This window comes from Vanellus vanellus (genome assembly GCF_965231255.1).
Source record: "Vanellus vanellus genome assembly, chromosome: 1".
Lineage (NCBI taxonomy): Eukaryota > Metazoa > Chordata > Aves > Charadriiformes > Charadriidae > Vanellus > Vanellus vanellus.
The window spans coordinates 217,445,945-217,590,123 of NC_138905.1; positions in this window are offsets into that span (position 1 = coordinate 217,445,945).

The following is a 144,179-nucleotide window of genomic DNA, read 5'->3' on the forward strand; positions in this document are numbered from 1 at the left end:
AAGCCAATTTATAGGTCTTGTTCTTGCAAACCTGATATGTTATGTTCATGCTGATTTCAGTGGGTGGGCGGTGTTAGTTGCAGCTGCAAGCCTCAACCTGCAGACAAATCAGATGCCATAAATTCCTTTTCTAAGGGGGAAGAATAGGAATCGTGTTCTGTGTGAATGAGCTTGAAGCTGCTAATCATCATTCCACCATAGTTCATCTCCACTTTTAGCACCTATTATGTAAAAAATGAATATACTTCACTAAAAGATGAGTTTCATCGACAGGAGTGGGACAATGAAAGAGTGGAGATCATGAACCCATTGTCTTCCCAGGGTTTGACCACTCCACCAGCATTACGATCGTTATTAGCTCGCTCTGATCGATGTCAGGCAGGTGAAGCAGGTCTTTGTGCTGCAAGAGGGCCGGCTGCTAAATACAGAACCACTTCTAATAGCTCTGTAAATCACATGCACTAAGATAATAGTTTTCATCTACTGATCTGAAGGTTGTTTACGGAAGATGAAGTACTCAAAAAGATACATCATCTTATTTCTGAAAGTAACCTGTAGCCAGCAGTTAAATCCTAGGGAGGTACTTTCCCAGAATCCATTTGCTGTAAAGAAATGGCTATCTATCTCAAACAATAAATACAGACCCTGAATTCTTCACCCTCTCAGCAGAGTGGTAAAGGAATAACGCATATTCTCTGTTGTTGTAATGAATGATCATTTTGTATACATGTAAGTAAAAAAGCAATATTATTGACTCTTACATTTAAGCCTTTGTGCTGAAATTTGAACCTGCAGACAACACACTAGGTGATGTTTTCAGACATCAGATAGGCATTTATCCAGATATTGAACATGTTATTATGACACGATTTGTCTTACTGTGACTTTGAATTGTGTCCATCTGCCCATATTTAAAATGAAATGTGGCCAATTGATTAAGCGGAGGAGAGACTGATTTTTAGACTAAAGTGTGATCACAATAAGTGATTTGACTTTCAAAAATTTCAACCTCAAATATGCTTGACACGCCCGGCTTCCACAGAGCTTCAAGAAATCCGCTTGTGTTTTAAGGTTAAACCATTCTACGACTACCAGTTGTAAAAATGAGGGTTTCTTCAATCATGTTTTGTTTCCTTTATTTATCCTGTTTCTCTGCCTGCCTGGATATCTTCGGGCTGCGGGATCTCAGTGTAGAGCTGAGAGGGACTGGTGACTATCATTCCATATATGTTTTTCTTTCTGAAAATCTGCCTTTATGGTAGAGTTTCTTACTGAGCAAAAAGTGTTCCTTTTTCTGTTTTGTTACCATTCCTACTCAACACATGGAGTAGTTTGAAAAATGCTGTTTTCTTTACTTTGTTAATAGTCTTTGGAAAACAATGCAAAAGAAAACATAAAATGGCTAAAATACTATTTCATATAAAATATTATCTGCAGAAGTAAAACATGAACCGATGCTTTCAGACATGAATATATTACCTGATAATCCTTCCTCCTTATCTGCTAACGTTACCTCCAAGCTGTCTTCTTTTTTCCAATGAAAATTTATTTTTAGTAGATCAGGACATTGTGAAATTCATGGGTTCTTTTCCTTAGAGATGTTGGATCTTTTGCTTTTATGAAAGACTTTTTTAACAGACAGGCACGTTAAGTAACATAATGTTGTGAATATTATAGTAAGAATTATTCCTGCATAGCACTCTAGAAGCACATGTGAAAAGCTGGAAAAAAATAAAAAACATGTGCAGCTGTAATTGTTTTCAGTTTGTGCTAAAAAGGCTCACTTATTATGGTAGTATATAGAAGAGAGAGCTCCTATTTAAAAGAGAGTTCCCATTATCTGTCCTATATAAAAACACAATAAAGAGAATTCTCTACTCCAAAAAGTGTAAAAAGAATGGAACTCAAAAGTATAAAGGAAAAAAAAATAGAGGGGTTAGAAAAAATAGTTTTTCAAATGTTCAGATTATATTTTGGATTTTAAGCTGTGACTAAATGGCTGGGTTTTTTTAGAAATCTCTCTCTATTATGAGGGTTGTACAAGACTTATATGAGCACTTTGATCCTCAGAGAACAAACATTAAGGGTAATAGGAGAGCTCTTTCTCTCTGTGTCTTTGAACAGGGTCAAGTTTCCTAAAGGATAAATCTCTGAGGAATGAGAAATCAGTTTGGGGTCAAGTTTCCTGAAATAAGGATTGTGTTGTCTGACTGCATTTTTCAAGGCTTCAGGTGTGTTTGTGTGCAGAACACTTAAGATATGCACAGATTGCGTTGCTGAACTCACTGTTCCTAAAACTGTCATCCAAAGCATCCACTGGTTGAAAGAAAAGCATAAAAAGCAGAGAAAAGCACCATTTCACAGAATGAATCACAGAATGGTCAGGGCTGGAAGGGACCTCTGGCGATCACCTAGTCCAACCCCCCGCCAGAGCAGGGTCACCTACAGCAGTGGCACAGGACGACATCCAGGCGAGTTTGGAATGTCTCCAGAGTGGGAGACTCCACCACCTCTCTGGGCAGCCTGTGCCAGTGCTCTGCCACCCTCACAGGAGAGAAGATCCTCCTCATGTTTAGATGGAACTTCCTCTGTTCGAGTTTCTGCCCGTTACTTTTTGTCCTGTCACTGGGCACCACTGAAAAGAGTCTGGCCCCATCCTCTTGACACCCGCCCTTTAGATATTGATAAGCATTGGTGACATCCACTCTCAGTCTTCTTTTCTCCAGACTAAAAATCCCCAAGTCTCTCAGCCTTTCCTCGTAAGAAAGATGCTCCAGTCCCCTCATCATTTTCATAGCCCTTTGCTGGACCCTCTCCAGCAGTTCCCTGTCCTTCTTGAACCGGGGATCCCAGAACTGGACACAATACTCCAGATGTGGCCTCACCAGGGCAGAGTAGAGGGGGAGGATGACCTCCCTCGACCTGCTGGCCGCACTCTTCTTGATGCACCCCAGGATGCCTTTTGATAGATCGCACTTCACTCTGTAGAAACCATGCTGCAAGGTGCATTGCCCATGGAGGATAACATCTGTAAGGACAGCTCGTGCCGCCCTTCTGCAGCTGGGTGCCGGTCTGCGCTCTCCAGGATTGATTCTGCACTCGGAGCCACGTTAGGGAAAACATTTGCAAGAAGGCGAAGGGGATGTTTGACACCTCAGCAAAGACAAAGAGGAGAGAGAGATCCTAGCAGGATGACTGTTCAGTGGGAGATTTACAAGAACACGTGCCACTAAGTCACAAAACACAAGACAGTCCTGGGCTGACGTTGGACTGTGCGGGAACCAGGAAGCCAAGTCCATGATTTTAATTTAGCTCTGAATGAGCAATTTAAGTGTGAGCCTAGCTCTAAGCACACAGTCCCATTTACCTCAGTGGGAGTATTCATACGCTTAAATTTAAGCATATGTTAAATATCATGTACAGTTGGGACCCATTTACATCTTTAAGTAGGAGAAGCAGCGTGGGTGATGGAGTAAGTCATTTCTGGAGCTCAGGCAGGGATATACATAAAATTAAAAATATGAAGAACAAATGAGTAAGTGGTGTGTTACAGTGGTAAGTGTCTGCCTGTAAATTGTTAGCAAACTCAAGCCATTAACACGAAGTCACATGTTTCCAAAAAGGCAGTGTGGAGAGTTACTGTTAATGCATGTCATAAACATCTCTAATTATCAACAGACATAAATGCCCTCAATATTAAAAAAAAAAAAAAGAGAAATATACAAAATGAGTACGTGGCTATGCATGTACAATTTTCTCATGTCTCACTGTTAGCAGAGATTTTGTCCCTTTGATCCCTGCACAGCAGGCTTGTGTGTGGGTGTCGGAGTTCAGGGATGGTGGGAGAGAGGAAAAAACCCAAGGTGAGGGAGCTCCTTGCAGCACCGTGTTGCTGCCCGTGCTCCCCATGCACAGCTCCCTTCATGAGCCCATCCCCTGGCAATGCTGATGCTGCTACAGCATCTTCTTCTGCCGCACCCTCCGAAGGTCAACGCATAGAGACAAAGCAGCCTGTGAGGCCAAGATAGCAGCGGACCAGAGAGGTTAGTACAACTAGCCCAAGTCATAGCTAAGCACCTGCTCAAATGGTTTATGGCATCTTCCATGTGCCTCTGGTCTTACTCAGCCCACAATTCAAAGAACTCCACTGCAACACTTCTGACAGCACAAGAAAGTATACTTTAGCCCATCTTTCTGAGGTGGACCGGTATTTTCCAGTAGTTTGTGATTTCTCTGCTCTTGAAGTGCCAAAAGAGCTTGCTTCCTCCAGATGGGTTTTCAAAAATTAGTTATCCCTCAGGCCTGTTTGGGCTGCTAAAAAGGAGAAAGCAGTAGCCGTTTCCGCTAGCCAAACTATTCCTAGTCCTCTGCCCCCAAATAAACCTGAGTTGCAAGGGTTTGAACTAATCCCCTCCAAAGTGAAGTATCGAATGAGCAGTCTGTGCTAAGCTCAGATGGAGTCACAAGGCAGCGGCTCTTGGCAAGGACTAAATCTATCAGCATGGTCACATTCCTCCTGCAGTAAATTTGACCCAGATTCAATTATTTATGAGCAAACAGTCTCATGCCTACAGTTAATAGGAGAAACTGGGTATAAGTGAGTTTTTGAGAACACATATGAAGTTCATTGTCTGTGTGTAGACTTTCAGTGGTAATTTAATAGACTTTTTGTGAATATGTGGCCTATCAGCTTTGAAAACTAATTTTGGATTTAGGTTAGCATTGCTCAAATATAATGCTGTTATTTCTTCTTTCCACTACTTCACTATGAATATAAAATTTATATTCATAAGTTCTGTGTCTTAAGGAACTGGAAGGAAAATTAAGTACGTGCTGAGACACTTACCTATACATAATCACTGAAGGTACATTTCTTCCAATTCTTCCCCTTTTCTTGAATTCTCACAGCACAATAATTTCTCTGTATACAAGCAAACAGTTGGACATGGCAACCAGGACTGATAATACTGAATGTATAGTTTTTGTGTGTATATTTTTTATCTCTGCATGCCACAAGTATTCTGTGATGAAACCACTCATGAATGCACATATGTAATTGTATTTACTTCTCTGTGAAATCTATGACATTTTGTAACTGGAGAGCAAGTTCTATTCCATGTTTAGTTACAAGCAAAAAAATGCAGAAAGGAAAAAAAAAGGAAGAAGATGTCAGATACATAACAGATCCCTTTTTTCTAGATGCTGGAGTATTAGGAATTTCTTTAATTTAAAGGCTGTCTCGTTGACCGAACACAGAGCACAGACAGAAGTATAAAAAATAAAAAAGTTGCAACAAAAGGCATTCTGAATCTATCACTTTTATGTTACACTCATCAGCCTGGTATGAGAGTGCCAAGTCTGCACACAGTCTCAGTGAAGGCACAAATAGGTAGCGTAAGCAATATCCTGTAGGAAAACCGTTCTCCTCAAACTACTGCCTGAGCGGCTGTAAAAAATATGCCCTTGTGTTTCTGGGTAGTAATAGAAGTGCCAGAATCCATTATCTCTGAGAGCTCTCGGGCAGTAGGAAGAGACACGTCTGACAATGCAGGGTGTGCTTGCCACGCAGTTAATTGGGTCTAAGATATGTAGCGCAGACAACAGCTCCCTCCATTACTGCAGGATCTGCTTCTCCTCTGGTCCTTCACTGGGCAACCCCATTGCCAGAGCTGAAGAACCAGGAGTTACACGCCCAGACTGGATATTCCATATTTACAGGGCAAATTAGGAGCCTCTTGGGTCATTTCTATTTACAAACATCACACATAGATGTGCACTTGGGATATATGATGAGAGGAAAACCGATGGGACATGGGGTGGAGCTGCTGCTGCTGCGGAATAGCAGAGCTCGGTGTGGCGAGGTCATTTTGTGGGCTGGATCTATAAATCCACACCGAGCGTGCTAAGCAACACATCTGCTTCTTGAAGCATTCATAAGCTGCCTGTTAACATCACTGCTTATAGTTTGTAGGGTGCCTTCAGCTCCTACTGGCTTTCCTGAATGGAGATCTCCATTAGTAGCCCCTCAACAAGGCAGCCAGATGTGGTACCCCAAAGCCCTAAGAGTTTCTAGCCTAACTCATACATTCCACAGGAATAGCTTATGAAGAATGAGAGAAAGGAAACTTTTCCACAACAAGAGTTGTTGTGTTTGGTTTTTTGGTTTGGTTTTTTTTTTTGGTTTGCTTTTTTTTTTAATATAAACTCCCATATTAAAGAAGCCTCATAATATAACAAAGAAATTTAAACAATAGAAGGAGAAAAATGTCTATTTACGGTTACATAAATAGACTAATGAGGTATCTTATCAGGCTTAAATCTCTTTTCCCTCCTCCTTGTTTTATTAATTGATGTTCAAATAAAATGAATTTGCCTTATGACTCAGAAGAATACTCAGATCTGACAAATTAACAGCTAAATTGTTTTGGTGCAGTATTTCAGTGATTATCAAGAGGACCGTTAGTCACTGATCAACTTGCTCAAGAAAGACGACAAACCCTCTTGTCAATCATTTTGCCGACAGTTGAAGCAACAAGGAAAAACAATCCTGCTTTGGGCACCTCAGCACAGCTTTGGGGGCGGTGTGGGTGTTCTTGTTTTGCTGTAGTACCTGATCCACCTCAGACCTGATGTAGAAATGTGCGTAAGCACCCACGTCAGTGGAACCGATCTTGTGCTGAAATTTTAGCATCTGGGTGCTTCGCAAAACTAGAGCTTCCAACAGGGTAGGAAAACCTTTTAATTTCTGTTGGAATCCTGTGGAAATCAAAACTTGTCATGAAAATGTGACCTGAGGGCCCATTTACACACCTAAAAAGAGTAAAAATAATAAAGATAGTTTAAAATACAAAAGAAAGAAAGGAAAGTGTGCCCTACATCAGGTACCAAACTCTGTAAGTAACCACTGTGTGGCACACAGGCACAGCACAGCTCACTCCTACACTGATCACCTTCTCTCTCCTCTCCTGTGGGCGCACTAAGTCTAGAATAAGCAACACCTGGCTTTTATTCAGCAGTATTATTTCTTTTCGCACAATAATCTAGAGGGGGAAAGGGTCATCCAAGGTGGTTGGCGGCTTGTGTTCGCTACATTTCTGAAACGGAAGGAATTCATGCCAAAAGCTTGTATTTCAGGTGCCTGCTGTGGCCAGCTCAAGTTGGGTGGGAAGCCTGCTTCATTCCTGCTCAAACAGGACTTTAGGCAATCATGACAAATTTCTTCACCAAAAGGGTTATCAAGCACTGGAACAGGCTGCCCAGGGAAGTGGTTGAGTCTCCATCACTGGAGGTATTTAAAAGATGGGTAGATGTGGTGCTGAGCGACACGGTTTTGTGGTGGACTCAGCAGTGTTATGATAATGGTTGGACTTGATCTTAAAGGTTTCTTCTAACCAAAATGATTCTATAATTCTACCTATGATTCTATGAATGCAAAGCCCTAGCGCCAGAGTCCCAGTCAGTCAGGGAGAGAGTTAAGAAGAGCAAATGTTTATCATGCTGGGGTTCTTTACCAGTGCCACTGCACACGAGAGTAAAGAAGCTGCTCAGGAGTAGTGGGTATTGAGAAGAGCTCCACTGAAAGCCTAAAGTTATTAACACTCTCCAGGTTACAGAGGTGGTAGCCAGGATAAATTAAGCTCCTGACATGCTTAAATTTCCACAATGACTCAAGTTTAAAGTCCGGATATCAAGTTATGCAGTAGCTAAACAAAGTTTCAGACAGAAGCTGGTTTTCAGAGGATTTCTATTTTTATATAATTAAAAAATGGCTTTATCTGTGTTATGGCAGATTTGAAAAAATAGATAAATATGGGAATGATTAACTGCTGAATTTGACAGCCAAAGATCTTATGCAGCTGAAGTAACCTTCAAGAGACCCATACTTAAACTAGCCTTAAAATTACATTAAAAATTAGAGAAAACCAGTGTTTTGATAACTACTACAGTATTCTCCTATTACTATTACTGTTTATTTAATGGTAAATTACAGAACCGACCCAAGATTATGGCTCTACAGTGACAAATGCTTTATGTGTATAAGGTTGTATGCATTGCTGTATCATCGAACACAAAATTTGAAATTGTAATTTGGCTAAACATGAAACATTTCTAGTTTAGCAGGAAGAAGATCTACAGGCTTGGTGCTTAAAGAAACCTACATCTGACTGTTTAACCCCATCCCAGCATGTCAGCTGTAGCCAAAAAGCTAGTATAAATAAGCCCATATTGAACATGTTTTTCATTTGTGAGCATCTTCTATAGCCCCTTTCTGTATCCTTAATGTCTTCTCTGTCTTTCCGTCAATTTTATCAGAAGATCTATTTGGCAATTATTCTTTGCTGCTGGATATTGTTTGCTTCAGAAATCTCTTTAGGGAAATGGTGACAGTATGTCACATATACAGTGGCATGGGTGGTCCTGGAGATATTGTATTCACTGTACAGACATTGCAGAGTCTCACTATAGCAGTCACAAATCATCATGGCTCAACATGCGTGGTGAGGGTGACACATCCTAGACTCACTAAATTCCTATCCTTTCGAAAACCAGAAATGTAAGCAGATATGCAATACTCTTTAATGCTTTTCTTTCTGAGACTGGTGGTCAAGGTATTACGTACAATACAATTTACTTTAAATATTAGCCAGATGTATTAGGCCATCTTTTTTTTTGTGATATTATTTCTACTAATGACTCATAGCTAAAGCTACAAGTTATTTGAAGTTTTATTTCAAAAAGTAGCTCAAGCCTCCTATTTTTTTTTTTTTTTTGAAGTTAAAAAGTTAAACACATGCTTAAGTGTTTCAAGAATCTTCCTGATCTTGATTGCCAACTCAGTGTTGAGAATGGATTTAAACTCTCTGGACATAGGATTGTCTTCAGCATTTAAGCTATAGAAAGGAACTGACACATTTAAGAAATACTTGTGTACGTATCAGAAATACTGGTTCTGGGATGGGTACATAAAGACTTAATGTTTATTAGAGTACCATGCCCTAAAATTAAAAAAAAAAAAAAAAGAAGAAAAAACTGCCAAAACCCAACAGAAGTGTTATATAGCTTGAGAATGGAATTTAAAATATGTCAGATAACTTTGAAAATCTCAATGTACTTACAGTTACTCTTTTCATAAATGTCTTTTCCATCTAGTTTGCTAGGATTCCACTGATGAAACTCTTTGCTGGTTTCCTAAGCTAAAAGCCCCTAGAGCTATTGAACATGAAAAGCTATCTTAGGGTCAGTATTTTTAAATAATTTCTTTTGCAACATAAGATTCAGCATTTTATGTTTAGGGGTGTGTGTGTGTAATATGTTTATATATACTTGCCTAAACCTAGCATCTTTTCACAATAAGTAGCCTAAATCTCCTTTTGCTCATGAACTTCTCAGTACTCAGACTACATGCACTTAGACAAAATATTTCTATTTTTCTGAAAACTACTGTGATCATGTTGAGATACCAACCGGCTAATGAAGTCGATGAGGATATGCAAATGAATTCCGATTGGGCTCCTGCTATCTGTATCTGGTGTGTCCCCTCACATTACCATTTACATGACCTACGGCATAATATGATGTGACAACTCTTAATGTCAAATGAAATGACTCAATGTAATATGACAACAATGTAAAAGAATACACTGCTTTCGGACTGGGATTTTACCCTTCATTTCCAATGGGCTGTAGCAACCTAAAATAACCCAAAGGGAAGAGATAACATTATGCAACAACTGCTGTAAATACCTAGGAAAGAATACAGTCTACCATCGTACCAATGTGTTTTCAGGCAGTTCAGATTAAATATCGCTTTTGTAAGTAAGAGTCGTGTAATCTAATTATTGCATTAAGTTGCATATAGCTTCTGTGCAGCTTGAGTGCATTGAGCTCATTACGGACTTTAACTTGGAGGGATTTTCTTGAGTTTGAGCATAGGGGCAAAGGTTGCAGGGCTTCGGACATTCAAAGCCTCCTGATTGACAGCCACAGTCACTACTAAGCGTGTTACTGTCAGGTAGTCATCTGTTTGTACTTCCTACCTCCACCACAAACCTTCTTTTTGTTATTTTGCCATTAGAAGGGGTTATGCAAGAGGGTTGGTCTCTGTCCCAGAGCAAATAAACAATACATTCCCACATGACCCTCTGGGACCTTTTTTTAATTCCTAATCTAGGAAGGTTAAAACTGGTTGGCACAAAGAGTAAAGTTATCGTGTGCATGAATGAGGGCTGCGTGTGAATAACGACACCATATGAAACTTCAGAGGTCATTGACACATCCAAGATGCATCCAGACATACCTACAGTCTGAATAACAGCACTTGAACATGACTGCATGACTCTTTTTCTGTGTATATACCCATATGCGCGCATATATATATACCAAATACTTCCGTGTTCATTCCATCTGTTCTCTGAGGTGGTTTGACAGACCAGGGTGTCTTTCTCCAGGGAACAAAGTAGACCTCACCAGCAGCTGAAGCACCTTTAGATATGAGCTTACTCTATTTAATTGTGTTGGAGCGAAGATATAGAGACATGCATAACCGTGCAATAAAGCATGAGTTTGGATAACAAATGGATTGGAAACAAGAATTACATGATCTAATTCGTGTAAAGATGTGTTGAGTTATCTACCACACATTACAGCTCTTTGCCATGAGCTTGGAAGGATATCTGGCTCTCCTCAGGACTAATGCATGCACTGGAACAAACCTCTGTTTTTTCACATTATAAAATCTCTGTTTCCTCTTGAAAGCACAAGAGTTTGACCTCTCCGGTAAATAGGATTAAAGTTCTTAGAACCTTGCAGGCATTTGTTAGTTATTACTCACAGCATCCTACTAGGAAGATAAGAAATTGCTGTTGCTCCATTTTATATGTTGGGAAAAAATAGAACCACAGAAAAGCTAAGGTATTTACCAAGTCTCTTGTCTGTGTCTCACCTAACACCAGGGGCTCTTGGACAACAGGTGCTGAAGTTATGTGATTACTTTGTACTTGAAGTAAATACAGAAAAAACATTATCTTGAAAAGACCAAAAAAGGGTGAAGCACTTTTTCTTCTTAAAGAAGAACAATTATATTAATATTCTTAGTATTCATTCCATTGTATTATTTCTGAGAGTAAATCGGTGCATATTTTATGAACTCTTAGGAAAATTTGAAGCTAAATCTCTGAGAATAAACAAATGTCTACGGTCTTTCAATTATTTGAGCAGTGTTTAAGCTGCTAAATATCAGCAGCAGTGTTAATGGTTCTTTGCCATTGCACACCAGCTCTCTTGTAAAGTCCCTTTTATAATTTTTTATTAGGAATTTTTCATATGATTCTTTCTGCCTGAGAGGTTACTTGGCTTTCCAGAGTCATTCATAAAACTCACTCATCTACTTTGATATTGAGCAAACATACACCTCACTGCTGCCTGCTAACACTGGTTCTGTATTCAAATCAGACTCCCTTCATCGCTGGGATTCTTCCTTCTTGCCATTTGCCTGTACCTCAATATGGCATCAAACATCCAGTGAGAAACGTGAGATTCTGAAGATGGGATATGAAAACATAAAAAGAGAAATAATGTAGAAACTTCCTTTCTCTTGTGATATGGAACATCTTTTTCTCCCTGTCAGATGCTTCACATCTGTCATAGGCTATTTGATACCCATGCATTCATCACATGCTGTGTCTTAGATCAAATATCAGGCAGTTCACATCATGCTAATTCATCACAAAGCCAAATGTGTGTCTTTGCAATGGGGGCCAGGAAATACAGGCTAAAAAAGCCAACAAAATACAGTGAAGTCTTTGACGCTGCTGTCGGTTTGTGATCCAGGAGTAGACAGGGGCTTCACAAGTTTCTCGGTGTGGAAATCATTCAAAGGAAACTTAACCCAACTACATAAGGACAGAAAAGTCCTGGTACCTGTGGCCACTTGATGCTTCCCCATTTTCATTCACTTATTCTTTCCTTTCCCTGAAGTTTGCTTACAGCTCAGATAGCTCTGGGACAAATACTACATCTCCTCTAAGTTCTGCTGGAATTCCATATTGGTGGGATTCCCTGGAGTCTCTGAAGCTGCATTTGATACAAACAAGACAGGGTTTCCAGGTACTCGTACTATGACCATTTTGTAACAATTATAAACATATTTTATATTGCTATTATTTTTCTTCGAATTACGTAGTCATTGGTAGCAGAAGATAAGAAATCAGCATTTGGTTTCTTCAAAAATCCAGCAAATGCTCCACAAATTCCAAACTGTCAATTATCAGTTGAGATTAGGGCAATGGTATTCCAAAGGTCAATAATATTCATTGAAAGGTTTTTTTACTGGATGTCTTCTTTTTTTCCTTAGTGCTAGCTGTGTGCTCCAAGGGAGATGAAACACTGAGAGCACTGGGAAGGGTCCGGCTTTGGAAACCAGCTGAGGAGCAGCAAAGGCTCTGTAAACTTAACCTGAGATGGGGTTCCCATCGTCTTCTCTCCCACAAAGAGAAAGGAGCAGTTATGGACCTCTGGCCTAGAGGGGGTTGTGTGGAGTTTATTGGAGGTTATTACATACCACAAAGCCAGATATTGTTTGATTATAAGGAGGGGAAAGGAAGAAGAGAGCACAGTGAGCAGGGAGGAAACTTTTATTCAAACCCTTTCTTTTTTATGAACTGTTTGAATTTCTCTGTTTCTAAACCTCACTGTTCAACTAGGTTTTCAAATGAAAAAAAAAAAAAAAAAAAATTTGCTTCAGAATACCAAAGTCTTTGTGGGGCTTTTTGAATGCTCATTTTGAGGAAAACATTTAGCAGATCTTTCTCAGAGCTCTGCCTGACTCAAGGTCTTAACACTTCTTTGTCTCAAATATAATTTATGAAAATATGTACACACTTGGGTAATGTAGACCTGGAGGTGTAGCCATTGGATTCAGTTTATTTCTTCTGATGAACTTTAAATCAGCCTGAACGTTAAAAAACAGAACAACAACAACAACAACAAAAAAAAAAACAAAAACAAAAACAAAAAAACAACCAACCAAACAAAAAAAACCAACCCACCAAATCCTAAAACAACAACAAAGCCAAACTAAACCAAAAAAACTCAACAACTGTTAGATGATTTCAAGTGGTCTGAAAAATGTGATGTATGTAAATACCACTGTTATTGCTAAAGTCTCATGTTTATATCTCAGCGTTTTTATAACAAAATGTTCATAGGCTTTTAAAATTGCCTGTACTGGGAGCCATTCATGTGCAAGGTCATTCTATCATCACATCATCTAATTTTATCCATATGAAAGTTAGTCATCAAAGGTAATTATCTACAGCCAACGCAGAGAATGTAGCACCTCCACGGGCAATCCATCCTGCATATCGCAGACATCTAACCTTGAAAGGAACGGATTGCTCAGTACTGATGCCTGTATCTCTTCGTTGCATTCACGAGGAATCTAAGCAATTCAATTATATTATCTGCCTAAATTTTTTATGGCCAAAGTTAAGCAGACTTAATGGCAGCTGAGGCAGTTTGGCTTTCAAGGAGAGATTGAGATTCCACCTCAGCTATGTGAGGTCTAGTGATTTTCAGAAGATCTTAGCATCTGCTGAGGGATTTGCCTCATAGAAAGCCTTGTTCAGTTGAGCTGTTGAAGGGCTATAAGCTTCGGAGGGAGCCTTAGTGAAAATATCCTTCAGAATCTACAAGGAGGGGGGAATGGATTCCTGCATGAATGCAAGGATGCTAAAGGCTGATATAAAATGAAACAGCTAATTGAGCCTGGAGGCTCCGAGTGTTTAATGGTAATAAACAACACCCAGAAATAGTGCAGTAATTTGAACATGCCAAATTTTGGAGGTTTCTTTGATGTGTGGTAGAAAGTAATTTGAATCAGCGTGAGAGTCTGAATCAAGCAGCGTAAGCCCTACCATAACCCGCGGGGGCTGGCATTCTTCTGGCTTGATAAAAGGTTTCTCAAGGCATTAAGTAAAGTCCATGGGGGGCAGGAACATAAACAAAGACAGAAGCCACCAAAACATAAATTCCAGTTTTCCCTTCCCTCTCAGCTCTCTTCCTTCTCCCCAGCACCAGTTTGTCACGGGGTTCTTGGCATCATAATGTATGGTAGAAAAAAGAAGATGTATATACTGGACATCTTGGAGACAAAGTTTCTGTTATGGAGCACTTGTTAAGATAATACTCCATCCACTTGTAGCAAGCTTGGACACAAAAAAAATGGCAGAGCACTGGAACAAGCTGCCCAGGGAGGTTGTGGAGTCCCCTTCTCTGGAGATTTTCAAGACCCGCCTGGATGCAGTCCTGAGTAATGTGCTCCGGGCAATCCTGCTTTAGCAGGGGAGTTGGACTAGATGATCTCTAGAGGTCCCTTCCAACTCTGAAAATTCTGTGATTCTGTGATTCTGATTCTGTGAAAAAATTTCAAGTGGGACCAATTCCCTATTTGAATACTGTGGTTTTGGCCACATCAGTGTAACTCCGATTCAGCAGTCTCTGACGAAGCAAAGGCTGCAGCTCGTCTCCGGCAGGTCGGAGCTGAGATGGAGGGAAATCCATCCGTCCCCCTGCACGGACCTGGTGCGTTCGGCCAGATCAACACGTACCGTTCCCAAAAGGCGTCTTTTGGGGTGGTTCTTCTTTCCAGAAGTGCAGCTTTTGTGACACAAAAGGATGAGTCCTCTCAGATGCAGCTGCCACTCTGCGCACAAAGAGGATAGCTCAAGTGGAAAGCTTTCGCTGCTGAATGCAGCACCAGAACAGCTCAGCTTTAAAGCCTTGAGATTATGTAGAGGCACTGTGTTTCGGGCCTTTAGGGAAAGAATACCAGACAAGTTAGATCACTATGAAAAATGATCACGAGGGACTACAATACATAATAAGGTATATAAATAAGTGTCACACAAAACTGCCGTAGAAAAATAAGAAACAAAGCCTGCAACATTCTCCTACATAATGGCTTTATAGAAACATTACAACATTACACAAAGCTTGGAGTACAATATGAACCCCTGCAGACTCTGAAATGTGGTAAGCTGTAGGGTACAGGAACCCACAGAGCAGCAAAAGCAAAGGTTTAATGGTATTTTAAATGTTATGACTATACAGAAGGAGAAATCTGCAATATAATCCTTTTCAGAATTCTTTGTGCACGGCAGAATAGGCGGGAGCTCTGATGCTGTCCTCTAAATCCGGCTGTGACTGACCGAAGAACAAATGCTGGTAAGGGCAGCAGTTAAAGGAAATAGTTTGCAAAGACAGAGCTTAGGATATCACCGAGGTCTGTGCTGCTTTTGTTCTCAGCATTCCTCTTATTACGGTGCGCCATGGATGGGCACATACGTTTCCATTCTAAACACACACTCCCCTTGCGATGAACATATTTTGCTTCCAAAGGGAGAAAGTTGCATGATCAGACTCCATCGTATTTGTCCTGAACTGAAATTCAATCCTACCAGAGGATGCTGGAAACCCAAAGGAAAGGGCTTGTGTTTCTAAAGTAGGATGCTGCTACGTTAAAAAAAAAGTCACTGCAAGACTAAAAAGTATTATAAAATTGCTCAAGTTTCCACAGAGTTTCATCAGCCGCACTCCAGACAGCACTAATGCAAGGAAAATACTTTAGCGATGGACATTGTCTTCTCCTCTGTCAGACAGATCTGCCTGCCTGGCCCTGCAACCCCCAGGCTTTCCTTGGTGTGAGTCAGATGGGAAAACAGGAGAGGGCTCATCACATGAGAGTGACATGAAAATGCATTTAATGTGCTAACATTCCCTTTCAACATCGTTGTCCTTTTAGAACTGACAGATAACCGAAAATGTTCTTCTTTTAATTTGCATGGCCTTCTGATGATTTTTTTCCACGTCTAAGATTCATCGCAATTTTCCTTTTTGAACACACAAATCTCAAGCTTGAAGCGGCAAAATCCAGATTAATGTGAGCTGTTCAACAAGCAGAAAAGGAAAACAAGGCAAAATAGAAAATAAAACACATCTTTGAGAAGACATTTATTTTATCGTCTTGAAACGAGACTTTGTCTGTCACAAATCCTGTTATTAGCCAGCTGTTTAGTTAACTGAAATATTGATCAAGCCTGTCATGCTCTCTTTGTCCGTCAGGAACAGGAGAAGGTACTGACCCTTTGCAGGAAGCTGTAGTGACAGGTCTGTAATTTGATAATCGCTTGTTCAGGAAAGATTTCACTTTGTTCCCTAATGTAAACTCTGGCTACTTGGTTTCCTTTGGTGTTGTGTTTTGGTTTGTATTTTTTTTTTTTTTTAAAATAATGTCAAGCTTAGCCTCTTAAAAGCTTCAGAGTTAGATAAAGAAACACAATATGATTATCACTTTTATAGAGTAGACTTTCTAGATTTTGTGTCTGTTTAGTTGAGGCGACTATGCTTATTAGTGATAGGCTATTTATTTTTTTCTCCCGTTTCTCGTCTTTTGGGAAGATTGCCTACAAAAAAATCCTGTTGAATTGCTTTTTCAGGCTGGATCTGTAACTCAGCAACCATTTCCTACAGCTCTTCTTACTGTTGGATCTCAAAGGGTCTTCACACCACAACAGGATGTATTTTAGAATTGGGCATTTCCCATCTTGTAGCCGTTGGAAAGCTCAAAAAGTACCTCCCATGTTTTTTTAGATAGCCATGAGGAACTCAATTTTAGCAAAGAGAACTTTCCTGTTTCTCAGGAGCAAGACTATGCCCTGTGCAGAGCAGAAAAGCTTCTCTCTCAAAATTGTGAATAATCAAATAACTAAGTTAGGCAATCCTCCTGTAATTATTTTGTTCTATTAAATGTTCTATCCATCAGAAATTAATTATTGTAATTAACAATAGAAGTATTCTCTCTCTTCTTTCTATGTCACTGAAATGATCTTCTGCATGCCATTACTTGGCATTGTTAACTGAAGTGAAGACTGTGTGTCTTCTTTTGATGAACAAGGCTGTCACCTTCCCTGGATTTTTCTGTATTTTTAGTCTGATCAAAGGTAGTCAGATATTTTTCCCCACAGCTAAACTACAGCAGTCATGCTCAGAGGTTACACACACTTGAAACTGAACCGATACTTCTATGAAAAACTTTAGTTGCCTGTGAGGTGAGCTACATTTAAACTAATTGGCTGAAAACACATATGATGCTGAAGCATATTATTAATGTAGCCCAAAACCAAAAGAGAGATTAGTTTGCTATTCTACTGTTTGGTGTTTGATCGTGATTAATTTTTGAGGATGTTTGCGAATTGTCTTAAAGGAAAATTTGCAAAATAGTTTAAGAAAACACTTTACCCAAATCTTGTCATCTTGGGGAGGGGAGTTTCGGTTTTTTAGACTCCTGCATTGATGTTGAGATGCTGTTACTTTTCAATATATTAGGTGGTTTAGTCTGGAGTTCCCACCTTGACGTTAATGAGTGGATTCTGTCCTCGTATGGACTGTGTGAGACCCAAGGAAGTCCATTTTGTTGTATTCTAGTCTTGAGAGTTTAAGCACCTACAGCACTAATTAATTCCTTCCTAAAATAAGGTGAAACATGAAATCCATTTTACTGAAATTTAGAGTGAAAAATTAGTTATGGAGCCTAAACTGGGGTTCCTTCTGTACTCGGTGGAGAGAGATGTTACTTAGAAAACTGTCCTCACCTGAGTATTCACGATAACGATCATGACCGTACCTTCTGAGGATGCCGCTGTTTTCCTACTGACCGTAGACAGGACATGAATAACGCCCAACTTTAGAGAGATAAACCTTGATGAGGTAAATCCCAGCCTTACTGACAAATATTTCCTTATCCAATTCAAGAGACATCAAAATAACATTTTTCACATCTAGGAAGTATCTGTGATTCCATGGCAACCTCCTCTGCCAGAATCTGTGGATTGACATCTCATCTGTCTGACGTAGACCCTGTTGCAGGAGTTTGTTATTGCCTCTGTAGTATCCTGAGAAGCAGTTTAAAACTCCTTTCATTCACACCAAAGCAAAGCAGGTGTAATTCAGTGAACCGAGAAATAACTCTTTGTGCAAGAGCAGAATTAGTTCTTTTTTTAAAACGAGCAACTACTACGACAGGTATGTCAGGCATGCCATGTATACATCCTCTTAAAAACATGAATGAAAGGGCTAAGGAGAAAAAGAAAAAGCAGAAAAAAGTCTGTCACACAGGAAGGAGTTGGCCAAGAGTGTCATCTGCATGTTTCAGTAACTGTTGTTTTCTAATTTTATTTTTCAGTTAGATAAGCTCATGCTTACCATTTTACCATTTTTGAACTTATTACGTATTAATAGCCTTTCTTCTACGAAGTTAATGGTCTCACTGAAACCTCCAAAAATATAGAGGATTTCTGCTTATAGCTACAGGTTGCAAGGCTTGCTGATCTTTTTTAAGGTGATGCAGTGAAATGATATCTTGATTGTTGATGATCTGTCGTTGCTACCAGACTGCTCATACCAGTATTGTATTCACCTTTCCCTTGTGTCAGTGAAATATTTCCCTCATCCTTTTTTTTAAAATAAACTGCACTTGGTTACACCCTTTGTGAAGTTCTGTCTCACCTTCCTGGAATATGGCCCAAATAACATCAGAGAATAACTTTGTAACCCAAGTTTCACACAGGACATCCCCTCTCCTATTATGATTGCTTCAGCTCTTCTTTGACATATTTTAAATAACAGCCCATTTTCCGCTGAGCACAGCCCGGTGCCTCTAATGCTGTGGTTCTGAGGAGTTTTAGCAACCATAGATGGTGCTGTGCCGTAATTCTTTGATTATTTTTTCTTTAAAGTAGCTAAAAGAGGCATACAGACCAGCAGGAAAGAATCAGTGGTTTTAGTTTTCAGACCAAGAGGATAAAATAAAATAAAAATAAAAATGGATTGGATTAGTTCAAAACAAACTCAGTGTGTGTTCTGGTGTACTTCTGATTTCTCAGCTTCTTTTACTCTGTCTCTCTCCAATATATATATTTTTATACTTCTGCTTATTTCTTTCCCCCAGCTCTCCTCTGACAGCACCACCACCTCTGGCTGTCCTTTTCATTCTGGTACTCACTGAGTGTTCCATTTTGTGGGTCCTCACAGCTTGCCACCCTCATTTACTTTGTTTATGCGCAGAAAAGCATCATCGCAGAAGCTTTTGTTCATATTTAAGTTTATCGCTGTCTATCTTTCTGTTGATCTCTACTCATTATCCTTTGTGCAATATATGCTTCTGAAGTCCAACAGGATATAAACTCAAAATCATGAAAAGGAGTATTGATCCAGAGCCTGGTCTGAATTTCTCCAGCTAGGAGGCCAGGGTGTTTTTCCAAACAAAAAATGCAGAAGCATATCTGAGCCCTTTGAAATTCGGAGTTGTCTCCATGATACTGAGCTAGAAATGCCCTGGGAAAACCATTTCTGAGAGATTTTACGTTTCACTTCAGCTGAAAAGGTCTGGAAGCATCCTGTCATATGATATTGCTTTGAAAATTAGTGTGATGACTACAAATCATAATTAAAAAAAAAACAAAACAAAACAAAACATATTTTTACAACTATCCCTCCAAAAGTTCCCTTTAGATTTGACTTTTGGCCCAGGAGTGTAACATAATACTGTGCCTTAAAACGGGTGCTCCATTCCTCGGTGTTGCAGGGGAAAAAAAAACCTGCTCAATTCATGTGGCTTAAATCAAATCAGTATCAAGGAGGTATGTCGATTCACTAACGACACATCATTATCTTGCAATCAGTGAGCTATACAGTCAGGATCAATCCAGCAATAATACAAATAAACCACAACAGTAGACACTTGCAAAATGCTAACGAACGCCTACGCATTGCGAGACATCCTCCTGTAACTAATCCCCAAAAGTCGTAATCACGCCCACACACACCCACGCAGACACACAATGTCGAATGCACACAACTCCCCCCGGGATGCGGGAGTTACAGGTACGCACCCGTCTTCTCAGAGCTGTTTTCACCCCCCTCCTGTTGGAGATGCGATGGCCATACCCCTGTGGGTACGTGCACCAGGACCTACAGCCCCTTAATCCCGCATTGACGCCCGCACTCACCAGGTGTGGGTCTCTCCTTGATGACCCCGTGCCGTGGGGTAGAAAGGGAACTTGTATTGCCCTTATCTTTCGATTATTTTGTTAGGTTTTAGGCAGCGTGTCCCGCTTTTACCACCCAGTCTTGCAAACAAATGGGCGCACTGGTTGATTCTTCCACCGTGGTACGTTGCGGCACGGCGGATGTCCTTGGGAATCCTGCAAAGTGCTCGGGTGGGCTATTTTGTGGCAGTGAGCTCCATGTGATCATTACTGATCAGGTATTTACTTCTTCGTCTTTTGTTAAGTATAACCAAAGAAAGAGACACAGCACCTTCATAAAAATTCCCTGAAATTCCCTCCAAATATCACCCTGAGACCTCAGTTTACAGAAAATGTCTTGGTTTAATAAAAAGGGAAAAATCTTTCAAAAAACATTTTTTTTTTAATACGAGAATTTACGAATTGCTTTTCTCTTTGCTTCCTGCTTGGCTAAGTATCTTCATTCTTTTTCATCTTGCAAACACGAGAAAAGGTCCAAGTGCTTTTTTTAAAGGAAGAGCTTAGTAAACACCAACTGGACTCCAGAGAAGCTTTATTTTGATTTTAATAAATATCCATGTTGGACACCCCAGCAAATGTCATTGACTACAATAATATTCATATTCTTTCTGCTTGAGAAATAATCTGTGCTGATCTGAAAATCAGAAATACTGTGACTTGCTTGCAGTAAGTAGAATCTATATTCTATTTCTATGGTCTTTGTTTTGGTTGCTATCATTAGAATATTTGAGCATTTAGCAGATAATAGGTGGGCAAAGTTCTGTTCAGGGTAAGATCATCTTTATATGGGGATAGTTGTTACAAATTTCATTGTTTATTATGGAAAAAAAATGATTAAGCAGGAAATCTCTTGATGTGGTCAACAAGTGGTTCGACTCAGTGCTGATGTTTTCTGGAAGTTTATTCGACCTGTTCATCTCCAATGGAATTATTATTTTTTTTTTTCTGTCTCGTGTATGACTTATGCTTAAATAGTTAAAAATTATTCCAGCAGTTGCTGAGGCACCTAGAATGAGAATCTCTAAGGTATTTGCAGCCTTATTTATGAATTGCTTTGTTGAGCAGAGTTCACTGACAGCCAAGGGAGCAACAGATATGTTTATGGCGCATCTTGATACATGGGGGAGGTCAGTAACCAGCTGAGACTGTACATTATTTTCTTCCATTCAGCAATGTATGCAGTGAAAAACAGCAGTACAGTGTAGAGGTGAAAAATGCACATGTCACCATAACTACATTCTTCTGTAGGAGAGCAAGGAAAAGATTCTCAGGTGCTGGAAGTACAAGAGGATAGGGTGAATAATATGATACTTAGAGAAAGGTATGTGTTACAGCGGTAAAAAAGTGTTTGTGCTACAGAAAAAGCCTTTAAAAGACCTTACCTGCAAATATGGACTTGAGGAGGAGCGTGTGCTTAGTCCGGTGCACAAGAGGTCTACTTTGAATGTCTAGAAAATGAGAAGCTTTTATTAAGGCAAAAGACCAGTTTATGATTGCTCTTTATAAATACACCAGACATGGAAGCATCGGAAAAGAAGAAAAAGAACTAGAACCACAAGGTCCAATAGGTTATAAACTGGTCATAAATGTGTTTAAATCAGAAACTATGAAGAAAACATAAACACTAGAGCAATCTGGAGGCAGAACAGTGAGGGGAAAATAACCTCTGAGCTAATTTCAAGACACAGCTTTTATTCACAAAAGGGATCCTATGAGACAGAGTGTGCAGAGGAATGGATGCACTGACCAAAGAGATTCCTCTGCATTATACATTCCTAAATGTTTTTCCCAAATTTACACTGAATGAAAGCCTAACATTTCAGCTGATTTCTTGCTAGCAGCGTTCTCTGCTGGAAGATGGTGTGGAAGGGTGTGTGAGAGATTTCACAGAAGAGTGTTTGCCTTCGTGGTATTCTTTGGTATATGCTGGGGTCAAAAATGTACAAACTATCACAACCCCACAGCTTAGACATTTTGTCTTGCTGGAAATCTTTGGCATTTCCAGGTGCTATATGCCAAGCAAGACATGTAAGCGTATCAGTGGAGTGGAGGAAAATATAAGGGAAGGACTTAAAACCATAGAATCATGGAATAGTTTAGGTTGGAAAGGACCTTGAAGATCATCAAGTTCCAACCCCCCTGCCATAGGCAGGGACACCTCCCACCAGCCCAGGTTGCCCAAGGCCACGTCCAGCCTGGCCTTGAACACCTCCAGGGATGGGGCCTCAACAACCTCTCTGGGCAACCTGTGCCAGTGCCTCACCACCCTCACAGTGAAAAACTTCTTCCTAATGTTCAATCTGAACCTGCCCTCTTCCAGTTTAAAGCCATTCCCCTTCATCCTATTGCTACATGCCCCAGTAAAAAGTCCTTCCCCAGCTCTCCCGTAGGCCCCTTTAGGGACTGGAAGGCCGCAATAAGGTCTCCCCGGAGCCTTCTCTTCTCCAGGCTGAACAGCCCCAACTCTTTCAGCCTTTCCTCATAGGAGAGGTGTTCCAGCCCTCAGATCAGTCTCGTGGCCTTCCTCTGGACATGCTCCAGCAGGTCCATGTCCTTCTTCTGTTGGAGACTCCAGAGCTGGATGCAGTACTCCAGGTGGGGTCTCACAAGAGTGGAGTAGAGGGGCAGAATCACCTCCTTTGACCTGCTGGCCACACTTCTTCTGATGCAGCCCAGGATACAGTTGGCCTTCTGGGCTGCGATCGCACACTGCTCGCTCATGTTGAGCTTCTTGTCAGTCAGCACCCCCAGGTCCTTCTCCTCAGGGCTGCTCTCCAGCCATTCCCCACTGAGCCTGTGTTTGTGTTTGGGATTGCCCTGACCCAGATGTAGGACCTTGCACTTGGCCTTGTTGAACTGCATGAGGTTGGCTTGGGCCCACCTCTGCAGCCTGTCCAGGTCCCTCTGGATGGCATCCCTCCCCTCCAGTGTGTCTACCTCACCAAACCAGCTTGGGATCTTCGGCAAACTTGCTGAGGGTGCACTTGACCCCACTGTCCGTGTCGCCGACAAAGATATTGAACAGTACAGGTCCCAGTACCGACCCCTGAGGAACACCACTTGTCACTGCTCTCCACTTGGACATCGAGCCGTTGACCGCAACTCTGAGTACGACCGTCCAGCCAGCTCTTTATCCACCGAGTGGTCCATTTGTCGAATCCATGTCTCTTCAATTTAGAGACCAGGATATCGTGTGGTACAGTGTCAAATGCTTTGTACAAGTCTAAGTAAAATCTTAAGTCCCATCTTTTACCCCAGTCTTTTGATAGTTTTCTGGCCTACTGAGATTTGCAGACCATTAGCAACTCACAGTCCCAAGCCTTCCCATTTTTCCATACACGTTTTTGTATTTCATTCTTTTCTATTGAGCTGGCGGTTACTCTTTCCACTTTCAAATGCCTTTTTCAGAGCTGCAATTTTTAACACTCAGCTCAAGCTACTCTTCTTTTTCTCTCTGTCCTGATTCTACGTTTAAATGCTGAAATCTATATGCAATTACCACCCAATTACCTTTACTTGTCATAAACCTTCTTCCTCCCACCCACTTTCCTCCATCTCTTATGATTCTTGTTTCTCTACTTTGAGCCAGAGATCATGTCTTTTTCATCATTTCTGAAGAGAACCTCACAAATATAGGACACTATATAAATAGTTACTAGTGAGGATGAAGAGGTGAAGTTAAATTCTCCAAAATAATTCTATATTTTAGAGCATGCTGTGACCAGCTCAGCTTTCTCAATCATCAAGAAACACTTATCCTCCATGGAGTTTTCTGGAGAAACAGAAGAAAAACGGGTATTAGGTCTGCTCCTTTCAAATACCAAGTTCCAGATCTTGCTTATTGCTTTGTTTACTGCCTTACTTACTCAGCCATGTCACAGCATATTTAACTACCTAGGTGGTTATTTGTCTAATACAAAATCACAGCAGCTCCAGGAACCTTTTTTTTTTCCACATTTATATGATAAATATTTACATGCGTATTAAAAATTAAATCTCTAAATCACGCAAAACATGTAGAAATAATTTTTATCTGTTTATGTAGTCAGCCAGGATACTGCAAATAACATAATCAGGTTGAATAGTGTCTCTAAGCCTCCCTGAAACTCAGTTTATGGAAAGGAAAGCATAGTAATAGACTGTTGTTTTGTTGTTTTTTTTTTCCCAGATTCATTCAATATAGTGCAAAGAAATACATAATGAATAGAATCTCTTTTCGAGGGGTTGGAGGATTGTTTTATATATCTAGGAAATTTACCATAGGGAACCAACTAGTACAAAGATGAGACTTTACTAGGGAATTGTTGTTTTGTTTTGTTTTTTTTTTTAACTTCTTATGTTTTCAGTGGTTCTCTGAATTTTTATTATTGGGGAAAAAAATTATTTAACTTTTCGGTTGTTTTGTCGAGTTACATGTGCTTATACCAACATTTCTCAAATGTTCAGCTAGCAACTGTTTTCAGTCACGAACCATTATAGTTATATGACTTTATGGTTTGCATATTAGTTGATAGGTATTATCTGATAACCTTATGCTCTATTGACAGTCTTTCAGCTTTTTTCCCCCTATATATGCAGGACATGAGTAATTTCTGAAAAAGACCCACAGTTCCTCAACATTTCAAACTTTGGAAACCCTTATTAGGAAATATATTTTAAACTTACATTGGGGTCTTCCTCCAAGCACCTCTAACACTGCTACATCAGTTCACAGAGGTTATGGAAACGAGACCTAATGCATTCTATAATGAGCTACTCTACAATGAGTTACCAGCAGAATCAGACATAAAATTAAAAAAAATCTTATTCTTAATTTCCCCATTTCACCTGTCAATTGTTCCTTGTCATGTGTTGAGAAGAACACAGTTCTCATGTTTATCAACAACAGCAGCTAGTTTTGGCCACAGCTATTAAAATGTAAACTTTTCCTCAAACACATCATCTGCCAGTCTTTAAAAAGCTCTGCCAGCCTCTTTGCTGACATCTCAAAAGATATGCACAAATAAGTTCAATGCATGCATCACGGATTTATTATCCTTGCTTTTAGAGCAAGTTTAAGGAAAAACATACTACTAGTTTTACTTCAAAGACGGTCACTCACCCAATGAGGTTAAAAAACTGGATTTTTTTTTTAAATAGATCAGAAAGAAAAACAGAGGAAGAAAGGGCACAGAGCAGAACTATAGTGCTCTTAAGTTTACTTAAAATTCTCTGCTAGAAATGAAATCCTCTGCTGTTTTTTAGCCATTCTGAGAGCACAACGCATACCAGTCACTCATCCCCAACGTCTCAGGACCCCCATCACTCCACAGCTGCGGAACTGCAGAACTGCCACAGGTTCACAGCGAACCGAGTGGGCACTTCAAACCCTTGAAGCTCACTTGTGTCTCCTTAGACCAATATTTGCGAAATGTTCAATTAATTACTGTGACCAATCAGGTACCATGATGGCATCTTATACCCCGGGAAAATGGAAACACACAAGTCCCACACAGGGAGGAGGGGAGCTTGAAAGGTAGGGCTACTGAGAAATGAAACATAATTGAATACCCTTTAAAAGACAAAACTCCTTATAACATTACTTAGGCAGTAATTTTGATTCAAATAATGTCAGTAAAATTATTTAAAATCCTTTTAGATACGAACACCCACCCCCGCACTCATCTCTTCATCAACTGACACCTGTCAAGAAGAAACTGTGGGGGGAAGGACTGCTCTTTAAAAGGAATTTAAATAATGTTAATACATTGCTCAATAATATTTGGCAGACACTTTTCTTCCTAGCAGCTCTCTTCTTTGAACCCATGTGCTTATGCAATACCCTTGCAGAAGAACCAGGAAAATGTAATAATACTTCAGTTGAAGCTAATAATTTCATTTTGTTTATTTTGAGGGAAAGAGCACAAGTGGTAAAATAATGTTAAATTATTTAACTTTTGATGTAAAAACTACAACCGTATGAATAATACAATATACTAGCTAACGTAAAAATATTGCATTTGTCAACATCAAAGTCAGTAACAGTACATACTGGATACAGCAGAGGTGTCAAACAAGCTTCTCAAACAGTGTGTCGGTATTTTAATTAATATGTTCATTAATGATGATGAACAGGGATTAAATTCACAGATACTGGAGAAAATAGTGAAAACAAACAAACAAACAAAAAGAAATAGAAAGAAAAAAGGACCAACAGGGGTTGGAAGCTTAGGCAGAAAACAGCAATGAGATTCATGTTTTGGGAGGAGAAGTAATGTACGTACAGGAAATAGTTCATGAAAGAAAAGAGTAAGAGGTAATACCACAGCACGGAGAAATCATGTGAGTTTTCAACCTTGTGATGTTCTATACTGTAGCATGTGCAAAAAAAATCTATATTCATATATTTTTTTGCAAATATTAGTAAAAAATATGGCTTTGCATACTCACCTTTTCACAGAGAGTAAGAACGAATCAAGAACAGCAGATAAGAACAGACAGAGACGTGTGAGAGTCAGGGGAACAGTTTATGGGGGGAAGATCAATGGGATTACATTCTCATTTAAACTGAGAGACAGAGACACTCCTAAAGATGGACATCTCTCAGACATTACTTCAGTTTATTTACCTTTGGTAATCCAAGCTAGTCTTTCGCTAGTCCTCTACTTTCCTTCAGTAATCTGTGCAAGAAGTCAGGGCTGTTCATTCTTGCCCAAAAGAGGCAGAAAGAATTGCTGAGGTCATAATTTTGTTATTAGGAAGGGATTACCTCCAGAACTAATGGCAGTAATAGCGCAAAGGGAGGTATTACCTTCAGCAAAGGACCTAGGTGGGAATAGAGGCCTGAATTTTCGTTGGATAAAATCAGGTGCAATGAATTGCCACCACTAAAGTCACCACCAATTTTGCCACGCTGCACTCTGCGGTGCACACTACACTCATGGTGAATTTAGGACAGTTGCAGCAAAATGAATATTTAAAGGAGACAAATTTTGCATTGGTGAAGAGGTGGAATGGAAGACTGAACACACAGAAGGCCTTCTTCAACTACTAGCTTCTAGCTACCAAATGATTTGCTTATGATGGTTGAGGTCTGGTTCTATTCTACCTGAGGTCTGAGCCTCTTGGTTTCTTTGGGAATGTGAGTAAATGAGTTACTGACGGATCAGTAGCATTGGCAGTGACTGCTGGCCAGGGCTGAGCCCCACACCCAAGAGGACCGCAGGTACCAGGCAATAGCCGAACAGCTGGTGGAAAGAGAATCCAACAGTAGCAGTCAGCACGTGTGTCTCTGCCGCCTCTCAATGCCTGCTGTTGTGAATCTCTCACTGCCATCTTACAGAGGCAGAAATATTAAAGCCATAGTGAGAATAGGCATCCCCCATTTAATAAACAGAGATAGTCAAAGAAGATCAGCTAGAAGATCTTGTGATCTAAGTACTCTAGGTTCTCTGTATGTTCCCTTGTGGTTTTTGAATCACTTTTTTGACCACTCATCCTATTAGGAAACTCGGGAGAACACTACTTAGGTGAGTTTTCTTCTCATTGAACAAAAGGATCTTTCTCTGACTTGGCTGTAGCAAATCAGGTCAGCAGGTGATTACTTAGCTCAGGCCTAGAAATGTCACACAACTCAGGTACAGCAGGTTTGGCGTGTTTTCTCTCGTGTGTGTGTGTGTGTGTGTATGCGTAAAGCAAGCAAGAAAAAAAAAATACTTGCAAAGAGAATTCATCTGTATTTGAAAGTACCTTAAGTTTTTCAGATTAGTGGTCCAGCAAGCCTTGTATACTATTTTGTTATTGTGCCATCACAATTAATTACAGAGTTTTGAACTGGTTCCACCTTTCTTTTTTTAAGTCTTAAAAATAGAAAAATAAAATAAATATATATATATATATATATCATATTTTGGGGTTTCAGATTAACTAAAACATACAGGCAGATGTTTTGTGAGCTTCCAGACGCTGTCCCGGCATGCTGCCTGTTCTGCGTGAGTAACAATACACCTCTGTCCTGTTCAGTGTGTTTGCCGACGGCTGTACCACATCAGCGCCTGGCTCTCTCCAGAGCAGAGGCTGCCAACAGAGCAGGAATGTGCCAGGTGTATGGGTATGTGATGGAGAGAAGAATGGTTTACATTTGTACTGCTTTCCTTTCTCATTACCCTCTTTTATGACAATGAATATACGAGTGGCCGTTTCCTATTCCATCAGTCTTTGCCAGGACACTGAAGTATCAAAATTGTAATGACTCATGCAGTCTGGGAAAGATAACGGGAACATATACCACTTTGACTTTATCGTTGCTCTGTAATTCAATTGCCTACATTTTTTCCATTCTCTTTGGTTTTGACCTTCCTGATCTCCTGGAAATATAAGCTTACATTGTCCAAATGCAGGTGTCTGAAGTTCTTTCAGTCAGAAAAGATAAGGAAGATGTTTTTCAGTACTCCTGAGTGACCGGAATTGTTTAGTTTTACGTTCCAATGATTACAATCCCCTGTGGTGAATAAAGGCCCCTGTGCTTGCATCTGTATAAGCACTTAGAGTAAGGTTGTCCATGTCTCTTGGTAAAGATGTACAAAACAGAAAGGAAATGTGTGCTAAATATTTAGAGTTTTGGACTTGACATGGAGAAACATTGGCGTACAAAGAAGCTGCCAGTGCCCAAGAGCCAACTGGGTTCATGGCTTATCTCCTCAACTATTTTACTCTAGGATTCCCACACAATCAAGTGAGAAAAGGGGCCCTGTCTAGAGGGAGACTGATCCCATGGTGCAATATATTCCTGAGGTTGTTCCAGAGAGCCGTCGTGTAGCTCTACAGTGATTGGAAGTTGATTCTAAATAAGTCTCTGCAGACAGAGGTATCTACTCTACAGACATCCAAAGTTAGGTGAGATAAACTCCTCCCACGGACATCAGCAACTTGCTGGTAGCTCTCCAAGGATATGCACTTACACCATAGCAAATGTGTATGATTCAGGATTAATTATACTGCCAATGACTCCATGACATTGCTCTCCAAATTGGAGGTAGATATCTGCATGAACGGGTAGCTCAGAGCACTGCAAATCTTTCCACGGTGTTTGATTATGAAAGAGGGAAAAATGTTTAAACGAAGCACGTCTATACGGCATGGTAAGAAAATGTGAACTGCTTTGTGTCACTTCTCTTAAAGAGATAAAATTGATATTGTCATCATTAATAGAAGCAAAACCCAAGGAAAAAGATTGGAAACCACTGAAGTAGGGCAATCTTTTTACAGTGGAATCAATTAAATACATGCTGCTCTCTTAAAATGCACCACTTCATTTTAAGGAGCTTAAGGTATGAATAACAAGGCCATAAAATGTTAATAACTATAATAACTGTAGCTTCTACGGTATTTTTTAACTGTGCGGAACTGTAATGTGACAAGTAACAATAAAAAGAACTTGCAGAAATTACTTAGGTTAGGAAAGGTTGAGAGATTTTACTGTGAAAGCTCTGCTCTTTCACCTCTTTGACCTTGAATGAGCAAAGGTCCAGACAAGTGAAGTGACCAGGTAGATTTTTCAAGCCACACCTTAGGAATAGCCATCGCATTTATTTTGTTACTGCTGTTTATATTACTGTACTGCCCAGAGGCCTCGTCATGAACTATTGTGGTAAGCACTGAGAAGTACAGATTAAAATGACAATCTCTGTCTCTGAGAGCTTGTATGTAAAGTGTAAGGCAAGAGAAAACAGCCTCATGCAAAGAGACAGGACAACCCAAGGAAACATTTTCTTTCTTGGTAGGTCTGACAAGCATTGGCCAATTTCTTGAGGATTTTGTTTTTCTCAGGAAAAGAATTTTTTTTCTCAATGGTGAAGAGCTTCATAAGGGATTTTCAAAAAAAGTAGAGCTTTAGGAAAGATATTGGAGGGCTCTCATCAGCCAAGGAGGGCATGTGGTAGGGCCCCAAAAATGTCTTTTACATATCTGGAAGGGGGCTGATGGAGACTGGACACTAGGCAGTAGATCTGAGCTGATCCAGAATGAGGAAGGTCCTTCAGAGGATATGTGGCAAGAAGAGAACAAAGGGAACTGGGAATCATCAAAGCCAATGAAGGGTAAAACAATCTTCAGATGTGCTGAAAACAAATAGCAGGCCAAGGAGAACCAAATGAGGTACCCAAGCCAGTTTCTGGCAGCTTGGAAAACGTTTAGCATTCCCTCTCTGCTCTGCTGCCTGCGAGGGCACAGCTGTAAGGAGAGAGAGGCATCTTAGGACACATCACCACTGCTTCAGCCAAAGTCATAGAAGAGACTGTAGGCTCATTCTGCCTTTGAGAACTGCCTGTCCATCACAAAGGGGAAGCACCTGAAAAGCACACTCTGGGTGGCCTGCTTCGCCCAACTGTGTGTGAGTGCTGTCAGGGGTTGCTGAGATCAATAACCCGACAGAGGTGAGGCAGCTGCAGCTCGTGCCCCCTGCTCCAGCCAGGAGCAAGTCCAGGCATGTGTTCCCAACAGGCACACGCCTGGCCACGTGAAATAACACAGTCAGGCACATTCAGCAATCACAGAATCACAGAATGGTCAGGGCTGGAAGGGACTTCTGGAGATCATCTACTCCAACCCCCTGCCAGAGCAGGGGCACCTACAGCAGTTTCACAGGACGGTGTCCAGGAGTGTTTGGAATGTCTCCAGAGTGGGAGACTCTCCCACCTCTCTGGGCAGCCTGTGCCAGTGCTCTGCCACCCTCACAGGAAAGAAGTTCCTCCTCATGTTGAGATGGAACTTCCTCTGTTCAAGTTTGTGCCCATTACCTCTTGTCCTGTCACTGGGCAGCACTGAAAAAAGACTGTTCCCATCCCCCTGGAACCCTATCTTTAAGTTTTTATAAGTCTTCTTTTCTCCAGACTAAAAAGTCTCAAGTGCACAAATCTTTCCTCGTAAGAAAGATGCTCCAATCCCCTCATCATCTTTGTAGCCCTTTGCTGGACTCTCACCAACAGTTCCCTGTCCTTCTTGAATGAGGAGCCCAGAACTGGATGCAATACTCCAGATGTGGCCTCATCAGGGAAGAGTAGAGGGGGAGGATGACCTCCCTCGACCTGCTGGCCACACTCTGCTTGATGCACCCCAGGATGACATTGGCCTTCTTGGCCACAAGGGCACATTGTTGGCTCGTGGTCATCCTGTTGTCCACCAGGACTCCCAGGTCCCTTTCCACAGAGCTGCTCTCCAGCAGGTCAGCCCCCAACCTGTACTGGTGCATGGGGTTATTCTTCCCCACGTGCAGTACCCTACACTTGCCCTTGTTGAACTTCATTAGGTTCCTCCCCGCCCAACTCTCCAGCCTGTCCAGATTACACTGAATGGTGGCACAGCCCTCCTCCCAGTTTTGTGTCACCAGCAAACTTGCTGATGGTACACTCTATCCCTTCATCCATGTCATTGATGAATATATTGAACAGGATTTCAAGTGAACACAAACAATACCAACAGCCTCATCCTGTTCTCTAGCTAAGGAAAAGGCCATCAGTCAGAAAAAAACTATACTCATGGATATGTATAATGTGGATCTGTCCAGTAGGTGGCTTCAGTCTGCCTGGTGGCTGCCCCTGGCTCATCAGTCTCCCACTTGCCCCCTTTAGGGACACACGCACACACACAAGCTGTTATCTCAGTCAACTCCCAAACCCTACAGTCTCCTCAGCAGTTGGCTTGGACCCTCCAGTCCCTCCAGTAGCCAAATCCTCCAGCTGTCTCACTCCCAGTTAAACACACACCCCACTGGCTCCTGACCACTTCACCCTACTCACCAGCTAGTCTGGCTTGATATTTACTGGCGATGGCTCACTGCCATATGCATTTGTGCTGTCTCCAGTTGCTAGCACCATAGACACAAGGACCTCCAAAATCAAGTGGTGTTTCTGATGATCCTACACCTTTTCTGCTCTGGGCTCCTCCAAATCAGTACTTACATATATCTTGCAGAGGCAGTCTTGGAAAAGCAATCCATTGATTTCATTCTTCTCGGCAGTGAGGAAAATATAGAAAGTATTAAGACGAAATAAGTGTATTGCAGATTTTGCCTGAGAAACTGTGACACAGGAGAAGGAAACTGGTTCTAGCTGCTTGCCCTCAGAAGCCCCAAGACTCCCTCTCCCTTCAGCGAAAAGGACAAATGGTAGCACAGAAGGCAATTTACCGACACAATCATCCTCTGTTCAGAGAACACAAGACGAGTAGTTAAAATACTGCTTGCACCACCCTCCGCGAATCGCTCAGTTGCTCTCACAGCTTGTGAGGCACGGCTGTCAGAGCAACAGGGCAACGGCGCCCTGCCTTCTGTGGGCAGACGCCTCTTCTGGGAAGCAAAACGAAATGCAAGATATTATACTTTCCCAGTAAGAAATGCTGTTTCCATTGCCACCTCGGGTGTCTAATTATTACTGGGCAAAGGAGTGGTCATAGGAAAAAAGGTACATCACCAAAGCCAGGTTATTTCCACTGCATATATTCAGTTGTGATTTTAATAGAGGTCGAATCCTAGATGTGAAACTTTCCTGTAGAACAGGGGGAAGGGAGGAAAGAAGGAAGGCAGGAAGGCAGGAAGGCAGGAAGGCAGGAAGGCAGGAAGGAAGGAAGGAAGGAAGGAAGGAAGGAAGGAAGGAAAGAAGGCTGGAAAGAAGGAAGGAAGAAAGGAAGGAAGGAAGGAAGGAAGGAAGGAAGGAAGGAAGGAAGGAAGGAAGGAAGGAAGGAAGGAAGGAAGGAAGGAAGGAAGGAAGGAAGGAAGGAAGGAAGGAAGGAAGGAAGAAAAGGCAGGAAGGAAGAAAAGGCAGGAAGGAAGGAAGGAAGGAAAGAAGGAAGGAAGGAAGGAAAGAAGGAAGGGTTACATTTGAAAAAAAAAATGCCCTTCATTTGACTTCTTTTAGCATTGACCTTCCTATCAGATGTGCAAGCCCAACGCATTGTTCAGACCTGCCTTTCCCTGCCTTAAAACTCCAGTGTGGTTGTGCAGATCTTCATCATCTCTCACTTCAGCTCTTCCATTTCCCACTTCACTGGCCTTCTGCCTTCTCCTCCACCATGCCGATGGCTGTAATTCACACCTGCTCAGGTTCCTTGTCCTCCTTTCAAGTCTCTGAGCAACTCTGCTTTGCCTGTGACCTGTTGGCCATTTGCCATTTAGCTGCAGTTCTCCCTTGCTTAAATCCCCGGCTTGTGTGTGTTTTGCAGCACACCGAGTGCAGTGGCAAACACGCACTGCTGATTTACAGCCGGACCAAAAACTGCGTGGTCAGGTGGAGATGACTCCAAATTAATATAGTGCATCCGCTGCTAGGTTCAGACAAGAATAAACAGCCTCTACCCACTGTCTATGGGAAAGACAACTGCTTCAAGGCTAGAATCTGTTCTGACCTTACTAAGAGTAGTAAATACTCGGAGCAAACTTAGTGTAGGACAGACCCTGGGCCAGTTCCTCTAAATGACCTTTACATGCTTTACAGCTTCCAGCATGGGCAGAGGTGATCCGTGACCAGACCGCCTCTCTGTAGGACTTAGCAGTATTTATTGTACCGTGGCAAGCGCTGGAATATTACTTTTATGCAGACCACAGGCAGATAAAACTCGTATCTTTACTGCTTTTGTCCATGTATCTTTTGAAAGTTTTTAATCTGTCACGAATGAGTGCATGCTAAATATCTAGGCAGATAGATTAGATACGTGCCAACCCAAAGAGGAGCAATCACCTCTTTCTGTAAGAATTTGTTTGCACAGTTCTCAGGAAATTAATTCCAAATTAATTTTTAATGGTTTAACCAAGCAATGTAAATATATATTATTAGGAAACCAATGTGGATATAATTTAGCTTACCTTAAATCACTTTGCATCCATATAGTTATGTAATTCGGATAAGTTTTCCTGATTTTTGCTGCAGAGATGAACCCTGAGCCATCCAGGAGTCACAGTTCTCTTTGATATCATGAAAAGCCATGCCCCAAAATTTTGAGAGTAGATGTAGTCAGAGGTGTTTCCATTGAAAATTCCAGTCTGTCTGTAAAGAACAAAATCCCAAAAAGCTATTTTGGTATGAAAAATCTAAATGCAGAAAATTTCCAGTTTTCAAAAAAAAATTGCCAATGTGAGGAAGTTTTGGAACTTATTTTTTTCTGTGTTACCACTTAAAGAAAATGTCTTTTTTTATTATTTTTTTCCCTGGTTTTGGCTTGCCACAAATTTATATAATGAGACATTTCAGTTAAAATAAAAGATGAGAATTTTTAAGCCACATGATTTATAAATAAGGATTAAATTAATTAAAAGACAAAACTCTCTTTTTAATGTCATTCTACCATCACTATCGCTGTTGCAGAACCGAGTGAAAGGGGAATGTCTCCTTCCACTGTGCTGAAATACCCATTGGGCAAAAGCAAACCTGAGGGTTACAAATCTGCATTTACTGGTTCTTGAGTCCAGAATTTTACCCTTAGGAACGTGCCATTTCAAACAACCTGGGAATTCAGCTACTAAATGTATTTTTTAAAACTTCAGCTCAAATTTTGTTGTCAGGTGACAGGAATAGGAGGGACAGCCTCTGCCTCTGAAGACACCAGGGAATACAAAACAAAGCGGAAAATCCAAGAAGCAAATCTTCCTCTCAGTTATCAGGAATAGAATAAGAGGATAAGAGAATCACGGAATCACGGAGTTTCAGAGTTGGAAGGGACCTCTAGAGATCATCTAGCCCAACTCCCCTGCCAAAGCAGGAGTGCCCGGAGCACATTACTCAGGACTGCATCCAGGCGGGTCTTGAAAATCTCCAGAGAAGGGGACTCCACACCTCCCTGGGCAGCCTGTGCCAGTGCCGTAAAGAAGTGTTTCCGTGTATTTGAATGGAACTTCCTATGTTCTAACTTGTGCCCGTTACCCCTCATCCTGTTACTTGGAACCATTGAAAAGAGCCTGGCTCCATCCTCCTTCAACCCACCCTTTAGATACTTGTACGCCATAATAAGGTTTCCCCTCAGCCTTCTCTTCTCCAGGCTAAAGAGTCCCAGCTCTCTCAGCCTTTCCTCACAAGGGAGATGCTCCAAGCCCTTAATCATCTTAGTTGCCCTTCGCTGGACTCGCTCCAGCAGTTCCCTGTCCCTCTTGAACTGGGGAGCCCAAAACTGGACACAGTATTCCACTTGTGGCCTCACCAGTGCAGAGCAGAGGGGGAGAATGACCTCCCTCGACCTACTGGCCACACTCTTCCCTATGCAGCCCAGGATTCCATTGGCCTTTTTGGCAACAAGAGCACATTGCTGGGTCATGGATAACTTACTCACCCCAGATCCTTCTCCTCTGAGCTACTTCCCAGCATGTCCACCCCTAACAGATACTGGTGCTTTGCATTCTTCCTCCCCAGGTGCAGGACCTTGCGCTTGCTTTTGTTGAACCTCATTAGGTTCTTCTCTGCCCAGCTCTCCAGCCTGTCCAGGTCACAAAGAGCTGGTCCTCTTTGCCACCAGACAAGTCCAGCTGTTATGGTAGTCTCAGGTCCGCTGGGACACTGGAGACCCCACAGTGGAGTTTAGGAACAGGGCCACCAGCAAATTAAGTTATTGCAAAGGGAGGAATTCACATGACTCATGCAGACACTCAGAGTGTGGGTGTCTGCACCCGCACGGGTCACATTAGGCTCATTTCACAGCATATGGACATTCCAAGGGTTCAGTTCATCTCATCACAGGCGTTCCAGAAAGGTCAGATGAATCACAGCATAGAAACGTCTCTCACCGGTGACAAAAAAGGGAGTTTGGTAACCAGCTAAGGTGCATACACGCCCCAGATGGATGCAGACAGAGGACAGTAGTCTCAGCCTGTCATCTTCAATCACTCAAACTGAACTTTTCAGTATCCCCGAAGTCTTAATTTTATATTTTTACAGTGCTTTCTGTCTTCCTTATAGAAATGAACACCCTGCAATTGTGGTCTGTAAAACATCTCATTAAGCTCCAAGCCTAGTGATTTCTTATTCAGAAATAATTAAGTGAGTTTACACTGTGGAAAAGTTACAGATGGGCATTTGGTATTTCTGCAGTGGGAACAAAATTATGAACACGGAATTGTTTCCAGTTTCTGATCAGGATGGCCTTTGGGACAGATGATAAAAATGTCTCATGCTGCAGGGTCATCTAAACTTTGCTTAGCACAGGTGAGCTGATACTAAGTACTGGCTAAAATGAATTTGTTTACTATTACTATTCCGTTCTTAATGGCCCTATATCAAAACAACCACCACGCTGCTGACTGTGTTTATTGCCATCCTTCACATCCCACTGTTCCTTTCTGCCCTTAAATTAAAAGATCTGGCAATAGCTTGCAGTTGCACCTCGCACCATGCCATGTGGGCTACAGAAGATAAGTCTCTAAGAAATAGTATGTGTTAAGTCTCTACATTAAAGCTGTCAATCACTCTTACAAAGGATCATATTTTGCATCTGGGAAAACCAGGAAAATCCCATGTCGGACACATTGAGATAACAATGGATTTGCTGTGCATGTAGTGGTCACCTCCATAGTACCTATCCAGTAATCCTGCTGTAACATTGACACTTTGGTCATTCTGTGTATTGCAAACCAAAACTGACACAGTCATGCATAAAGACCATTTTTGTGGAGGGGCCAGACTGAATGCAGTTTGGGTTTTGGGTTGGTTTTTATTTTTCAAAAAAAGACTGTTCGTGAAACCTGAACAAATTGCCTCTTAGTCTCATATACAGGCTTGATCCCTGCTGTAAAGTTGATCCGAAACTAGGGAAGAAGTTCTTTGGTCTTTCTTAGGTGCTAAGTAATATTAAGAAAAAAAAAAAAAAAAAAAAAAAAAGAAACCAAAAAGTGAGTAACAGTGCCAGATACAAGTAGGGAAATCGCTGCCAGTTCTGAGAAGCTTTTGTATGCACTACGTGATACTTAAGTATGACCAGACATTCAGTAGTTTCTTTTAAGCTAATATCTTTTTTAGATTTATCACTGGGAAAAAGAAATAGAAGAGGAAAGAAAAATAATACTGAACTTCCTGCCCTGTCAGTACCTTGGGTTGATAGTCAAGGGCAAGAAGAGAAGAGAAGAGGCTCTGAGCAACCTGATCTACTTGAAGACGTCCCTGCTTATTGTAGGGCAGTTGGACTAGATGACCTTTAAAAGCCCCTTCCAACTCAAAATATTCTATGATTCTAAGGGTAAAAAGATGCTCTTCTGATTGTGTTGTTCCTTTGCCAAAATACAATTAATCAAGTTGTAAACGGAACACGAGATTTCTGTCTGAAACTTTTACTTTTACTTGGATATATATTCACAGAGCAAAATTTATAAAGATTCTTTAACAACAACAACAAAATGTTTAATAAAACTATATGCAGTCTATCAATTAATGGCTTGTCGTTCTGCTTAAGTGGGAACATTGTGCTCAGGCAGGGTGTTTGTGTCTTACCATTTACCAGGCAAACTGTGCAGTTACCACCAATTTCAGAAAAGTTCTAGTTAGTCATTTAATCAATATTCATAGATTTGCTTTTTAATATCAGTGAGGCACTCCTGCCCCCCTACTTTATTCTCTATTGTGTTTCAGAAAATATATCTGCTTGGGACACATGGGAATTACAGGTATATTCCTGGGGCAGATTTAAAGGATGGAGGGAGAGGAGAATCACCAAAATGAATTCCTTCGATCAAAAGAAATGAAAGATGACAACCTTGTCTGAAATGCACAAAAGCAACAACGCATGACATGGTCCAGCCCTGCCCCGATATTGTCCTTTTTACTTTCAAAGTGTCTTCACTCTGAGAAGCAGAAATGTATGCTTTAGCCTGCTAAATCAAATCCTACTTCTTTTAGTGAACTTTGGTGAAACATTAAGTCTTGAATTCACACAACTTCACTGTTGGCATTGCCTGCAGCATTTCATTTGGTAACATTGTCAGCTTTGACTGCCTTTGGAGGACAAATTATATCTTAAAGGTACTGACTCACCTCCTGGAGGAGACACTCTCGCTTCCACAAAGAATATATTCCATCTAACATTTTCCAGACATGATTACTGAAAATAAATTAAAAAAAAATTCTTATTTCTTTTCAATATCAAATCTCTTCCAAAAAATGTTTTAAGTTCCTGTTTGTGCTAAAGAGAGTTTTGCAGCTAGCCAAAGCTGGTACAATATTTGAGCCATGTCTGATGAAACATTTTGCACCTTTCTCACTCATATCCCACAGGATGGGTTCAGTTGCTTAAACTTAGTTGTCCAGTATTATCGCAAATTCCCTAGGATATCCAGAAGATGCCCACTCATATCTACCGGCTCTATGGGGATGTTTTGGATACACTGGCACATCTAAAGCACCACTTCAGTATTTAGATAATTGAATCCTTTCCCTTCTTTCCAATCTAGCTGTGTAACAGCATCCTTATCAACAAGACAATTTATGAACTGAGTGATGAGAAGCACATATTTTCAGAGGGTGGGAAGAAAAAATTCTAAGATGTGATAAGCTCAATATTTAGATATAAGCCCTGAACTCTGGGCAACTACCTGTCCCCCTCCGAGCTGTTTCAGAGCTTAAAACACACCCCACGAATAGGAAATGAACTAATGTATTTCTAATTGTTTTTACACAGTTTATCCATGTGACATGAAACTGGGTGTTGTTGCTGGCATCTTTTCTTTTGAGGAGAGGCTTGAAATTAAAGAAAAACATATCTAATAAGGATTTTGTATCAACTTATGAGCAACTTGCAGTCATATGAGGTTCACTCTTACTTGTCCTTGGACATGGTTTAGAAGTGCGCTCGGTAGAGTTCGATAACAGTTGGACTTGATGATCTTAAAGGTCTTTTCCAGCCATAATGATTCTATGATTCTATGCAAGACATGATAAGAAAGATTTCAGATCCTTATTTGATTTTATATGCATGTGCTCTTGTAAATTATTTGCACTTAAAATTTCCATAGGACTTTCATTTTTTAAAGGATATTTTCTAAAATAAAGCATTGGGTTTTATGTATACAGTTTCTTCTCTTCAAATCACTGAACTATCCTAAGTGTGGAGGCAGAGTATACAACTGGAGAAGTCCTTCCTGCCTTGTAAACTCTTAATTTAAAATAAATAGACATTGTCACACCTCTGGGAGAGTTCTGCAACAGAAGTTTTTCATAATGCCTTAACATATGCAAAAGACCAAGAACATAAAACCCACAGGCTGAAATTGTTTTTATACAACTGCAATCAACTGGGTAGATCAAATGCAGGGAAAGAAAATGTGCTCATATTACTTAATCACAGACAGAAGGGCAGGATTTAGTTACCTGGATATAAGTGTCTGGTGACATGTTAGCTATGCAGTGTATCCCAGCTGGACTGCAGCCCCTGCTCTATAAGGGTCAGGGGTTCCTGTGGCATATCACAGAATCACAGCAATGTCAGTGTTGGAAGGGACCTCTGGAGCTCACCCAGTCCACCACCCTGGCACCTCCAGCAGTGGCACAGGACGGCGTCCAGGCGGGTTTGGAATGGCTCCAGAGTGGGAGACTCCCCCACCTCTCTGGGCAGCCTGTGCCAGTGCTCTGCCACCTTTACTTTGAAGTCAAGAAGTTTCTCCTCATGTGAAGATGGAACTTCCTCTGTTCAAGTTTGTGCCCGTTCCCTCTTGTCCTGTCACTGGGCACCACTGAAAAAAAGACTGTTCCCATCCCTCTGGCACCCTCTTTTTAAACATTTATGAGCATTGATAAGATCCCCCCTCAGACTTCTCTTCTCCATGCTAAAAAGCCCCAAGTCCCTTTCCTCGTAAGAAAGATGCTCCAATCCCCTCATCATCTTCATAGCCCTTTGCAGGACCCTCTCCAGCAGTTCCCTGTCCTTGAACCGGGGAGCCCAGAACTGGACACAGTGCTACAGATGAGACCTCACCATATCTTCCATGGGAATATATAGGGAGGCATCCCCTGCCGTGGACACTGCCAGGAATCCCTGCAGCCCAGGCAGCAGATGCAGAGGCCACTGGGGTCAGTGTTTGTCTGTTCCATCCTGCCACTGAACATGGCTGAGAAGCAGGACGGGAGGATGCTGCACCCCAGGCTGGGGAGAGGTTGTTTCTACTAGGAGAGTGACAGAGCAGGATGGGGTAAACGGGGAGAGAGATGGGCTGCTGCAAGAACTGGGAGCCAGTGAGGCAAGGACAGAACCAGAAGTTGGAGTGATGGAAAGAATGAGAAGGCTCTTGACCCAGAGTTTGTAGAGGGAAGGTGGATAGAAAGACATCTTTTATATGAGAGAGAGTGGGCAGGGCGAGGATTTCTTTCAAAGCCTTTTACATTTTTACTAAACAAGTGCTGTGGCTTCTCTCTTTTACAAAGTTGAGGATCTCCTTTGTAGCCTTATAAAACTTAGCTCTTGGTTTGTCAAGCCCTTTTGGTGTTTTGGGGGGCTCTCTGTTTAAGGAGGAGGTGCAGACAGACCCAGCTCCAAGCCTTACTGACTCTGGGACTTATCAGAGACACTTTCCAGACCCACAGAGAAAATTGCCCCCTGAAGCAGGAGGCCATAGGGCCACTATAAATATCTCCATTTGCCAATCCACCGCTTCTGCTCCCTTCTTCCCCTTCCTTTGCCTGTCGCTTCTTGGTCTCCTTTGCCTTCCCACTGCTGCTTGTCCTCTATCCCAGAGTCAGGTCTGCCTGGGAATGAAGATACCAGCAATAAAGTTTTTCATCATATTTATTCTATAGTCCCCCTCATAGCATTGCTTCTTGCACAGCTCTGAGATGCAGTGAAGGATTGCATAGAGGGGTTGTTTCAAGTGAGTCTCTCGGGAGCCACGGGTCCTCCTGAACCTGGGGTGGTTGCCATAGAGAATCACTAACCTGTCGTTACAGAATAAATAACGTGAGAGTCAGGAGAAGGTCATACCAATCCTCTCTCTTTTTGTAAACTATCTTTAAAGCGTCTGGTCAATGTCATGTCTCACCTGCTCACCTAAAAAGCCATTTGCATTTCTCCTATCTGCTTATGATGTGGTGCAGTAAATCTGCAAGGCGATGCCGCCTCCGTCACGCAGCTGTAGCATTGCCCTGTACCCTCTCTGCCTCCGCAGACAACTATTCTGTGTAAGGAAAGTCTTCATTATTTCTACTCTAAAGTAGTTCACATTTAAGGAAGACTTATGTTATCTTTACTATTTAAATTCTTTATTGCCTCCCTTTTAGTACAAACAAATGGGCATTGGATACTCAGCTAAGACAATTTCAACAGGATATTTAGCCAAAGAAAATACACATCTGCAAAAAGGAAATATTTTTCTTCCATTCTTGATCACTGCAATTTCCTGTCAGATTTTCCAATCTATTGTTGGTTTTGTGTTTCAGCAGGTTGTAACTAATATCACTGCCAAAGTTGCAAAGCATTTAAAATTATCTCTACCAGCAGATGCACCTGAAACAGATGCAAACTGTTCCTCAAAAATACTAAATTACCTAGTCTTTACCCTTTATTTTCAAAGGGGAACTGACTTTCTCCATCCTTTTCTGGCAAAAGAAAAGGTTATTTTATCCTTTACTTTCACAGGCTGTATTTGTATGAAACCAAAGCAGTCCCTTAGGACGAAGAGAAGCAGCGGTTCCTGTCTGTCCAAACCTGGCCATTGAGCAGAAATATCAGTCCACGAAGCTGATGTAGTTTAGAAACCTGACCCGTTCGAACAAAAAAAGGTTGGATTTAATTACAGCTGGACCAAGTTTAGCAGTTGGGCTGGGGAGTAAAATTTCATTGTTATTTATGAAAACCCTGAAGCGTAGTGTACCGTGCATCCATCTGATGTCAAATGATCTCTCCAATACTTGTGGAAGTTTTCATCTTTGTTCCCCTGCAGATAAGAGCAGATAATCAGGTGGTACAGAGCATGTTTTTTGGAGGTTAGAGGGAGATCTGGAAGTGGAGAGAGATAATTTGTGAGGGACTGAGACTATATTCACAAAATTTTATTTAATTAATTTATTTTTTATATTCACAAAATATTATTTGAGGCAATAAGCATAATCAAAAACAGGAAGAGGAAAACCTTTAAAAGTTCCAAAGACTGATGTTCATTACAAGTCTTCTAATTCTTTGTTTTGCAATTGGAATTCTCTTTCAGAAATTAACAATTTCAAAGCAGTGATGGAGTTTGAAATGGAGAAGCAAATTTAAAATGAACAGTATAATTTTCAGTTGAATCAAATGGTTTTCATCGGCCTAAATGCTCTTTTCAAAGGAAATATGTATTACTTGACAAGAAATTGTTCATTTTGGTTTAACTCCAAAGGAATATACAGTGTTTTTTATATATATATAAATATAATATTTATTTATTTGTTTTAATCTGGGTGTCAAGACAAAGAGTTTCTTATTTCTAGGCTGTGAGTTAATGCAAAAGTCATGAGCACGTGAGATGTGGGAAGGGATTTGGGAATCTGGTTCCATTGTGTCAGCTTTGGGAAGGCATGAGCTGCATTCAGAACAATACCCACTTCTAACCTCTGGATGCACAGAAATCCACAGAGCCAACTTGTTGAATCCATCGCAACAATACTTCCATTTATCCCTTTGATGGGAAATTGTCACCGAAATAGATGCTTTGACTAAATAGTTATGTACAGCTGGTAACTAATGCATGGTTGTCTGTAAAAGCCTGAACAAGTTTTAATGGAGCTTTATTGCTTTTCATAGAGCTCTATTGTTTTCGGCTCTATTGGTCTATATTATCTACTAAGATTATTTTAACCACTTTTGACACTTTTGTTAAAGGAAAGGCACATCTGCTGGTCTTTGAGACTTGAGGTTTCCTCCTCTCCTGGTCTGCTAGGTGTGAGTCTGCTGCTTTTTCCTTTTTGGGGTGCAGTCATCAATGAGGTTGAATACATAATCCCAATGCACGCAGTGGTTATGAACACAGCCGGTCGTTCTGTTCAGGACAAACAGGGAACCACACCTTTACTGACACCCACAGAAACAGAAACAACGAAATGTCACATGGACTTCAATAGCATCTACAGCCCCATCCTGTGCTTTCCTCTCCAGCTGGTCAGTCTTTGAGTTTATCCCCAGTTTTTACCCCATTGCTTATCCATTTTTCCGATTGTTCTTCCTCCGACCACCCTTTCTCTGCTTTTGTCTGGTCACAAATAAACAATCCGCACCTAATTGTTTCTCCCTATTGGCTCCAGTTTTACTAAATCTGAACCCAAATAGGATATTTCTGGTGTGGTTACTCAGGTAATCTCAGCCCCATCTGCTCTTACTGCTGCTGCTGTGTGGGCAGTCTGTAGCCCTCGCAAGACTCTGCTCCCCAAAAGGCCTTTGGCACCTCTGTCTATATATTTGTGGGGTTTGGCTGCCTCTCATCTGACTCCTTTTTAGCCACCCATGAAATTCATCCATCCCTGCAAGCTCTGGCTGACTTCTCACACTGTAGTTTATTACGTTTCTTGTGTCATGTCCCACGTTCTTCCTTGCCTAACCTTAGGGCAGAACCTAGTCACCTGGCTTGCATATCTTAACAACTTCTTGTCCCTAAGTTTTTATCGCTTGATCCAAAACCTACCAATCTCAATAGCTACCTTCCATGAGCCTTGGTTCAAATCTTTAATGTTGCTTCCTGACTTTGAAAGACAAGTGGGAACCTACTAAAAGAGCAGAGTGAGCAATTTTTTGCCACCATCTGGGGACAAATCACTTTCTCTGATCAGTAGAAGTAACCTTCCACCTGAAGCAACTCTAGTAATTGGGAATCAGATACCAAGTCCATCTGCTTAATGTGTTGATTCTTTGGTTTGACCATCTGGCACTCAGGTAGAGGTGGATTAAAAGCCTGATCTTTACAATAAAATTGATTCCTCTTGGGTTGAATTCCCCAGGTAACTATAGCATCATTATTTTTACAGTGCCTGTGTTCGACTTTCAGACTAGACAATCCTAATTTAAAGATGTATAAGCTATAGATGTGTTACATTTGTTTTTAATTCCTAACCAGAAAACAGTGGAAAACGTTTATTTCTGACTTTCCACGCCTCCTAAAATCATTGCAAGAATTCCAAGGATTTCTTAGGCAAAAAGAATAATATCAAGATATCAGGAGCTCTTCAGAAATGAGAACTAACAGAATTAGCATTTTGCATTGACAGGGCTGATTCCTTTTTAGTTGACATCAGTGTATCTGTAATGCTACTATGGAATTAACACATTAATTCAGACATAAGGGTACTACCTAATTAAGTGCACAGAGTAGTCTCAGAAAATCTTTAGCAAAATGTTTGCATTCTGGAGTCCCATTTTATAAACTGCTATTCATTCAAAACCAGTTAAATTATTCTTCTCTGTGGGTAAGGATAGTGTTTCCAGAATCAGGGTTCAGCTGAGATCAGGATCTATTTCTGGTGTCCACAAGAAAAACTGGAGAAGACAATGCATTGGGTGAACACTGACGTATTGATTTTACTTCTTAATCTCTTGGCGTTGATGACATTACACAGCCCTATGCTTTCTAAATGCAGTCCCCTTTCCCCTCTTGCCCTCCAAAATTGGTAATGTCTTTAATATATTAACAAGGAAGAGAAGTACTGCATCATTAAAAGCAAAGTTATTCTTTCGCTTTTGTGAAATGTTATGTCCTGACATTTCTGACAATTCTCTCTTTAAACAAAGTTTTCAAATGCATTTCTTTGCTTGTATATGTATCGTGTTTCACAGCTTTGTAATGACTGGATTCTTGCCATAAAAAATAAAAGCCTATAAAATAATTACGAAGTACACAAGCTAATAATAAACATTAGATTTTTTAATGGGCTTTAATTAAATTATTGTAATCTGATTATATATGTTCAAACTAACTTTTTAGGAGTCAGCTTTTTCCTAGATGTGGCTCCCCATGAGAAAAACAAAACAAAATAAAACAAAACAAAACAAAACAAAGCAAAACAAAAAAAAACACACCATCTTCATCTTTTGTTTATTAACAAGTACTGCAGAGGAAGAATTTTCTCTTCCTGAAAAAATATATTAACAAAATGCACAAAAAAGTCTCTGGAGATAAGTCTGTCTCAGAATGTTGGTGAAACATAAGTATAATCAAACAGTGAAAAAGGTGTGGGAGGTTCTGGAGCCCTGCTATTCAATCCTGAAACATGGCTATCTTGATTACAGAGGGAGGGTTATGATGAGTCCAAGAAAATACAGACAGGAAGAGATCAAATTTGAGATTGAGAGCTGTACAGCTTGTCCAGACTGGGATAAATCAATCTCAGTTAGCTTGCGTTTCTAAGTCTAGACAAAGCCTCTGTGGAAAGCAGTAGGGGGTGAAAGAAATGCTCAGTTAGATGACCTCAAGCAAGGATGCGAGCTTTTGTAAGATCTGTGGCAGTTTGCTCATAAATGAGATGGTCAGAGAAGGAAGACTAAAGAAGAAAGTGCTGACAAATAAACAGCAAGTGGCATGCAGGAAATCTGAATGTTAATTAATTTTCCAGTGTAAATATTGGACATTTGCAATGGCCTAAATTAGCCCGAATTCAGCCAGAAGAAGAAGGGTTAATTTCCTCCTACCGTATGTCATATACAGGAGTACCAGCTTTACCAATGACTTATAGTAGATGGTGTAAATCAAGAGAAGTCTGGTTGAACTCTACAGAAAGTCTGGAATTTAAATTTGTAATGAAAAGCGTTTAAGAAATAAATTCAGCCCAGGTTTTACTGACTCAAAAATAGCCTACGTAAAGCTTTTGCTGGGTGGACACTGAATAGCTGTCCAGATGTGTTTGAATGGTAGATCACTAGACATAGACGCTCACAAGGCTAGCATGTTCCAGCAGGGTTAGGACCCTGCCTTTTCCTTGTTGGGTTTGGTGCCCTTACGTGTTGTACTCCAAAGAGCATGATCCCCGTTGTCCATGGCCCTTAAGACTTCTACGGAGCCCTGGGGAAGTTCCATTAGTTTCAGCATGCTTTTTGTGTGGCTTCACAATGGAACCTGAAAAATGTTCACTTGATGGTAAATAACTCTCCCTCCAGCCTTCATAGGCCTTTCTGAGCAGAAAAAAAAAAAAGAAATAATCCATGGGTAGATGACATAATAAGCACATTCATGTACATATCTCTGGCTCAGTTTCTTTACTCTTGAGTTTTCCGGGGTAGTAGGTCTGGGAATGGCCAGTATGGTCCAGTAGGCTGGTATGCCCCTGCAATTACATCCATCTTCTTCTCCAAGCTGCGTGTTCTCTCTGCCCTGCTCACACCTCACCCTCCCTGCTTCATAGCCATTCTCTTCCTTCCTCGCTTTCCCCCTTAGATAAACCAAACTGTCCAAAGTTTGACACTTTCTGGTGCCTCCTTCCTTCTCATCTTCTTAAAGTCTTGCATCTTGGTTCCTCACTCTCCTCAAACACACACATACTTTCACAGCCTGATTTTTTTATTTTTTTTTTTTTTTGCCAAGAGCTGTACTGGTACTGTTGTTTTTTTCTGCCACTGCTGAAATTTCAGGGTTCAGATTCAGCCTCCTTCTCCCTCAGTCCTCACCCTTCTCACTGTTGAATCTACTCCCACCCAAATGAGAGTCATCCAGGCTCACCAACAGTTTTTTCTGACCCTGGAGACAGACGGCACAGCCCTGACAGCCTCCAGCAGCTTTCCCACGCAGCACAGTCTTCATCTCCAAATACCCAACCAGAATTCCTAATTTATTTAGAGACAAGTTATCCAACTCATTGCATTCTTAAACAAAAAAATCTATAAAATGAATGAGGCTTGCAGTATACATGGTGGGGCAATGAACTGTCAAGTTTTATCAGTGAGTCTTTACAGAGAAAGAAGTAACTCGCGGCTTTACTATTCCCAAGCACGCCGTTGTCCCAAATCCGTGCCGCTGGAAACCTCACGCTGCACAACACCATGCTTTCGTATAACTACCCCTATCAATAGGTATAATGGTTTAGTTCTTCAGGTCCTGTAAATCTGCACCGGCTCATTTAATTCAGTGGAGCATCTGAACTGCCTGAAACCGACACTTAAAACATGAGTGTACATTTTTAAATGTATACAAAAAAAACCCTGCAAATTAATTCAGTTCCCTGAGGGGTCCCTTCTAGACCAGTGTTCCTAAACAGAATTCATTATTTGTAAAATATTTCACAGATCTACACAGACGAACTGTTGTGGTTCACAGTTTAAGATTAATGATTATGACTGTTGTTTTAACTTTTAACTGAGTATGTGTGTACTACAAAACTTGCACACCTTCTCGTTCCAAAAAAGAAAAATGAGGAAAGCTTTAAGCGTGAAAATGAAGATTTTTTTTCAACTCACCCCTCTTTCCCTTTCAATAAAATAACATCGTGGGGGTTTTTTTAAGAAAAGGAAAGATTACCATTTTAATATAACTCCTGAGGTAAACTACTTTTTTTTAAAAAAGACAAAAACTCTTCTTAATACTCCTAATAATCCTATTCATGTTCTCAGATGAAATAATAAAGGCTGCTAATTTTTTTCACAATGTTCATTTTGTAATCAAAATTCTGCTCTGAAGAATTATCTCAGAGATGCTGCCATGTTTGTGAAATGTAGGCCTCATTGTATTAAGATAAAGGAGGTTCCTATTCATGCCACAGATTGCTTGTCTTTTGAGATATATTTTGTAGTCCATTTAGTCCATTTCCATAGCATGAAAAGAACAGAGAATTGTAATTAAGTGCAGTAGCGTATACAACACTATAATCATAATTGCTAGAATTATATTCACAATTTTCCTCACATGTTTTGCAGATGCTTTCTCTTTTATCCACATGCCATGTAGTTCATGTTCCCATTTTGTAGAAGTTGCCATCAATTTGTTGCCACATGTTTTATGTGTCACCGTGGTTTTTTTCCTCCTCCTTTGTGGAGGAGAACAAGGGTCTGATTCACTGGAAATGTCCTGCGGATTCCATTGTTTCTCCGGTTCTCCGAGCCCCGAGGGGTACCTTTCATTCTGCATCTGGTTTGTCATTTGCTCAGCCGCGTACCGGATTATCCACTTGAAAAGAAACTGCACCAATTGTGGGCTCAGCCCATCAGCCTGAAAGTTCAAAAAGTGCGAAGTACTTCTCCCCAGGAACAAACTGCGAAATGTATTTGAGATCGGAGGTTTTATTAATTACAAGTGGCATTTGTAAGCCTCCTGCTGAAGCCTGCCATAGTGCTATAAGTGGCATCATTTGTGCCAATTTATAATGTAAAATGCAAGGTCTCCATCCGGCTTTAGTATTAGTTACCGAGTCCTAGGTGGGATTTTGTTATTCAAAATTCATAATATCTCAGGATCAGGATATTTTTTCTTCCCTTGCTAAAACAAGTCTACCGCAAGTTAGAAATGGTGCCGTAACTCTTGGTTGTTACTTCTACTGGCTGCTCACCTTCCAGAGGAGGACATAGAGCAGACTTCAATATCTGTGAAACGATGGAGAGAAGACAGGCAATAGGCAAAGCTTCAAGTGGCATTAACATCTCACACTGGCACTTAGACCTGGACTAAAAGTCCGGCTCCGTCATGCCTCCAAAGAACTGGAAGTTTTCCACCAGACAGCCATGAGCTTTTTTCTGGTTACAGGGAGCGAAGAGACCAGGCTACAGACACCTTTCTGCACCATTTCTCTGTTTCCTCCCTTCCACCCAGTATATAAAGCGTTCTGGATGTTTTCTGCAGTTTTTATTTTCCCAATTTATTTATTATTTTTTTTTAATATTTGCAGACTCTCTCTGCCAAGTAATGCAATGCTGCCGGGATTTCCTCTTGCATCCAGAAAAAAACTTCAATTATGTCAGTGGATACTATTTTGAGACTTTGTAAATGGATCAGGTTTACTAGATTCAGAGCACTTGAAAGATCTTGGACAAGAAATGAGACAAGTGTTTTCAGCGAGTGACTTCTCCCCCAGTCTCTGTACGGCTGATGTTATACCATTTTCTTAACATCTTCTTCCTATCATCTCTAAGTCCTCTGCAAAAAAGAAATCAAAGGTTACATGTGCATCTTTTAAGGGACACATACCAGTCTTACTTTTACTTCCCCAAGGTATCTTTTGTACGAAGTTAGTTAGATCTTAAAAGCTTTGCGTGTTTTCTTGCTCTGTTTTTCATTTAAACTTTTGACTGGCAGGCATTTCCTTAGGTACACCTTTTAGTCTCTTAAGAAATAATTTGTCAAAATCAAAGAAAAATTGGGCTTTCATAGCGCTATTTTATCCTCCAGGAATGCATTCATGTTCCATGTTTATATTCTTTATTTATCATAGTTAAATACATAAAACATTAACACTGAAACAGGATCCTTGAGGGACAGTGAGTTGAAAGAGTAGTTTGGGATAGAGAGAGGGAAAGAATCCAAGAACAGAGATTTGATTTACTTAGTTACTATAACAGCTGAAACACAGCAAACATTTTACAAGGAGCCACAGTGGTTTTACGCTGGAGTCAGCAAAGCCCCTAACAGAAGATTAGCGGAACTGGTGTTTGCCAGAGCTGTGTACTTCAAACACATGCCAGAAACGGAGCACGTGGTTGGGTTCACTGGAAAACATCCTGGTGGGATCCTGAGGTCTGAGAGTTGCTCCTCCCAGTCACTGGGAGACCAGTCGTGAGCTGTGCATTCGGGTCTCGGCGTTTCTTAAGGCTATGTCATGTGAAATGCAAACCATGTTGACATACGGACTTGGAATTGATCAAAGGTAATTTGCAAACACATAAAGAGCGGAATAGGATGCTTGGGGCAAGGTAGTGATATTTCTCTTTACCGTATCTTCAGTTTCAGCTTTTCAGTTGTTAGTCTTTGGTCTTAACCCTCATATCTGTCCTCTAAAGCAGAAAAACATTTTCATGCTCATTTTACAAATAAGAATAATTAAGGCAGAAAATTAAATCTATTTCCTGCCTTAAGCATGAAGGAAAACAGCACGAAAGCCAGCTAGCAGTTCCTTACTCCCAGTCTTATACACAGGTCACCTCACACCCCTCCTTAACAGGGTATAAACAACAGAGCGCTTCTGCACTGCCAGTCTCATCCTCGTGCTCCCTTCTCAGTGTTATCTACAACGGAAACCATGATAAAATACGCTTTATAGCAGTTTGGAAGACATTTGCTTCTGTGTCTGCATTGGCTATAGAGATGAAAGAGGAATTCATGTGCGGCAGTTTTCTGCATCACAGTGCTGCTCCTTTAGAGGTCGGAGGTAAACTTTTTTTTAAAAAAAAGTTAAATTACCCAGGTATTTTGTGCTGCCACCACAAACTTGTGTCTAGTTTGCTCTTTGCAATCACCCATCGACTGGAAAAGTGTTTCAAATGGAAAGAAGGAAGGAAAGAAGGAAGGGAGGAAGGAAGGAAGGAAGGAAGGAAGGAAGGAAGGAAGGAAGGAAGGAAGGAAGGAAGGAAGGAAGGAAGGAAAGAAGGGAGGGAGGAAGGAAGGGAGGAAGGGAGGAAGGAAGGAAGGAAGGAAGGAAGGAAGGAAGGAAGGAAGGAAGGGAGGAAGGAAGGGAGGAAGGAAGGAAGGAAGGAAGGAAGGAAGGAAGGAAGGAAGGAAGGAAAGAAGGAAGGGAGGAAGGAAGGGAGGAAGGGAGGAAGGAAGGGAGGAAGGAAGGAAGGAAGGAAGGAAGGAAGGAAGGAAGGAAGGAAGGAAGGAAGGAAGGAAAGAAGGAAGGGAGGAAGGAAGGGAGGAAGGGAGGAAGGAAGGAAGGAAGGGAGGAAGGAAGGAAGGAAGGAAGGAAGGAAGGAAGGAAGGAAGGAAGGAAGGAAAGAAGGAAGGGAGGAAGGAAGGGAGGAAGGGAGGAAGGAAGGAAGGAAGGGAGGAAGGAAGGAAGGAAGGAAGGAAGGGAGGAAGGAAGGAAGGAAGGAAGGAAGGAAGGAAGCATTACTTGAAAATTTGGAAAACTGTATACTAAGTACTCTAAGTACTCAGAGACAAAAAAAGTGTTTTCTAGGGGGAAAAAAATAAAATGTTTTTTTCTTTATGTCCTAGAGTTTCTTTCCTCTGAAAACAAGTTATCCACAGAGAAAGATCTGTCTGGCAGGAAGCCTATTTCCTAGGAAAATACTTGTTTCTCTACAGGTTTTTGGGTGTGGCTTTTTTTTTTTTTTTTCTGATCCCAGAATCTACGGTTAGCCAATCATTAGACTACATTAAATAAAAAGGTGCCTCTGTTGCATTTTGTACTCAGTAAAAAACAAAGAGAAAAGAGGCTGCATTTTCTGCGTGAAAATTCACTAAGCTATTTTTTATCCCACAGCACAGGATTGTAAACAAAATAGTTGTGTAGTATCCATTTCATTTATGAATGCTGAGAAATTTCAAAGCTAAAACAATAAAGTTTTGGATTTGCTTCATTGAAGTGACCTGTATTTTGACATCACATCAAGCAAAAAAATCCACTTTTACTGGCAGTGTGTGGAGAGGCTGTCTAATGGAAAGAGGTCTGACCTGGGCTTCAGAAGATCTGTATTCATTTTCCCCTTCAGCTACAGACTCGGTGTGATTTCATCTAAAAAAATGCACCAAAAGATAGCACAAAGGTAGAAATATAGAGAGAGTTCATAGAATCAAACTAGAATTTGCAAGTGATACAGAGAGGGTTCCAATGGAATGGAAAAATATATATTTAAATTAAAAAAAAACCTCTCCAAGGGTGTTTAAGACTCACAGCCACCCCTAGTCTCCAATAGAATGTTTTTCATTTCATTTTCACTCTCAGACTCCGTCTGGGATTAGAAATGTATTACTTGTTTTGCTTGAAGCTGGGATTCACACGACTGTCAGGAATTTCACTTTCTCCTGAGATTTCTGCAGACTTGGGAGGTTTGGACGTGCTCCACTGAAGAGGCTCAGCCTTTGGAAGCCTATCTGAATGTCACTGATTATTTGACTACGTGGTGAGCAAGAGAGACCTTCATGAGATGTCTAATAACTCTGACTGACTCCAAGCCTTTGGGCACCCTCTCTTTCTTTGGGGCATCAGTATGCAAGTACATACCAAAACTTGGTCAAAACACATGCTTGAAAGTTACATGTAACTTAAAACAAGAAATTCCAAAGTTACATGATTCTTTGAAGAGCTGAGCACCTTGCTCGGGTGTCTCACTGATGCCCACCGTTCCCTGGGCTGATGTGATGTAGCTCACTCTCCACTGAATGATGAAGGCAAGTCTGAACATGAAGATTCAGTGATGTGTTGGGGAAATCTAAGCCAGTTCTGCGTTAGGTGAGGAAAAAACGAGTGTTGGAAAGAGTAGTTATACTGAGACAAAGCAGGGGCTTAAGGTGGTAACGCTCCGTATCATCACCTTGCTGATGCTGTCGTACTGCTTTCAGTTCTAGAATCACCCTGAGGAGTTCTTCATCATGCCTATGCACAGAACAAGCACAGCCTGAATTTCTGCAGCCCTGGAGGAGTAAACTACATAGTCCTCCAAGGACACGTCCATGTTTTCCTAGCCTGGTATAAACCAGGCTCTGCAACCAAAAGTGAAAAAGTTCCTTTGCTTCTCTCTACTGATAGCCAAGGTGGAAGGAAGAAGCATCTATTTGATTCAAAAACAGACTGGAAAGAGGACAATTTAGGGAATTATGGCACAAAGACAGAGCAGTCACCCTGGAAATGGGAGACTGAAGGTACAGATTGAGAGCGGGTACAGGGAGGTAAGGGAGACTGGTACCTGGTGTGCATCACAGAGGTCTGGGACTCAGGAGAAGGGTATAGAGACACTGTGGGACCAGGGGCTGGTGAGGAAACTGAGGTCAGATAACAAGAGCGAGGAAACAAGATGGAATGTGAGAACAAAATTCGTTGGATAGGATTTGGACTAATGGGAAGTGTGTGAAAGCAAATCTGGGGGGAAAAAAAAAAGAGGATTCAAGAGGAGATACTGAAACTAGATAAGAAAGGAGGAAAGGAGAAGGCTGAGAATAGGAGGGAGGAAAGAGACTGTCTGGGCAAGAAGTCTGGGAGCAGCACTAGGAAAGACTGGAACATGATCCTTGCATTCCAGAATCATAATAAATAAGGAAAAATGAAAAGTGGTTCAGAAACTGATATTTTTGGTCATCCAGCCAACCCACTCACCCTGGTGGTGTCTGACTGGGGAATCAGTCAGTGTTTGGTACAATCAGCACACGCTGATAGTCTGCACAGCCGTGAGCAATGGGTTTACTGGCATGTTGCTCCTTCCTTGTCACATCCTGCAGAGACTCCACCAGTGGGAACTCTGCAAGCCACATTTGCAGCACAGAGCCTCACGGGACTTGCAAAATGTGTGCCAACCACCCCTTAAGAGGAGCTTCTCTGCTATTGTGGTTATCCCTTATTTTAATGACAGGAGTCTGTGAAATGTAACTGAAGTTCCAATCCTACCAATGAACCGTATAGGTTCTAATACCTATACGGTATTTAATAGGTTTTTGGTTTTTATTAATTTCATCCTTGAAAATCTAGTAATCTACATGTGAAAATCCTCCCTAAAAACATAATTATGATAAGATTGCAAAAATCAGGCATGTAATAGTTACATGCACAAGAAACCTTAAATCATCTTACTCTTTTCTCACCCTCCACCCCGCCCTGGAATACAGCTGGAGTTCATTAATATTTTTGAAGCACTTAGAATGACAGAAAATCCCATATGGAAATGAAGAAAAAAGTTTGGCTAGATAGTGTTCAGGAAAAAGAAAAAAACAAACAAACAAAAAAAAAAACACCACCAAACCAACCCCCACACTGCATAAGAAAGAGGAAACAACACGTTGTATCATTGCATTTCCGGACTAAGTCAGACGAGGTCATTCAGAAAAATACTATGAGATCACATAATTAAAGACCTGTCTATACATGTTTATTTAAGGGGACATGGGCAATTAAAATTCTCTGGCGATCTTGACCTTCTGTTCGTTAATATTATTCTCTCCATGGAGTTTGGGATGCAGAGGATGGATGGCTAACTCTGCCTGTGATCGCGTGTGTAGGTGTATTACCAGGGGTTACTAAGTTCAGCATTAATAGATAGTGCTTCGTAGCGCGTTTCCAATGTTATTTAGGATATATGACCTATTTCAACAACTGCAGATGGTTCCTGTGGCAGCCTTTTACATCAGCTTTGGTACCGGGAGACACATGCAACAGCATGGTCTTGTGCTAAAAAGACACCTTCACAGCCACTTAAATGTTAGAAACCCCACAAGGCAAACTGGGAACTGTGTCCCTCTGGTATCTCAGTGAAATGACATCATGACACATCAAAAATAGGAAAAGCAGAAAAGTATATTTCCTATTTCTGGGTCCACCTAATTTTGATAATCAAAGGGAAAGGTGTAAAGGCACCAAATAGTGAAGAACTTTATTCTCTTAGGACAATGCATTCATCTAAGGACATGGCTGACGGATGTTCATCTACAAAGCAAGAATTACTACAAAACACACTGTATAACTTTTTGTCAGTGTCTTTACTACAGATTTATATGAATGCATGTATTTAAAAAATGCAAATGCAGTACAAATGCCTCTACCAAGGAAATGTTCCGCTTTCTAATATTTCTTCCCATGAAACCAAAATAAGAAAATAGAGCACCCATGACGGGTGTTTCTTGTAATGCCTAATTTTGCAGTATGCATGCACTCAGCCCCTAGAGCGTAAGGCCCTCTACAGAATAGATCTGCCACCTGAACAAATTAAATGTAGGGTTGGTCTTTTTTTCAAAAGGTATTTCTGATTAATGTTGACAGATCACTGCGGCGCTGATGATCAATTAGTTAATGTTTGTACAGTACTTTGGAGATGTAAAACTCTATAAGTACTGAGCATTGCTATTATTACAAGTACACTTCAAGATCCTTAGGTAACTGTTGGGAGTACAGTAGACACGATCTTAATCTATTAATAGCCCTTTATAAGTGCAGTTGTTCACAAACTGCCAAAACATCGCTATTGTACTATAATTCTTTTTTTTTTTCCCAGATAGCATGGGTGTCATGAATGTTAATAGCAAGGAAACAAAATTGCTCCTGTCATCTTCTTCCCATTTTTGTACATACAGTACATGAAAGAGTCTGTCTCCTTAAAATGACAGGAGAGAACCACATCCCCCTAAGACTCCAATCATCTGCATAAGGTCTTTAATTTGAGATTTGAGTGCTGGATAATTAGTAGTTGAGGTAGAATCACACTGCTTTGCGAGTCCCATGGCTCAATTAGTAAATCAGATTGTAAAAGGTTACTAGAATGGGCCTTTAATCTCACCAGCATTTTACTGCTATTGCATGCGGTAGACAGAGCATCCTGTACCAGGGACAGGAGGAAGGAGAAATTTAGTGTCATAGCAGATAATCTGCTGATGTAAATTGGTGCAGCTCCTTATTTACATCTGCTGGGAACTTGACTCCTGGCCTTATAGACAGTGTATGCAACATCTGCAAATTGGTCTCAAATAGCCAGTAAGGGTAACTGCAAATCTACCCGGTGAGGATGTGTGCCACGAAAGGCAAAAAAGAATAACCCCGAGTCAAAGAAGCAATAACCTTTCCAAGCAAAAGACGTCAGTGTAAACTCAATTAAGGTCAGGGAAGAAAGAGCAAGAAAACAACTAGGGCAATAAAAATGTATTTTTCAGTCATTTTCCCACCTCTTCACATGCAGACACGCACAATCACACCCTCACACCCCCAAGTGAGTAGCAGCGTTGGTAATTTCTGGGAGAGGGTTTGTCAAAGGGGTAGATTCAAAGCCAAGATGGAGATGCAGGTAAAGGTCGTTGTATTCCTGATTTGAAGCTCCATCTGTCCAACCTTCCCTGAGAAGACCCCACAACTGAAATGGGGCTAGCAGGAGCTGGAGGGACTTACTGCCAGTCCGCACTGATGGCAAGGAAAGTGACTGTCAGAGGTACCCAGGGTGTCACCCAGCGTGACAGGAGAGCAGGAGCAGCACGAGTCAGAAGAGGGGCACCCCATCAGCACTGTGTACATTAGACCTTCCAGACCATAGAATCATAGAATGGTTTAGATTGGGAGGGACCTTGAAGATCACCAAGTTCCAACCCCCATGACGTGGGCAAGGACACCTCCCACCAGACCAGGTTGCTCAAAGCCCCTTCCAACCTGGCCTTGAACACCTGCAGGGATGGAGCTTCCACAAATTCTCTGGGCAACATGTTCCAGTGTCTTACCACCCTCAAAGTGAAAACTTTCTTCCTAATATCTAATCTAAATCTACCTTCTTCAGTGATGTGCGAGAGGTCTGATGGGGGAAGGCAGGCTGGCAGAGGTGGTCCAGCAGCCTTTACCTAGCACATCGTTACATAGTCTTGGGCAACCACTTCATCTCCACTCCCTGCTTGCTCCTTCTGCAAAATGGAGGTGCCACCTCTGCGAAATGCGGTGTGAATACGAAGTATTAGTGATACTAATTCTGTTTACAGGAATATTTGCTCCTCTTAGTGCTACAGAAGCCTGCTATTAGTCTCCAGCTCTCATTTATTTTTGCTCAATGCTGTCCACACAATCACCGGTTCTCATTATGAAAATAATTGCTGCCTGTATCACTGTGTTTTTGTTTGATAATATATTTCATGTTCAGGAGGGCCTATCAAAATTATCTAGTCTGACCTCCCACACAGTGCAAGCATTATATTCTCACCGAGCCATTCTTACAACAAATCTCTCACTGGAGCTATTAAAAATATCACCATGTGTTCATGGGCCAGGGTGCCAACGTACCAGACACATAACAAGGGATCACCCCTTCCCTGAGGAATTTATAATTTAACCAGATCCTGCAGTAGGGTGAGAGGAAAAAAAATGTGGCTGTCCTTAAGACTATTAACTGAATCTGTGGAAAGCCCAGAGAATAAATCTTCTAACTCCCAGTGCATTGTTTTACCCCCACAACTGTCCTTTTTCTGATGAATAAAAGAAAAACTTATTTTGTTATGGTAATTCTCTGACACCTCTTTTTTTTTAACGGTGTAATTTTTTAAGATAATATTAAATTTATTTCCCGAGAAAGTAGTCAGACTTCAAGTCCTCTTCCCAACAGCTGAGGTCCTTAAGTACCTCTGCACTGGTGTCACAGGATTTCTGCCCATGCCATGGTCTGATCTTTCCCGACATTACACACCACCCATCGCTGTCACTGCCGGAAAAGCAGCCTTATGAAGATGGAAAGCCTCCCATGTTAATTTTCAGAGCTGTGCTCTCAACCTGCTGCACAGGGCATAAGCCTCACAACTCCCATTAGCCCCCACTGTGGTGAGTCAAGAAGCAAGTGCATAAAGGACGTCAGGCACTGTACGCTCGCGGTAATCAGATTTGCTGGTCACTTAGCCCCAGCTGCACTTAAAAACATGTGTTTAGAATAAATACGTTGGATAGTAGCAAAGCTGAAATATTCGACAGCAAGGTTTGTTTTAGGCCACGTAAAATATACTTTAGATGCCAACGCACAAGGAGAATCGTCCCAGATTGCTAATGCGGTGTTGGAATTTAAGTAGGCTTTTACCAGAGCAGATGTTGGTACTGTCACAACAATTAAACTTTCCAGCTAGGCTTTCCTGCCTATGCGGAGTTATTTATATGATTATTTGCACTGTCCCGAGGCCACAGTCTCTCTCAAGACTCCGTTGCGCTGAGTGTCGGATGAGTACAAATGAAGAAATTGTCTCTGCCCTGTTGAGTTTCCACTCTGCAAAATAATGCCATTGCTTCTCGGCTCGGGGTCACAGTTCAAGGAGAAGCGCCCTGGCTGGAGGGGACGCGGCTGAAACCGCAGGGGTTTGTCCGTCTTCCCCCTTTCACGGAGGAACACAACACTTAATAACAGCCGGCTCTTTTCTCTTCACCCCGTGCTCCCTGCTGTCAAACTCTGCTCGCTGCCGTGGCATCTGACAAGCAAACCTTTCCTTCAGCCTCACCTTGTATTTTTTTTTTTTTTTTTAACAGGAGCGCATTATTAGCAACATAAATTATGGTCTGAGGTCAGTGTTATCGAGCACACGGGATTAAAATTGCATGCTTTAAAATAAAAATGTCAGTCTGGCAGGTGCACGTGGCCATCTCTGGGGGATATTTTTGACAAATACGAGATTTTTTTGAAAACAGAAGTTTGCAAGGGAGCAGTAGTTGCAAATTTGGTTCAAGTTTGATTAAGTAAGAAGTTATTAGGAATATTTTTTCTAGATATACCCACATTTCTTTAAAAAGACGTATGCTGAAAAAAAAAAGAAAGATACATGAAAATTTAAAATGTCAAATATTATGGAAATAAAATAGAACATCCCACCTAAATTAAAAATGAAATATATGAAGTTTACCCCAAACAAAACAAAATATTTTGGGGAAAAATATACATGGAAAATAACACTCTTTAAGCTCTACTCTCATCTTAGCTTTTTGGTTTCATTCAATGACCAAGCCTCAAAAATGCAGCAGGCATGCAGCTTTGCTTATTACCTGAATTTTAGGGCCATTCTTATTTAAATGGCAGGGAAAAGAGTTTAAATGAAATGTTATTTGTATTTGGAATTGTCCAGACACAAATTCCTGACTCCAAAATAAAATTACAGAAGGGTTAAGGTCTGAGGTCGGGTTTGGGTTCCTCTCCAGATGCAATTCAGACCCCATGGGCTTGTGCGGGACATTTACATTTGCAAATACAACAGACAGAGAAGAGCTATTTAGATTATTTCAGGCTGGCAGTGGGGCTGAAATGAATATTTCTTATCTAGGTTTGAAGGTACTGCACGTGTTATAATTACAGCTGTAAAAGAAGCGGAGGTCTTCATCTCTTCCAACAGACATGACAGCTCTACTTGTTAGCCCTTTATTAGCTGTGAAGTTGCCATTAAAAATTTGCATTGCCCACGACCATATGGAAACTTCAAAATTCAAATGACAGTATAGAACTCCTGTTTAGCCCTAGTACACTGCTTAGCAAACAGACTTCCCCCCCCCCAGTGTTTGAACTAACCTTGTTATATAGACACCTTAGGGACTGGAGACTTAAGCACATCAGCAGAACACCACAAAGTGTCCATGGAGTACCAGGGATGTTCCTGAATCCTTTTTTTAGGGAGTGGCACCACTGATGGTCATAGGTCACACTGTTTTCTAAAAGTTCCTCACTTTACTTCCCCCAAGATTAAATGTCCAAGCAAAAATGACAAACTAAACCAAACCCCTCAAAATTATTGTAAGAAAGTTTAATTCTAGTGTTTCCTCTCATTTCTTGTGTTTTCTTGGTAATCCAGAAAACAGTAGGAATTGTTACTGCTTGGTGAGAGGCAGACCCCAGGCAGCAGGGGTAGAAATGTCTTTTTTATTGATGCTTTTACTTTAATTTGCACATGCACAGACTGGAGTAGATCACAAAAAGGTAGTAATCTGCTTTCCGGACTCACTCGAGGGCTCTGGCAGCTCTGCAGGGTGTCACCTCCTGGATGCTCTCAGTGGTTCTTGTTAGATTATTTCTGCTAAATACTTTTCAGTCCTGCACTACTTGTCCCTTAGCTTGCACCTCAGGATCCAGCCCCGAAGCACATTATTTTTCCCTGGACCTATTGTTTGATGCTGGCACAAACAGGCGAGTTACAGAGGCAGGCGATCAGAGTGACACAAATTTGCAGGCACCTGTATAGTAAGGTTTGAATGTTCAGCAGACAGCTATCTGCAGCCCTGTTAGTCTTCTGCTATTTCTTCAACGAATTTAGGGAATGCAAATTTTTGCTGAACATCAGGTCTATTTTCCGTATCAGAAATACATTGCACACCAGTAGTAAAGCGGAATAGCAGATGACTTGGTTACAGCTAGAGTCCCTTAGCTTACCGTCATGAAAAAGACATACTTGGTAGGACAGAGGGCCCCCAAGGCTGTGCAGAAGCAGTCATAAACATTAGCCATAGATGAGAACAGCAGAGAAATTCCAGACAAACATTCTGGCTATGATCAGACCACACATGTATTTTCTGATAGTGCAAGAGACTATTTCTGAGAAGCTGTGATTGCAAGATTACAGCTGGATTTTGCTGACAGCATCTTTGGCTTTTTCCTTCCTTCTACAATCATTGCTAAATATGAACAAAATTTGCTCCACTGTCCATAATTTGAGGCGTATGAAATGGGAGTATAACACACAAACGGAAAAACAATGCTGTAGGGGTTGGAGTCCCTGTTCCAGTAACATGCTGTTCATTTTCTCCGTATATAACAACCCTTCTGCTCTGTCTCTGAAGTATTCATCTGTTTTCCCCATGTTTCACAACATTTATACCAAAAAATTTCAGCTGACCTGTCGACACCCCAGGGCCCTAAGTCATTGGTAGTCCACACAAGTAGGACTTCTACAGGCACGTCAGCAAAAGCTGAGGACTGACAACTCCATGACCGTTCTTCCTGTGGTCCAAGCCAGCCCAGGAACTGTTCGAACACACTGATTTAGGTCTGTGCCTCTCTAATGAGTCCCACTGTGGTCTCACTGTTGTTTTTAATGCTTTCAGAGGGCTTACCCGTTGAAGTATATTCTATAATTACACACCTAAGCCAAACCCAGACTTCTGCTGGCTCACGTTGCACCGTCAGAGAGTGCCATACTAACGTGATTGACCCCACTGGGCAGGCAGAGGTTTTCTTCACAGACTTATAGCTGGGAGCAGCTTTCACTCCTCAGCCATTAAGCTTTTGTTACTGGAAGCAATGCAAAAATAAATAAATGGTCATTGCTTCATTTCACAGGGCTGCAAGACCGCTTGTGTGCACCATCTGGACAGCTGCCCAGCAGAAAAGGACCTAGGACCTGGGGGTGCTGGTTGACAGCCAGCTGGATATGAGTCAGCAGTGTGCCCAGGTGGCCAAGAAGGCCAACAGCATCCTGGCCTGTATCAGGAATAGTGTGGCCAGCAGGGCTAGGGAAGCGATTGTCCCCCTGTACTCAGCACTGGTGAGGCCTCACCTCGAGTACTGCATTCAGTTTTGGGCCCCTCACAACAAGAAAGATGTCTAGGTGTTGGAGTGTGTCCAGAGAAGGGCAACGAAGCTGGTGAGGGATCTGGAGCACAAGTCTTCTGAGTAGTGGCTGAGGGAACTGGGGTTGTTCAGCCTGGAAAAAAGCAGGCTGAGGGGAGACCTTCTCGCTCTCTACAACTACCTGAAAGGAGAGTGTAGCGAGGTGGGGGTTGGTCTCTTCTCACAAGTAAAAGACAATAGGACAAGAGGAAATAGCCTCAAGTTGTTCCAGGGGAGTTTTAGATTGGATATTAGAATCATAGAATCATAGAATGGTTTAGGGTGGAAAGGACCTTGAAGATCATTGAGTTCCAACCCCCCTTAGGAAACTGTTCTTCATGGAAAGGATTATCAAGCATTGGAACAGGATGCCCGGGGAAGTGGTGGAGTCACCATCCCTGAAGGTATTTAGAAGACAGGTAGGCATGGTGCCAAGGGACATGGTTTAGTGGCGGAGTTGGCATTGGCAGGTTAATGGTTGAGCTCGATGATCTTAAAGGTCCCTTCCAACCTAGACCATTCTATGATTCTATGGCTACGATCTTGTTTGCCTGAAGCTCTTGGTGAAGGACAGAACCACATGTTATGTGAGTTACAGTGAAATGCAGGCTTGATTTGCTGGGTGAGGGCTACCTGTGAAGGCTTTGCCTTCCAATAAGCCCAGTGAGGTTTTTGCCTTGTTCCAGCATGGGAATGGATTCAGTACATTGGATATGGTGTGAGGCTTATGACCAAACTCTACTATGCTGTGACATCAATTTTTCTATGAGATCTGCACATGTTCAGTGGTTGTCAGAGGCAAAACACAGCTATTTTCTGTTCCTCTGATAGCCTGAAGGTCATTTCTATTGCTACATTTGTGGGGTATGTCACAGCAGTCACTATAAAGTAGTAGTGAGGTTTGCAAACCATAGTTTTCTACCCCCAGATAGTGGAGTGACTGGAGATATGCAGGTGGCGACACCAGTCAAAATCCACATCAAGCAGTGGAAGTGAGCCTGTTCTAGCATTTGGAAGGTTTATTGTGTTCTTTCTTTTGGATACAGACTCACATGGATGTCTCATCACTTTTAATACAGGTTTCTGGGCAGTGTGAAACAAAGGAAAACTCTACTAATATGCAATTATCTTCACCGAGAAAAATATTCAAGAGTTTAAATGGTCTCCTTTGTAAGATCTTCTTTAGAAAATTTACCTTTGTGGATATGTAATAAAATGGGTAGGCAATATCTTCGAGAAAGCTGAGTTTGCCTTTAGGGAAGAATTAGACAATCTAAAAATTCCTCTCTGAAATGTCTCTTTTGTTGAGCAATTGAAGCTGCTATAATTAAGCAGTGTTTTGTTCTCGCACAGGTTTGTTTACATTTGAGAAAATGCAATGGAACAATTAAAATTTAATAATATGGTAAATAAGATCTGAATAATTTATTCAGAGCAAATAAAATGAATGTTGATGATAACATTTTTTGAAACTAGAAAAAAAATCTGACTTCTAAGACTGTATAGAAATATTGTTCTTTTATTTGGAACAAACATGTTTATATTGGATCCATCATCAAAGAAGAAAATACAAGTATTTCTATTTAGGGATAGAAGTACATGTAAAGCATGAACTCATTGGAAATTAGATAAACTTGAATAATACATAAATTATGAAATGGCAAACACTAATTTTAAAATATCATATGCCAACTTTTTCCTAAAAGTAATTTTATATATGTGTTGTGTAGTTATGCATTTCTTTATACTTTTGCCATGGAAATAGTAGAGTCTGATTCTTTTGCTATTAACAGTAATGGGATCTGTACCATTAGCTTCAATAGTGCATGACCAAGACTATTATTATCATTATTTGTTACAAAGGCATCTAGAAGCTCTAAATAAATAAATAAATCAGAATCACATTGTATCTATGTATAACGGCTTACAACTTAACAGCATGCTTTGTTATACAAACTCTACTAGTTCTGATGAGAGCCTTTTTTCAACAGTATGTATTTAGCTTTTTCTTTGAAATAGGCTTAAATAAGTCAAATGATGCATCTTCTATTCACTTTGCAAGACATTTTCTATCTCAGAATTACTTACTTAGTCACTAACAAAAGTCTTGTTTATTTTCCTCCAAATTCATTGTTTTTAAATGCAGAAGAATATTTTAAATCCAGAGGAATAGTTTTATGTGATTTGCAGATTAAATTAGTACACTCAGAAAACATGTTTGTGGGTGGCTGCTTAACTCTGTAAGTCCCAGGTTCTGGTGATTCATGGGCCAAAAATCATGAAAGAAAAATTGTTTGGCCATTTTTAATGCAAAAGAATAACAGCAGAGTGCCTCAGTGAGAAGCAATAGGAACAATCCTTCAGAACTTTGCCTAATCTTGCCTTCAACATCCAACAGCCCGGTGCTCTAAATTTAAAGCATAGCCGTGGATTCGAGAGGATGTCTAGTCCGGCAGAGTAGAATTATTGCTGCAACCCTAGGGAATGCAATAGCAACAACAACTAAACTCATAAAATGCAGAGTCGAAGACATATGTGGACCATCTGAGGTTTAACGTTTCCTGCAACCTGTGGAGAACACAACGCAGTGTGTAACCAGGTCCTGTGTCATGGTTGGACTGAACTAAACTGAAAATCAGCTTTTACGCAGCATAGCAGAACCCTACGAAAATTAAAAACTGGCTGAGTGTATGCAGTGCTTTTTAATTGAAGGGCTGTCTGTCTTCCATACAACCTGAATGTTGTATTACTTATTTTTGTAGATTCTTATGTAGTAAGAAAGAAGAAAATTTGAGGCCAGTAGCATTATTTCAAGCTACCGATAAAAACAGTGAGTCTGTCAGACACCTGCTCAAATTTCAGGGTTATTTTCTGTCCTTGCAATAGGCAGTAATATATACTATGCGACATCCATAGCAACTGACAGTTATTCATGTAAATAATGAAAGAGAAAATAAAAGAGCCAGTCTGATGATACAAAATGATAAAAATGAATAATCAGGACGAATACCCAGGATCAAGATACAAAGGGATGACAGGAAAACGGGGAAGGGAATATAAGATTCTGATTTTACACCACTAGTGAGTACAGTTCGGTGACATCTTCAGCTTGCTGAAGAAGTGACCACTTTGAAGCTATTGCCTTTCTTGCAAAAGTGACATATTTTGCTGGATGGCCTACATGTGTGATTTGATCCTGTAGTCACTCAACTAGGTCATTCCAGTGGTGTGTTACAGGTTCATAATCATGTTAAAATGGAGAAACCAGCACTGCTATTGAAATAGGCAGTCTTGTTCTTTCCATGTCCTGTGTCTTCTCCCGTTCTGTCCTGGCACAGTTCTCTAACCTAACATTAATCTGGAGAGAAAATAAAATCAATAAATAAATAAAATCAGCCTGCTTCTGATTGTTCAGCTGCACAAAGGTTATTGTTGAATATTTTGGTGTAAAGTTCTCTTTTTAGTCTGAAAAATGAAACCCTAGAGCTTGGGTCTGCAAATCCCTCCTCAATGTATTACTGGGGCAATGTCTGGGAAGGGTGTGAAGGGCAAATATCATAGAATGGTTTGGGTTGGAAGGGACCTTGAAGATCATCGACTTCCAACCCTGCTGCCATGGGAAGGGACACCTCCCACCAGACCAGGTTGCTCAAAGCCCCGTCCAGCCTGGCCTTGAACACCTCCAGGGATGGGGCAACCACAGCTTCTCTGGGCAACCTTGGCCAGTGTCTCACCACCCTCATCATCAAAAATTTCTTCTCTAATCTAAATTTTCCCTCCTTTAGTTGGAATTTATTACCTCTCATCCTATCACTACATGCCCTTGTAAAAAGCCCCTCTCCAGCTTTCTTGTAGGCCCCCTTCAGATACTGGAAAGATGCTATAAGGTATCCCCAGAGCCTTCTCTTCTCCAGGCTGAACAACTCTAATTCTCTCAGCCTGTCCTCACAGGAGACGTGCTCCGGCTTTCTGATCATCTTTGTGGCTCTCCTTTGCACCTGTTTTCACGGGTCCATGTCCTCTTGTGCTGAAGACTCCTAAGCTGGATGCAGTACTGCAGCCAGGGTCTCACCAGAGCAGAACAGAGGGGTGGAATCAACTCCCTCACCCTGCTGGCCACACCTCTTTTAATGCAGCCCAGGATGCTGTTGGCCTTCAGGGCTGCAAGCACACAATGGTGGCTCATGTTTTGCTTCTCCTCAATCAACAACCCCAAGTCCTTCTCTGCAGGGCTGCTCTCAATCCATTCACTGCCCAGCCTGTATTTGTGCCTGGAATTGCCTCAACCCACGTGCAGGACCTTGCATTTGGCCTGGTTGAACCTCATGAGGTTTGCAAGAGTCCACCTCTCAAGATATCAGAGCTGATCTCAGAGAATATGAAGGAAACACCAACCTGTTGAAAAAACTGAGGTCCTCTAGTCAGTGTTGAACCAGATGTCCATTGCTGTTGTAGTAAGTGGAAAGAGTCTTTCACCGTGCATTATCTATTTATGGCAAATGATATTGTCTAGCATGATGTGTCTAGATAAGAGCAAAAGCAGAGTCTTTTTTGGCTGTGGTTGGAGAAGATGGGTGAAAGACTAGTTCTCCACTAATAAGGCTCAGGTATTTTGAAGAACAGATTTGAAATGGAGCAAGAAAGGGGGTCTCCACTCCACAGTTCCTCTGGGTATGGTGTGAAATAGCTGCTGCTGAGCAGAAAATCAAGTGCCGTGAACCTGTATTCCCTCATAGCAGAGGTGTGAGGGTTGACATGCCTACTTCTGCCAGGCTGGAAAAGGTGTTTGCTTTGGTTACCCAAAACTGTAACTTTGAAACTTAAATGCATAAAATTGGTCTTCAGGCTTAATAAAGTGCATGGTAAATAAGCCTTTCTGAAGTCCCCAAAATCTTAGAGCCACCGTGATGTTAGCTGGAGCGAACTCATGGTAGCCACTTGTGTTTCACTGCAAAACTCAAGGCTTAACCTACAATACCAAATTAAATAATGTTGGACATGCAGTATTAACTGTCTGAGGTTACTAAAGCTCATTAGCTAACTAACAGTTGTTTTATTAATTGCTGTAAAGTCCATAAATAAAAAGCTCCAGTCATCCATCAAGTATACAGCTTAATCCTGCAGAACATGTCTTTTGTAAAGCAAGAAGTCATGTGTACCAATAATAAACCACAAAACCCCAACAAAATTCATGATCTCGGCTGGTGGAAGCAGAATAGCAAGCAGAATTGCAACCCTGGACTTCAGCAGGGCAAACTTTGGCCTTTTCAAACAATTACTAGGGGAAATCCCGTGGACAAAGCTGTTTGAAGGTAAAGGTGCCCAGGATAGCTGGTCAGCATTCAGGGACTGCTTCTACCAAGCTCAAGATCAGAGCATCCCGACACGTAGGAAGTCAAGGAAGGGAGCCAGGAGACCTGTGTGGCTAAACAGGGAACTGCTTGGCAAGCTCAAGTGGAAGAAGAGAGTTTATAGATCATGGAAGGAGGGGCTGACCGCTTGGGAGGAGTACAGGGCTGCTGTCAGGGGATGTAGAGAGGCAACTAGGAAAGCTAAGGCCTCCTTAGAGTTAAACCTGGCAAGAGGGGTCAAAGACAACAGGAAGAGCTTTTTCAAATACATGGCAGATAAAACTAACACCAGAGGCAATGTAGGCCCACTACTGAATGGGGTGGGTGCCCTGGTGACAGAAGATACAGAGAAGGCAGAACTATTGAATGCCTTCTTTGTCTCTGTCTACTCTGTCGGGGGCTGTCCTGAGGAGTCCTGTTCTGCTGAGACCCCAGGTGAAGATGAAGTCAAGACAATGGATGGGTTTGCCTTAGTTGATGAGGACTGGGTCAGAGACCAGTTAAGCAACCTGGACATCCATAAATCCATGGGTCCAGATGGGATGCACCCGCGGGTGCTGAAGGAGCTGTCTGAAGTCATTGCTGGACCACTCTCCACCATCTTTACCAAGTCTTGGGAAACGGGCGAGGTGCCTGAGGACTGGAGGAAAGCAAATGTCACTCCAGTCTTCAAAAAGGGCAAGAAGGAGGACCCGGGTAACTATAGACCGGTCAGCCTCACCTCCATCCCTGGGAAACTGATGGAGCAGCTTATCCTTGGTGCCCTCTCAAGGCATATCAAGGATAAGAGGGTTATTAGGGGCAGTCAGCATGGCTTTTCCAAGGGGAAGTCATGCTTGACCAACCTCATAGCCTTTTATGAGGAAATAACGAGGTGGATGGATGATGGCAGAGCGGTGGATGTGGTCTACCTTGACTTCAGTAAAGCATTTGACACGGTCTCCCACAGCATCCTCATGGCTAAACTGAGGAAGTGTGGACTGGATGACCGGATAATTAGGTGGACTGCGAACTGGCTGAAGGAGAGAAGCCAGAGAGTCGTAGTCAATGGGGCAGAGTCCAGTTGGAGGCCGGTAACCAGCGGAGTGCCTCAAGGGTCGGTACTGGGGCCCATATTATTCAATATATTCATTAATGATTTAGATGAGGGAATTGAGTGTACTATCAGCAAGTTTGCTGATGACACTAAGCTAGGAGGAGTGGCTGACACGCCAGAGGGCTGTGCTGCCATCCAGAGAGACTTGGACAGGCTGGAGATCTGGGCAGGGAATAACAATGAAATACAACAAGGGAAAGTGTAGGGTCCTACATCTGGGCAGAAACAACCCCAGGTTCCAGTATAGGATGGGGAGCTACCTGTTAGAGAGCAGTGTAGAGGAAAGGGACCTGGGGGTCCTGGTGGACAGCAGGATGACCATGAGCCAGCACTGTGCCCTTGTGGCCAAGAAGGCCAATGGCATCCTGGGCTGTATTAGAAGGGGGGTGGTTAGCAGATTGAGAGAGGTCCTCCTTCCCCTCTACTCTGCCCTGGTGAGACCGCATCTGGAATATTGTGTCCAGTTCTGGGCCCCTCAGTTCAAGAAGGACAGAGAGCTGCTGGAGAGAGTCCAGCGTAGGGCAACTAAGATGATTAAGGGAGTGGAGCATCTCCCTTATGAGGAAAGACTGAGGGAGCTGGGTCTCTTTAGTTTGGAGAAGAGGAGACTGAGGGGTGATCTTATTAGCGTTTATAAATATATAAAGGGGGAATGTCATGAGGATGGAGCCAGGCTCTTCTCAGTGGCGACCAGTGATAGGACAAGGGGTAATGGATTCAAGCTGGAACACAAGAGGTTCCACTTAAATTTGAGAAGAAACTTCTTCTCAGTGAGGGTGACAGAGCACTGGAACAGGCTGCCCAGGGAGGTTGTGGAGTCTCCTTCTCTGGAGACATTCAAAACTCGCCTGGACGCCTTCCTGTGCAACCTCGTCTAGGTGTTCCTGCTCCGACAGGGGGATTGGACTAGATGATCTTTTGAGGTCCCTTCCAATCCCTAGCATACTGTGATACTGTGAAAATCTCCTTAAGAAACTAGTCTTCTCGGTAGGTTTTATTCTTCCCCATCTTTCACCGCTAACTCTTGTGCTTTATTCTACACAAGTTTCCCATTTTTAGCTCTTTGCTATCAGTGAGCAGAAATGCTTCCTACAGATGAGGAGATATCTTTTTTCCCTGTCTGTTGAGGCATTTTCTTTGTTGTGCTCTGAAAATTTGCCAAAAGGGAAGGAGATAACACTTCTGAACACGGGGTGGATGGCAGACGTAAATCTGACGGAGAGATGGACTACAGCAGCTGACTGATGATGCAGAGAGTTTATTCTTACTGAATCTGAGATTTTCTTCTTCCGTTTGTGTCAGTGAGAACAAGGATAGTTCATATTGCTCACCAAAGGAAGTGTGTTTTTTTTTAATTGCGCGACTTTTGTCCTTTTTGTGTTGGCACTCCAATTTAACGAAGCCTGACCCTACCATTGCAGGTGGGAATTCACCAGGGAGGTAAGAAGCTGCTGCACAAGGTGTCTGCCTGTACTTTCTAGCAATAGTCAATTGCATCTTTACTTTCCACTGTTTTTAATTTACACAGTTAAGAAACAAGATATCAAGAGAGATGTTCTTTGAAAGCTGCCCAAAGTTTACTGCTTTTAGTGTGTTTTGAAAAAATAACAGGTTCCTTTGTTCAGGGTAACTTGCAAGGTTGAAGTTCTGGCTCATCAATTACCTTGCTTATAAGATATAGGAGTAGTGGAAGACAAATTAACGATTTCAACCTATGTAGTACTTTTTCATGGAAGGCTTGGATTATCTCTTCCAGATCAAGCAGGTAGGGCTTCACTAAACATCACCAGACTGGTGGTTGACTCTTTCACATAAAATATCCATTCCAGCAGCGACGATTTTTTGGCCCTAGAGAGTTCAATGCGTGCCTCAGTGTTTAGTGGGACATTTCTTGTTAATCATGATGCATTTCCTTTAACGAGCAAATACAGGTACTAGTCAGATAGGATGGGATTCATTGTGTGGTGGCTGCTATGGCTGGATGATGCTCTTGGATTCACTGAGTTGAGCACCAGATCCACCTCCCGATGCCTGGTGGGAGTCAATGGAAAGAGTCTCACGTTATCGGAGGTTTCTGGATTAGCTGCCTCCTGCAGAATTATAGGGAGCTCTTTTTCAGAGAAAGAGAATAAAGAAGAAAACAAACTCTAAAAACAGTTAAGGATGCTCTTCTTTTTTTTTTTTTTTTTTTTTTTTTCTGAGGGCTGCTTTAAGCAGTGTTGAACAAGTATATAAAAACAGCCTCTTGTGAATTACAATTGTTATATATTTCTTTTTAGATAAAGACTTGGCTATTTGCCCTAAATAGCACAAAGGATTTTTTTTATATATTTTATTTTATTTATTATTTTCCATTAAATTACTAGCAGAACATTACATTTAAACATTGGCTTTCTTCCCTAGGGAGAAGACTGATATATTCATGTCTGGGGTGGTGTGTCTCGGTCAGGCTTTTTTTTTCCACTGTTTTTGCTATGTTTAAAAAAGCTTCATTTTTTTTTTATAGTGCTTAGCTTGGACAAATAGCTATCTCTGCCTCTTACTTAGCAATTTATGAGAAGAGGCCCTTCTTTTACTGTCCGCTTGCAAGTGTCCAGTGAGGTAACTTTCCATTTTGCAGTTATCTTTGCCCTCTACGGTCCTTTTCTATATACCATTGAAATATCTTCCTAGTTTACATATGCTATTTCAACAGAGATCATATAATTAAATAGCAGAATGGCAACATGAATATACATTAGTCTAACTAGGTCAGTAACAATGAAGGTTTACCAGCGCAAGCTGTAAACCCAAGTCCTCTGACAGTAGGGACATCATGGAGTTGCATTGATAGCCCTTTTTTACAGTTTGGTTATGACAACCATGCAAACGTAGCCTTGAAACCTGAAGAAGTCAGCTCCTTCTTTACAGTAGCTCCCACTTTATTATAGTAGCTGTGGTGACTGCAGCTGTTCAACAAGCGCCAAACTGTCCACTAAGAAAGAGCAAGGACAAGTATTCGAGTAACAGATGCCACATCCTTTTCCCAGATGTGCCATGAAGTTCTTATCCTGTGCAACCCTTTGTCTCCCAACACCATTACTGATCGCATCAGGTCTTGTCCAGCTGAAGGCTGGATCTAGCTGAGCCCAGAAGACCCTCTCCATAGACTCAAGTCCTTGCTTGATTTAGATGCTGGTTGCTCTTATCTGTTATAACTGCATGACCTTCAACATGCTTTATATTCTCGCTATGAGGCTTGCGACACTTTCAAATATTTCTTCCACATATCTTAACAGGTCTGTGGAAACAGCTCTGGATGATCTGCCAAAAGCAAGTGGGGGTGAAATGAGAGCAGCCATGGGAATTAAAGAATTGGAACCCAAACCTTAGAAAACTACTATAAGCTACAAAGAAAAAATCGGGCAGGATTTTTTTATTTTATTTTTTTTAAGAGCATGTGATAGAACTATACACTGTGGGAATTAGCTGAAAAAATTCACAGTGTAGTATAGTCTCAATAGGACAAGGAACAGGTAGATTAGAGGCAAAAAAAAAAAAATAGTGTTTATACACCTTTTGCACAACAGGTACATGAAATTTGTGGTAAGTTTTGAAGGTACATGTGCCCTGCGGTATGTCAAGTCTGTGCCTTGCTTGTAACTCCTGAACTGCTGCCTGGTCTTTTGTTTTACCTAACTCCAGATAGAAGATTTAGATAAATATTCTCTTTGAAAGTGTTAAAAAAACCCAACCCTTTATCCAAAGTAAATACATTTCTAGTTTCCACTTCTTTGTCTTTTGTCTTTTTTTCTTTTTCTTTTTTCTTTCTTTCTTTTTTTTTTTTTTTTTTTTTTTTACAGAAATGAAGTTCTTAATAGAACATTGCTGGAAAAAAATAAAAACAAAACAAAACAAAAAACCCTAACAAAAACATATAGCAATAAAAGAAACCACAGGAGTTGTTAAATATTAGCATTTGGATTTGAGATTTTATTATCCTGCCTGTAACAGAGAAACAAATATTATTTAAGGAATTTGGGTACATGAATTAACAAACTGCTGCTATAGGGATAACGTCATGTGAGCCCACTCAGCTTTCACTGCGGAATGAATCTGATTTCCCCGTCGTGGCAGAAAGTGGCCTCCTCACCTCTCTGAGACTGTATTTTACTAATTACACACTGATTTTTACTCCAGAAATACCGGGGACCCTGTTGAATTTGGGGCCTCACTTCACTGGGAAGCTCAGAGGGGGAAGACAGCCCTGCTGTGCCATGGAGCTGACAGTAGGAACAGATAAGACAAAAAAAGTATGGATGAGAAGAAAGGTTAACTTAATCCCATTTGAAGTGATATTTTTATTAACTTGGATGCTGTTCTGAGTAAATAATTTCCTAGAAATGGTAAATTGAGAAGTGCACTTTGTTTGCAGCAGTATCCTTAAAGAATCAGCTATTAATAAGGTACTTTTATGAGACTCTGCATTTGCAGAGGCCCACAGCTGGATCGGGAAATCTCTCCTGAGCTGGCTGATCCCAAACCAAGCTGAAATCTGGGAGGAATCAGGTCTGAGAAGCAGTTTTTGGCAGTCTTGCACCACAACAGAAAGGCTAAGTGTTATCACTTGGGGTATACAAACAACCCCTTCAAGAAATTGTATTATAATCCACCAAATCCACCAAAATAGCCACAGAATTAAGCTCAAGATTAGTTTGAGGCTTAAATATGCACGAAAGCATATGCAAGTGTTAATTTAAGCTCTTTAATTGTATATTTTCCCCTCAGACATGCTTTCGCAAAAGATGATGTGAATCTGCCCTTTTATAAAGGGGTTCATTCGCTGGAAAAGAAACCCGGGCACCTGTTAAAAACATCCACGAAAGCTCTTCGTAATTGGCTTTTCACCTTGATCAGCTGCTAATTGGAATCATTGCATTCTTTATAGTTTCTAAAGGAAATCACTAAGCTGGTTTCAGATATGCAGTAGTGAATTCGCCACTGTTTTGACTCTAATTTTAAACAACGCTTCTTGTTCCAATCAACGTATCATCCACCCCTGATTTTAGAATCATAGAATCATAGAATCAGTGAGGTTGGAAGGGACCTTTAAGATCATCAAGTCCAACCATTAACCTACCCTGATAAAAACACCACCACTCCTAAACCATGTCCCTAAGCACCTCATCTACCCTTTTCTTAAACACCTCCAGGGATGGTGAATCCACCACCTCTCTGGGCAGCTTATTCCAATGTTTAATAACCCTTTCAGTGAAAAAATGCTTCCTAATATCCAATCTAAACCTGCCCTGACATAACTTGAACCCGTTTCCTCTCGTCCTATCACTTGTCGCCAGGGAGAAGAGGTCAGCTCCCATCTCTCTAAAACCTCCTTTCAGGTAGTTGTAGAGGGTGATAAGGTCTCCCCTCAGCCTCCTCTTCTCCAGGCTAAACAACCCCAGATCCCTCAGTCGTTCCTCATAAGGTTTGTCCTCCAGACCCTTCACCAGCTTTGTAGCCCTTCTCTGGACACGCTCCAACACCTCAATGTCCTTCTTGTAGTGAGGGGCCCAAAAATGAACGCAGTACTCGAGGTGAGGCCTCACCAGTGCTGAGTACAGGGGGATGATTACTTCCCTAGTCCGGCTCACCACACTATTCCTGATGCAGGCCAGGATGGTGTTGGCCTTCTTGGCTGCCTGGGCACACTGCTGGCTCATGCTCAGCCGGCTGTCCACCAACACCCCCAGGTCCTTTTCTGCCAGGCAGCTTTCGAGCCACTCCGCCCCCAGTCTGTAGCGCTGCATGGGGTTGTTGTGACCCAAGTGCAGGACCCGACACTTGGCCTTGTTGAACCTCATACCATTGGCCTCAGCCCATCTGTCCAGCCTGTCCAGATCCCTCTGCAGAGCCAATCTACCCTCAAGCAGATCAACACGCCCCCCTAGTTTAGTGTCGTCTGCGAACTTACTGAAGGTGCATTCGATCCCCTCATCCAGATCGTTGATAAAGATATTAAAGAGAACAGGCCCCAGCACCGATCCCTTTTTTTGCTAAATACGGCAGTAAGATGACCCCTGCAATTGAGAAGGCGTAAATTTGGTGAGGAAATTGTCTCTGGATGGTTGGCGGGGATTCTTTTCTGAGTTTCCCCCCCTCTCAACTTACATAAGTCTCCGTCTGGCCAGGGGAGGTGGAGGAAGAGCTGGTGGCAACATAACATAGCAGTACCAATGGTCATTTCCATTTTGCTTCAAGAACAAGAGAGACATAATGACAGGGATAAAACAGTGTTTACATTTCCCCAGGTGACCGAGGCAGCTACCTCTGGGGAGCTTTAGGTTTCATGTTGTGAAGCTAATACACTTTGTCACAAAGCAGAGCATGTGCGATAGTCCCGGCTCACCAGGGTTTCCCCCACTTCACAAAAACAATCAAGATGCTTTGTTCCAAACTTCGCTGGAGAGAAGCCTATTTATTTTGCCACTGGGGAAAATGAGATATGCATCTCATTTAGGAGAACATCCTAGAGAGACCAGCTTGGTCATATTGATCTTGGGCAGAGCTGGGAGTAATAATAATACCATAAGATAAACCTTGCTAGGCAAAGCCGAGGCAGACTTCATTGCTGACACGGTGTCTATTTATTTTAAGCAGAGTTACAAAGGTGTATGAAGGTTTATTTTAGTGAGAAGTTTGTAAAGACTGGTGTGTAGCTAAGTCCTCAATGACACTGCAGTTACAGAATCATTTTGAATTGTGGTGCTATGGCTGAAGGTAGGTTAGATAACTGAGATAGGAGAACAGATTATGATATAGAACCACAGAATCATATAGGTTGGAAAAGACCCTTAAGATCATTGAGTCCATATGTCACCATCCAGACCAATTACTGAATTATTAAAGGTGTTTTATAGTAAGGATTTAAAGATGCGTTGCTTTTCAAGTCACTCTCCGCCCCAGCACTCCTGTGGTCACTCTGTTTTTCAGGGTTCAGCATTTTCCTTCCTTAAGTCGCTTCCCCAAAAGCCAGACTTCTCCCACCTTCTCGACAAGCAGTAATCAGCACCAGGTCAGAGCAATTAATTCACTTCAAAGAGCTGTAGCTGCACAGACCCATATGGCTGCTTCCCATGTGACTCTGTAAACTAATTAGACTTGACTTTATTTTGCCCTCTTCCATTTTCCTCTACCTGAGGACCCAGTTCTCCAGTGCCTCAAACTCTACACCCACGTGCAACCCCTCTGAAGTCAGAGTCTTGCCACTAGGAAGTTTTCCCATGTATTCAGCCCAATTCTTTCTTATATTTAACTCAATTACATTGTTTTAATTGTGCCTTTTTACATCTCCTTAAACAGCAGGGTTGGGCACGGGTACAAGAAGTTTACAGCTGAGTGAATTTAAAGGGACTACTGTGACCATCTTTGTAGAGGAACGATCTGCATTTATTAACGCCATGCCCCGGAGCTGGGTTTCGGGCGGAGAAACCAGGGCAATTCTCCAGGGTGCGAAGCGCTTGAGGTGGGCGGGCCGAGTTAGATGGCAATGGGAATTATCCGACATGGAAACAGCTTCTGCTTGGGGTAACTATGCGTCTAATGCCATTCCCACGCTGCCCTCAGTTGCGAGCTGCGGATTTCTATCAGCGCAGCAGTGTCAGACAGGGATGCGCAGGTGTTCAACCCCTCATTGGCACAACTGCAATGCCAGGAGCACCACCAGCTTCAGCCACTGGTTCTGCCAGCAGAAGAATCCTTCTTCTGCTATACTTGGTTTTATCCACAGGAAGGCAATTTTATTTTACTGGCACAGGGTACAACACTGTTGATTAAACATAGCTGGAATGCTTTAATGGTCAGTATAACAGTTCTACTGACTTGGCAAAGCGTTCCTACGGTTGACATGTATTAGTAAGACAAAGTGCTACTTCACGCTGACTTCGCCTGAGTAAATTACATAATACAGTTAACAGAATAAAAGGTGTATTTCATAGGATTTCTACATATGGTTGGAAGAATTGTCTCATGAAGGTGCTGATTCCTTTTACAAAGGTTTTCTTTAGGGTCACTAGCCTAGGGACAGATACTTTACATAGATGTCATGAATCCCAGAATTTATATTTAATGCCACGACAGAATTAAGATGCCAGTCTTATTATTGTTGTGTTTCTGGATGGTGCTCAATTTTATAGCGATAGGAACATCTACAGAAACAGGATGGAAATGAACGCTTTATTTAATTTGTGTTTGGTATGCAGTGGTTTGGAAAGCAAAACTAGAAAAGCTTTTTATTTCATCCTCATGACCCTCTACTGCAGGATTGATCCCTATATTATATTTTCCCACTCCTTTGTACATTTTAGTTTTAAATGCCATGGTGAAAGGTCACAGTCTGAGAGATTTCTCAGAATATGAAGTTCTCCCTCAGGTCAGTTTAAAAAAAAATAAATAAATAAAAATCCGTCTCTATACGTGACCTCCCCAAACACTTTCTCACTCTTTCTGTCCTCCAGTGGGACACTGAATGCTGCCAAATCCCGCTGAAGTCAATGTGCTATTATGTGCCTCCTGAAACTTGACAGAATCAGCCCATTCATATTTCCAGCCTATGTGTTTTGTAGAGTAGATTTGGGTAAAAAAAATGCAGATTTGGTTTATTGGTGGTTTCAGCAACTTGAGAAATAAGCATTTCAGGCAGAAAAAAATCTTTTTATGTGATCTGTCACATTGTGTTTCATTTCAAGCTCTCTTAACCCTTTTTTAAACTCTTTAAAAAATGGAACTGAATTTTGGCAAGAAACATCTTTTGGAACTACAAAGTCAGAACATATTGTTTTAATGTTGAAAAAGAGCATGCAAACTTTTTAGAGCTTTTTAGATTGGGTGAGGTTAGGTTTTAGCAGAAATGGGCAAGTAAATATGGAAATGTTCTGACCAACCTCAATCTGCACACTTCAGACAAAAAATACTGCCTGCCACTTTTGTTCGTAGCTTTTAGGCTCTAATTCCTTAATAGCATTATAATCTTAGAGGAGTTGATATTAAATTTTGAATATAAGCCAGTGCCTGTAGCACTAGCTATATTCAGAAATACAGGCTGCAGGAGACAGATCCACCAGGATCAATGTTTTTGGTTTTACCTGTTCTCACTATCTCTTCGTTCAAAGCTTTTCCCCCCCAAAAAAAACCCTGTATATCCACCTAAAAACGTGTATATCCACCTATTGTTTTCTGTAACAGAGGCAGTGGAAAGTGAAGCGATATAGTCTTTGTATTAGGTATGAAATAGTTAACTCTCTGAAGCCAAGATCATCGTTTGAATCCCAATATACCTCCCATTTAATCCATCTGCTGAAGAGGGATGCAATATCGTCAGTCATCAGGCAGGAGGATTTTAGCTATGCCCGTAAAAATACTTGCACGAGTTCCCTTAGCTAAATGTTAATTAAAACACAGGCTTTGCAAGAAGTGGCCTGGGAACTCCAGTGGTTTCTCTAGCTTTGCTCTGTCAGGAAAACGACTCTTCCTAAATGAAATACTTAGAAAAAAATTGCTGTACCTTTGAGCCACAGGATAGGTGGTCACTAGACCTCATTGTCATCTTGCTTGTGCCCTGGAGAACTCGTCTGATTTGTCTTTCTTCTGATTTAGGTCCCTCACGTGCAAAACTCCCCTGATAGTACCTGCCAGCTCACCCATGAGCACTCTCTGCCACGAGTGTAAAGTCTTCTTGAAATCCTTGGGTGAACAATAGATATAAACGTAACAATTGAGTTTATGCACATCAAAAATACCATTTTAGACAACTCCTTCTCAGGGATGTTCCTGAGTAAAAAATGGTTCATAATTGTTTTCCCCCAGCTGACATAAACCGAATCAAACAAAACTATTACATACACCCTCTATAAACCAGCAAACAAGCAAATAAGCTTGAATGTCTGGTGCCGGAAAGCATGCAACAATCAAAATAAGCATTTTTGGCTCTCAAAAACCTTTTAAATCTGAAAGATCTACCTGGGAACTTTCAAGAAATATGGCTGTTTTTTTTTTCCTGAATTTTAATGAATTTTTATTTCTTCTGTTTATTGTTGCAAGGATGCAGAAAGAAGCAAATCTCCTTAGATGTTTCCATAATAGGTTTAATTTGTTTTCATCTAGTGAGTTAACAAGGTGATTTCAAACCGAATGCTTTCAGGGTATGTGTGTAATAGCTGGCAGTTTTCCTCTTTTATACTCTCACATATAGGGAGTGCTATAGAAGCCATAATGTATACAGTGCAATAGTAACACTATGCAAATGGCCTGTAAGTCCCAGAACTTATGGTATTTCCTTGTCCCACCATTGTTTACAAACAAATGACTTTCTTGATCTTCTAGCAACTCAAACTCCGATTTAGAAAAGTGTATCCTACCTTATTAAATGTACACAGTTAATTATCCCGTGCAGAATTTACATAACAGAATAGCGTCACCACAGCAGAACAAGCCAAATTAGTGAAAAGGAACAGTACCAAACCTTCTGGCTTAATGAGTTTTACTCACTACAAGAACAAGTGCTAAGACCCCCTCCCCTCGCCCCCGTGTATATAATTGACCGTAACATAGCATGGTTAATTATTTGAACATTTTATCTCGACGTGAAAAAATACAGAATCCATTACCACTTTCTTTTGTGAACAGCTTTTATAATTAATTTTGAAGGATTAAAATAAGTGATCACAGCATATATTGCCATAGAGCTGTTGATACAAACTGTGAAATTATTAGTTTGAGTCACTCAGGTCCCTTCATATGTCAGTCCTTCTTACGATTCTTTGCTCTGGTAGATCATATGTCTTTTTACATGAAGGAAAAAAAAAAAAAATCCCTCTCCTGTTTTTAGCTAATTTAACACTTGCAGTTCTTAGTTTCAGATCCCCATAGAGTTTAAGCAGAATGTGTATCCTGGGAGGTGAATTGTCTGCCTTAGGTTTAGGAGGCTGTGAGTTGAAAACTTAAAGGGTTTTCTTTATTAAATGTTCCGTGTGTCTGTTTTCCTCTCACTGTAATATGGATGTCTACATTCGCACCATGTAATTATCTTTATTGCCTATAAACAGGCTGTATCTGACTTGAACACTTCAGCTTTTTCTTTTTTTTTTTTTTTTTTTTTTTTTGTCTGGCAAAGAAGCAAAACCTATAGTAAATTAAGTCCTATTTCCATGAAGTTCTGTGAACATTTGAAGCTCGGTATGTGTTTTGTTTGAACTCTATAATCCTGGAATAAAATGCTTAATTAACCTCTTTTGGAACATCCGTAATATGTTTCCATTAAATTCATGAGGCTGTGTGGGCACCAACTGCTTGCTAATTTACAAGAAAATATTTTTTTCCACCTCCCAAAATGCTCTGTGTAACCTGGTGGATGATCCTAGATGCAGATGATGTCATTGTTAGTCTTGTTATTGTAATTTACATTGAAAAAAAAAAGTGTTGTATTTTGTTTGTTTTTTGTTTTTGTTTTTTTTTTACTTTGCATTTATTCACCACAGAGATATATAAAAATTATCCTTCACTGTTTGGTTGGTTGTTTTTTTTTTGAGGGGGTGGGTTAACAATGTAAAGCACTTCTGCTGTTACCAGACTGGAGGTTTCTTCTGCGTTAAACCCATTAATGGCTCTCCTTGTGGTGTGTTTGTGGCTAGCACATAGCCAGAGGCACTTGGAAGAGCTTTCTTATGAGTTACCTCCCCTGAGACACGCTCAAACCACCTTCTCCAATGTGCTCCCCCAAACCTCGGCTCTCGTGCTTTCCCAGAGGTAAGAGACATCATGTGTGGTGGCATAAGGAGCCAAGAGAAAAACACCCTCTCCTTTTTCTGTACTAAGAGAGGAAGGATTTACCAGGGATGTATTTATAGAGGAAAACGTGTACTTGTTTGGAAATTGCAGGTGATCAAGAAAGGCAAAGATTAAACATATTAAGAGGGAAACAGATACTGTGAAGGAGCTCTGTGTGGAGGTCGAGCTGAGTGAACCGGGTACAGGGAGTCAGAAAAGGAGTGATTGACGTGGGATAGCTAAGGAGACGTTTCATAAAGTGGTGATCGGTTTCCAACTGAGCACCAAGACTATCCATGTTTGGTCCTTTTTTGTGGAATTTTTTGCTGCAAAGTTTTCCCTCGGCGAGGAAGTCATAAAACTCTAAATCTTAGTGATTAACTCTGCTTGTTGAATGGGAGGGGAGACAGGTATAGCAGAAAAGAAAAAAAAAACAGTGCACAGACTTGTAAAAAAACAGTTAGGAGGTGGATAGAAAAGATAAGAAACTGAAATTCAAGTGATACGGAAAATCCAAAATCATGTCTCAGCTTTTTCAGTTTTCCCCTCGTCCCTGAATCTCTGATCTGTACTACTCTGCTCCAGGAAGATCTTCCCTTATCTTTTGGATAAGATTTAAAACCGAGAGCCCAAGCTTTTGACACTCTGCTGCAAGAAAAGGTCTTTGTGTTATGGCCAGCTTCCAAAATACCTCACATTTCCACTGTTATTTTTATTGGCTCCAGTTTATTGGCCAGCATTTGCAGGGGAAGATGAAGACACAACAGTTGTGTGCATCCTTTGACCTCTCCATGAAAGAAAGAGTGTGCTGCTGAGGGCTCATGCCACCTGTAACAGGGTGCAAGGGCACCATCTGGTTTCTGGCAAATTGGCAGTTATTACCAGTGTGAGTTTCTCATGTTCTTGCAGGGCAAAGTTTAAAATGGCTGCACGGGAAGGGAAATCTTGGCAGCACATGTCTCAGGGAAGGTCTGAGCAGTGGAGAACCTTTAAGTGACACTAACTTTAATGTCTCCTTTTACAGATATGATTACAGGCAATCTGTTACTCCGGAGATACTGTTGTCTGTTTATTAACTCTCACGTGTATCAACGCCTGTGGAATAGGGATAACCAATTTTATTGATAATATACTATGAAAACATCATAAAATCAGGCACAAATACTCCTATGATACCAAACTGCAGTGTGGCAGCCACAGATGAAGCAGCCGATGGCTGCTCAACAGTCATAGAATCATAGAACGGTTTACATTGGAAGGGACCTTGAAGATCATCTAGTTCCAACCCCCTGCCATGGGCAGGGACCCCTCCCACCAGCCCAGCTTGCTCCAAGCCCCGTCCAACCTGGCCTTGGACACCTCCAGGGATGGGGCAGCCACAGCTGCTCTGGTCAACCTGGGCCAATGTCTCACCACCCTCACAGTGAAGAATTTCTTCCCAATATCTAATTGAAATCTCCCTCTTTCAGTGTAAAACCGTTCCCCCTCATCCTAACGCTCCCCTCCCTGATCAAGAGTTCCTCCCCAGCTTTTCTGTAGCCCCTTTAGGGACTGGAAGGGGGTATAAGGTCTCCCCTGAGTCTTCTTTTCTCCAGGTTGAACAACCCCAACTCTCTCAGCCTGTCCTCCCAGCAGAGGGCCTCCAGCCCTCTGAAGTCAATATTGCTAGAAGGCTTGGTAAAGGATATTAAGAATTAACTAGAAAAAGACTGACAATAAAAGTTGAGAAATAAGTCCATTGGGGTGCCTGAACCCCATTGTGCAACAACACGACGATATTTCTTACCAGTTACTTCAACAGGTGAAAAAGAGAGGAGAAAAAAGAAGAGACTGTTATGCCAGTGCCTTTTGAGACATTTCGTTAGGAGTAACATTGGGTGCGATACGGGCATCTTCTTTCATTCCCAGAAAGCTCCAGCTTCACTTTGTATAACTTATTCCCACCCAGTGCTCAGAGCATCCTCTTTCTTGGACTTTCTCCCATTATGAGGAAGCTATTTCACCCTAAATTTCCCCAGTTTGCTACACACTTGTCAACATAGAAATTTATATATGTATACATTAATATTTTTTTGTGTATTTGATTCCTTGCAACCACGTGGAACTTCCCTGACTTCTCCTGCACCAGCGAGCAGCGGTGGGGAGCTCTGCTGCCGTACTGGCACCGGGTTTGGAGCTGAGGATGCTGTGTTATACAGCATTTGCAAAGCTGTGCTGCCTCCCTTCCCCACGCCTGCAAGCTGCCAGAAGAAATATCCTGATAACGCTTGAGAAAGGCTTAGTCTGGGACCAGCTGCAGATTGTCGGTTGCTGGTTCTGAGTACAAGGCAAAACAGGAGAGGATTATGCAGCTGAATGAGCAGCAGTGATAAGGGAAATTCAGGATGAAGAATGCCTTATTCCTGGAAAACTGGGCAACATCTGAGGCTGCAGACAGACCATTGGTATGAGAATCTCACTGAGCAGAGAGAAACAAGTGACAATAACTGTCTGGAAGCTGTCTACTGCCCCTAACTGTTAATGCACTCTTCCGTGTCAATTTGGCACAGAAAAATCTTTAGCTACAGTGCCCTGCATGAATATGTACTGACGTGAAAAAGATACTAGCATGGGTGTCTTTGCTTTCAGCCTGAACGGGAGCAACAGCCACAGAGCTCATCCGTGCACCCCGGTGAAGGCTAGTCCGAGAAGCAGTGGCATGTAAAGATTCTCTGTGATTTGATTTTGCTTTTCTTTTTGAAGCAAAATGAACACACTGGCCCAGGAGATGGATGAGGTGAGCCTTCCACCGAAGACACCCCTCACTCTGCCTACGGCTTGCTCACAAAGCCTCAGCAGAGCGCTCTGACCACAGGAATGGGTTCTTCAACCATCCGCTGAGCATCTGCAGGATGGTGTTTGAGTGTGCGCTTCAGCACCTTGGGGCCCATAGTGTATACTTAATATTTGGCTTGAGAGACAACGTGCTGGTACCTTTCCTGAATTGGTGTTGACAGCTGCATCTACAAAACTGCCCAGGCAACTGAAACAGTGAAGTGATTTAATCATCTAGGGACACAATCAGCAGCAGGCAGGGACAGTTCGTGCAGAGGCCTTGACCAACCCTTTTGGAAAGCATATGGACCCCAGACCCTCAAGGAAACTGCCTTCATCCTGTCCACCTTGAAAAACCCTTGAGAGATTTCTTAGCTCTCTTTCCTTTTCTTGTGAGCTTTGGCCAGCAATTATGTTTGGACAGGATGGCCCAGAGGCTTCTGAATAAATAAGGGAATATCTACTTCTTTCCCTCTCTCTTTTACTTGGAGATACCTCATCATTATCCGTTCAAAGTTCTGTTATAGTGCAAAGAATCAAGGTGTTTTTTGATGTTCCTGGTTTGCAGATAGTGGCTAAAACATGGGAAAACCTCATCAAATGAATATCACGTAAAACGAAAAAGAAAGCTGGCAGAAAATCTATAGAAGTGAAGTACCAAACCATACAGATTCAGGCAGGAATTTAGGACTTAGTCATAAGAAAAGTGCAGTGCAGGAGGGACTTTAAAATTCAGTAACTGGAAAATTGCAATGACTGTCACATGAAACATAGGCTACTATTATTTTTGATGTGAAAGAATATCTGATCTAGAGAGCGTGTTGGTGCTATTTTTTAGGTCTTACCTGTGATGCCTCTGATCTAAAGCGTGTGGTACTGATATTCTGAATGTCCAGTCTGCCTGGGAGGTTGGCTAGCCGGTAGCAGACAGAGCTGATATTTCTGGTCCTAAAGGCATTTGTATTCACTTCATTATGTCCTAACCCTTGGTAGTTAGCAAACAAACCCCAGCTCTGAGGCACTTGATGGTACTTTCATTGCTGCAATCTTTAAACTACATTGCAGCTATGCAGAAAGCAATCACTCTGTTCTGGTAAGCTTTATTTTTAGGACCTATCTTACCTTTGTCTCTTCTCGAAATGCAAGCAGTTGAGACCCTCCTTGCAGCCTGTTTTTTTTATCACTGGTGAGCACCAAACGTTTTGATGATGGAGGTGGTAGTGCAAGAGACTCAGGGAGGATGCCAGGGACCACCTCTCCAAAGCTTCATTGGAAAACAAGGAGGGTGACAACCAATGCCCCTAGCAGGGAGGTCAGAAAGGAGATTGAGGGATCCACCTCTGACAGGTTACGAAGCAGTCCCAAAAGGTCTTGGAGGGTCCCAGTAGCCCAAAGCAATGACCTTAAGAGCCAAGCAGGACCATACCTGGTTTAGTGGGAGCCGCCCCTGCCCATTGCAGGGGGATTGGAACTAGATGATCTTCAAGGTGCCTTCCAACCTAAACCATTCTATGATTTTAAGTGTTCAAGGCCAGGTTGGATGGGTCTTTGAGTAACCTGGTCTAGTGGGATGTGTCCCTGCCCATGGCAGCAGGGTTGGAACTCGATGATCTTCAAGGTCCATTCCAATCCAAACCATTCTATGATTTTATGATTCTATAAGAAAAACACAAAATGCAGTATTTGAAAGCAAGTCAGCTTTAGCCTGAATTGCCCCAAGGATGAATTCCTCGTAGCCTGCCTTTCCCAAGCTTTTGAAATGGAAGTGCTTTGCTTCTTCTAATACAAACCATACTTTTTCCCAGATTTCAGTTACTGACTTAGTCACATGCAGATTGTGTGTGATAAAATAGAAGCAGAGAGCCTGCTTTATCTTGTCCAGCTTCCTTCTATCCATTTTATTTATATATGTATTTATTTATTTATTTATTTTATAAGACCCTGCTGAATAAGAAGTTTGAGTTTTTGGCTGAATCATTCTTTCCGTCACTTTTACAAGACTCGCTTTGAAGCCGGCATGTTTTTCCCAGTGCGGTATTCCACAGTTCTGCCCGTGTCCTGTCCGCCTGCCTGTGGCCCTCAAGGCACTGCTGCTTGTGAAGTCTGTGGCTGACCATGCAAGAAATTCCTGTCCACAACGGTGGCTTTTGTAAGATTATCGTTGTTGTTCCATGTTTTATATTCCTTGCCTGCTGGCTTCTGCTCACAAGTCCTCTGGCTTCACGTCTGCCAAAACAGAACCATTTCAGCTTTTGGTTGCTACCTCTTCCCTTTCTCTAGTTCAAATAGAATTAGCTTTGGAAGGATTTCTTAAACACAACTTATCATTTTTACTCAAATAAGCATAACAGATAATCCATCAAATACCAGACATCGACTTTATGACTGTGCCTCTCACAAACTCACGTTTCTCTGGGGCCTTTTACTTTGAAAAGAAGCACAGCCACACTGTGTGGCTATGCTTAATTATTTCCAAGAGGTGATTTCTTAATGTTTCCTATGTTACATGGAATCTTTCACTCACCTCACCTGGTTTGTGATTTAAACGCACAGTATAAGTAAATTTTAACTTTTTGGCTTGGATGTGAAAACTATAAGACTCGTGAAACGTCAAGGCTTGATAGGATGTGTTTTCAGAGATGTACAATATGGGCTGCAAAACAACGAATGGCACAGGGAAGGCAAAACACATTTCAAAGTATCTTATCACATAAAAAAAGAAATAAGAAAGCAAACTATGAAATGAAAAGGAGGCAGAGAGTATGTGGTACAAGGAGGATATGTAGCCTGGGAAACACAGTGGCAGAAAGAAACACCTTTGGGGCAGGGTAGAAAGCCTGGCTCGCTGGCTGCGTGCAGGCCTCAGCCGCCTTCTGAGCCTGTGCTGGGACAGACCGGGCTGCGTGCACACCTCCCTTCTTTTTTGGATGCAAAACTTCTGCTTTAGGGCATAAGCTTATACATTAGCTGTTAGAATAAAGGCAGTTATACTGTCAGAGACTTCTTATATTTTCCTCAAAAGCAGCGTGTGTCTGCTGTTGCCAGAGACTGCATTCTGGATATAATGAGTCACTGGTCTGACCCACAGCAGAAACTCCTTTGTACCAAAAATGATGTATTTATGTATGATTTCATAATCATTCCTCTTGCTCACCCCGCAGATCCTGCTTTTGTTTTGACTGTGTCTATTGAGGTATGTGTACAGCCAGGCTTATTCTGACTTGTGGCTCCTCTCACCAGATAACAGTATGAGGAATTTCAGGATGGCACAGATAACAAAAAGAGAGTAATATATATGCAGATGTATAGCCAGTTCAAGGCTCCTCTCAGGCTAATCTCCAACCTTTAGTTGTGTTTTTTGCAACTTCTGTCTGTCACAGAAAGTAGATGGCACTCAACAAGTCCTCTACCGCCCGTTATAAACTTTCCAGGACCACAGCTCACATCGCTGGGGGGTTTGTCAGGTGTCATCAAACCACTTATGTTCTGGCCTAAAAGCTTATTCTGTCCTGCCCACTTACTGTAAACAAGAGGAGGAGTCTTCCGTTGACATTCCTTTTCATTATTTTATTTAGCTATTGGCTTTAAAGTATTGCACTCACTCCCAAATGTTGACACTTTTGCATTTCAGGTGACCATATGTTGTAAAATCATTTTGAATCTTTTTTGTGGAGATTGTGGTATGTAAATCTATGATACTGTGCCAACACTGAATTGGGGCTTAGGTTATTAAGAGGTAAATGCCCATGTGTTTGATTAACCCTCTTTAATTTTTTGTTCATTAGCTTATTTGTCCTTCTGGAAAGTGTTATTATGTCAGAGCATTCAGTGCCTATTTGTGCTGAAGGTGCGTGCAGGGCAGATGGTTTACCCAAGGATTCAAAAGTAAACTGTGGTCAGAGCTCAAGAGTTTTTCCTGCAGGTGAAATGAAATGAGGAAAACAAAGGAAGGCTAACGGAAAAAACCAGAGATAACCATAATAAAAGAACAGATACGTAATGAAAGAGAATTTGATAAAGAGGTTTTTTTTTAAATAGCGTTAAAAAAGACTACTGCAGTTTTAATGAATAATACAAATAGCTTATTCAAGGGATTTGATATTTTATGGTGATTAGGCTGGTAAAAGCAGATTTGGACATATTGCTGGATATTTGAGGTTAACACTTTGTTGAATAGTGAATGGCATTCTCCCAAAGCCATTGTTAATTCCTAATATTATAGGTGTGTATGGAATTTGAGAAAACAAATAAGGAAAGGCAAAGACCATGCTCTGAAGAGTTTACAGGCTCAGGGTCTGCAGAGTACAGAGAACACACCACAGAACAACACAGCTCTCAGCATCTCCAGCACGATTAGCTAGCACACCATGGTGCTATCTTTAAATAGATTTATTCATAGGGTAAGGCCTGAATTAGAGTACCAAGGCAGACATTGTTGTGATTTTATTTAAAAATAAAATAAAATAAAATAAAATAAAATAAAATAAAATAAAATAAAATAACAACCAAAACCATAAAAGCTACAGAATTACCAGCTACAGCTGCCAAAACCCACTGGCAAAATAAGGTTAATCTGTGAGTTCAAAGAGTGGCAGGTTGAATTTCAGGAAAAACAAGCCCTCCTGTGTTCTTTGGCAAAAAAACCCCGCGATGATGTTCAGAATAAACATTCCCAGCAATGCTAAGTGCACGTTCCCTACCCATGCTAAGTCAGTGGAGCTGCCAGGCAGGCATGTACGGATTCAGCTGAGCATGGAAAATGGACACTGTCATGGTGATGGCTCGGTGTCTGAAAAAAGAACTTTTTCCATTTAAAAGTTAGCTTTTTCATATTGATTTCAGCAGATCTAAGGAGTAAATCAGATGGGTTTAGTTGAGGGGAATGAATGACTTTTGAATATATTCTAAGTTTCAGCCAAGACACCTTGTTGCCTTATATCATCCCTTACATCTATGTGGAGAGTGCACGAGGAGTGTAAAACTCTCACAGATAGTAACAACAGCTTTTCACACTTGTTTTGCGCCTTTTTAAAATATCTCCACCAAGCCTAGGTAACAAAGAACAAAATTCAAACTCCACAGGCTGAATTTTCCCACCAGTTTCACAATAACTCATCTTTGCAAAAATAGCCAGGGGACTTAGAGAAGATAATAGCCAATATTTCTGGAAATGTACACACCTCTGTTTTATTGCGGGAAGAGAGAAAGTACTGAGTGGCAATTAACGCATTTGAAGGAAGGGGAGTTTGTGGCTTATATTCACACATGCACCAGCAGCGTGTGGAGTCCAGGATATAATTTTATTTCACAACGTTCTAAAGCATAATGATACAAAGAGGGTGTTTTGCATGTCTGAAAGTTTAAACTCAGGTTCTCTCACAGTCTCTGTAGGATTTGGTCTACTCATGTGAGCAGCAATGCTTAGCTACTTGACAGAGCGATGGGTACGCTGGCAAGCTTTGATGATATTGAAGTTTGTCAGTGGCAGCGGATGAGAGGAGCTGCCTGGCCCCCGTCGCCTGATGTGCCCAGAGACCATCGGGCACAGGAGGTGGAGGAAATGGGGTGGCTCAGGGAGTCAGCTCGCTGATTTTCAAGCTGTCTTTGGCATGCGTTAAAGCAGCCTGGGGACTGTTTTAAACAACTCCAGTTGGGAATAAGCCAAACACAGTAGTATTCTGGCCAAGTCCCGCCACTCTCCTTTCTCCAGGGCCAGACAGGATTGATGGTATATTAGCAGGGTTCATTGACTGCATGCCAGTGAGGGATGTTATAATGCCAAGAGAAATCTCAGCTAGTGAGATCTGAAGAGCTTCCAGGATTTAGGCACTGCTATATGAAGTTTATCTGAAAAACAAGTCCTGAAAGTGTGAGGTTCTGGGTATCATGTTAGAAACGAGAAAGAGACAGCAGAAGCGAAAGAGAGCAAAGGGGAAGGACTTGGAAAGTTCAGTAATAATAAGCATTGCCACTTGGAAAAAATGTTTCCTGAATGAACTAGGAGAGCTTGTGAAGAGCTGTGAAGTCGCTTTGGAATGGCACTGGCTTGGAAAGAAGACCAGTAAAGTCATCCAACAGCCATCCAAGGGATGGAAGATAACTCAATAGCAGAGCCAAGCCTGCCCAGGTTCTGCAGGTCCCCGTAGTCTGTTTGCTGCTCTCTGGTGTTATGTTTAAAACTAGACCCTCTCCCTGCTCTAGTTCTGATAAATACCTTACTAATATCCACTCCAAAGATGTTGATGACCAGTTTATTTGTGATAGGATTGTATTTTGCTTAAATAATTACAAAGAGCAAGAAGGGCAAAGGATATTTTATGTAAGCAGCAATCATATCCCACATCTACCTTCATCTTGTTAAGCAAATAAATTATTTTAGTCCCTTCTCATTAAATAGGATCTCTGTTCCCTGGCTATCTGTCTTGCTTTTATCTAAACCTATTCTTCTAAACCTATTCTAATCTATTCTTCTAAACCTATTCTAATCTATTCTTTACGGAAATGTAAGATTTCAGCAACTAAGCCTACTGTTATCTACCTCTGCAGGCATTTCTGGACCCATGGGTTACTAGCATCTGAGCACTTGTAGCCTTACAGTAATTGTGTGTTGTGTAATATTCCTGTTTTTAAGTTTAAATTATAAACATACAGAAGTTGAGGGCTCAAAAACCACAAATATAGACTGCAAATGTGCATGTGTTGATGGCCAGGTCCTCTTCTACCACCTAGTAAAATTCCAAACCTGAAAGAACATCACATTTTTTACATGTGTTGAGGCTTTGCAGGTGTCTGACTATGCACTGATGTTCTGGCTAAGCCGCCAGACAGGTAAAAGTTTATCTGCTCTTACTGTGTTGAGATCAGCCATACGGTTTGCGTGCACACAGCAAGTGTGGTGCTTCCTGGAGGCATCTCACTTACTGCGAAGGTTTTAGCAAAGTTAAGTTGCCACATCCAATAAGTGAAGGAGAAATTTTGGTTTGTGTGCACAGTTCGGTAGAACAGGTACTGTAAATCTGACTCATCCCTGAAGCCTCAAGTTCACCAAACATTACCATCGCTTCTCTGGACACAAATACAGCATCTATAGACACCAGCAAGGAACATGCCCACATGGATGCATAAACTTTCCACTGAAGGCAGCAGTTGTCAGCATGAAGAAATGGTTACAGGCTGAGAAGCCATTCCTGAAGTCTAAGTTTGACAAAGTAGTTTATTGCTTAGATGTTTTTGCCACCTCAACTAGATTCCGTAGTTTTCTTCAGTTTATTATTGCTTGGGCAGATCCCATTACTTGAACTTTTTTCTGTAGTTTAGTACATCTCTCATCACCATCATCACCACCACCATGATTGTTATTTCTGTTGTTATTACTATTTCAAAAGGCTGTTCCTTAACCTCTTACCATCCATTAATTAATTGCTACAGAGAGTTTGCACCTAAATGAGCTGGTGCTCCAACTCTTCCTGGCAATGCCAGCACTGAACAGAGGGTGGATGTTTTAAAAATCTGCAGCATAAAAAAGTAAGGGCTTTGAATCGCATTGGCATGTTACATCATCTAAAGGGATTCTTCAAGGAACAGATTTTTAAGGACTAACAATTTCCAATTAAGATTGGCAATTGGCATTAGAGGTAAATCATTCCATATAATTCTGGATGAGAGCTGTCCTTTAAGAGTACCTTCTGGTGAAGTGAAGACCATTATTACTATTGGTATATTTCGTGTATTTTTGGGGTATTAACACACCTTTTTTTCCTAACACCAGGCAACATTTCAAATTGTCCACTGCTTTCCTACATTCTCTTTTAATTATCACTTTATTTCTCCCTGTACCCAGTGGGAGTTAAACTGGGGCCTGGTTCAGCCCCGGAGGATTTAGTAGGTTTGTGATATCTTACTGAATTGTTTCTGGACGCTTGGTGCAAATTGAAACCTGTGCCTCTGGGGAAAGAGATCTCTGAGAGGCCATCATGCTCCTTGGGTAATGTGGATAGCCAAACCTCAACTTTCTTTATGTCAGAGGATTGTTCTCACATTCTTGAGGTTTCATTTGCAAGTTCTGTGTTCCACTTTTTCACTTTCTTTGTGTATTCTTTGTCACTGTGTGGGACTGACTTCAAGCTAGCAGACAGATCTTGAATTGGGCTGCATGGCTAACTGACGTTGTATGTTTTATTAGACATGTCACTAGTTGTTTTGCACACGCATAAGCCCTGAAGGAATCATCATACCCTATAAGATGTCGTCCTGCATGACCCTCCTGTCCATTTTCCCTTGTAAATACGTCAGTAACAGAGTGTTTCATTAGTATCTCTCACAAAGATATTCAATTATGTTTTAAAACTCCCAGACATAAATAAATCAACTTCTTCATTGCTTACTCTTATGATTACTCAATCTCCCAAACGTCCACTTTGAGTAAATGCAGATTTAAGCTCCCTGCACTGGTGTTTTGCAATTCTCCAGTATTTTAAACTTGTGCAGGAACACATATGGTCTTCTTTTTGCATTCTATGAGTAGGTGTTGCTCCTAACAGAAGTGGTTAGGAATTCTTAGTAATTAGGTGTCATTGTCCTTAAAAGCCCATGCACTTTCTCTGTTGACTTGACCCATACCTGACAGGCAATTCAGTAGTAATGTTACTGTGGGACTTTATGGCACAGCAGTAACGTACCCTTTCAACACATGAATGCTATGTGACAAAGTGACATTTAGAATCTCTTAATAAATCCCAGTCCTATGGTTTTCATAATTTTTAGCCTTTAATCAGAACTGTTCTTACACGTAGATGTCCAGGTCAGACAGCTTTCTCTGTCTCCCTGGAAAAGATGAACCACTGGCAGCAAAATAGCTACTGCTCTGTCTTCCTAGAAATGCTGGTTGAAGGAGACCTCTGGAGGTCATTGGTTGAACTTCTTACCCAGACTGGATCTATCACCAACACCAGATCAAGTCAGCCATGACTTTAGGCAAGTCTAGAAAATCTCCAAGGATTGGGATTCCATATCCACCGTGGGTAGCTACTTTTTTCCCCCATCCCTTTCAAAAGGCTGAAGGCTCCTATTGAATCTCTCTTTTGCCTCCTCTCTGTCAGATTAAACAAGCCCAGTTCTCTCAAACTCTCCTCATAAGTCACTTGCCCTGGCCAGCAATAATCTTGGCAGCTCTCTGAAGCATCCCCTCTAGTTTCTCCCCTTGAATTAAGGAAGTCCAAAACTGGACCCATTATTCCAGGTGTGGCCTCAATGGGACTAAGTAAAGGAAGATACTAATTGCTTTTAGTTTGCTGTCCTAATCATAGAATCATAGAATCATAGAATGACTTGGATTGGAAAAGACCTTGAAGATCATCCAGTTCCAACTCCCCTGCCATAGGCAGGGACACCTCCCACTAGACCAGGTTGCCCAAGGCCACGTCCAGCCTGGCCTTGAACACCTCCAGGGATGTGGCCTCAACAACCTCTCTGGGCAACCTGTGCCAGTGCCTCACCACCCTCACAGTGAAAAACTTCTTCCTAATGTTCAATCTGAACCTGCCCTCTTCCAATTTAAAGCCATTCCCCCTCGTCCTATTGCTACATGCCTCAGTAAAAAGTCCTTCCCCAGCTCTCCTGTCGGCCCCCTTTAGGGACTGGAAGGCCGCAATAAGATCTCCCCGGAGCCTTCTCTTCTCCAGGCTGAACAGTCCCAACTCTTTCAGCCTCTCCTCATAGGAGAGGTGCTCCAGCCCTCAGATCAGCCTCGTGGCCTTCCTCTGGACATGCTCCAGCAGGTCCATGTCCTTCTTCTGTTGGGGACTCCAGAGCTGGATGCAGTACTCCAGGTGGGGTCTCACGAGAGTGGAGCAGAGGGGCAGAATCACCTCCTTTGGCCTGCTGGCCACACTCCTTCTGATGCAGCCCAGGATACAGTTGGCCTTCTGGGCTGCGATCGTACATTGCTGGCTCATGTGGAGCTTCTTGTCAATCAGCACCCCCAGGTCCTTCTCCTCAGGGCTGCTCTCCAGCCATTCCCCTACGAGCCTGTGTTTGTGCTTGAGATTGCCCTGACCCAGATGTAGGACCTTGCACTTGGCCTTGTTGAACTGCATGAGGTTGGCTTGGGCCCACCTCTGCAGCCTGTCCAGGTCCCTCTGGATGGCATCCCTCCCCTCCAGCGTGTCTACCTCGCCAAAAAGCTTGGTATCATCAGCAAACTTGCTGAGGGTGCACTAAACTCCACTGTCCATGTTGTGGACAAAGATGGTGAACATTACAGGTCCCAGTACCGACCCCTGAGGAATGCCACTCGTCACTGCTCTCCACTTGGACATCGAGCCATTGACCGCAACTCTTTGAGTGCGACTGTCCAGCCAGTTCTTTATCCACCGAGTGGTCCATTTGTCGAATTTATGTCTCTTCAATTTAGAGACCAGGATATCGTGTGGGACAGTGTCAAACGCTTTGCACAAGTCCAGGTACATGAAATCAGTTGGTCTTCCCTTGTCCACTGCCACTGTAACCCCTTCATAGAAGGCCACCAAATTTGTCAGTCATGACTTGCCCTTGGTGAAGCCATGCTGACTGTCACCAGTCACCTCCTTGTTTTCTATGTGCCTCAGCCGAGTTTCCAGGAGGATCTGCTCCATGATCTTGCCAGTCAGAGGTGAGACTGACTGGCCTGTAGTTCCCCGGGTCTTCCTTGTTTCCCTTTTTGAAAATAGGGGTTATGTTTCCCCTTTTCCAGTCGGCAGGAACCTCACCAGACTGCCACAACTTCTCAAATATGATGGCTATAGGGCTCATTAGGCAGTTTTGCTGTATTCCTGATGAAAATACACTGCCTCATGCTCAGCCTGGTGTCCAGGACAACCCATAGGCCTTTTTCAGCATCTTCTATTCACATCAGTTGAATTCTGCCTTCTGTGGTCATGCCAGAGCTCAATTATTTGAGAGCCATCTTTTTCATCTCTTGAAGTACAAGCTGATAACTTTTGCTTTCATTAAGGGTGTCGCTTCCCTTAACCTTCTACTGAAATTCTTTTTTTTTTTTTTCTGATGGTCTCAGTTCCCTTATAGACATTCCTTTATTTGCTTCTGCACAGCATTAAACAAAGCCATCAGTCTTCAGTTTCAAGGATCTTCATGACCCACCTATCCACCTCCTCATATTTACCAGCTAGAAGTGTCCACCCTCAGCACTTGCATGCCATACTTTCAAAAAGACACATTTTTGCTTTTCGTCTGGTGTTTTTCATGAGTGGAGAGAGCTTCTAGCAAACCTCTGTGAAATTGTATAACGCATCTTTTTATGTGTATATACACCCATCTATAAAGATATAAATATATTTAATATAATAGGAATCTTGGATCGATTGCACAGATAGCTCATAAAATTTCTGTGCTGCCTGTTGAGGGTGTCGGATTGGAAACATTGTGTAGTTCTGGGTCTCACTCCTCTGTAGCCCTGCAGCCTGTCTATATCTCTGTTTGGTTTCTTGTTTCATCCTGTGATGATAAGCACTGTAGTCAGAAGCTGATTTTCTTTTCTGTGTATATTTAGACACTGACTAATACAATTTAACCTGCTGCTTGAGCAGGTGTCCAGTCATTATCATCATAATAATGATAATGATAATAATAAACCTAAACAAGGCTAATTTTAGCAGACACCTGAGCTCAGCTTTCTGAAAATTAATCATCAAAATTCTAAATATCTAGCTTCCAGTCTGTCTGTTTTTCCTTTACCATATGTAAAACGTGGATAAAGTACTTATCTGCTTTCCTGGAGAGTAAATATATTAAATAGTGTTTTTATGTACCATAATGACAGGTTCTTCTACCTAAGAATGCAAATGAGAGAGCCCTTCTCACATGAAGATATGTAGGCTACTCCTTTCTTCTTTAGCATTAAGAAACAAATCTGATGTCCTGCTTCCAATTCTTCCTGCAGGTGGGGTGGAGATGTAAAAATTCACACCTTGCTTAAGGAAGTTAAAAGAACAAAAATCTGTATTCCAGGCAGAAAACTGCAGATTTATTATTATTATTATTATTATTATTATTATTATTATTATTATTATTATTATTATTATTATTTTAGATATCTGCAAACAAGCCAAAACGCAGCGCATATTGCGTTAGGCTTTCCCTCTCTATTAACATGCATTCCCGGCAGAAATATCCCCTTTCTCCACTCCGCAGTGATGCCGGGCTGCAGCCCTGCAGCACGCCCAAGGCTGGGGCAGGCACAAAGCCAGAATAGCAGTGTGCTGCGAGAGAGACACATCACAGCCACACTGGAAGGCTCAAGTCCACCACCCACCTTGACTGCCTTTTTCTTCAGATATTCCAGATACCCTGTCATGACATATAGAACGCTTTTGAAGCAAGCGTGCAGCCTAAAGGGGATAGAGGCATGCTAGAAACCGGTCCCGTGAGCAGCCAAGAAAGCTAGAAGGGTGAACTGATAACTGGTATTTAGTGGGGGTTGTAATAAAATACAGGCTTACTTTTTTAAGTTCTATTTACCCAAAGATTTCTTAATTTTTTTAGACCAAAATTGAGCCTCAAAACACCTCTGTAAAGTAAATAAACACTAGAGATGGAAATAATATAAAAAAAAAAAAAATTGCCTTGAGGAAAATTTCAATATTTCAGTATTTGTTCTCATGTTGAAATGCGAGCTGAAACCAAAAAAAAAAAAAAAAATTCTCAAGGAGCATAAAGTTCCAAAAAATCACAGTTTGTAAATGTGTGATTTCCTGCCACATTTCCTTGCCTTCTTTCAGACGAAAAGTCTTGTACAGACAGCAAATCAGTCTGCTCCTCCATCCACCTTTCCTTCCTCCTCCTCACAGCAGTTTTGAATCCCTTGGTTAATGCAGCCAAAGGTTTCAGAGACTTTAAGTTCTTATAGGTTTAATTCAGATTTACAGAAAGAATTTAAATGAATGTCCCAGTGAGAACATGGACTGCAGCACAGACTCGGCAGTCATGTGTTTCTTTGGCATCCCCCGGTTAATCAGACATTGGTCCTCACTGGCCAGGCAGCACGTGCTTGTTTCAAAAGCCATGGCGTTTTACAACATAGACATTAAATTAATAATCAGAGATGGAAGGTGAAAGCGTATATATTTGAGGAAATTATGGAGTGAGGAAGTTGTTAAGATTTTTTTTAACCAGTGGATTTAAGAAACAAATCTCTAGAAAACGGTGTTTTGTTCTGTGTCCCCTAAGCAGCGTGTTTTCTATTGACTTTCACAATCTGCAGAATTGAATTTATATTGAAAGGCAATAACTTGGCATTACTGAATTAAAACATTAAATTTCTGTTTAACTGATCCAAAACATTTCATTTCGGCTGCATTTGCACTTTAATTGGGGTTGCCTGTTGCCTCTGTCCTCCATGCAAGATTGACATAGTGGCCACTCAAGGTATTGTCGTGCTCCTCTGTGCGCAGTGCGATGGAGGACAGTGCCATGTAGCCTGAGATCACTTAGCTCTGTGTTTGAGGGGTAACCCATCCAACTTACCAGGTCCATGACATCACAACAGGACCCAAATTAAGGGTAGGTTAATCAATGGTATGAAGTTTGAAGAGTCATCAACTCAAAATGATGTGTTTTGTCAGCCCAAGAGTCCAACACATTCTTTTGTAAGTCACGTCCTTTCAAGTAACAGCAATGTCATATCTCCTACCAATTTTTTTAATTATAAAAATCTATACTTTTATAAAAAGAAAGTAAAAATTCCAGCTCTAAACTTTCCCCTAGTCTTAATTGCTAGACTGAATCTACTTGGTGGGTGAGTTAGCTGAGACTGTAATCATATCCCGATTTCACTTTCATTGACATAAAGTGAAAGTGACTCCATTAGAATCAATTGAGTTACATCAGCATAAAGCACCTTTAAAAGATGTTGGAATTGGGCCCAAAAAGAGTTTACTTGCCACTCACCTAGAAGCTGCTGATAGATCAGGATTACAATCAAGGGATCCAGGCTATTACTTTAACCACTGATCCACAACAGAACTCTCCGGGTCTATTTCCTTTATTATAATTATGAAGTATATATATCTAAGCATCTACCTCCTGTGTAAAGAAGATAATTCCTTCTCAATCACACTGTTTAAAGTCCTCTTCTACTTTCTTCTTGTAGAAACCTGTTTCACAGATATTTTTTCTTAAACCACCAACCGAAGGACACAAATGTTCTTTCGTATTATTCAGCAAGTAACATTTGGGAAAGCAGAAGCACAGTGACAATGTTTCGTACGTGCCCAGGAAGTAAGAGGTGATATTACAAAGTAAGGTTTTGGAAAGTTAAAAATGAGCAGTGTAAAGCACGAGAAAGCAGCTGTAACTGTCAGTTTAGCATCAGTGACCATATTGTAGGATTTACTGTCATGATAGATTAGTTCAGCAGTGATATTTAAAGGTTTTAAAGGAGAAAATCCCAATTTGGAAAGAATAAGTGTTAATTGTTTCGTTCCAAATGGCCCACTCACAGTAGAAGTTGGGGGCAAGAGGGTTGGTGGTTCCTGGGGCACCAGAAGACACAGGGATCCACTGACGGACAGCAGAGCAGGTTCTCATCAGCCCGGGCTTATCCCATCATGCCCAGCCAGTCTCAGATGCAGCCCAGTGATGTCCAGGCAAGTCTCCTAAGCCCTGAAAATAAGCTGTTGGTACCCAAACTGATTATTAGTAAAGGTCCTTGTGCTGTCCTTGACCATGGGCAATGACTAGTTGTTGCCTGGGAAGATTGCATGGGGACCATGCTGAGAACAGAAGAGATCATTTCATGCCAGGGTTCAAGCCTGGATGTGGTGAAACAGCTGTACACATGCAACCGTGAGGTTTGCTGCCAGTCAAGGACAGGTTGAGGGTTGATCTTGGGGGCCTTCACCACCTTCACAGATGACGCTAGCTCATTCCCAGGCTCAGCTCTGGGCCGCTCTAATTCACTCTCTTCAGGATAAGTCCTCTCCAGGCGGTGCTCACCATGGGAAGATGGTCCTGAGGCATCATCAATGGTGTAAGTACAGTCCTGGCTTTGGCTGTACCTGTGCACTCATCCTGTCTGCTGCTCTATCCCAGCACTTAGGGCACCCCTAAAAAAAGGGAAGATCTCCACTCTGATCTCTTCTCCAAAAAAGTTGCATTGTCACCAATGACTAGAGTGAAATGCGTAGCATGAGAGCAACTAATGCCAAGGGCGTATCCAGCCATGTGCTTGCTCTTTTAAAAACTGCAAGAAATGCCAATTACAACTGCAAAGCAATATTGACATGCTTAATGCTGCTTTTTTTTACAGACTATTTATTGAACTAATATGACTATGAAATTTTTTTTCTTAAAGAACTGATGCTATAATTTGTCTGGCCCAGAACCGGTCCAGAAATAAACCTTCAAAGCTCATTTTTATGAGCGACTGAAAAACTTGAAGTGTGCTAGGAATAAATTAGCAGTTTCTGGCAGTCATTGTCATCCCTGGATAAAGCAGAACCTGTGTTAAACATGTTTCAGACAGATGAGGAATTACATAAAGTATCCAGAACTGTAAAACAGGATTCTGCTTCATTAAAACCTAAACAGTGTGCTCTTCTATGCAGCGTACTCCTGTACATGCTTGTGGTTAAGCAGGTTGTTTGGCTTCTATTGATGTGTTCCTTGTTCCCTGCTGTAGAAAACTGCACTAATTTATTTAGGACTGGATGGGAAGGCCGGGCCCAGAGAGTGGTGGTGAAAGGGGTTAATTCCAGGTGGCGGCCGGTCACGAGTGGTGTCCCCCCAGGGCTCAATACTGGGGCCAGTCCTGTTTAATATCTTTATCAGTGATCTGGATGAGGGGATCGAGTGCACCCTCAGTAACTTTGCAGAGGACACCAAGCTGGGTGGGAGTGTTGATCTGCCTGAGAGTAGGGAGGCTCTGCAGAGGGATTTAGACGGACGAGATCGATGGGCCAAGGCAAACTGTATGAGTTTCAATAGGGCCAAATGTTGGGTGTTACACTTTGGCTACAACAACCCCCGCCAACACCACAGGCCTGGGGAGTAGTGACTGGAAAGCTGCTCAGCAGAAAAGGACCTGGGGGTGTTGATTGATAGCCAGCTGAACATGAGCCAGCGGTGTGCCCAGGTGGCCAAGAAGGCCAATGCCATCCTGGCCTGTGTCAGGAATACTGCAGCCAGTAGGACCAGGGAGGTAATTTTACCCCCTGTACTCATAGAATCATAGAATGGTTTAGGTTGGAAAGGACCTTGAAGATCACTGAGTTCCAACCCCCCTGCCATGGGCAGGGACACCTCCCACTAGACACTAGAGCACTGGACTCGGCACTGGTGAGGCTGCATCTTGAGTACTGTGTTCAGGTTTGGGCCCCTCACCACAAGAACGACATTGAGGCTCTGGAGCGTGTCCAAACAAGGGCAATGAAGCTGGAGAGGGGTCTGAAACGCAAGTCTTATGAGGAGCGGCTGAGGGAACTGGGGTTGTTCAGCCTGGAGAAAAGGAGGCTGAGGGGAGACATCGCTCTCTACAACTACCTGAAAGGACATTGCAGAGAGGTGGGAGTCGACCTGTTCTGTCAAGTAACAGGTGAAAGAACAAGAGGAAATGGCTTCAAGTTGCACCAAGGGAAGTTTAGATTGGATATTAGGAAGAATTTCTTTACAGAAAGGGTCATGAGGCACTGAACACATTACCCAGGGCAGTTACCTAGGCACATTACCCAGGGCACATTACCCAGGCACATTACCTCCCATCCCTGGAGGTATTTAAGGGTTGTGTAGATATAATGCTCAGGGACATGGTTCAGTGGTGGGCTTGTCAGTGTTAGGTGAATGATTGGACTAGATGATCTTTACAGGTCTTTTCCAATCTAGGAGATTCTGTGATTCTGGGCAAGCATTAGGAGCAGATCCCCACGTGCAACGTTTGCTCTCTGAAGGCAGTGTCCAAAGTCTGCTGACTGAAGCAGCTACATCGTACGTCAGAGGAGGCCCTTAAACTGGCTCCCAATAATCATAGGCAAATATTCACAGCATCACAGAATCACAGATTCTGTCATGCAGCCCTCTTCATCCTTCCTAAAAAGGTAAAAGTCATCCACAAAAAATCTTTTTTGATTTTTTGGGAGCTTTAAAATACTACATCCCGCACTGAGTTTGTTATTATTTCTTCTCATCTGGCTTCAAGGTTTATATGCAGTTAAAACAACCTTTGTCCTTTGCAAGTAACCTATTTTTGCCAGTAATTCACTCTGCTACTCTGACCTTATTTGCTGATGGCATAATTTGTCTTGCAACCCTACATAAATACACTACATCAATAACATTTTCTCAAGGCTATTTTCCCCTGAACCACACAAGAGTAAATTGGTTATTTTTCTTTTTAGCAGAGCAACAGACAACATTATAACTTTCCTTGTAAGGTTCTAATGTAAAGCAGGATGCAGACAAGGTTTGTTTTGTTTTTATTTCTATTTTTAAGATGAAGGCAAGGTGGTAAACTAGAGCTAAAGTTCAGGGTTTTTTAAACTCTTCAATTGAACGTAACCTTTTTCAGTCTCATTCAGTTTGCACAGAGGAATAATTTCCAAAGTAGTGTAGGAAGGAACAATTAAAGTTAAATGTTAATTTTCAAAAATAAAACCCAGCTTGCCTTCTAGTTTCCGAATTGCCCCTGGAATACAATTCAGGCTCAGCCTCCTGGGGAACGGCATTGGAAACAAACCACTGGTGTGGTGAGCAAGTAGAATAATATCTCATGAAGTAAGACTGGTCTTTCTAAATGGCCGTGGCTTAAGGTAGCAGTATTGTCCTTCAAAGCTGCATTTGCTATCGTTTTCTTTATTGTGGACTGTGGACTCCTACAAAGGGGCCAGATTCTGCATCCCAATTAGCAAGAGCAGAAGATGTTCAAGTCTGTCCTAGTTAAAAGTGCTGTTACTCTGTGTCTCGGTAGAGTAAAGGGATCCAGGTGACGGTTTTCTGAGCAAAGTCACCGGCCTCGGTGTCTTCCTGTATTGTTGAGGTCTGTGCCAAAACCTGCACGTTGTCTATACCACATAGCAGTTTCCACATCAATATTCCTGTTTAAAAAGTTCAAAGCTTAGGCAGAGTTTCCTCCCAGTGTGAGAAAAGGGCAACAGGACCAGAGCTGCACTCTCCAAGCGGAGAGTATGCGCGGATCTACCATACCGTCATGTTGATGTGTGCTTCCACATGTGCAGCATGTAAGATGAAGTCATGCCCAGGATCTACTGCCTGCAGCTGAGAGACCTTGACCTCAAGGTAATCATGGTATCTTAAGCTAAGCATATATAAGCTGTAAAATGGAGTCTTTAATAAAAGTTCAAAGGATTTTTTTTTTTGTTCACAAAGGGAGGCAATCTTCCAAATTAAATCTGGAAGTGACAGCTAATTTTCTCTGTATCAATAAACGCCATGCATAGATTTTGGTGGACTTCAGGGAGAACTTTGATTTTATGACCAGTTCAAACCATAAGAGTGACATGCACTAATTCCTGCCTAAAGTGCAACAGCCAGAGTTGAAGTAAAGCATGTGGTGTCTTATGAAACAAATATCCAGTCCTGGCTCTGTAGTTTCTAACAATGAAAAAATCACCGCAAAAATTAGAAAGTGATTCCACTGATTAATCCTCTTCATTAATTTTTCCTTTTTTTTTCTGCTGAATTTAAGTCACGTTGGCTTTCCAATATTGGTCTTATTCCACCTCAGTATTCTAGATTGAAAGGACTTCTGTTGAATTTCTGTGGTCCACATGGATACTTAGAGGCACCATCAAGTCACCCTGTAATTTTCTCCTTGAAAAGATGGAATACCTCCTGTCCTCGAGGACAGCACACTGCTGCCCAGATTTTAGTCATTCCCCCTCCTCTCCTCTCAATCCTTTCCAGATTTTTAACATCTCTCTTAACACACTGATACCAGAAATGGACAAATTATTCCAGGAATGGTTTTGTCATTGTCAAAGGCAGATGTATTATAATCTCACAACTCCTACTCACTATTCCATATCCATTATTCCTTTTGACTGCAGTGTCACCTGGGATCTCATTATTAGTTGATTATCCACCATGTCCCTCAGTACTTTTTAGAGTCACTATTTCCCAGGTTAGCAAAACCATACCATTATTGTAGCTCACATTCTCTATTCCTATGTACATGGCCCTTGGCCGTATTGAAATAGATACTGTTTCACTGAAACCAAACTCTCTATATCATTTCTCATTAACCAGTCTCCCTCCTCTCATGTCACCAACAGATTTTTCTCAGTGATATTATAATTTTCCCAGTCATTCTTAAAAATTCCAAATAACATAGAGCAAGAAAGTTCTCTGATGAACCCAGGGGAAACACAAGTACTCAGATACAATTCCATATCAGTAATGATGTTTTCAGACTTATATTTTAAGCAGATTTTAATATAATGTGCATATTATAGGTCATGGGTTTTTTATTGTTTTCAGGGTCTTTGTCATTTGAATTTATGAAACAGGATCTCTCATGATACCAGGTCAAATGTCTTGTAGAAGTCCAATATATCACATTGACAATATTTCTCTATCGATCAAACTCATCAAAAACATCTAAGTGTGATGACAATATCCATTTTCTATAGCACATGCCAATTAGTTGCTTGTTCAGAGTTGTGGGGGTTTTATAATTTATTTATTAGTTCAGTTCTGTATCTGTCATTCAATTACTTTGTGTGGGTTCACAGCAATATAGTATTTTTTTCTGGTTTGGATTTACATCTTTCCCTTTTATGAGGAAAGAACTGTAAGTAGAAAATCTGTTCCGTTCCAAATTATATTTTACTTCTTTTTTTACTTGACATCTAAGATAAAGTGTTAATTATATAAAAATTTTATTGTTTAAAAATAAATCTTACTCTAAATATACCTAATCCAGGTATTCTACTGATCCTGTGAGAAAAGTATTTTCTGTTGCTTTGTCATCATTTTGTTTTGGTAAAAATACCTCAAAAGCTAGTTGCAGAAATTAACTCTGAAAGTTTATTCCTAAAATGAAAATGAAATATTGAAAGAACTAAAAAACAAACAAACAAACAAAAAACGCAAAACTCTAAATTCTGTAAGATTTTTATATGAGATGTTTGTATCTAGGAAATTGTTTGTAACTGTGAAAACAGATTTTCTGCAAGAAAACAGTGATTAAAGAAAATTACTTTCAGAATCCTAAATACCTAGGTATTTCATCCATATTCATACCCCGTTACTTGAATCTAATTATTGCTAATGCTAAAGGAATCCCAAATAAAGGAAAAAAAATCCTTATTAGTGAGTTGATGACATTTTCAATAATTCTTATAATTCTATACAATTTCACCTAGAACAAAATGTTTTTTAGAACATCTAGTGATGTTAACATCTTGATCCTTTATGTTGTTACGAATTTCCTGTCCAAACACTGAGATGCCCTATTCCCTTCAACAAGAGCTGTTGAGAAACCGTGAGTTTCGTTTGTTTCCTCAAGTGGCCGGGACTCTTGATTAAATATCCTTATTCTCCACACAAGAAACGCATTGAGGATTTTGTTGTTTTGTTTGGTTTTTTTTTTCTGAACCAATCTTTCTCTTCAAAGCAGTACAGTGAGGGTGGAATTAAGTTGACGTAACTGTATGCAACCCCTCTATAGATGTCTCCATCTGAGATTATTGCCCTGGCTTCCATTTATAGTCGATGGAGGTGCTTTTAGGGCACAATTCATCTGAGTTCAGCTGTCTGTTTTAGGAGAGATGAATTGCGCTCCAGCAGGGTCTGGTTTTCTCAGTGATGGGGAAGGCAGGCTGGGGTTACTGGTTGAGGCACAGCTGTATTCACTGCACATATCTCACATTAGGTGAGCTGTTTCGCAGAATGGCTTATACCAAGACCTATGACTACACATAGTGTTTTTTTCTGGATCTCCTTGGCTTGGGAACGTCTCTCCGGCATATGGGAGAAGAAAGAACAAGCTTACCTACCAAAATCCACTAAGAGTTCAATTAACATGGAAAACCAGCATTTCTTGTTAATTTTCTCTAAGCGTACCTAGATAATAAACATATTCTTTGGGTGGGGAGACCATAAGGACAATCATTATCCTTAAAATCCCTTTGTGTTGCTCAGCTGTTGAAAAGGAGATATAACACCATTAAGAGTCAACCTTAAGGTAAAGAAGCTGATTTACACCAAGGCACCTCCCTTTAGCAAATATATTCTAGAGAATACTAAAATACAGTAATTGTGGTGTAAGGCCATGGAAGGTTTATCACGGTAGAAGATTATTACAGGTGGATCAAGTGCCTGGAAGTTGAAAGTACACAAATTCAAAGTAGAAACCAATAAAATATATTTAACGTGGAATTGAATTGCTAATTTTAACAACGTTCTGCCCAAATTGGATTTTAAGGTTATATTGCAGTATAATGAGAAGTGACTCAATGAAGATATTACTAGATTGATTTCTATGGCGTGTTTATGCAGATTATGGTGGGTGACCATACAATGGTGTCTTTCTTATGCAAAGTCCTATTCTTACAGAAGTCATTGACGGAACGCCCATAGTGTTCATTAGGAGCAGAATTGCAGGGTTAGTCTCTATTATGCTGTACCTAAACGTCTCATAATATCTGGTTTCTCAGCCTCTGTGAGTTTTTTCCAGGGTTTGTATAGTTTATAGATGGATCTATTTTATTTTTTTGAGCTAATTTTGTATGCTGATACCTGGAGAGGGTGTTAGAATGTGAATACGCAGAAATTGCTAAGATCACAGAAACTCAGTTGAAGGGAAACATGTGAACTACTGAGCAGTATATACTGCTTATTGCATTCAGTAAACTTACAGCATTATATAGAACGGAACAGACTGCATATAACCCGAGCAACTTAAAATTCATCGTTTAATTTTCTGTCCATTTACTGAAAGCACAAGTTGCTGCAGTGCACGCCTCTGGAATAACCTAAGACCTACGTTCATAATTTAAGAACAGTATAGATTTCTGTGATTTTTTGAATATCCATCATTTTAGATGAAGAGGGAATTAGGACACATTAGCATACAGCATAGCATGTGTTTGTTTCTGCCTGTCATGTTGATTGGTATTTGTCTTCAAGCCCACATGGAGATGGCTTCTCTTTTTGAGCAGAACACAAATGTTTTCCGTTATATTAAATATCATCAGGTGTCCAGGGCTGCACTGAATAGTCAGTTTTATAACTGTCTGTGTGGAACAGGTTTTGGAAGAAAAGCAATGGAATTTCTTTATGTAAGTTTTTTTGAAAAAAATAAAAAGTTTTTGTCTTCTTTTTCTTTTTCTCTTTTTTTTTTTTTTTTTTCCAGTATATATATTTGAAATTCTACCATAAGGGAAATGTCAGGATTTTCTGAATCAAGATAGACTAACAATAAGCTCCATCCGTTTCTAATGAAGGCAGCTGGTTTATTTCCGTGTAGGCATGGAAAGTAGTTTCTCTATTAGCGCAGTATTCATAATACCATTTGAACAGACTTTTTCTAAGTTCTTCATTATACCATATATTTTAGCCTTCCTTATGGGGAAAGGGAGGGGGGAGAAAAAAACAACAGTTCTCTCTTTGGTTCAGTGTAGTATTCATAATGCCTTTTGAACAGACTTTCTCCAAGTTGTGCATTGCTTATGTAAGTTGCAAGCTTTCCTACCGATGAAAAGAAAAACAGATTTATTTTTTATTTTTTACCTTGGTTTTCAAAGTAGTGGGGGATGTCCTTGAAATGCAGGCCCAACTCCTCTTTTTCTTTGTTTATGGATTACTGTTCCACATGGGAGCAATTGAAACAAGTCCTGATTGGACTGTAATCCAGAAAGAATTAAAGCACGACTCCTACCCTGACTTGTGTAGCATTAGGAAAAAACAATACTGAACTCAAAATAGCCAACCTGCTTTTCAGTTAACTGTTTTTTTAACAGATTAATTGCTTTTCGTTCAGACATGGGAGAAGCCATTCAGAAAAGCTGTTGGGTTTGCACCCTTGGATGACTGACACAGGGTTTTCTGGTAGGTGATAACTGATGGGTAATATCAGCAAAGAGACTGAAGGGGCATTATAAAATAAATAAAATGGATAAATCAATGCAAAAACAGTTCCATAAACCCCAAGATTTTAAATGTGGGTCATTGCCACAGTTGGACAGTTGGAAGGGACCTGTGGGAGCCATCTCCAAGCTCAGAGAGGACCATGGCCAGCACTAGACCAGGGCAGGACTTTGCTTAACCGTGTTACTTCAGCCCAAGTTCAGACATGGGCAAATATTCTGGGCTCCAGGAGGGCCACGCTGCCTTCTTTACTCCGGCTGATGAAAAGTCAATTAAAAAAAAAATATTTAAAAGCCTTCATGAGTGATGTTTACAAAGTTGTGCTAAGTATCAATACACTTTTTTAAAGGGGGGGGGAGGGGGGGAGAAAAAAAAAGAACTACTGAATTTCTAGGTAATAGAAAGGACTGTAGTGGCTGCTTCATCTGATATCTGATTTATCTGGTTTATTCATCTCTGCATTATGCTGGTGACTGAGAAGAATTTAGCTCTTCTGAAATATGTCCTTGATTCAATATAACTAATTATGGGAGATCTTGGAAGTGGTTGTAACTGTAATGGAGTGCTAAAGAGCATCATGCAAAACACAGAGTATTTCAGAGTTCCGGAGGAACTCCTCAGAAAACCTTAGATATATGGAGAATTGCCTGTATCTCTTTGCCTTTTCCCCCCAGTCATAAATCTAAGGCTGTGCAAATTTGAATCCAGTTTTACAATTTCAAAAATATTTTAACGAGGAATAACAGAGCCAAATGAGTTTGCAATGAAGGTGGGTTTTGCATGAATGCAAAAATGTCATGTTATTACTGATGAAAATGTGGTTTTACTACTGATCGGTCATCTGCGGGAATAATTTCTTGGTTTTCTTTTGAAACTGCTTATATGCCTGGTGCAGAGCAGGCTTTGTGTATGTTTCACCGGCAGTTCCAATTTTGTTGGTGTGTGACTCTGGGAGAAAAGTTAGCTGTGTGGTACAAGTCAACTGTGGAAAAATAGAGTCTAAGAACATTTTAAGAACCCCAGCTGAGGCAAAAGTGACTATAAGGGAGGGGGGGGACTGTGAAAGGCACCATGGTTATGTTTATTGGCACAATTAACACCTTACTTCTAACACAATTCAGTGAGCCACAGATACAACTTGTGCAAAAAAAACCTGCTTCTTCAGTGATTTGCAAATCCCACAAGATTATCATTCTGTCAGCCACGGCTGCTCTGTTAAACAACCTTCCAAGTAATCAGCTGCAGGAAACCTGAAAGATATATTATGATGCTACGTATTAATTTACCAGGTTCCTTAATAAGCTTTAAATAAACAAAGTTATCAAGCTAATTAGCATTCAGGGGAGAATTATGTTCTTTGAACCTCTGAAGTTCTGAGGCTGGTTAAAATTCACTCAAAGAAAAATAAGAACCTTCAAACAATAGTGATTACTGTACCAGGAGGAACATCCCAGCAGTCTAGAAAGCAGAAAAAGTGTTAAGCGTTTGACCTAAGATTTCTTCAACAGTCTAAAAAAGCCAAAAAGGGCTCAATTTTTCTAAAGTTGTCATGCAATTAAAGCTACAGAGAGAGGCTTGGTGGACATTTTGTAAGAAGCTCTGTTCTCTGAAATTTATGGTCTTCACGGATTTAAACCAGCACGGTAGTTTATGAAAATTCCTTCAAGCTCTAAGACACACAGTCTGCTGTTCAGACTCTGTTCTGAGAACGTCAGCATCCACTTGCTCTTCTAGGTCTTTGCAGGTGTAGATGCACAGAATTCCGACTGAGATTTAGACATCTATGTCAGAGAATCTGGGGCTTCTCATCCTCCTTTGTTAACTAAGTATAATAACACTATTGTTTCCTTCTCCAGTCTTACCAAGATAAGTATTTCAAAGGGTTTTGAGGACCAGAGGTATTACAGAAATTGTGTAAATACCTAGAACAGATAAAAAATATGAGTGTAAACAGTAAACTTGTTTATAAAGTAAACTGTAATCTCTAAATACTCTACATTAACATTTGTTTGAGAAATACAAAATATTTTGTTACATCTATATATTACTTGTCACTTTGCGTAGCCACATAGAAACTGAGTTCAATTTTTCCACTAAAATAAATTAAAAAAAAAGATAACTATAATAATTTTCTGCATTAATATATAAACATGAAAAGTTAAAAAATTAGTCATTTCATGCAGATAACTGCTGTACCTGCTGAGAAAGAACGCACCACAGAAAGTAGGTAGTGGACATAGGCAGAAATCAGCACAGGAGGAGAATGAGTGAGGGGCAGCTAGAGCTCCTTGGGACAGGTACTCTCACCAAAGAGCTAATAGTCGTGCAATTACTTTCGTGCACTGAGTAGTAGTGTAGTGGTATTAAGAAACAGTAAGTCTGCTGTAATCTTTGTTGGATTTCTTATATGCGATAGATGGTCTCTTAGTGTCACCTGTGGGTAGACAGCACTACCTCAGCGCTCTTCATCCTCTGCTCTTGGGGGTTTTCTGGATCTCTGCACTCCTATTAAAGCCCCTGTGAAAGGCAATTAAAAAGCAAGCCTGTTAACACTAGGCTTAACTTTACTATAGGGGAACCCATAGCCCTGGGGGAAAAGTGAGCAAGGTGCTGAAAACTGAAAAGTGTTGAAGATCATTTCTCTGGAGAGAAGGGAGTCATCAATAACCTCATTTATTTTCCGGCTTAAACAGTCTCTTGTCTCTGGGTTCCCGTGAGTTGCATTATGACATGGATCACATTTCTGTTAGGCTCTTATTTATTTGTATTAATGATGGCTTAGGATGCTCTGCTTGGTCAGGCTCTCAAAACAGTCTTACAAAGACAGCTTAACAACTGTTATCCTGACCCTGCACTTCAAGCAGCTTCCCTACTAATCCACATTTGTGTATGTGTGTTATGTCCCCCTGAGCAGCCTGTAACGGGCAGCCATTCTCAAAACTAACGGGATTCCCAGCTTTGCTTCACAGGTGTCCTGTTCAATCCCTGGTTCCAAATTGATGATTGTTGTGCTGGTTCATCTGTCCACACCTTCCCTTCCCTTCCCTTCCCTTCCCTTCCCTTCCCTTCCCTTCCCTTCCCTTCCCTTCCCTTCCCTTCCCTTCCCTTCCCTTCCCTTCCCTTCCCTTCCCTTCCCTTCCCTTCCCTTCCCTTCCCTTCCCTTCCCTTCCCTTCCCTTCCCTTCCCTTCCCTTCCCTTCCCTTCCCTTCCCTTCCCTTCCCTTCCCTTCCCTTCCCTTCCCTTCCCTTCCCTTCCCTTCCCTTCCCTTCCCTTCCCTTCCCTTCCCTTCCCTTCCCTTCCCTTCCCTTCCCTTCCCTTCCCTTCCCTTCCCTTCCCTTCCCTTCCCATGCTATTTTATGCAAATGACGTAGTAATAAAGGATGCTTATGTACTGAAATCGCTGGAGAACATATTTGAGGAAAAAGAGCTGCATCAACAGGGCTATGTCATCGATTAAATATAATTGACATTAGAAAAGAAAAAAAATATTTTTAATGCTCTGCAAATCATTAAACTTATTCTTGTGCACACGCCTTTCCAAAAGTGACTAGACCCCTTCTCATGTCATCTTGCTCCCTAAATCAAGCAGTACTCAGTAAATAGGACTAGGACTGCTCTTTCTTTCTGCCTTACTGACATAAGAACTCTTTGATGATTTTTGCGCTGTTGCCTGAAGTCAAGTAAATACTGTTTCTTCCCGATTCCTAAAGGAAATCAAATCTGGTGGAACAACTTCTCAGATTATAACATCATTTCTGTGAAATAACCCAGGGGAGACGTTCCTTGAGGTGTCTGCATAACACCGTCTGAGGCTCTCAACATGGTCCACATGTGGAGATGTGTCCTCAGATCTTGTACCTTGTCAAGCACCAGTGATGCCCAGAGAGATGAGGATAAGCCCACCATGATATAGATCAGCCATTGACTCTGTCATCCTGCAAGCAGATGCAAAGGGAGGGGTGAAAGCATGCGAATCACTTATATGTTCGCAAAGAGTTCAAGAATTGTTTTTCCATGCAGCAATAATTCTCCAAAATTATGTGTAAAAGCCTAGATTCTTTTTTCACCTTGAATTTTTTTTTTTGTCCTTCAGAGCAATCTGTACTACTTAAGAAACATCAGTAACTCTAGTTAACGTTTCTTCCATGTCCATTTAGCAGTGGAGATTCCCGGCCATGAAACGGACATCAGTCATGCAGCAGTTAGAGGGTAGATGTAAAAAAACCAATTGTCAAAAAAAACAATAAATCTGCTTTTAATGAGCCTGGACATCAAAAAGAGGGCCACAGCTATGTTAAGGGATAGGTGGGGTGGAAGCTGGTTTCTGAGCAGGCTGCCATAAGGATCAAGTTCCATCACTTCTGTTGAGCTGGATCCGTAATTTAGGCTGCTACTTTTGGGATTGTAGCCCTTCAGAAAAGGTCTATCACAGAATTTAAAAGCAGAGGCTTATATACACAGACTGTTTTTGAAGCAGTAATAGTTGATCAATCTAGGACTTCATTTCAGCAGTTCAAAAACATACACACTGGCAGTGTCTAAATGACACAGCACAATGTAGAGCTGGTAATAGACCAGATGCTACTACTTCCTACCCTTCAGCTATGCTTCTTTAAATTTTATTAGAACATAATAAGCTCAGCTAAAAATATGCTTTAATATGTCTGCATTAGTTAACAGCCTGGTAGGAATTCTAATTATTATTGAGTTTATCATGGAGTACTACAATATGCCCTTTCTTTAAATTTCTAGAGACCACTTAAGCTGCAGATTGTTAGCTGTATAAATATTTGTTGATATTTAAGATGCATAATTCATTTGTTTCCCCAAAAAAGCTGTGTAACCATTTCTGAAATACTGTTCAAATGCTGCTATTTTAGTGAAAGCTATGCCACTTAGCCAGTTAGGGCTGTTGCAATTCCAGTGGGAAGATGAAAAGTTGGGAATTTGGAGTTTGAAAGATAGCTCTGATAATGCATTGTAAAGTGCATTTAAGTATTCTGACTTTATTTCTTTTAAAAAACAAAAAAAAAAACACCCACCCACCAAAAAAACCCAAAAAACAAAACCAACTTGTAAAATATAAGACATCGGATTTATAACTGAGTAAACAATGTAAAAATATCAGTTGTGTTGATTGCTCTTCCAGGTTTTTTTCCTCGTAAGACACAGTGTTACTCCTGATATTTTCACTTTTCCCTACGCAGATGCTGTAGGAATTCAGTGAGCTATTATTGATCAGGATTAGATTAATAACAGACAACACAGCCCAGTTCACATCTGGCTGACAAGGCAGCACTCTTTTTGTCTTGCGTAGTTCAACGCGTTCCACAGAAAGAATGTGGTCACTAGGTATGATTTCATTATAAATAATATTTCAATTAAAATTCACAAACACATTAACATAGCTGCAAATCACTTTTAGTGTCTTTTTCCTTTAATGCTTCTGGAGTTTTCCATTTTCAGTCTGGGTTTGTCATTCTGTACTCAGTTTATAAAGATTAATTAAAAATATTTTATAACTGTTGATTTTAATTTTTTTCAAGTCATACCACCCCCCTTTGACTGGTGCTACTACTTTATTCTCCCAACCTTTACATTAGCTGCTGAGTTCCAATCTTCAGGGTGATCAAAGTCACTGTGCCCATGCCAGCATCAGCTGGATTTCTCGTGGGGTCCGCTGTGGGTCACCTTTCTCTCTTGTACCTGGAAATACGTAACACAAAGCATGGAGAGAAAAGAGAGAGAAAAAGAAAAAACCAAACCAAAACAAAACAAAAACAAACCTCCCAAAACCCCCCAGACTCCCCCGGATTTCATGGCGTACAGCAGCCTGTATTACATTTCAATATACCGGTTTAATATAAATGTTGCTTGCCAGATATCTGAGTCTTTAATGCAGAAATGACAGTAGTCTAGCTCGGACTTCTTAGCTTATTTGCTGTATTATCCTATGGTCGGTCTCTGATCACTGACCCCAGTGGTCCTTTCCAGCTAAAAATTTACATTTTCCAGCTAAAAATTCACATTTTCACTTCTTTTACATTTTCTCTGTAAAAAATATCAGTGTTCTTTTTAAAAAATATATTTTGGCATATATGTCCTCTGCAAGCAGAGACCTTTGCAAAAAGAACCCCAAAACCAAACCAAAGACCCCCCAAACTGAGTAGAATTCTTGCTTATTAGCCCTCGAATACGCTAGGTTTCTAACCCTAGCTGTTTTCCCCTTCCTGGATTGTCTCCTCTTTTGAGTGAAGTTTCATTAACTCTTTCTTTTCCCCTCCATATTAGCAAAATTTTCTTCCTCCACTTCCATCCTATCAACTTTCTTCTGTTAGGAAGACCTGGTGTCTTGCTCTTTTTGTGATAAAGAGGAAAATTCACTAAAGACAAAAATGGATTGTGACATGAGTGAGGCTGAATTACCAAAGGAAGGGAGAGAAGAAAAAATATCACCAAATATTCCTCTAATGAAACTTGTCATTTCCTAATGAAAGGAGTTGAAGGAATTTCTCATTAAAAACTGTTTCCTCTGTGAATGCACATATGAACTATTATTTGGAGGCAAAAGCTTCTCCTCTGGATCCCACTTTTTATGCTCAATGCTTAATTGCAATGTGTTCAGCTTCCTTACTGCGATCCGCCACTACCCACTTGTTTTTTCTCTTCTTTTGATGTTCAGTTTTAATTCCCCCCTCACCAAAGTACTCATTCACTTGATTGGTCTTCAGCTAATGTTTTCACCACATTGCTGAGCTCTTCTTTTTTTCTTCGCAACTTTTTCCTTTTTTTTTTTTTCTTTTCCTTCTAGTCATCTGCAAGGCTCTATTTTCCATCTCTATTTTTCTTCTACATTTTCTTCTGGGAAATATCATTAAGTATAATTTTGCCTCCCACTGTGCTGAGAAAGGACAAACTCGGAATTATGCCTGTTTGTCCAGATAAAATCCCACCCTGCCTCTCCATGGTTGTGTCTGTAATGACCACTTCAAGATCAATGTCACTAGAGCAGGGTTCTCCACGTTTCCTCAAAAGCTGTCTTGATACCTCCTTTCTTGGCTGCTGGAGATTATGTAAAGGAACTTTGTGCACTTCTTATCACCAACTACATGACATATAATTAGTCACAGCACCCCAGTCAAAGGGAATAACCTTTTCAAAATATGCCAACACAATAATTTAACGCATCAAGATGTGGGTTCATGCAAACCTCATGAAGTTCAACAACGTCAAGTGCAAGGTCCTGCAGGCGGGCTGGGTCAATCCCATCCACAAATACAGGCTGGGTGGAGAAAGGATTGAAAACAGCCCTGAGGAGAAGGACTTGGGTATGTTGGTGGATGAGAAGCTCAACATGAGCTGGCAATGTGCGCTCACAGCCCAGAAGGCCAACCATATCCTGGGCTGTATAAGAAGAAATGTGTCCAGCAGGTTGAGGTGGGGAATTCTGCCCATCTACTCTGCTCTCATGAGACCACACCTGGAATATTGCGTCCAGCTCTGGGGGCCCCAATATAAGAAGGACATGGACCTGTTGGAGCAGGTCCAGAGGAGGGCCACAAAGATGATCAGAGGCTGAGAGAGTTGTGGTTATTCAGCCTAGGGAAGAGAAGGCTCCGGGTAGACCTTATAGCAGCCTTCCAATGTCTGAAGGGGGCCTACAAGAAAGCTGGAGAGGGACTTTTTACAAGGGCATGTAGTGATAGGACGAGGGGGAATGGCTTCAAACTGGAAGAGGGCAGGTTTAGATTAGACATGAGGAAGAAATTTTTCACTCTGAGGGTGGTGAGGCACTGGAAAATATTGCCGAGGGGAGTTGTGGCTGCCCCATCCCTGGAGGTGTTCAAGGCCAGGCTGGACAGGGCTTTGAGCAACCTGGGCTGGTGGGAGGTGTCCCTGCCCATGTCAGGGGAGTGGGAACTGGATGATCTTCAAGGTCCCTTCCAACCTAAACCATTCTATGATTCTTTGATTCTGAGATACTCACAGTGGACTTCTGAAACAAATCAAGATACTGGTCTGGTGAAGCTAACCACAGTTTGACACAAACGATCAAATAAGGAGAATTGGGAGAGCAAAGGACAGCTCTATTTTTGTAGCTTTGATTGTTTTTAATTTATGTGAGTTTCAGTGAAACAAGGCAGTATTTTCTTCCATAAATAATTTCAGGTGCATTGATGCTACAATACTGTGTGCTGATTTGTTACTATTTGGACATGAATACCTAATTATAAAGGCAAATGGCAGTTTGCAAGTTGGGAATCAAGTCTTCCTTAGACAGTTCTCAATGAATAGAAATTCTGCATACAGATTTATGGTAAAATTTTGCATGGAGTGCTTATGAGCCTGGATATAAAATCAACAGAGACATTATGTTACACTTTCTTACCTCTTGGCATTTTCCAGGAAAACCAATGTAAAGTTTGAGTTGACCTTGCTTTAATACATTGCAAAAGTATGTGCTTGTCAAAGAAATATGACATTGTACTAACAGTCTCTCTTTGTTAAATCACAGCCTATGTAATATTGTGCCCTCACGCAAAACAATTGTGTACTATTTTGTGTAATCTGTTGAAAAATTGATTTTAAGAAACGTAAATTAATATTTTACATATGTACATACACATATAAATGTATAAAATTTGCAGTAACAGCCTCCAACCTGCCTTTAAAAAAGATCCACTAAGCAATTTCAGCCTTATTTTTCTGACCCATGAACAATTTCAGAGGGGGAGCGAGATAACAGGGCTGCAGGCATTCTGTCCTCAATGGAATTTATTTTTCTCTGATATAGCAATGGTCTTAGTCTGGTAATCTCACTTTCAAAACTCTGGCTGGAGCCCCTTCGCACTGCATCATGCTGTATGGGCACAGCAGCTCAGGTGGCTCTAGATTCTGGGTATCTGCATTGCATTCATTACTTTAGTGATCCTCGCAGACTGGGGAGCTCACAGAGGTGGCCCACCAGGAATACTGGACCTCTGGGTATTAACGCAACAAAGGTAGTTGTAGTTACCAAGCACACGGACAAGCAAATGTGATTATTTTACTTGACAGTTCCCAAAAAAACTCTTTCACAATCTTTCATAGAACTGCAGAGAGCTAACCATAATGATAAATGCAATTTAATTTGATTGATAGAGTTGTTGGAGTGTCAAAGTCTATGCAATGTAGTCTACGTAGCAACCATGTTCTAGCTGGAGGTGTGACCAGCCCTAAGGGGCTCACATAAAGCAAATTTTAGCTGGTGTTGATCAGGACTTAAAGACTCTTGGAAATCCAAACTAACATATAAGATATTAAGACTTATACCTTGTCCCTTTCTTCATGAAATGTATTCCTAATAGCATCAATAGAAAGACAAGGATTGTAGACTAGGAGAAATTAACATACTGGAGACAAGAACAAAATAGCCATAGAATAACATTTCCCAACTAGCCTGGAAACAAGATCACCACTAAAGCCTAAGCAATCAAAGTCATATTCTCTATTCATACATCTTCATACTAAGCAGAATGAACGCTCAGTTAGCAGACACTATGTTGTGGGTTTGCACATGCTTTCTCAGCCAGGAATTATTTCCACAGGAACGTGTTGTTATTTTTCCTGTAGGTAACAGATGGACCTGGCAATTGAGGTCTTTTTTTTTTCTTCCTTTTTTTTTTTTTTTTTTTCCTTATTGCCTGTTATCCCTAATGGAAGTCTCTATACTTAGAAACCCAGCCTTAATACATTTTGTTTATGCTTAGGATATTTATGCATAACACCTTTTGTTTAAGGTTCAGCAGCTGTTAGAAAGCAAAAGAATTTTGAATAAATAAAGGAATGGACCACAGCATGGCATAGATTGTGCCATTCTACATACCAGTGCTGTCCATCTTAAATGTAGTGTAGACCACTAGTCTCACACTGAATATTGCAGAAGCAGAGATTTAGAAGAAATGAACAACATGGAAAATCTCAAACAAAAAAAAAATGTAGAATTTCTGCCATAGGAAAAAGTACCTCTGGGCAGTAAAATCAAACAAAACAAATAGCCATCGAACAAAACAAATAGCTCTCTGAATGTGTAATGGGATATCAGATTAATCAGATTAAACATCCAAGTGAAAACTTGTTCTTGACATAAGTAGAATTTTGTTATCAAGTAATTGCATACAAGAAGAATTGAGCTGCTTTTACCACTGACAAGAATATCCAGAAATGATAGCCAAAGTAGAAGAAGAATTTATAGGAAAACAAAACAATAACATTTTTTTTAGGCTTTACATCACTAAGATGTGATGTCATAGAGTAATTTAAGTTGGAAGTGTTCTCTGAAGACCATTTTGTCCAGTCTGCACCTCAAAGTAGGGCCAATTTAAATCAGATTACTTGGAGTTTTTCCAGTTGGATTTTTAATGTATCAAGGATGAAAACTGCAGCACCTCTTCATGCCACCCTCTCCAATGTTTTATTACCTTCCTTATGAATTTCTCTCCTAATATATAATCAGGATTTCCCATGCTGCAGTTCATCCTTTGCCATTTGTCGTTCTGCTGTGCATCTCTGAGAAGGGTCTGTTTTCCTCCAATTTATAGTCTCTGATTAGATAGTTACAAACAACAGTAAGGTCTCCCTTCAGCTTTCTGCTCTCCACACCAAGTAAAGACAGATATCTCAGCCTCCCCTCATATACCATGTGGGCCATCCCCCTTGTCGTCTTGATTGTCCTTCTTTGGCCTAGATACTGTAAATATCTGTCTTGTATGAGGGAGCCCAAAACTGGACATGGTTCTCCAGATCTGGTCTCACATGTGCTGAACAGGGGGGAAGAGTCACTTCTCTTGACCTCCTCTCTGCACTTTTGTTAATACCGCCTGGTATGTAAGGCATACTGCTGGCTCACATTCATAGCAGACAAATCATATGAAGAGCGGTTGAAGGAGCTGGGACTGTTTAATTTGAGGAGGAGGAGGCTGAGGGGAGACCTCATCACTCTCTACAACTATTTGAAAGGACACTGTAGAGAGGTTGGTGCTGGTCTCTTCTCACAGGAAATTAATGACAGAACAAGAGGGAATGGCTTCAAGCTGCAACAGGGTAGGTTTAGACTGAACATTAGGAAAGAATTTTTCCCAGAAAGAGTGGTTGGGCATTGGAATAGACTGCCCAGGGAGGTGGCTGAGTCACCATCCCTGGATGTGTTTAAGAGACGTTTAGTTGTGGTGTTGGGGGATATGGTGTAGAGGACAACTTTGTAGAGTAGGGTAGATGGTTGGACTCGATGATCCCAAGGGTCTCTTCCAACCTAGACAATTCTATGATTCTATGATTCCACTTGGTGTCCACCAGGATTCCCAGGTTCTTTTCTGCACATTCCTGCTGCCCAGATCATTAACACTGACTTTAAAGCAGAATTGGCTTCTGGGCTGACCCCTGAGGTACACTACTGGCTTTCAGCAGTTTGTTGAACTACATGCTGTTGATCACAACTCTTTTTTCTTAGGTTTTTTATTTTAAGGTTTATATATTCTTCTGTTGCATCTGGTGCTGGCCAGTTCTACAGAAGTCTCTGAACACAAGAGCATTCAGCAGTCATCCAGTACCTCGTAAGATCTCTTAAGAAATTCTTCTCTGTGTGTCATATTATTTAGTGGATTATTCATATAATTTAATCTCTGGAGCCGTATGTTTTCTAATCAATAGAACATGTAGAATTAGTATAAAAACGAAAGTAAAATTTTAGAGTAAAAAACATTCAGCTCTCTTTTTTTTTCTCAAGTGAAAGCAGTGCTCAGATTTGGTTTCTTCTTGCAGAATACTGTGAAACTTATTTTCACCATGAAGTTTCAATTTGTGAGAGTCTTATTTTTCTTTTTTTTTAAAATACTACAACCAGTGTCTGTCACAATTGAATTAGTGTGATTTGCTGCTCTGCCCCTGCTTGCTACCTGCTGTACTGCTGTGCAGTTGGCTCTCAACAAATCAAAGATCAGGGTATGAGTATTGAAAATCAGATTTGGAAAGTGTTAACTTGGGGGAAATTTGTACAATTAGTGTTGTATATTACATTACTTCATTCTAAGCAATGATGATTGGTCTTAAAATAATGAGAAAAAAGCTAAGGGTGATATTGTGATAGCCTACAATAAAAATACAAACATTCTAAAGAAAAAAATCACCAGCTTTATTGTTTCATGTAAGAAATGGAAAGACTAATTGGTGATTTTTTCATACTCTCTAGTAGTATAACAGCAGGAAGTAGGATGTCGGCTCAAGTATTTTAGTGTCATGATGGAGTCGGTATGTCTTCCCAATAGCATCTGCTGCAGAATCACATGAGGTGGGATATGTGGTGTTTGAGGCAGGGTTTTTGGGTTTTGGTTTTGGTTTTTTTTTTTTTTGTGGGTTTGGTTTGTTTTGGTTTTTTGAATGCCAAGTAACAGATTATTAGTATTTGAAGTGAATTGAAATTTGGTCAGCGTCTTTGGCATGAATTAATTTTCTGCCATAGAAGTTTCACTTCAGTTTCATTTAGTAATCTTTGTTGTTGTTTTTTATTAGCATCCCTAGGATAGTGGGAGTAGAGAGTATAAGAAGTCTTAGCTGGAGCATCAAATAAGGGAGATTCTACATTGAGAACAGCTTTTCCAAGATACAGGCCAGATGGTAGCTTTAGGACTTAAAAGCTGAGAGAAGTAGCTGGAGCTGTGTCAAGAGAAATAGTTAAAAAAAAAAAAAAAAAAAAAAGTACTAGGAAAGAGGAAGCAAGAGAGATTGTTAAGTCAAATCGGCATAAGTAACTATTTGTGCTACCATTCTTACGTCTGCATGAATAGATGTATTACTCACATAACAACCTAGCAAACAAATTTAAAGGTAGGATGAGGGACAAGGTGAATGTACTAAATATTTGGATACCCCTATATAAATATAATTCATTCCATTTAGTTGTGAGATGTTGACAATCCATGAAGTCATAACATAACTTTTGAAATTTCCATCAATTTTGAAGGAGGAATTGAAGCCATTACCTGTCCAAACCCATGGGATAGGATATATGTGTATATCAAAACGTCAAGACAGCATGACACACTGAAAGGCAGGTTACTTTCTACCTGTGGGCCTAGAAACCTTATACCCTGGTACAACTGCACCAATCTGAAACCTCCACTGTGCCACTCTGGAACCAAGGCAAGGGCTGGTGCAATTCCAGCTTCATATTTCAGAGCCATCTTAGAATCAAAGCATTGTCTAGGTCGGAAGGGACCTTTAAGATCATTGAGCTCAACCATTAACATACCAATGCCAAACTGCCACTAAACCATGTCCTTCAGCACCACTTCTACCTGTCTTTTGAATACCTCCAGGAAGGCAGACTCCAACACTGCCCTGGGCAGCCTGTTCCAATGTTTGAAAACCCTTTGGGTGAAGAAATTTTTCCTAATATCCAATCTAAACCTCCCCTGGTGCAACTTGAGGCCATTTCCTTTTGTCCTATTGCTTTTTACTTAGGAGAAGAAATCAATCCCCCCCCTCCCTACACTCTCATTTCAGGGAGCTGTAGAGACCAAGAAGGTCTCCCCTCAGTCTCCTTTTCTCCAGACTAAACACCCCCAGTTCCCTCAGCTGCTCCTCAGAAGACCCGTGCTCCAGACCCCTCACCAGTTTGATTGCCCTTCTCTGGACACACTCCAGCACCTCAGTGTCTTTCTTGTAGTGAGAGACCAAAACTGGACACAGAACTTGAGGTGGGACCTTGCTAGTGCCAAGTACAGGGAGATAATCACCTCCCTAATCCTGCTAAAAATCTTAAAACATATTGAAGGATAATAAAGTGGTAAAATGACAATACCTTCCAGATTATGGAATTTTTCCCTTTTTTCAGACCTGACATACTCAACCCCACCCGTAAAAGTTAGCCATGATTGCCCAGAATTAAGCTTCTTGCCCAGATGTGCGACATTAACCATAGAGTTATAGGTTTATCATCTTCAACAGCTAACAGCAGCCAAACCGTGACTGTTGTAAGTTAGCTGTCATTGTGCTATAACATCACAAAGGAGAAAGATATATTGATCCTCACATTTCTGACAGAAAGTGGCTCAAAATGCTGCTATAGATATATATAAAAGAATTTTACAGTCCAAGCCGGATCGATCCAAATCAGGTGTGTAGCAAACACTTTCAGTAGCAGGCATTGGAAGCAAGGGGTAGCCTTCGCTGAACACCATTCCAGGATGGAATATGTTGTTGCTGCCATGAATTGATCTCAAAACTAGTGACAACTATTTTTCATTCTTGAAGCATGTTCTTGCTGGAGGAGGCAGTCCAGAATAACAAGTTTTACAACAATTTATGGGTTCAGAGAGAGCTGAAAGAGACTATAGGGCTTATTGAAGCTAACCGTAGCTCTCAGCTAATAGTTTAACACTGAGGTTCTGCCTAAGTTCATAAGAGAAAAGCACAGCAAGGGTTTATGTATATCTGACTTGCTTTGGATAACAAGAGAGGATAACAATTTGCACAGTAAGGGAGTTGGATTATTTTCATATATAGATGTGTCAAACCTTTAATATTTAGATGATATTTTTTCTATCGATAAAACTATAAGGGGAATTTTTTTTATTAACAGAAGATAGAACACTACTAGCTGGAAGGGAGGCACAGAATGGATTTTCTGAGCAGGATTTTCAAAACTTCGAGAGGGCCTAAATGCTTCCATTCTCAAAGACAAGATACTGGTGCATTTGGGAGCTTTCGGAAAATAACTTGTTAGACTCAGAAGGCAGAAAGAGAGGAATAATTTTACAGCTGAAGACCATAAAACCACGCCTGTCTTTTCTGAAATGTACTGCAGGCTGAGAAAGTCCCTGTGTACACTGACAAGGTGTGTGAGAAAGTATTTCAGTGCACATTTCTGTTTTCACTGTATGCTATCCCATGTTTCAAGAACTACCTTTCGTGAATATTGGGTCTACGTTGCACTAGAGAGGTTACGAAAGTCTTTAGAGAACACACTGGTATATTTGCTACCTAATAACTTCAACAAGCAGTTAATGTATTTTAAGTAGATATAGTAAAAATTCTCAATCAATTTATTTTATAATGAAGTTTAAGAGGTGATTCCATCACGGTCTACAAGCACTTAAGTGCGGAAAGCCATCTGATGGTAATGGCTTTTTAATTTACTGGAAAGTCATAATGAGTTTCAGTGGGTAGAAGCTGATGTTAGATAAACCCAGACCAGAAACAAGGTGCATATACTAAGTAAAGGTAATTATGCATTGGAAAAGCTTTCCTAGTTGTATGATGGATTCCTCACCAACTCAAATCTAAAAGTTGAGACTGGATATCCTTCAATTAAGTTTGTGATAGTTCAAACAGAAGCCGTAAATTTGATACAGGAATTATACTGAATACTGAAGTTCTCTGCCATGAGCTTTCCCAGATATCAGACAGGTATTTTAATGGTTTGTTCTGACTTTAAATCTATGAAGACTAGGAAAATGTTGAATACATTCCTTTACATTATTCAGAAACTCCACATTTGGGCACATAATGAAATCACAATAACAGTTTTGTGTAAGACCTCGAGTGTAAGACAAAGTGTACCAGATAAAAGAGGTGACACATTTCTACCCTCCTGCGCTTGGTTTCTAACACAGGTTTCAAGACGGTTATCTGGAACACAAGAATTAAGTCTGTTCGTGTAATGACTCTCTGGAGCGTAAGATAGATATACGAGTCTTCACAATACAGAGGATGAATGGAGGAAACCATCGACATTAATTTCCCACTGCCACTTGATTCATTGCTGAATTTAGCTCTGAACACTGTTGCTATATCTTAAACTCTAATCCCCACCATGTTTTCCTTTTTTCCAATTGAGGAAAAAAATATTGTGTTCAGGAACTGTACATTTGACATAGAAAGTAGTGACTGAGGTTTTTATTACAAGGCCAGTATCAGTAAGTCTGTATTTTTTTGTCTTCTGTTTTTTCTAATCCGTCTAATTTAAAAAAAAATAAAATGGCTCATGAGGTTAGAGTTGGAAATATTGGATGAATGCACAGTCTCAGACTGAAGACTGAATCATGGAATTAAAAATCAGAAACGTTCCTTGTTTTTTATTTACAGTGTCTGTTTGGGTGAGAGAGTAAAAGAGATGGTAGGTCGTTTCTTCCTACAAGAATACCCATCAGAATCTATCCTAATTTTTCTGTTTATGAATACAGTCCATTTTTTTTTTTAGTTTAGCTCAATCAATACACAAACATTCTGTCCACTTAATTTACTGTCTCCTGATTTTTCTCAGAAAGGATAGAGAGTTTAGATACTCACCTGCATGTAGAAACCAGCGATCATCTTTAGGTCCATTTTGTAGATACAGGAACTGATGCATCTAACTCGGTTTTTAGAGATGCTATAGGAAATGTTTAAGGCCTTAGCCTTTCTTAAGAGTCGAATGTTAATTAACTTTATTGATTCCACTTAATGAGTCACAAACATTTAAAAAAGGTCAGATCTGAACTGGGCTATGTGGAGATATATAGAACTTCCAATATTTTTATTTCATTGCTGTTTAAGTGTGCACTTGAAGAGCATCTAAAGCACTGTTAGAGAGTAAAGAATAACACTAATGTTTTGCAGCTACAGAATTGAGCTGGATTAGAGCTGACAAGAGTTTCTGTTTTATTTAGTCACCATTTCACGCAGTACATCCTCAGCTTTTCAATATATGTTAAGAAGGGCCAGGCTGGTGGAGAACCTGGGCCCATCTAGCACAGTGCCCCTCCCTCAGCAGTGGCTGCAAGCAGGCTGCAGGAGAAAAGGATGAACTGAACATGCATATTTGATGCTTCCACCTAATGCTTTCCCAGCCTCTAATCATCTTCAGCTGGGGGGATTTCTTGTATCTGTTTAGTTTAGTTACAGTCTAGTTAATCACAAAAGATCCTTTTTCCAAATGTTTCTTCAAGGAACATTTTTCTTATTTCTCGAGGCTGTGTGCAGAAGACACAATCTTTTTTTGCCTTATGTAGGTTTGGATGTAAAATAGTATTTCTTAAAAATAAATATAATTGTGAGCAGTCTAGCTGGAGGATAACAGCATGCATAAGGGGTAATAAGACATATTTTAAGAACTCACATGTGTTAAAAAGTGTCGAACCACTAAGGCCATGTAAAACAGGGAGAGGGAAAATCTCCCCACTGTGAATTGAGGTATGAAGGTAGTCACTGAGGAATAAACATTAGGGATCCCGATGTATATCTCCCACTTAACAGTAGAAATTTTTCTGGTCCATTATGTGAGCTCTCAAAAAAACCTGTAAAAGATCAAATCCCTTAAGTATCTATTCATCAGGACCAATAGTAAATGTGACAAGGCAAATTAATTTCATTTATTTGGCTAAATATTTTTATTAAGCAGTCGGTTGCAGTGAACTCAACCTCTTTGCCTTTCTTAAATGTAAGAAAGTTCAAGTTCCGCGATACCTTACCGTAAGCTCAGCGTGGTAGCTGGTACAGAGGAACCTAAGCCCATGTTCACATGTACACCGTGCCCACTCTGGAAGAGTTTGGATGCTGCAGAGGTAGGATTTCCACATCTCGTTTCAAACATCTACCATCTAAGATAGTTATCCAAACTCCAGTTACAATCAAAGAAGAGAAACAGTGGATTTTAGGGTGAGAAACATGTCATCTTAAAGAAGAAGTCTAAAAGAGACAGATGTCTTGTACTGTAACGGTGCTGTTCACTCTTGTTGACTAGAAAGGGAGCCTAGGGTGACGAGCTCAGATGCAGATGTCTGACTGAGGTGTGATGAGTCTCTCCCTAGGGTCTCTGGTGTCCCTCCTTGTTAACTGTAGAAATAAGCCGTCTGCAGATTGAAAACTTTTGGAAATAAGCCTTGTAGGAAGCCTGATATCTTTATGGCTTTAAACCATTATAAAACTTTTGCTATTTCAAGCATTTTTGAGCAGTGTTGAAAGAACTTTTGAGCTGGAAATCACGCTGCTGTAGACTTTTGCACTGTTGCCCTACTCAAGAATTTTGAGCTCTTTTTCATGAGCTGTATATAATCTCATTTTGTAATAACACTCATTTGTTCTTTTCCCACTTTCAGTGTTTGGGATGCTATAAAATATAAAGCTGCCCAGAGAGGGATGTAAAATTGCTGAGATTTTCTCAAATCACGAAAAGCGTCAGTTCAATTTCCACCGTGCTCATAGGCATTCTTCTCCTTCTACTAATATTTTCAAATACTTAAAATTAAAATCTTTTTGTTGCTATTTCTTTCAAGTTAAAACTTGGCCTGTTGGACCAATTTTGACACAAACTTAAAACGCAGAGCTTTAGTATATTTACAGGAAAATAATACAGAAAGCAACAACAACAAAAAGATTAAGAACCTAAGAAATATAGGACTTTGGATTTAATTTTGCAAACGTGTAGCACATAAGATGAGAGGCTTGCTTTCCTTCTCTTTGCAGCATGAGTGACTATTGTAAACCAGAAACTAGCTGCCAGTAAATACATTTTATGAATGGATTGGCGTTAACTGACGCTGGCCGTGCCAGCTAGTAATACATAACTGAGTCGTTACAGTGACCAGATACATCACCACATGCAGTCTGTCAGTCCCTCCCCATAAAATCTATACAGCATTCATGAGGAGATCTGAGCTGCTGACAAGGAGCTCAAGACTTTCTGTTTCAAGCGCAGATGAATCCTAGGAATGAATAGATGATTCTTCACATTAATAGATAACAGGTTTTGAACTGTCTGAACAGGGATGGCTTCATGAGCGTCTTACCACATTATATGAAATTCCAAGGAGAAAACTTCTTTTTCACATAAAGAAACGGCAACAGCATGGTAAAGGGTTGTTCTTTACCCTCCCAAGGATCACACTTCTTTGGATCTCCATGTGGATGTGTGAATGCAAATAAGCGCTTATTTTTTAGAGCTGCCCAGTTCCCTTTTCTTTTTTTTTTTCTATAGCTTTTTTAAGATCTTGTCTTCCATATAGTGTTAGCTCAGGAAGCCTCGTCTTTAACCTGGCCTTTGATCAAACATAGAGATCTCTAAATGTGGGCCACCTAGACAAGTAGGTGGAGCATGGTTTGACGTTTCAACATAGTGATGCTGAAAAGAGGGATGCAGCGATGATTCAAGTGCTGAGTGCTGCTTAATACAGGAACCCTGCTGTTAAAGTGGTATTTTGCAATATAATTGTAATAACTTGAAAGGGATGGATGCTACTGTGAAAGACCACTGAGAATGCCAGCAAGAGACCAATTTTATGCGGTCTGTATGTTCGAGGTAGGTGTTTGTTTGCAAGAGAATTGACTGAGGATGTAAATTAGTCATAAAATGATACTCTTTGGGGGACAGTCAGAAAAACTAACAAAAGTTAGTCTCCTAATCTGAATCACTCTCTGGAGGATCCCTACCCTGAATTGACTGTAATGGAAGACTGGGGAAATTTGTTGACCGAGTCTTAAGTTAGCCTTTGTGAATATCCCTCTGTGAGATATATCAAAATAATATGTGTAAATACTTATTGTTAGGGTCTTTAAACAGTGGCTGCTCCTTCCTATCACACTTAATGAAATACACAGGCAAAATGGATGTAAACATAAATCCATTTTGAAGTACATAGAGTTCTAATACTTCCTTTGTCAGCCAAAAAATCTGAAGAGGAATCAAAGTGCAGGTGACCTGGGTCCCTAGAGTAACTTGAATGACAATAGATAGTTGTGTGGATGAAGAGAATTCAAGGACAGATTTTCATTTCATTCCATCCACTTTAAAGCTCTAATGTCTTTCATGCTGTGTTCCTAGTCTATCTTATTTTTTTCCCTCTTCTGTGTGTGATTTAATAACAAAACGGATAGGAGAAATTAGGTTCTTAAGCGAGAAGGTGCAGGAGAATGATCTATATATATACACATGTTGATTTGCCAGGTAATTATTTCAACAGACTTTCAGTTTCATTAGAGATTCTGGTACAAGTCACAATGTCACTTATTTTTATTTAAAGGTTACAGGAAGGAAAATGAGAACTGACACATTCTGCAAGCAGGCCTGATTTATCAAGTATCAGCTGTATCTCCAATGTTGCTCAAAGCTACATTAGCTTGGCTTTTGTCACACAAGAGACCTTTCCAGCTTACTGAGTGGCAGTGATCACACATACTGCCTTGCTCTGTTCTGCTTACAATATTTTTCTGATTTCCAATTGTACTTCTCTAATTAGTCACCGTGAATATATAAAAGTGTGATGCAACAGTACCTGTAAATCCTGAGGCTTCTCGATACCTGAGGTTTCATCAGGCATTGGAATGCATTACCCAGGGAGGCCCCATCCCTGGAGGTATTTAAGGGTTGGGTAGATATAGTGCTCAGGGACATGGTTCAGTGGTGGGCTTGTCACTGTTAGGTTAATGATTGGACTAGATGATCTTACAGGTCTTTTCCAATATAGGAGATTTTGTGATTCTGAGATTATTTGGATAAGGAATCGGCTGGATGGCCAAGCTCAAAGATTTGCTGTCAATGGCTCGATATGTCACTGGTCAGTGGCTACCAGTGACGAGTGGTGTCTGTCAGGGGTCGTTACTGGGACCGGTACTGCTCAGCATCTTTGTTGGTGACATGGACAGTGGGGTCGAGTGCACCCTCAGCAAGTTTGCTGATGATACCAAGATATTTGGTGAGGTAGACATGCTGGAGGGGAGGGATGCCATCCAGAGGGACCTGGACAGGCTGCAGAGGTGGGCCCAAGCCAACCTCAAGCAGTTGAACAAGGCCAAGCACAAGGTCCTACATCTGGGTCAGGGCAATCCCAAGCACAAATACAGGCTCGGCGGGGAATGGCTGGAGAGCAGCCCTGAGGAGAAGGACCTGGGGGTGCTGATTGACGAGAAGCTCAACATGAGCCAGCAGTGTGCGATCGCAGCCCAGAAGGCCAACCGTATCCTGGGCTGCATCAAAAGAAGAGATGAGAAGCTCAAAATGAGCAGGCAACGTATACTCGCAGCCCGGAAAGCCAACCACATCCTGGCTTGCATCCCCATCAGCGTGGCCAGCAGAGCGAAGGGGTGATTTTGCCCCTCTACATTGCTCTCATGAGATCCCACTTGGAGTACTGAGTCCAGCTTTGGAGTCCTCAGCACAAGAAGGCCATGGACCTGTTGGAGTGACTCCAGAGGAAGACCATGAAGATGATCAGAGGGCTGGAGCACCTCTGCTGTGAAGACAGGCTAAGAGAGTTGGGGCTGTTCAGCCTGGAGAAGAGAAGGCTCTAGGGAGACCTTATAGCAGCCTTTTGGTACTTAAAGGGGGCCTAAAAGAAAGATGGGGAACAACTTTTTATCTGGGAGTATAGTGATAGGATGAGGGGTAAAGGTTTTAAACTGGAAGACAGGAGATTTAGATTAGATATCAGGAAGAAATTGTTTACTCTGAGGGTGGTGTGGCACTAGCCCAGGTTGCCTGGAGAAGCTGTGGCTGCCCCATCCCTGGAGGTGTTCAAGGCCAGGCTGGATGGGGCTTTGAGCAACCTGGGCTGGTGGGAGGTGTCCTTGCCCATGGCAGGGGGGGTGGAATTAGATGATTTTTAAGGTCTCTTTCAACCTAAACTGCTCTATGATTCTATGTTAACCCCATCCCATATAAACACATGAAAGATCTGGTATGTCTTAAAAACTGATAATAGAGTACAGATCTCAAAGATAGCACAGGCAGCAAATCCATCATGTTCCTCCAAACTAAGAATCTCTGGGAAAGCCTTTCACCAAGTTGCAAACTCAGCATAACCAGGAGTTTCTCCATACTGTGAAGAAATAGATTTCTGATCAGCATCATCTTATTTCTTTGAAATGCGGCATGTACAACATCCTACTCAGTTTCTTCCAGCAAGTTGTTTGTTGGTTGTTTTTTTTTTTCTTGGTTCAGGAAGGAGAAATAGTGTCTGTCAATCACAATGAAAAGCAGGCAAATCCCTATTTGATAAATGCATAGAATCTGAAAAAAAAGAGTGTCTTTTTAGCAAGCATTGTCATTGACTCCATGTGGGAAAGTAAATAAATTGCTTCTCTGTCTTTTCAGCTCACCTTTTTTTGTTTTTTCAATACTGTTTCAAAGTATGGAAATCATCTTTTTTGGTTTAAAGTACACCTTCGATGTAAAAGCAAAAGTTTGATGTAGTTGTCTAATGATGCCCCAACCATATGAGGTGCCTTGGCACTCAGTTTCCTTGCCTGCCACATCTGTAGGTTTTCTAGATACTCTAAAATCTCTCAATTGATTCTAGGTGTTTTTATTAAGGCAAACTTGAGTCAAGCTCTCCAAGTAGGATTTATTTTCTTGATTAGATACCTATGTGTCAGATGCATGTGCCTACTTGTGAGTATCTACTTGTGAGTGACGTGACTAAGCTCCCAACACAGAGATCAATGGTTCAGTTCATTTGCCTAAATCCAGTTTTTGATTACCATTTGACTCACCTTACTGTAACCTGGATATTCTCAGAAGGCCTACAACCTTCTGGAACAACATCTAGAAGTCAAGGAGAATATGCTTGGACATCTCATATCTATCTATGGTTGGGCATCTGGATCCCACCTTTAATCAATACAATCATGTGATTCTAAACAGCTATTCAGCTCTCCCTAAAATAGACACTTAGGGCATGACGTAGAGGTTTGAAGAAGGGACTGTACTGCCATTCCAGAGGTACTGCAGATACATCCAGGCCATTTACATGATGTTGGGAGATATGAGCCAGGATCTTTGAGAGACATGCTCTTTAGGAACCGCAGCTGAAAGCCAGGGGGGTTACCCTATTATGATTTTAATGCCAGAGAAAGAGTATGTTAAGGCAACCAGGCTGAGTCTTTACAAGCAAGAGAACGGAACTGCCTTTTGGACCTTCTGAAGTCACATGTTGTTGACTTTTTAATTTAAGAAAAATCTCCATAGAATTTATATCACCAAACTCTAAACTGATTTCCAGTCAAAATCACATTTCCAAGCAACCACTTATAATGGAAATGCTTATTTTAGTAATGACATCATGATGCATTTATCTATCCATTTTCTCAGCCCTGTTCTACCTTCTGTTCTTGTCCACATGGCAAAACAAGACTTCTTCAGCAGAGCACTGTCTGTAAGTCCTGAGAATTCAGTGCAAAATAATCAATAAACACATTCCATACAACAAATCATAAGGTTTCTTGTAGTTATCATGGGATCATGGGATCACAGAGCTTTCAGAGTTGGAAGGGACCTCTAGAGATCATCTAGTCCAACTCCCCTGCTAAAGCAGGATTGCCCGGAGCACATTACTCAGGACTGCATCCAGGCGGGTCTTGAAAATCTCCAGAGAAGGGGACTCCACCACCTCCCTGGGCAGCCTGTGCCAGTGCTCTGTCACCCTCACCATAAAGACGTTTTTCCGTGTATTTGAACGGAACTTCCTGTGTTCTAACTTGTGCCCATTGCCCCTCATCCTGTCACTGGGAACCATTGAAAAGAGCCTGGCTCCATCCTCCTTCAACCCACCCTTTAGATACTTGTAAGCATTCATAAGGTCTCCCCTCAGCCTTCTCTTCTCCGGGCTAAAGAGTCCCAGCTCTCTCAGCCTTTCCTCATAAGGCAGATGCTCCAATCCCTTAATCATCTTAGTTGCCCATGTTATGTTGCTGTAACTTTTAAAATTCATGGCAAAAGTTATGATTTTATTGCTTAGTTATAACTCAAAACTCATTTTCACCCCTTCTTGGACTGCAGTTGGCTACATTAGTTTTCACTTTAAGCTGTTGGTGCAAATCTCCACTTTCTCTGAAGGTCAGAGGTACTATTTTGGGAGGGTGGCTTTCTATTCTTTTGTGAATGATTGCCACAGATAATGGAAAATGGCAGCTGGTTTTGTTCTCAGTGGGATGTATCTGTAAGTAATTATTAAGGAAGACTAGAACTTAGTATGGCTGATCTCCTCTTCTTTTAAACCTATAAATAAAAACTGAGAGCAATTAGGGCTAAAGGGCAATCTGGATGTAATTTGTGTGCGATGCCTAACACAGCAGGACTCTAATTCAAATGGTGTTATATACAATGATATGATATTTCCACAGTTCTGTAATTCCCAGATTTGAGCAAGCCTGAAAAAGCTCAAATGCTATAAAAAGTTATTTCTAACCAAAATGGATACGTAGGAATGCCTGGATTGCGTGAATCTATTCTTTTGCAGTATGTGACACAGGTTCCCACATACAAGGCTTTCCCAAAGCTCTTTCTAACATGGTTTTGCCATTTCTTTACCCCAAGTAAAAACCTACCTACTTTAACACCGGCCAAACTATAAAATAGTCACCAATGCAAGGTCTAAGAGACAAAAATAATATATTCAGAAGCTAATTCTCTTGAATAAAACTGTTAGACTGGCAAGAAAAGTAAAATATAAAGAAGTAGGAAACCCTCCAGCAACAGTGGAAACATTAACGAGAATTATTTGCCATAAATAAAAGACATTAAAGATGACATGTCAAAGCACAATAGCCGCTAGTTGTGCAGGGACTGGGCTACCCAATTATGCAATTCAGGTTGAAAACAAATGGTGTCTTCTAATGCTCATGACATGTTAGATACTTAGTTCTGAACTGCAAAATGCCTGACTTTTTAAATTTGAAAAGCAGCTGTGTCAGTAAAATGCAGCATGTAGTATTTACACTTTTTAGTAGCTGAACTGGAGAAAAAAAATCCAACTGCAATAGAAAAGATTGTATGAAAAATGTAAACCTGTTGATAGAAAACTTTTGTACAATTGTGGCCTGCAATTTGTCTTCAATTTAAGAGGTAGAATGAAAAAAAAAAAAAAACAAAACAAAACTAACAGAACCTTACAGGCATACTTGCATCTTTAAACTGTTCTGCAATGGCAGAGATCACTCTCTTGTTTCACTCAGCATTCAGATGACTTATTACTCTTCATAGCTTGTTTAGCTCATCTTTACACATATAAAGCAAACCATAACATTTGGAGGTTGGTAGATGTGGATCTGTTATTTTTGGTCCGGTAATGAAACTGTGCATTTAGACCTTTGTTCAAACTCTCACTTTCTCATCAGAAGGACAAAGGCTTTCAATGAGTAATGATGGGATGCTGAAATCTGTGCTTGTGTTGTGATCACCTTCTGGAAACACGGAGGCAGGTCAGTTAACTCGACTGCCTCAGAAAAGCTTCAGATGCTCTAATGTACAGGATGAGGTATGTCCCTAATGTTCTGTTTTACTCCATAATGCCTGTCACAGACTGCCCGATATCCTAAAAAGGCCTTAGTACGTCTTATTCCTTTGGGTTTGTGCTTGATGCACGTCTTAACTTACAGTCTCAGGGAGGAGAGAGGAATGAGCTATTCTGATTCATTGGAAATCTGGTTTGCTTTGTTTTCTTTTTGTCTTCCTTCCTTCTCCTCCATCTCAAGCTAACTGCCGTTACTCCTTGCCTTGCGAAGTCCTTTCTGGCTTGGGCAGAGACAGCAATTCAGCCTGAGCCATTGCAGTGAGTCTGCTCCACCACTGGTGGTTGTAACTCTTTTCCCCCCTTCCTTTTTTATCTGCCTTCCACATTCCCATCTGTGTACACACCTCGTCAAGCTCTTACAGCCGAAGTGAGGCACACCTGTTTTAAACCAGGTTTGTGAGATTTTTCGCAATTTCCAGCCAGCATAGGAGGGGACGTTTTTTATTTTTTTTTTATCTGAAATAAATTCCTCAGATTTTTTTAGTACTTATAATGTATTCTATATAATCTCTCACATCTTCTTAAGTAAGGAAATAAGGGTCATGTCTAAGGTGTAAGGGACAGGGAACTGCTGGAGCGAGTCCAGCGAAGGGCAACTAAGATGATTAAGGGCTTGGAGCACCTCCCTTATGAGGAAAGGCTGAGAGCGCTGGGACTCTTTAGCCTGGAGAAGAGAAGGCTGAGGGGAGACCTTATTATGGCATACAAGTATCTAAAGGGTGGGTTGAAGGAGGATGGAGCCAGGCTCTTTTCAATGGTTCCAAGTGACAGGACGAGGGGCAATGGGCACAAGTTAGAACACAGGAAGTTCCGTTCAAATACACGGAAAAACTTCTTTACGGTGAGGGTGACAGAGCACTGGCACAGGCTGCCCAGGGAGGTTGTGGAGTCCCCTTCCCTGGAGATTTTCAAGACCCGCCTGGATGCAGTCCTGAGTAATGTGCTCCAGGCAATCCTGCTTTAGCAGGAGAGTTGGACTAGATGATCTCTAGAGGTCCCTTCCAACTCTGATAATTCTGTGATTCTGTGATTCTGTGATTCTGTGATTCTGTAATCAGGGCAGTATCCCAGGGAAGGCAGAACTGAACTCTTTACTCAGTTCAGGGAGACGGATCAATGTGTATTGTGAAAAATTACATCCACCTAGTCATTCCTTTGAATTCAGTCATGAGCAAGGCCTGAATACTACTCTACTCCTTGGGTCAAAGGTCCTGAACTAGTTTTCTTGGATGTGACTTCAAATACGGGTTTGCTCTACTTGTTCCAGGTTCCTCCAAGCAGTCTCCCTCTTTCTGGGATTTAGAGGATTTATTGGGACCGAGTACGATTTCAGCATTTGAGCCTTTTATTGCTGTTGTACAAGAAATTTTGCCCCTCTCCAGTTACCCACCCAACTCCTCTGCCTCATTGTCACCAGGAGTGCAGTCCTTGACGTTGTGTTACAGACAGAGAACCATAGAATAGTTTGGGTTGGAAGGGACCTTTACAGGTCACCTAATGCAATCCCAGTCTAGGATTACTGTTAATGACAACACCGTGGAGGAGCTAGAGCCATCACCATAAAAAAACAAACAAACAAACAAACCACAAAAAAAACCCCAAACAAACCAAAAATATACACCACCCACCCCCCCTCAAATTACTATCATTAGGATTCGTTCTGTTGAGTAACACAGATTTCATGTTAGACATCAACTCGAATGCTGAAAGCTAGGTTTCCAGTCTACCTGGCCCAGGGTGTTCAGAGATGGACAACTGCAAGGAATGACTACCCTGATCCTGGTGTGGCAATAAGGTGTTGTATAGCAGATGTTCTTGTTGTGCAGTTGTTCCTGATACCCTGCGAGCTGTTGTACCAGTTTCTGCCTAGCAACTATACCAGATGTTCTGCTTACCTTTATCAGACCTAAGAAACTTGGTAGCTTTAGGCCTGGTGATGGCTGGATCTTTTCAGCAATGTTTATGAGGAAAACATAACGCACAACCATAATTAGTGTAGGGAACGAAAGCCTTTCTCTTCACTGGAAGTTTGAAGTGTTTGCAGTATCAAGGAATCAAAATACCATCCCTAAGTTTTTTGGACTTTATGTATCCCTGGCCAGATTCCTGCTTTCTTTGACTCTGCAAACTGAGTACTCCAGCAGTTGCAATGCCTCTCCAATTTTGTTCTGGAAAGGGACAGAGGAAGAAAAATACATATACTTCCCTTCCTAACTACTGACTGACTGGTGCTGCTGCTCAGATCTGCCAATGGTGGTGATCTGAGGCAAGGCTGGTATGCTGCCTCTAATTTATTTTGACCATCTGCTTTTCCTACATCTAATTGGTGCGTGTTAAGAGGGAGAATATTCTTAAAGAGCATTTAGGCTGAGGATGCTCCTGGACTCACTAAAAGCAGATTGAAATGCGGTATTTGTTCTTCGTTGGACAGACCGGGCTGTATCTCAGCAACCATCTCGTATTTGGCAAGATTATTCCTTTTGCATAAAGTAGTTACACGTGCTATGGTTGTTATTGGTACGAAGGATGAATTAGTAAAAATGAAAGAATATCTTAGTATGTTCTGCACACTTGTAAAGTATTTACATTGTACCCTGCATATACTGCAGTTTCTTTGTAAACATAGAGCTTTACGTGTCCTACTAATGCGTAAGGCATGAAAAGTGTGTGTCCAAATAAGGGTCTTGAATAGGAGGTTGTGCACTCTGATCCCTCACTCTGAAACATCAGCCTTAAGATTGGTCCATTTACTTCTCTCGTCATCTCAGTGGAGACCTTGAGAAAGCCGTCTGAAGTCTAATCTGCCGTACCTTTCTGATCCTAAAGCCACGTTTGCATTCAGGGAGAGTTAATTGTATTAAAGCCTGAACTCTCATCTGAGAGCAGAACTTCACAACCGCACAGGAGTCTGCCTTCTGAACCACTGCCACGTCGCAGATTGCAGGAATGGGAGACAGCTAAACACGATTGAAATAAAAATGGACAATTTAATTTGTGTCTGTGTGTTCTTCTCCTTTCCCCTACACTTCCTGGGTGGGACTCATCTTGTCTAAGCTAACTAGCTGGCAATCCAGTCTGAACAGATAATGTAAACAACCTGTGTGAAGAGAGGAACATCCCCACAGGTGACTTGATTTGCTCTCAGAGATGCTTCACTTTCTCTACCAGTGTCAGAGAAGTATCTAATAATTTGCTTAGACTAAGCCTTATGGAGGTAAAACAGAGCAACACAAATCATACTATTTTTTTTTTCAAATAATGTTGACTTTTCTAGTGAGATTGCCATTGGATTTTCAAGCAGTACCAGAAAAATCTGTGCATTCAAGTAGATGGACACAATGCAGTTTATATCCATTTCATATCATTAATATGTTTTTTTTATAGTGTAGATTAATCAACCTTTGTCGATGAAGCAAAACCTACCCACCTGTCAGTAATTTTCTGTGTTATCTTTGAATGTCATTTGACCCAATAGTTGACTTAGTTAAAATGCTTTATTGTAATACACTCTTCCAGCAGATCTGATATGAAAATTTGGTAACATATAGTGTTTCTTACTAATACTGTACTTGTATTTCTTATTTACAATATTCCTTAAAGAATTATGGTTTGTTTTGTCCTTATCATTTTATAGGACGCTTGTAATAGTATATGGATTCTGTTGGAGATAGAGTATCGTACAAGTTTTGGATGAAATATCTACCTAGCAAACAGCCTTGCTGGTAAGCAGTTTCTATATTCTGTGTTCTGCAATATTTCATGTCAAGCTATGCCAAGGAAGGCTTATATCATGCTCAATTAGATGTTTACTGAAAACAAAGGATATTTTAAATATTTACAACTCCCTTTCCCTTTACCAAATAACTTCAGAATTGCTAGAATTACTAGATTATGTTTCCGCCTTCCTTTGAGAGAAATATTTTCAGTTTCCATTTTGTGCCATTTGAGCATCATGAGGCTTTTAGGCTGCTTTCTCTACAGGTGCTCCCTCATTGCAGATGTGCACAGTTCAGTTTCATAGGCTTGTGCAAGAGTCAGAAAACTTCTTTTTTTTTTTTTTTTTTTTTTCATTTTTATTTTCGGAGTGTTCTGATTGTATTCATTGTAAGCATTGTGGCTTTGGTTTGTTGTTGATGCTAAAGAATGTTTGTGGAGCTATAAACACCAGTGCAGTTTTTATTCGTAGATGATTAACGCATGTCGGGTATTTAAATAGAGAGTATCATGAAAATGACGTATTATTTAAAAGATTAGTTATGCGGTCACTGGCCAGGAACACCTGAGCTCTAGTCCTATTACTACCTCTGGTTTACTGTATGACCTTGAGTGAGTCATTTCTGAAGAAGGGGAACTGTGTTTCTGTGAGGGGATACAGTAATGTATGAGTTGAATGACTCTTCTCTACATAATTGGAGAGCTCATTAGGTAGCTGTTAAGAATGACTAAAACCCATTAAGCCTGATAAGACTTATTTCTTCCAAAAAACTTAACACAAATGCAATAATAGAAAATATAACTTTAGTTTCTAATAGAGAAGTTTTAACTCTTGCATTTCCAATGCTGGATATAATACAGCAATCACTGCTGATTGCTACTTCCATCAATCATCGGGTGTAAAATCTGCACTTGAAGTGTTGTTAGGGGTTTTGTATCTGACAATGAGGCAAAGATTTGTGGATTTAAAGTAAAGACGCCCAAGGTGAAATCACCAGATTTGACTTGCCAGATTGCTGTGTAGGGAGATATATGTTTTAGAGACTGATAAAACACAAAGGACCTTTTATTTGACGTTAGCCACAGTGGCTGAAATACTTACCACTTTGAAATGTCGCTAATTAAAAACAAATGGGTCTTTTTTGTTAGGTCTGTTTGAGGAAGAGAGAAAATGTCTGGAAATGTATTTGCTCTGTATTTTCACGCGTTACCTGGATAAGGAAGGGATAGAAATCTTTACTTGGCCAAAGGGCGTTTATTTCCATGGATAGTGTTCAAAAGTCAACTGGGCAAGTCCTACTGTAACCTCACCCAGTTAGACTTGTTTTTGAGCAAGGGTTGGACTGGATATCCAGAGGGGTCCCTTTCACCCTAACGTACTCAAAGGGTCTGTGAGTCTGTGCAGTTAGGTGATATGTATGATGATCAGAGAACTTTTATATCATGTACACACACCAAGGTACTTTACTTAATCCTCAAGAGAAATTACATGATTTAATACCCAACGGATGAGACCAACTGAACTCTAAAGATGCTGAGGGAAGATGGGGAGCCAGAAAAAGGGAAGAAGGATTTCTTTAGTAAGGTTAGGATCCAACTGTGGGAGATAATTAGGTACCTAATACCATAGGTGTGCATATAATTTGTCCTGTGGTTTTCAGATTTTCTTTTAAATGCTTTTGTTTTAGAGTATGACTTGCTCTCAGAAGTCTGTGTGATCAGTGACTGCTTTGATCACTGGAGGGTACAGATTTTTGCATGCTGGGCAAAACTTAAGCTCACATGAGGAATCGGGACTGATTTTGCAGAAGGAACTCTGTGTCCAGTCTCCCTGGTAGGGGGTTATAAAACGCCACAGGTGAATATGAGCAAAGACTACTATGTTGCTGTAAAAAGGACAAATGCCATTTTACAGTGTGAATAAAATTACAGCCTGCAAAATGCAAAATAATCCTTCTGCTTTGCTTAATATTGGTACAACCTCAGGGAATGTCCATCCTAGGACATTTCAAGAAAGCTATGGACCAGCTGGACATAGAACTCAGAGAAGAAACAAGGATGAACCATGAGCAGTTCATGAGCGAGACCTAAAAGAAAGCTGGAAGTGCTTGAGATGGTTTAAGGTGAAAGGGGTTTGATGAGCTTCAAATACATGATAGGCTGTTAGAAAAAAAAAATCAATACTTTCTTCTCTCCACTGTATTCATACTGGAGAGGGCAAAAGTTCAGGATTTAAACTGAAGTTAATTCAAGGCAGGTAGCAGCAGAAAGCTTGGACAGGTTGGGAAAACAAAGTGCTTGAATAAACTGCTTGGATGTGTTGTGCAGATGGTCACTGGAGGGCTTTCAGGTTGAAGAAACTTCTGTCAAGTATAACTCATCCTCGCTGGGATAAAGGTGTGGGTTAAGTCACCTCCTGGGGTCTCTCTCAGCCCTACTCATGTCTAATTGGCTGCCCCTGGTTCTAGACCGCAAATTAGCAGATGCAAAATTGTTATTCTTAAAGGAAAAAGTTGTGCAGAAAGAGGGGCAGAGGGGGGAAGGGAAGCTGTGGATGAACTCACCTCTAGAATGTGCATTATAGTGGGTAATTAACGCAATTTACACCAAATAAAATCTGTATTGCCTAAGTTAAGAGTGAACAATATCAACTTACATTCAGTGGAAGCTGAATCCCTGACATCAGTATCTCATTTACAATTATAAAGATTTCTCAAACTGCACTCTCAATGAGTTGAAAATATGAAGACAATATCTGGTTACCCTGTTTACTTTAAAACGGTGTGGCTTAGATACCCCACCTGAAATCAACAGCCCCTATATTCCATACGTTATCAGACCTTATGTATCTACTGATTTAGACTGTAGATTGATGCTTTTAGCAGCAAATCAATGCCATATTGGGGATCTCAAGACTTCTGAACACACCACAAAATAGCTGTGATGAACGTACACTGCAACTGTACTACATATGTGGGCATAATATTGTTTGGGATACACAAGACATTAGTTCTGCGGCTGGAAACAAAATTATGGTGAGCTCAATGGATCAATTACAAGAAGCAACAGCTCTGTTCCAAAGACTAAGAATCATAACCTGTTTAGCAAATAATCATGTTGTTTATATTCCTTACTGTTAGGCGCATGAATTGACAGACAACACGCTTCTCTGTATATCTCAATTGTGTAGAAATATAAGTAGTTATAATAGTCCTTTTCTGTGTTGCTAGTAGAATCTGAAACCTCTTTGAAAAGGGTTCTTTAGAACTGAGCTCCAGTTTTTCATTTTGGTGCTCTTTATCTGTATCTCAGCACCTTGAATAATGCCAATTAGAGCTGCTGCTCTACAGTCACCTTTTAATTTTCTGCTTCTCATGCCTTAACATATGCACAAATTTGGGTGTTGACTGTACTGTTGGGTTGTTTGAATGAAAAAAAAAAATCAATTTAAGGTAAAAACAAGTGTTCTTTTTTTTCTGAGAAATTTCTGGCCTTAATACCCTTGATGCTCATCCAGCACAGGTGCTCTACTATGTAATTACTGGAAACAGCTTGAAATAAAACACTGAAATAGGACTGGTAACCTTGAAAATATTACCGTTACATTAGGTAACGGCAGTTACAAGATTGCATATGTATCATGTTCTGGTCTTTCAGTGTCTGATGACTGAAACTGCACCAGTAGTACTGACAAAGAAAATAAAAATTCAAATATTGTTCCAGAAAATGTTTTCTTGAGTTGCAAATGATTGGAGAGCAGATTTAAAAGTAGAGATTGGGTCTGCAGAAATCACAGTCAGCCACACCTGAGAGCCTTTCAAGATTGAATCCATTGATCAGAAATGCTTTTAGCGATCTCATTTCCTTATGGGTTAAACAATAATAAATATTGAACAGCTGCAGCTGGAGCATTTTCAATAAATAAAGAGTTAAATACAACCCAGGGCAGAGCCTGGGAGCTCTCACCAATGCTTGAGTACTACAAGCTGGTTCCTGTTTTACAGCAGACCCCAGGTCAAGAAGAAATGATTAATCCTGTTTTTGCTGGAGCAAAAGGTATAGTTTTCCCCTGGAAATGTTTAAAAATGCAGCTTTACTTTAGAAAAGTTACATTCAACATCATTGCTGGTTTTCTGATGTGACTGTATGGACATTTTCTGTCTGGTGGTGAACGGTCTCTTTCTCCAGTCCAGAATCACCTGTAGAAGTCCATTTTACATGAAAATTTGTTTGGAATGTGACTCTTCGCAGCTCCCTTGCAGTGCCATTGCAGTCGCTTAGGTCAAGCTGGGAAGCTCTTCCTGGCTTTGGCATTGCACATCCTCACTTAAAGGGGTCTTATAAGAAAGATGGGGACAAACTATTTAGCAGGGCCTGTTGCAACAGGAGAAGGGGTAACGGCTTTAAAATAAAAGAGGGAAGATTTAGACTAGCTATAAGGAATAATTTTTTTTACACTGAGGGTGGTAAGACACTGGCCCAGGTTGCCCAGATTGGTGGGAGATGCCCCATCCCTGGAAACGTTCCAGGCCAGGTTGGATGGGGCTCTGAGCAACCTGATCCAGTTGAAGATGTCCCTGCTCATTGCAGGGGAGTTAGACCCAATGGCCTTTAAATGTCCCTTCCAACTCAAACCATTCCATGATTCTATATTGCCAATCAGTGAAGTGTTCTGTTTGCTGTACATCTACACTAACTGCAAGTTGTGTTTCTTTAGTTGGGATTAGTGGGGAAGATAGCAGGTATCAGTCAAAGTAACACTGCATGATCCTGTGGAATATTTCAGCACAAAAGTGATTACAAATTGTCTTCAGTCAGACAAAGAGGGCTGACAGTCCCAATGCTGGGTTCAAAACTGAGCAGCAATATAGTTTCACCTGTTTTTCAAAGAAATGTTTCTTGTTCCTTCTGCCTTTAGCAGCTTCATGTTTAATCACACAAATCCCGCTCATCAAAGAGTTTTAATTCAACTTGAAGAAAACTGGTCTTTTGTGCATTCCTGTGGAAAATTTTTGCCAAGTGACAGTGAAGTTAACTGTTCTTGGACATGTGTTATGTATTCAAAAAAAACCCAACTGTTGTCAGTCTAAGATGATGGGTGTATGGTACAACGCCAGAATGCTCGTTTTTTTCTGAAGGTGTGTTTGGATTTGTGTTTGGATCTCCTTGAAAAGCAATAGTTCGTTTGGCTCAAAGCAATACAGTGATTAACCAAATATCTTCCAACAGAGTCTAGGAAGTTACAGGTAAGGTGATAGTCTGTAGATTTCCTGGTTCTCTTAAGAATAAAATAGGTCAGGTTTGGCCAGAGTTGCAAGAAATTGGAGCATCCCTTTAAGGGTAAGTGAAATAACCCAGTTTTGGGTCTTTGTCTTTGGAGTGTTTTGCCCATCGCAACCCTATAGGAAGAAAAGGTAACCAAAGGAGAGGTGATTGTGTTACACACCGGTTCACATCCATGTACGTGCTTAGAAGAAACTATTTGGCTGCTCAAGATTCATGTAAGACTGTGGTGATTCACGTACCTCCATTTAGCTTGGCAACCTGAGAAGGGGAAGATTGTATACAATGAACAGTCCTTCCCCAAGTCCTGCTGAAGATTCTCTAACCCGAAGTTGGGGAGGGGAGAAAAACTAATTTAGATTATATCTAATCCACCTGGGAAAAGAATTCTAAGGTGGTGGACTTAATGCAGAAAACCAGAAGAATGTCCAGAAAATTATGAAAGAAAGTGAAGTGGGTTAGCAGTATGTCGCTTTTCTGCATTATTTCAGAAGTCTGAAGATATTAGCTGAGATTTTAGGTTAGTACATAAGTAAGGATGGCTCAATCTCACAAGATATCTGTTTCTGAAATTAAAAAGCCAACAACTACAGGATTCTACACTGTTAGCAATCTCTGTTTAAAAGAGATCCATAATTCAAAGAGATATGTGACTTAAAATCTACTAGGGAGCATGAAGCAATTAATAGTTGGAACTTTTTATAGCACCTTTTATCCAAGGATCTCAAAACTCTTTACTGGCTTTAATTAGGCCTCACTCCATGCACTATCCACCTGCAATACAGAAATGTTATCTTTTTCTTCTGTATATGGAGGAACCTGAGACACAGAGGTTAAAAGACTTGACAATGATCATGTAAAAGCAAATAGCAATGATACGAACAAATCCCAAGCCTCCTGCCTTCCAGTCCCATGTTCTATCCACTAGCCAAGTTTCTTTTCTCTACATTAAACTCAAGGCTTTTTCTTATCTCTCCTGTAACACATGTGATTTTTGATTACAGGATCAAACCCCAGGCAATTAGGAAGACTATCATCCTTTCCAGAAAGCAAAAAAAAAATATTATTGAAACGACTCAGTAAAAGAGCACTTTTTGCTCTCAGGTAGAGGAGGAACTGTTCCTATTTACTGCAGTGAGAGCTGTGAAAGATATGGAAGAGCAGACTCTAGACGAAAACATGGTGACTTTGGAGATAGTGAATAAGGGTTTATGTTTCTGCCTACCTGGAAGAATAACTTTTTTTTGGGGGGTGCGGTTTGCAGATAGTATGAAATGCAAGGAAACGTGCCTCCAGTATGCTCAGGAATTCAACCTCACAAAAAAAATCTTAAGGCTGTGACGGAGATAGTCCCCTGGGAAAAGACAACAGGGATTCATCTCATCTGGGTATATGCCCTGAAGCTATGAGAAACACAGGCATCCATCCACTTATGCAAACTCAACGTTAGAGTCTTGGCAAGAAGCAGGGGGAAAGGAGGTCAATGTGATTAAATTAGCAGATAATGGAGATAATTCTGTTGTTGCGTCTCTAATAGCAACTTGACTGAGGATATTGGATTGGATAATATGATTTGTTTCTTGTAGCTTAAGGTACATTTTGAAAATGGTAGGAAAAGGGAAATAAGCAAAAAAAAACTAGATTAACACTGGTAGTCTGGATAAAAGCTGTGTTGTTTCCATCTCTCAGCAACCTAATTTGAAAGAGCCTGAAGTTTTTATGTCTAGAATTGGTTGCTCGTCAGGTGCTGATAATGACTATTGACAAGAGAGAACCCAGTTCAGACCTTACACAGAGAAAACCAGGTGGTTCATGAAAACTTGATTCATTGGCCTTACTGGAGACGTCTCTATGCTTAGCTTTATGTCAAGGCCTGGAAGCGTGAACCCATTGTTTTCCTCCCTTTAATTAATTCTCACTGATTTCGCTGTAAGAACACACACTGAATACTGGCCAACCAGTGCAAATATATTTTTGACAATTTCTCAGCACTGGGAGAACATAAGTAGTTCTGTGTTGAGGTATCATGGGAAGAAATGTTCAGTCAAATAATGAGTTTAGAATAAATATAAAAACACTTGCATTGATTGAAGTATTCACCATCCAAGTGATCCTGAGCGGTGTTATACAGTCAGGGTGTGACAGCGTTACCCAGGCAAAACACGCCAGCGCATTCTCATTTCAGAGGTGATGCTCTGAATTAATTCACAAGGGTTTGTTACCAGAAGATACTTGCCAAAGATTCTTTGGGAACAAGCTTAAAAAAACAAAAGTACAGGTTAGGAAATTAGAAACTGCTTGCATTCCACTTCGACACAGAAAAAGAAGATGGCACTGAAGTGATTTCACTGTTCACACTTCACAAAATCTGCTGAATGTAGACTTGACTTTTAAATAAATAATCGGTCTTTGCAGTTCTCATCACAGATTCTAAAAAGGCAGATGCAGCCTTTGCAAATGATTTTGCTCGGCGTTACATTTGTCAAAAGCTGTCAGAATATAGTAAAAAGGTGTTTATACAGAGTAATATGCTGCTTGAACTCCTGTATGTCTCCTAGACTGGAGATTTTAGATCGTTGATTTGTAAGAGCAAAAGAATTCCAAGTGGGCCTGTTATTTTCTGGCTTCACTGATTTATGTATGATGCACTTCTGCACATTTACACATCTGTGAATTACAGCCAACACTTAAGAACTGAAAAAAGAATCTAATCAGGTAGAAAAAGGCCAATCTGCTTCACATTGAGCTATGGTTGTATAGTTAGATGTTAGGAATTGTGTAAAAAATAATCATTATTTAACCCGTAACTTTGCACGGCTTTAAGTATGTTCAAAAATGAAGTTTGTGTCACGACAATCAAGACTGGGGAGGGAGGGGAGGATTTTGGCATGTGCTGAAACAACAAAGTTTACGAGAGTTTTTCGTACAATTGTGTGTGCCTGCTGTCTTCTACATTGTGTCTCTGATCCGCTCATCAAACTTACCCGACCTTCAGAAAAAAACAAAGCCAAATCAAAACTTTTGAGTTCTACGTAACACACGCATTTAAAGTATACATTTCAGAAAACAGTATATTACAGTATTTTCATATGTAGCAGGAAATATTATCTTTATCAGGAGAACAGATAAGAATGAGACATCCCACTTGTGAACAGGTGCCTGCAGCTTGGTCTGGTTGCTGACTAAACGAATACTATAACCAACACAGTAATACAAATGCTCTAACTCTTTTGTGAATATAATTACTGAAAATTATTTAAGAAATACATAAGCTACTGGCAGGCAAATGTGGAAAGAAGAAAGAAATTGTCAGGAAGAAAAGGAGTACTTACTACTATATTTGACCAGCTGGTCTAGTTACGTTCATAAACTAAATAAGGAATGAACTGGTGAGAGAAAATGATACCTTCAAGGCCACGTGTGAACCAGTCTTATTTAGTGCGCAAAGTATTAAAGATGTAGTGATGCTTGGAAACTAGGCTTTCTTATTTTTTATGGGATGACATATAAAAATGAAGATTTTTTTTTTTAAAAAAATTACTATAAAATGAACCTGCTAAGACAGTTTTTTCTCTTTCAAAATTTGGAGCACAAGAAGAAAATTACATTTGTCTTTTAATAACCTCCAAAGACACTACTTGATTGTCCTAATTTTTCTGAGATATCGTTGGCCGTGTTGCAGGGGCAGAAAGGTCTCAGAAGTCTCTGAACTGCAAATTGCTAGAGATTAGGAGCTTATTGGGGAACACGTTGGAAAAATCGTGATGGATCTTGTCTATTTTTATACCTGCGCTATAACCGTGGCATGACAGACACTCATTCTCCATTGTAGAAATTGAGACTGCCTTTCTTTTGAAACACTCTGCATTTTCCTAATTTCCTGTTGCATTGCAACATGTTGGCAAAGATGACATTCTCCACAGCTTTCTATTTATAAATATCATTCAGAGGGAGAATTATTTTCTGCCATAAGCACAGGTCAGAATTCCATGACTGAGCTTGATTTGAATTTTGAGCTTTGAAATTCAAACGCTGTGCTAGATGTGAAAAATGTAGGATATCTTCCCAAAATTGCAAATCTTATTGCATATACACAACAAACCTTCTGAAACTCTGCAAGTTAATCTTTACAAAGCACAACCATGTTGCATATTTTGTCTTCTATCATTGTAATAACCTGGGCCTTTTCAATTTCCCATATAGCTAAAATACACTACTTTGTGCAGTGATTGCATTTGAATAAATTGTTTTAAGGTTGATGGTATTTTTTTGCCATTACTCTAGGTCCTTTGACAGAGAGTGATGAATAACTTTCTTAAAGAGAATTTCATGACGAACGATCTCTTCAGAATTTCTGTTATTTCTTCTTATCTATAAGGGCTGCATCACTGTTCATATCCCATCTCCCTGTAGGGATGGGACCTGGATACACAAACTTCTTTCTATATTCCTGTTTTCCTTAGCAAGAAAATATGAGTGTACAGCTAGGGTATGAGTTTAAGTGTGATCTATAGGCTGGAGGGCATGGGGACCAGGACCGCAAATAACAGCGGAGATGAAGCCAAAGTAACTGAACACAACAGCCCACCTT